Source organism: Oryctolagus cuniculus, chromosome 14 (assembly GCF_964237555.1).
Source record: "Oryctolagus cuniculus chromosome 14, mOryCun1.1, whole genome shotgun sequence".
Lineage (NCBI taxonomy): Eukaryota > Metazoa > Chordata > Mammalia > Lagomorpha > Leporidae > Oryctolagus > Oryctolagus cuniculus.
Genome location: NC_091445.1, coordinates 94,404,639 through 94,526,534, shown reverse-complemented (window position 1 = coordinate 94,526,534; position 121,896 = coordinate 94,404,639). Strand labels below are relative to the sequence as shown.

At 51.3% G+C, this 121,896-nt stretch overlaps 2 protein-coding genes and 1 long non-coding RNA gene across 3 annotated transcripts; 1 reads left to right on the top strand and 2 right to left on the bottom strand.

The window, feature by feature from the left end:
- Positions 1-3,815: 3,815 nt before the first annotated feature.
- Positions 3,816-7,611, bottom strand: LOC103345867 (uncharacterized). Its single transcript, XR_007915996.2, has 3 exons — positions 7,448-7,611; positions 4,342-4,424; positions 3,816-3,976 (listed from the first exon to the last, which is right to left on the bottom strand). It is a non-coding gene; the product is annotated as an uncharacterized lncRNA (long non-coding RNA).
- Positions 7,612-8,767: 1,156 nt separating this feature from the next.
- On the bottom strand, positions 8,768-51,056 carry LOC138845212 (uncharacterized). Its single transcript, XM_070056859.1, has 3 exons — positions 50,523-51,056; positions 9,191-9,337; positions 8,768-8,925 (listed from the first exon to the last, which is right to left on the bottom strand). Exons 1-3 carry the CDS (start codon positions 51,054-51,056, stop codon positions 8,902-8,904), a joined length of 705 nt encoding a protein of 234 aa, XP_069912960.1. The 3' UTR covers positions 8,768-8,901.
- ICE1 (interactor of little elongation complex ELL subunit 1) lies at positions 50,822-112,139 on the top strand. Its single transcript, XM_008251200.3, has 19 exons — positions 50,822-51,138; positions 63,466-63,524; positions 64,147-64,181; positions 66,391-66,409; positions 67,123-67,234; positions 69,769-69,845; positions 70,818-70,855; positions 74,021-74,103; positions 74,294-74,333; positions 74,417-74,473; positions 80,947-81,081; positions 84,026-84,438; positions 86,689-91,416; positions 92,018-92,186; positions 94,875-95,035; positions 99,181-99,371; positions 101,141-101,247; positions 109,314-109,412; positions 111,137-112,139. The coding sequence occupies exons 1-19, from the start codon at positions 51,055-51,057 to the stop codon at positions 111,316-111,318; spliced, it is 6,789 nt and encodes a 2,262-aa protein (XP_008249422.3). The 5' UTR covers positions 50,822-51,054; the 3' UTR covers positions 111,319-112,139.
- Positions 112,140-121,896: the final 9,757 nt, after the last annotated feature.

Here is a 121,896-nt window from a genome sequence, read left to right as displayed (position 1 = left end):
TGCTCTGCATGTCTCAGCAAACGTCGTCACAACAAAATTCACCAGAATCAGCAATGAATTCTGAAACGATGTTGGGTGAGGACCACCATGCTACACCATGAGGTCCCTCAGTGTCCTTACAAATACCCCAATCCAGCCTCCCGCCAACGCATCCTGGGGTGCAGGATGGGGCTCCTGGTTCCTGGCTTCAGCCTGGCCCAGCCCTGGCTCTGTCATGGGCATTTGGGGAGTGAACCAGCAAATGGAAGTGCTCTCGCTCTCTCTCCTTGTCACTCAACCTTCCAAGTGAAAACAAATAAATAAACATTTAAAGACCCTTTGGTGCTCAAGCACAAAGCAACACCATTTCCTGAATCCTGGTTCCATTCAACCACACATTTGCCATTGGAGGCCCGTCTGCATTTCATCGCACCCGCTCATCTGATCCTCGTGCTGCAGGGCACCTGGGCAGGATGCACTACATCCCCTTCCTCTCTCAGTGATAAGATCAGGGCCCTGGGTCGTCAAGTGGCAGGTGGCTGGGCCCCGAGCTGGGCCAGTCTGAAGCCAGGATCCTGGAGCTCCACCTGGACTGCAAAACTTAAGCGCCCATCTGCTGCCTTTCCCGGCGCACTGGCAGGGAGCTGGGTCAGAATCGGAGCAGCCAGGAACAGAACTGAAGCTCCATGTAGGATGCGGCATCCCACGCAGCGGCTTAACCGCAGCACCAGCCCCTCTGCTCCTTCATTAAAAAGACAGAGTTCATGGTGTTCCTGCCACTGTCCGTCCCGACCATGTCCGCCACGGGAACTGGCGTGGGCAGCACGTGGGAGTGGTCCTCCTGACCGGGGGCTGTGGTGAGCAGGGAGAGGGTTTCTGAACTCCTAGTGATCTGACTGTGGAAAGAGTGTTCTTTCTGACTTCCAGCTACTCCCTGGTGTGCTGATGATGCAGGGGGCGAGGGTTCACACAACACCACCAGATCTCACAGGCAGCTGCAGCCTCATCATTTCTTGGTGCTGGACTAAGCTCCTTCAGGTGCCCCTCCTGCTGGTGGCAGGGAGGACTCGGGGGCGTCACCCTTCCCAGGCACACCGTTCTGTCCGCTGAGTTCTTTCCTGCAGGAGTGGACTCTGGTCCAACAGCCCTTGCTCCCAAGGCACCGCCCAGTGTCCTGGGCACAGTCCTCTGAGCCTGGTGCACCGCCTCCCCGTGAGTCCGCCTTGCTGAGCCGTCTGGGGCTGCTGGGTCCCTGGGTCCCGACCGTGTTTCGCCTGAGCAGTTCTGATGGGAAGGCGTTGGTCTCTCGTCACAGTTTTACTTGGTTTTTCCCTGTTGGACTGATGGCGGTGCCTCTTTTCTTGTGCGACTATGCCATCCCGGCGTCTTGTTCAGGGCCCACTTTGATCACATCACACTAGTTCTCCCAGTTTGATGATCGGGTATACAGACATTTTCTCACGACATCCCCTTTCACAGAGCAGAGCAGAGCTGTTTGGATGAAGTCTAATTTACCATTTTTTTTTTTTTTTTAGTTTTATGAATTGTGCTTTGGGTGTCAAATCTGAGATTTCTTTGCCTAACCCAAAGTCGTCGATATTTCCTCCTGTCTTCTTCTAGAAGTTTTCTAGTGCTAGGTCTCACAAATCCAGGTTAGTGATACACTCCGAGATCCTCCTTTGAGACGATGGAAGATTCCATTTTCCATTAGGATGTCCAATGGTCACAACACCATTTGTTGAAATAACTTCGATTGTTCACACTGTGCGTTGTAGCTACACAGCTCTGGATAAGGTATGCTGTGTGCACTTTCTCATTTATCTTTAGCAAGAACCACAAGGAATGGTGGTGCGGTATTTTTCTGCATCTGTGAGAGACCAGGAAACCAGGACACAGAGGTATGAGTCCCTGGATGAGACCTAGGATGAGATCATCCAAGCCCTGGAGGCAGAGCTGAGGCCTGAAGCCCAACCCAGGGCTCCCATGTGCATGCTTCTGCCCTCGAGGGCGGTCAGCCTGGGGGAGCCTCTTTGGTCCAGAACCAGGGCCAACCCCAGGTGTGGGCAGCCCTGGGAATGCCCCACAAGGCCACGTGCCTTCACCTGAAACTCCTCAGTGGCCAGCACCACGTAGAACTGCCCTCTCCCGCCCCTCCATCCACTCAATTCATGGGCTCCCCCAAGAGGCCAACGAGCCTTTTATAGGAGGGAACTGGAGTGTCTCAGAAGGAAACGGGGGGGGGGGGGGCTCCAATGCCAGGGCTTGACTTTCGGAAGAAAGGAAACGTGGCCCCACCCGGGGAGAAGCATCTGAATGAGAAAGCCCGGGGACGTGTGTTCCAGGCATGCTTGGGCTTCTTTCGTCCTATTCTAAATGCTGGTTTGGACAGTGTGCTAAAGCCCTTCTCCTATTTGATCTGATCCATTGTGAGCTCACATCCATCCCAGTGGCCTGGTCCTATTTGTAAGTTTTCAGTAACTAAACACAGTCAGGCCCAGTGGCCCCCTGTGGTGTGACACACCAGGGTCCCACAGTCTCTCATCAAGCACAGGATGAGGAAACACCATGGGCTGATGAACGCTGTCCTGATTCCACATGCTTCTGATGGTTCTTTACTTAAGAAACTCAAGGACTCAGCTGTTCAAGGCTGGCGCCGCGGCTCACTAGGCTAATCCTCCGCCTTGCGGCACCGGCACACTGGGTTCTAGTCCCGGTCGGGGCACCGGATTCTGTCCTGGTTGCCCCTCTTCCAGGCCAGCTCTCTGCTGTGGCCAGGGAGTGCAGTGGAGGATGGCCCAAGTGCTTGGGCCCTGCACCCACATGGGAGACCAGGAGAAGCACCTGGCTCCTGCCTTCGGATCAGCGCGGTGCGCCAGCCGTGGCAGCCATTGGAGGGTGAACCAACGGCAAAGGAAGACCTTTCTCTCTGTCTCTCTCTCTCACTGTCCATTCTGCCTGTCAAAAAAAAAAAATTACTCTTCCTCTTGGATTACTTCAGGGAAACACTTGCCCAGTGAAGCTTGGAAACGTGTGACCCCTTTGATTTTAGATCTTACGAGACCTAACATTAACCACCAATGTTAGGATAAAACTGTGTGTTTCGCATTGGTCTTAGCCCATGGACTGATTCTTTCTTCTTGCTTGGGAAATTAAATTGCTTTATCTGAGTGTTACGGCGTGGGTATAACGTTGACAGCATAGCTTTGTCAAGCAGTTAATGTGTTGTGCTAATAATCTCCATTCAGATTTCAGCCGTGACTAATGGGGTCTGGCTGTGTGTGCTTCCTCATGCGCCCTCCCCATGGGCAGGAACAGGCGCCTCCATAGCAAAGCCAACCTCACCAGGAGCCTCAGCTGCTCTTCCGACCCTGCTGCAAGCCCCAAAGATGGCGGTTGGTCCTCAACTTCCTGGGTGCAGTGAGCAGCCACTAGTGGCTCCTGGCGGGACTGCACCTGCCTGCGGGACTGCGTGCCTGCTCCGAGTGAGACGCTGCAAAGCACTGCTTGGTCCATCCGCTCAGACGCTTTTTCCTCACAGTCCCAGAGGCTCTGTCCAGAAGCACGGGCTGGCTTTAGACGGAAGCTCCTTGCATGCTTCTAATCCTACATTTCTCTCAAGTTTTGCGAAATAAATTAATTCTTGACTGAGAAGGAAAGAAGGTAAGAATACGAACTACATCTCAAATTAATAATTCTCTACATCGTTCCCCAAGAGGAGGAAAACCTAATTCACTAATGTGAGAAAATAAAGACAGGGAGGGAAGAAGGGGGAGGGAAGGAGGGGGAGGGAGGGAAGGATAAATGGGTGGATGGGTGGATAATTGTATCCATAAAACTTAATACTGTTAGCAAATCAACTTTATTTTGTTTAATATGGCTGAAATCATTGGAAGTTAAGGCCACCAAGGTTTAAATTACTCAATAAGCAGAAGTTTGAAGCCAAAAATTAGTTTTTGCTTTTCTTTGAAAATCATTTCACCAAATTCCACAGGCATTCCTGTAATGATAGATTAAGTTCAGTGTAACAAAATTCTGGAAAATATGCCATTCCTTATTCAGGCATTATAAATTATTTGTAATGTCTCTGGATTAACTATGTGTTTTTAACAAAAATCGAATTCTTTGCCAAAGAGGAATCATAGTTATGAATGCACTTGTGTGTATTGTGTTTCTATAAGCCTCTTAGAAATATCTTAAGATTATAATAGTCTATTTAATCCTTCGTAGAATACAAAAGTCCAGTTGGCCATCCAGCATGCAAAGCATGCAGACCTGGGACACTGACCTTAGGAAGATGCGATTTCTGCTCCCTAGTCTGTGTCCTCCTGCAAATGTCTCTCAAAGGAAAGCTACTGGACTCACCTCCAGCCGGAGACCGTGCGCCTCACTGTGGACCAAGAGGGCAGCATGTTTGAGAACTGGAGTGAACTTGAGGCATTGAAATCCTGTAAAACATAAACAATCTATGATCATGAAACAGGGCTCTCTTTTGGACAGGGACGTCCCACACCTAAAAGCAAAATAAACCAGCGCCGTATACACAAACAGAAAGCACAGAAGGCATGAAGTTTTCTTGTGCTCCTGCGGATCCTAAAAGACACAGATGTGGACACCTCATCTGCTGGCGGGGGCCTTGTCCACAGCAGGACTCCCGGGAAACATCGCATCAGTGGAGAGGAGAGGGGAGCCGGAGGACACGGGCTGTCCGGGCTTGCCCAGAGAAATATTTCCTTCAAGTCCCATAGGATGAAATGCCCAGTCTCGGACCCTCCCCAGAGAAGCTGATGGAGCCTACACCACGGAACGGGTGTTTCAGGCCTTTTGATGTTCTCAGCTGCCTTTTTTAAAACTTTGATCGGACTTGTCAAGTCAGGGCCAGCAGCGAAGTGACGATGTATGTGCAGACACAGCCTGAGCGCCCATCCTTACCACGACGCATCTTACAGGAGACAGACAAGCCGCCCACGGTGCTATCGACGGATGGCCACGGCACACGACGAGCACACTGGTGCTGGCCGGCTTCCTGGGTCAGGGAATGCAGCACTACAACACACAGCTGTGTGCACAGCACTGCCAAGGCTGTTACACAGCTCAGTCCTCCAAGGTTTCAGGTGTAGAATTGCAACACTGTTGCTCTGAAGTACAGAGGAAATACAAACTTGCAGGTATGGTGTAAGAGGTTTGGGGTGATTAGGATCGAATAAGGACACCAGGGTGCGGCCCCCTGATTGAATCCTGGTGGCCTTATAGGAAGAGGGAGCGAGTAGGGTGGGCGTTTGATGCAGAACGTGAGACAAGAAAACCCATACCAGCCAGCGTGTGCAGGTTTGGGTCTTCCGCTCCACTTCCGGCCCAGGCTCCTGCCAATGCACATCTCGGGAAGCAGCGGACGGGGGCTCCAGTCCCTGCATCCCTGCCACCTACCTGGGAGACACAGATGGAGTTCTTGGTTCCTGTTTCGACCTAGCCTAGTCCCATAGTCCCAGCTGCTGTGGGCATTTGGGGGAGGGAACCAACAGAGGGAAGATCTCTCTGTGCCTGTCTCTTTCTCTGTCAGTCACTCTACCTTTCTGATGAATAAAACTTCCCAAAAAGAAGAGGGAGAGAGACCAGACACACTCATATGCACAGCTCTGCACTGTCTCTTGCCCTGTGATGCTTTTTTTTTTTTTTTTTTTTTTGACAGGCAGAGTGGACAGTGAGAGAGAGAGACAGAGAGAAAGGTCTTCCTTTGCCGTTGGTTCACCCCCCAATGGCCGCTGCGGCCAGCGCATTGCGCTGATCATTGGAAGGCAGGAGCCAGGTGCTTCTCCTGGTCTCCCATGGGGTGCAGGGCCCAAGCACTTGGGCCATCCTCCACTGCACTCCCTGACCACAGCAGAGAGCTGGCCTGGAAGAGGGACAACCGGGACAGAATCCGGCGCCCCGACCGGGACTAGAACCCGGGGTGCTGTTGCCACAGGCGGAGGATTAGCCTAGTGAGCTGTGGCGCTGGCCGCCCTGTGATGCTTTGTGTTGCCACTTCCAATAAGACCACTGCCAAAGAGGCCCTCAACCACACACCTGCAGAGGAAGGGCCTGTGCTCAGGAAGAGGTCAGAGAGGGAAGTGGGACAGAGGAACAGAAGGAAGGGGTGAGAAAGGCCTCACACAGCCTGCAGACCCCAGAGTGCCTCCCTGGGAGGGCAGGCAGGACAGCAGCCATGCCCCCACATCAAGGAGGGAGGCCGTGGGCAGCAGGGGAAGGCAGACAGGATAGAGGACTTGAGGCCTTGCAGAGGCCAAGTGGGCTCCTCTCCAAAGGGGCAGGAGGGGCCGGGACTGGGGCACTGTGCGGGTGTTCTAAGGACACTCGCTTGGTTACAGACAGCCGCGACTGGGCACTGTATAGCGACAGGTGTAACTGCACTATGAATCTTACATCCACAGCTTGCACACGCATGCTTGCCTGCTGAACACTGCTGTCCTGAGCACACCCTGCAGACCACGGGGGCCACCTGGCTTCCCCAAGGGCATGGAGAGAGCAGGGTCAGGGTGCGGGTGTCTACTGCAAACATTTTCATTTTATGTATTTATTTATATGGAACATAAAGTCTCTTACAGAGAGAGAGAGAGAGGTTCTCCCATCTGCTGGTCCTCTCCCCAAACACCCACACCAGACAGGGCTGCATCAAGGCTCAAGCCAAGAATTGGAAACACAACCCAGATTTCCCACGTGATTATCAGGAGCCCAGTCACGTGAGTCATCCTCTTTGCCCCCCAGGAAGTTAGAGGCCCGGGCTGAAGCCGGGTGTGGAACCCAGGCACTGGGATGTGGAATGTGGGTATCCTAAGTGCATCTTGATGGCTAGGCTAGACACCAGCCCCTGCCACGGACTTTGAAGAGTTGCACTTAGGACTGACCATTGTTGTGACACAAAGTGACGAAAGGAGCAGCAAATGGTGTGACAGCCACCACGCTGCACCCAAAGATGGGTTTGGCATCGTCAGCAAACACGCTCTGGAGGTTGCGAGTGTGAATCACGGGCTCCCTAAATGAGTGTTCCCTGTGGTCTCACCCTACACCAGGAGTAAGCGTTTGAGTGAGTCAGAGCGCTGCTTACACGACAGAGAAAGAGGGGAAACTGCAGGAATAGGAGGCGCTGGTCACGCCCGCGTTGGCCACAGTGACCTCGGAAGCTGTGACAACGGCCGCCTGCCCCTCCCCTGGCCCTGACGTCTGGCAGCCCCTTCAGTCTGGACAGCACCGGGGACGCCAGCCCAGCCTGTTGAGGAGAGCTGGCCACGCACTGCCCAGAGGGAAGGGAACAAAGGTGGGGGGCATCCACCCGGGAAGCGGCTCGGAGGCGGGGTTCTGGCCGAGGTGCCTCGCTGTCCCTCTGCTATCACCACCCCTCCAGGGACAGATCGGGGCCCCGGGGCTCCTGGTGATATCGGGGTCCCTGTCGGGTAGGGTTCACTTTTCCTACCTAAGACTCTGAAGCCTCAGAAGAGGTCGTGAGGCTGGGGACCCCTTGTCACTGACATGGCTGCCTTCTGTTGGTGTCTCGTGGTCAGCACTGTCTTGAAATCCCTGTTCTGAAGCAAGCGTCCCAGAGGACGTCTGTTCACAGCAGCAAAAGAAGAGGAATCGCGGAACTGTCTGTAAATGAAAAAATACGAAGCGGCACTGTGCGAGGGTGTCCACTCCCCGTGAGCATAACACAGTTTATTTTTAATTTAATTTATTTTATTTTTTGACAGGCAGAGTTAGACAGTGAGAGAGAGACAAAGGTCTTCCTTCCATTGGTTCACCCCCAAAATGGCCACTATGGCCGGCGTACTGTGCCGATCCGAAGCCAGGAGCCAGGTGCTTCTCCTGGTCTCCCATGGGGTGCAGGGCCCAAGCACCTGGGCCATCCTCCACTGCACTCCCTGGCCACAGCAGAGAGCTGGCCTGGAAGAGGGGCAACCGGGACAGAACTGGCGCCCCAACCTCTGTACAGAGACCCCAGCCAGGCTCAAGAGTCCCCTGCCCCCAGCCCTGCGCTCAGTTTCCTTGTGGGTTCTTCTTCTGTGAATGTATTTTTCCTAGGTCACTTCCTGATTTAGCAACGAGAGGTGGGGGAGGGGGGCTTTGCCCAGACCTCCTGGAGCCCCCTTGCGGGTTATCAGATAACACCCCCTGCTAAGGCTTTCCCCACAGGCGAGGACTCCAGCCCCACACCCAACACGCTGGCCCCTCCAGGCCTCCCTCCTGCTGGGAAGCACCCCTTCCCTCACATCGCCCCTGCCAAGAGGCCACGGCGAGGCCACTGCATAAATTTCCAGAGGAAGAAAATAAACCATGATAAATAAAATCGTGCTTTACGAGGAGCGACTGCTATTTCATTTCCTGCCAATGTGTGCAGGGCTTATAAATTCACAGCTCTCTAATTACTGGCCCTGACCTTAGTCCTGCCTTCTGAGGCCTTCCAAAGATGTCCACTTCCAAGTCGCACAAGCAGTGTGTTTCTGCTGGGGACCGTGGCCACGTCCTGAGGCCCTGGCGCCGGGTCTCTGAAGACGGTCCCCACAGGGCCCACTCTGCCCTGCCTCCTCCTTTCCCGCCTTGTCTTTGGGGAGGGAGCTGAGCACCTACAGAAAGACCAAAAGCTCAGAGAACTCCCTGGGGGCACAGTTCTGGTTCATAGCCGGGTTCTGGCTCAAGCCACACATAAACGCTGCTTTTCCTATGGAAAAGCAAGATGCCCTTTCGCCAGCAGCGCCCTGGCCCCAGGCCCTGAGAAGGAGTGGGGGCCGCAGAAAAGAATGACAGCACTGCTGTGTGGGGAGCCCACTGCCCCGGGGAGAGGGCAACGTGTGTGCGTTGGGGGTGGGTGGGGGGACGGCAGGCACAGAGGACCCTGGAAGCCACGTCTGATGTTTGACTTGTTGCCAAGTCTCAGTCCAGGGCCACCATCTCGCCCTCCGGAGTGAAATGAGACACAGAATTGACATAAGCCAGAGGGGAAAGGAATGCCCCCACACTGCTCAGATGTCCCTGAGCTTGCTGACAGCAGCACCTGCTCTGGGTGCAGGGTCAGGATGCGCTTCCGACGCCTGCCTCCAGAGGGCACCACTCAGAGCTCGGGTCTGCTCTCCCTACACCGTGGGGTCTTCTAAGGAGTTAGCGCCGCTTCCGTCTACCTCGTGGCACCGTTTTGCTTTGTTTTGTCTGAAGGTGAACTCACGTCATCGGTCATCCAGTCCACGCACCGATGCACAAGGAGACCAGTGGCGGAGGAGAAGGAGGGCCGCAGCCGGGGACCCTTGGTGGGCCGAGGCGGGGCTGGGCAGCCGCTCTCCTGGGCAAGGTGTTCATTCTCAGAAGCATGAACCTGCGGGTGATGGGAGCAAAGCTCAAGTCCATGGGGGCTGTCCCAGACCACCCCCGAAACCCTGTGGTCTGGTGGTTAAAGTCTGCGGTTTCCCTCGGGGTCTCGGATGGCATATGGGGAAGAGGTGGGGAGATCCTGGGTGTGAGAGGGAGAACACCCGAGTTGGGCTTGACCTCTGTAACAAAAGACAGATTAACAGGAGAAAAACTAGCCAGCCGCCAGCGCCGCGGCTCACTAGGCTAATCCTCCGCCTAGCGGCGCCAGCACACCGGGTTCTAGTCCCGGTCAGGGCGCCGGATTCTGTCCGGTTGCCCCTCTTCCAGGCCAGCTCTCTGCTGTGGCCCGGGAGTGCAGTGGAGGATGGCCCAAGTGCTTGGGCCCTGCACCCCATGGAAGACCAGGAGAAGCACCTGGCTCCTGCTTTCGGATCAACGCGGTGCGCCGGCTGCCGCGGCCATTGGAGGGTGAACCAACAGCAAAGAAGACCTTTCTCTCTGTCTCTCTCTCTCACTGTCCACTCTGCCTGTCAAAAAAATTAAAAAAATAAAAAATAAAAACCAGCCAGCCTATGAGCAGGTGCGGTGTGCACTGCCCAGCAGAGACCCAGCAGGAGGTCACTCAAGGCCATGGTGGAGAGTGTGGCCTGGGGAAGGTCTTTGCCACCCAGCCATGAGGTTCGGGGAGGGGTGGGACCCACAGGAAAGCAGTCCCGGCTTCCATAGGCAGGAAGGAGGAGGAGAGCCTGCTCCCAGAATCCTCACTGCCCCGCTGCTGAGCCATGCTCCTGCGTTTCCGGCAGGGGGAGGGGGAGGAGAGCAGAAAGCCGGTTGGCCATCGGCAGCCTCTGAGCTGCTTGCAGGGGAACCGTCGGGGATGGCACAGCGCCCGCAGCAGCTGAGTCACCGAGAGCTGCGTTGTGTTGAGCCTGAGCACAGGGCTTGTCCACGCCTCGCGCCTCTGCCAGTGAGGAACACAGCCTCTGCGCTCCCAGAGGGCATGGTGATCCCCATCACAGCCACGCAACCACCACGCCAAGATGGACTCAAAGCCTGGCGTCTCCTGTGGCCCCACAGCTTCTAGAGCGCCCCTGGCTTGGAACACGGGCCTGATGGAGCTCGTCTCTACGTCCAAACGCCCTGTGGCTTGCAGACCTACGATTTGTGGGTCTCGGCACGTGGCCGTCCTGGGTCAGCCCAGGCCCTGAAGCTCTCGCTGACATTCATGTGCTCCTTCAAATACCCATGGGACTCCCCTTCCCACAGGGCTGGGCGTGGCCTCAGCTCTGAGCTAGGGGTCCCCACCAGACCATGGGAGACAGCGATCCGGGACGCTCGCGCCACACGAGCTGTCTCCTGCCACGTGCTCGGGGAGTCCGCGTTTGCCACTAGATCAACGAATGGCTGAGTGCCTGCTCAGCAAATCACTGACAGTAGCCCTGAATTAGACAAATCGCAAACAAGAGGAAAAAGAGAGATGGAAGAAGAGACTTTCCATCCGATTCTCCGCGATAGCTGTATGTGATGTGCAGGGTCAGCTGAGCGAAGGGCTGGCTGGGGTAAACCCTCTCTCCTCGTGCGCTACTCCCCCATAGAAACACAAACTGCAAGTGAGCCCTCAAACCGGGACTGGAGCCGGAACACTCAGAGCTGTGACCACATCTGCGGATCTGCCAGCGCCCCGGGTGACGCCGAAGCTAGGGGTCCAGCCTGGGAGCCAGCTGTGGTCCCCTTAGCCCCGCTGTGCGGCGACTCAGGTGTCACAAGGAAGAAGCTGGGCAATGGAGGAGAAGCAGTGGCTGGGCGGTCAGGAGGGGCCCTGGGAATTCCCAGTGCCTGCTGTCGCTGACCCTGTGGCTGTGGACTTCAAGATGAGGAGCCCCGAAGCCGCGGGGTGCAGTGCTGAGGTCAGCTGGCCCTGCGCAGTGTCACCCCGGAAGGCCCGTGGTATTTAAAATATCTTTGCATCCTGAACACTTAAGGGACCCTTCTCCAGATCAAATAAAATCTCCACGTCTTTGCTTCTCTGCTGTTGCGTGAGAGCCACGCCTTCTTGTTGGCACACGGCAGGGCTCTTGTCACCCTCTGCTCCCTGGAGGTGAACGGAAAGGAGCAGCCTGGGAGGGAGAGTAACCGAGTGACCACAGCCCAGGAAGGCAGGGAGCTGTGCAGCCTCAGGCCTCGCTCGCTGTTCACTGGAGGACACAGCCGGGCCAGGCCCGAGGACCCGGGACTCGCGAAGGTGAGCTGTGTGTGTTCTTGCAGTAAGTCTCACCACTTCTGCCGTCGTGTTTAAATCATCGTGATGGTAGAGAATCGCAAAAATAGAACAGGACACCTGTGTGCCTGTAACTCAGAATCAACCATTGTTAAGTTTTTGCCCGTGTATTTTTTTCCATAGGCAAAAACTAACTGCGTCACCTGCTGTGTGTGTGTGTTTTACAATATGAGCTATACACCTGTGCAGCCGTACCTCACATAGCAGTAGCCCTACCCCCATCCATGAGGGGTGTTCTGAGCCCACCAGAACCGGCCTGGAGCACACATCGACAGGGCTGACCCTACATGTACTCTTACTATGCCTTTTTCTAAGTATTCATACCGACGATACAGTGTAATTAATAAATTAGCTGCAGTAAGAGATTGAGCACAATAACTAATAATAAAATACAGCAATTATAAGACGATGATGTAATAAAAGTTACAAGGATGCCATCTGTCTTCAAACAGTCAAGAAAAATATTGGTGTGTTCAGAGCGAAGTTGAGTGCAGGCAACTGAAATACTGGGAAGCGAGAGGGAGCCCATAGCTGGGGGAACTTCTGCTTATCTGCATGTACGTATATGCAAGTGCACGTGTGTACATACATGTAAGTGTGCATATGTAAGTGGACTGTGGATACAGATGTCTATGTATGTATAAATAAATGTATCCGTGTATATGTGTGTGCATGTTTGCATACATACATGTAAATGTGTATATGTGTAAGTGTGCATACACAAGTGTTTGTATATATAAGTGGGTGTGCATATATGTATGTATATTTAAATGTCCGTACAAATGTGAATATGGATGTAAATGTATATGTGTGTAAATATGTGTGTAAGGATTTGCACATTGTGTATATGTTAAGTCTGAGTATATATGTGTGTAGTATATGTGTCTGTATATGCCTATGTTACTATGTGTATATCAGTGTGTACATGTATTGTGTATAACCTATGTTACTGTGTGTATATGTAAGTGTGGGTGTGCATATGTAAGTCTGTAGATATGTGTGTACATGTATTTAAGTGTGTATATCCTATGTTGCTGTGTATATACACACACACATTTTCCACACTTCTTGAGAATGCATAACCCCGTCTCTTCCAGAAACCGACGTTTACACTACAGCTGTCCACTGAGCACAGTACTTGTCCCTGGCCCACCATGCTCACGAGCGGGCGACTGATCCGTGCAGGCCCCTTCCCATACTTCCGTCGCGGTAAAGACGCCCCGCAGAGTCACGGCCTCCCTTCAGTCGCCAGATGGTCACCGTTTGCTCCCTCACTTTCCTCTCCTGCCACTGTCCTGGCCTCCCACTGGGAGTGCAGCAGCCCTCGGGGAGCCTGTGTCATGTCGCCCGTGCCCGCGCCTGTGTCATGTCGCCCGTGCCCCTGGGACTGTGCACCGTGCATCACGTCTCCGGGTGCAGGGCGTGCTGTGCCCTCACTGCGGACGTGGATTTTGCTACCTGAAGCAGGTGTTGTCCAGTCTCTCCATTCGGTAGTGGGCGGGCACCTGACACGGCCCAGTGTGCTGGCCAGCATCGAAGGCCCGCCCCTGAGCGGCTGGAGCTCGCCGGTGGCTCCTGTGTGAACGTCCTCGGAGCCACGGTGCAGGCTGGGGCCCGCCTGCTCTGTAGTCTCCTCCCTGGCGGCCACAGGCCTTCCCTTGTTCTGTCACTGCTGTCCTGGACCCCAGACGAGTCTGCGATGATCGGTCGCCGTCCTTGACTATTGCTGAATGCAGGTTGTCGCGGAGCCGGCTGCTGGCAGCCCCTTCGCCGAGCCTGCCCTCGTGGGCAGCCCCGGTCGGCTCTGCGTGCTTCCTTCGCGTTTCCTTACTTTCCGACATGAAAGACGCTCTCAGCTGACCAAGAGTCTCTCCCTGACCAAACCGCACGCAGCCTCCTTCGAGATCCTTCCCAAACAGCCCTGATTCTGGACCTGTAGCCTCGTCGGGCTTCAGCAAGAATCCTGCCGAGTGTGTGCTGCCCAGCCCTGGCCATCTGCACTTCATCACTGCACTGTGCGCCCACCCGGCCTGTGCGCCGGTGCGGCTGCGCCTCCCGCGTGGGAGGCTCCCGTGTACCGACACGCACCCCGCACCCTGGACAGGAAGCCCCACTTCTCCTGTTGTAGTCGGCCCCAGCCAGCTTCCACACTGGGAACTCTCTCCTCTGCCGTGCCAGTTTCTCGGAGCAAGGCACGTTTTTACCGCTCTAACTGCTCAGCGCTGGCTTCCCTTGGACAAAGTGCGTCTTCTCCTTCCCCCACCACATTCCTGAGCTCTGTCATTTTTATGCCAGAAACAAAGTGGCTGATGACAGCCTGGTCCAGGAGAAGGCACAGGGACAGTCTTCTCTGAGAAGACCCATGGGGGGCTCCTTCGGGGGCGAGGGCCCCCCACCTGAGCTCAGTGAGCATCAGAGCCGTTAGTTCAGTGGCTGGGAGAACGCAGTGGGACTCCAACAACCAAGCCTGGTGGTGGGAAGAGGTGCTGCGGAAGCCCTGGGCCCCCGACTCCCAGGACACCGATGCCGCCGGCATCCTCAGCCTCAGGGCCCCGGCTCTGCTGCCCGCACTGGACCACGGTCTCCCCCAAAGGCAGGACACACGGCACAACGCCCCCGGCTTCTGCAGCTCCGTGTCTGCCATCAGGGAGTTCTCGTCCTCGGCCCTGGGAAGAGGCCGTTTCCTGGCACGGATCAGGTTTCCATCCCCGGTTAATCTAGAGCGCGTGGGATCGGCTCATAAGAGGATGGGACAGTTTCTGAGCTGGGCGAGGGGAGGCAGAGCAGGAGGAGTTGGGCCAGGGAGCACTGCGGGACCCCCTGGTTCTCGGTGCTGAGCTGCAGAGCCCAGGGGTGCACGGCCCTGTTTTCTCCCCAGCAAGGCTGGGTGCGAAGCTTCCAAGGGGTGCACAGCCCCACGGCCTCTCTCACAAGTATTAAAACATCAGCTAGCACCCTTCCTCACATTTACCGATATAGGAACGTATATATAAATAGAATACTGTGTCAGATATTAAATATATATGATATTATGAGAGACACTCAGACGAAGCCTATTTTATGCATTGGAGACTCCTATGTCTCTGTGCCTGGGCGCATGGACAAACTTCTTGAGTCTTGTTATCTTCTTAGAATTGAATCTACAAAATACATGAAATCTGTTCTCTTTCTATTAATAAGGGTTTTTTTTTTTTAAGTCACTGTGTGTTCTAACATCCTGTGATTGTGTGGTCTGTGTCCAGGCCAACGCTGGCCTGGCCCCTACAGAGACCTCAGCCAATGATGACTGCTGGTGACCTAGGAGGACAAAGGGCCTGGGTGTGGCCTCGCCTCGCTCCCTCCCTATTACCTAACCCAGCTCCCTTCTGGCATGTCTTTGACACCCCTCAAATTCCAAGTGAGGTGTGTAAGTAGTGGCCAGCAGGAGGTGCCGTGGGGACCTCCCACAGCCACACCATGGCCACAGACCTCACGACAGCGGCCCCTCCTCCACTGAGCTGGGCTGTGGCACCTGCACAGAGGCAGCTGGACGTGGGTGCTGGGCGGCTCCTGTTGTGGCTGTCCCAGGGTGCGTCACACTTCTAGGAGGAGAGTCGTGCCCGGAAAGCGGGGCTGAGGCTAGACCACTGGTACCAGCCTGAGGCCACAGTGACCTCACCTCCCCAGCTTCAAGCTGGCCCTGAGCAGCTGGGACAGGGGAGTCCTGGCTGGGGTGGGAGAGGCAGGCCGGTGGAGACACAGCAGGGAGAGGGAGGGTGAACAGGCGGACGCCCGGTTACCCAGGCGGAGTGTGGGAGCAGGTGAGGAGGTTTTGTCCTCGGGAGAGGAGAGAGGAGGCAGGGAGGAAGAGGCAAGAGCTAAGCTCACGAGAAAGCGGGCCACGCCCCTGGAGAAGCCAGGAGCCCAGAGCAGGGATGGACCACTCTCGCCAGAGGAAGTGAGTCATGTTTCTTTCTAGAAGAGTGGCTCACACGAAGGAGTGGTTGGTCAGATCAGTGTGTCTGCAAACAGCTGGCTATTTCCGAGGGGGATGAGTGAGCCGTGGAGGCGTCATCTTGACCAGCTTTCTCCTGGTGGCAAATGTGGAGCAGCTCCCTCTCCCACTGCATGGCTCCCGGAGGCTCAGCGAGCTGTGTGCTTGTGTCGCTTCCGTCCGCTGAGCTCACGTCTCCCAGGCTCGTCACCCCGGCCTCATTTTGCTCTGATCTTTCCCCTCCTGCCACGCTCCTCTGCCCCACAGATGCACAGAATGACCTGCGATGCAGAGCTGAGAAGTCTCACCAGCTCCGCAGCTCATCCCAGCGGTCCCCCCGTGACCCTTCGCACAGCCGGGACATCCGTGTGGCGGTACTGAAAGCCCGTTCATCTGAGACAAAGCTGAAAACAACGTTCCAAGAAAAAGATGCAATTCAAATGTCCACGCAAAGCCTGTAAACGTTCATATTTTCTTATATTTCTTTCTATCAAAACCAAACTGAATAGTGAAGCTAGAGTGACAGCTGGTTAATTCAATACACTGGCTTCAGCCGCTCTAAGGACACAAACTCAAAAGTGGCTCAATCACAAGTGGATGGATCAGATGGATAAGGACAAATTATGATCATTTCTGAACAATTCAAATTAACTGGCATAGAAAGCTGGAAATTGAGGCTGGCATTGTAGTGGGTAAACCACTGCCTGCAACATTGGCATCCCATATGGGCTCAGTTCAAGTCCTGCCTGCTCCACTTCCGATCCAGCGCCCTGCTAATGCACCTGGGAAAGCAGAGGAAGACGGCCCAAGTGCTTGGGCCCAGCCCTGGCTGTTGCAGCCATCTGGTGAGTGAATAGAAGGTTTGTTCTTCTCGTAGAGATTAGCAACCTCAGCATAAAATTCTTTTCTTAAATTTCTTTAAAATGAATTGATTTACTTGAGAGGCCAAGACAGAGAGACAAGGCAGATTGATAGATAGCTCCCACTTGCCAGGTCACTCCTAAAATGTGTACAGTGGCTGGGATGGGCCAGGCCAAAGCCAGGAGTCAGGATGCCATCCAGGTCTCCCAGTTGGGTAGCAGGACCCAGTTACTCAAGCCCTCACCACTGTCTCCCAGGGATTAGCAGGAATCTGGAGTCAGGAGCTGGGGCTGGGACTCGAACTCGGGTACTTCCCAAATATCTGCTGGGCCAACATTCACCCCCCGGGTTCCCATCTTTCCCTAAAGGGGAAAAATCAACAGCTTTCGCCTTCTCACTCACAGGAAGCCCTGGACAGCTTGGTTGCCACATCTCACCTGCCAGTGTCACTACTCCTGGGCTTGGGGGCCGCTACTATGTAGGATCAGGTAACGTAAAGAGTGCGGCACCGAGACAGTGGATCTGATAACAGGGACGACTACTAAGCCGTTAACAGGTATGGGGCATGTGCAGCATGGATCCACCGGACAAAGGGCAGCCTCATTTTCCAGGCAAGACAGAGCAGGATGTGGCAAGATTTCATCATGGCCAGTGCCGCAGCTCACTAGGCTAATCCTCCACCTAGCGGCGCCGGCACACTGGGTTCTGGTCCCGGTCGGGGCGCCGGATTCTGTCCCGGTTGCCCCTCTTCCAGGCCAGCTCTCTGCTGTGGCCCGGGAGTGCAGTGGAGGATGGCCCAAGTGCTTGGGCCCTGCACCCCATGGGAGACCAGGAGAAGCACCTGGCTCCTGCCATCAGATCAGCGCGGTGCGCCGGCCGCAGCGGCCATTGGAGGGTGAACCAACGGCAAAGGAAGACCTTTCTCTCTGTCTCTCTCTCTCACTGTCCACTCTGCCTGTCAAAAAAAAAAAAAAAAAAAAAAAGACTGCATCACGTTATGCAGATCACACAATTTAAAACATGAATTTTTTTTCTGGAATTTTCTATGCAGCATTTTTGGGCCACATCAATCACAGGCGACTGTAGTTCCAGGAAGGGCATCTGTGGACGGGGCACCAACCGCGTGTAAATCTGCTTTCACGGAGCCCCACTGCCCTGCGATTCCGCTGGACATGAACTCTGAGGTAGGAGGCAGGGCTGAGGACCCTCGGCCGGGAGCCCCTGTGTCTCCTGGCCTCCAGACTGGCCAGCCTTGACATAAAATGAAAACCACTCGTGTCTCTTGTCAGCTTCAGTTTCCCGGGAAAGCCAATCAGTCGTGTGCTTGGTTACATTTGCCAAAAACAGAATAACCTGCAGCTTTTAGGTGGACATAACTGAGGACACCCAGAAGGCCAGGCTGACGTCCCTAGGATGGCGAGGAGGTGGGGTGGATCGCAAACCCGGGGGAGGCTGGTGACGTCACCACGGCTGGGTCTTCTCTGCAGCGCCAAGATGTTCGGAGAGGACTGACGCGGCTTCTCCCCCGGGACCTGTGGCTGCCGTCTCTCTCAGCCATCTGACAAGCTGCCTCGCGGGTGAGCCTTTACAAAGCAATAAGGCAGACTTCAGGAAACACAGGCAAAGCTGCTCGCCCAGAGCTGAGATCAAATCTGAAACCGGATTCCATCCCATTGACGTGACTGATTCAGAGAATCCGCAGGAATCCGAGGCCCGGAGAGCCTGGGCTCTCTGTTTCCAGCCCCCGCTCCTCTATCGCGTGGTTCTGGGTCTTAAAGAAGGAGCCGACTTCCACAGGGACAGACATGCAGGAAGAAAAACTCACTTCATGTAAAACTTCATTTCATTAAACTCAAGGAGTTTGGTGGATCTGCTGACTCAAAGGTTTCCTGCCGGCCCCCTGGGAGGGCTTCGCAAAGCCCTGCCGCCCGCAGACGCCGCAGCTGATAAAACACAGGGTGGCTGCTTGCTTTCTTCACCAGTCACTGAAGCGCCCCACTCCAGTCCTGAGACACAGAGCCCGGCACCCTCAGCCTCGCCCCCGTGAGGAACAGGCCCCGGGCCGCTCACCACTCACAGCTCAGCACTGTGTGCAGGTCTCTTGTCGCTGTCATTCAACAGGCATGGTGCAGCCGGGGGCTAGGTCAAGGTCAAGCTGAATAAAGGAGGTCGCCAGAAAGAGCAGCCAGCGCAGCAGGTGACACCCCCACACTGTGCTGCTGGCTCCCAGCGTCCCGCCAGGCACCGGAAGTGCGGATTCGGCGGTGGCTTTGGCTGTGGTCATCAGAAGTACATTCCCACAACAAGCTGGACACTGTCCCGGAGGTGTAGAACAGTGAGGCGCAGATGCGGACTTTGTACAAAACGCTTTCCAATGCATTCAGTTAGGAAATGTTCTATCAACCTCAGCCCCGTCAAACGCCCTTGAAGAGTACAGGTGTCTCTTCTCAGCTCGACAGATGCAGGCTGACGCCTGGGCCAGAGGGTCAGAGGAGGCCGCACGCCTCCATGTGCCGGAGGAGAACAATTTCCTTCCCATGATGACCCCTAGTTTGATACAGAAGTGACTGGAGGTCATGTCATTACAAAGTGTAATGTAAGACAGAGCAAACTTCTAGTCTAACACGCGCGCGCAGACACACACACACACACTGCAAACAGCCCTGTCTTCAATGACTACAATTAATTAGGAGAGTGGGTTTCACTCACAAAAGCTTAGCTAAGAGATTTGTTTGTGGCTGAGTGTTTTTCCCTCTACGGAGCTAGAAATTTCATTGTAAATGTGGTGATTAACAACATCTCTATCTGCAGCTCAGGAAGTGTTGACACAGATGTTTGGCTAATCATTCATAGCGAATAGCTATTCCCATAAAGGCTAAGATTAGTCGGAATTGGCATGCATTTCTTTCTTCTGTGAGTCTCGTTTGATTACAGATGATGTTTTGTTAGCGTGTATCCATGCAACCTCATAAATGATGTAAAACCCAAGAAAAACAGAGACGCTGCCAAGACCAAATTAAATACGCATCAGAAAAAACGCGAGCTTGATTCAGGTTCAGGTGCCACGAAGCTTGCCTTGGTCTGTTGTTGTGAAAACCTTCAGGAAGGCTACACAAAGCAGCCTTGACATCAATATCAATTTAAAGGCGGCGTGGCTGCCAACACGCACTCAGCACAGAGCTCCGCGGGCTGTTTCATCTCCAGCAAACATGGTGGCAGCTGGTGCAGCCCCAAAGGCTGTGAAAAATGGCCACTGCGGACGGCTGGGAGAGCCGTCTCATCGGGGCCAATGTGCGTGACAGCCGTCACCTTCCGTGAGATCAGCACGGGTGGGTCTGGGAGCTGGATGAGGGGTGCTCTCACGTTGGGGAGCAGATTGCGAGTCCCTTACCCATGCCATCTTCACCTTCCTCCTTCCATCCACTGACCCACCCCCTACCCCCGGAAATCATGCCGCATGACACCTCACTGCTCTCCTTCTCCACCCCCTCTGCACACAGGCCCCGGGAAATCCAAGGAGCATGGCCCACGAGGTGACTTTGAGAGCTTCTTGGGGCATCTGGAAGACATCTGTCTGTTGCTCTATCAGCCAGAGTCCTGGGAATGGGGTTAGGAGAACAAAGGCGACACCACAGCCCAGCTGAGCTGGGGAAGTCGGGGCCCCGACTGTGTTACAAGGTGTGCACGCATTCACACGTCCAGTGTCTGCAGTGGGTAAGGATCCCGCCAGGTGCTGTAGGACAAGCAGGCACGGATGTGACATGGCCGCACAAACTCCAGGAACTGAGTCACAGCCTTGGGAGGCAAGTGGCAACGGAACGCTCGTGGGAAGCTGAGACTCCTGGGTGTCAGGTGGGCCGATACCTTCTCACCCTGGCAAGAAAATAACTGGCATCAGGTGCTGTCCATGTGCGGCAGGGAGCAGGAGTCTGTGGACGGAACCTGTTCTAAGACTGGAATGTCCCAGGGATGCTTCAGCTGCGGAAGACAACCTGCCCCTGGAGGCCTGTGTTTCCATGACAACACCACACCTGCCATGGCCTGTGCCCCCTCCGGATTTCACCTTGGAGCTTGGTCCGCACTGGTGGCCTTTGGTCACGTGAATGGATCAGTGACGCACCGAGGCTGGAGGGGACGGCTCAGGCCCGTTCACCCTCCCACTCCTCTCACTGCATGGTCCCCACATTCCTCCCCTCTGGAGGACACATCGCAACGGGCTATGCTGGAAGCACCACACACCGACCCTCAGAGCGGGGCTTTCCAGTCTACAACTGCGAGGGAGTAGATTTCTTTACATTTTGTTACAGCAGCACAGGTGGGCTGAGACAGCGCCCACACCACCTGGCGCTGTCTGTACTCGTCAAATGCAAGTTGAGCTACTTCTATGTGACTGCCCGATACGCACACACAGTTACTGTGGCGTACCTCGAGAGACGTCAGTCTCCCACGGGACAGGAGCGGCATTGCTCTTTTCCGTCAGACACAGTGTGTGCGGAACAGAAGAGGGGAGCATGGGCGAGCAAACACACTCACTTTGGTCTCCTGCTCAGAAGCTGGAGTCAGGAGCTGCTACCAAACTCAGCAATCCCGGGTGGGGGTGAGGGCATCTTAACCCCTCAGGCTAATCACCTGCCCCCTGCTAAGGTCCTGCTAAGGGCCAATCCGTGATCACCCATGCTCTGTCTTTTTTTTTTTTTTAAGATTTATTTTATTTATTTAAGACAGAAAGTTAGAGCTACAGAGAAAGAGAGAGGTCTTCCATCCGCTGGTTCACTCCCCAAATGACCTCAATGACCAGAGCTGCACCGATCTGAAGCCAGGAGCCAGGAGCTTCTTCCAGGTCTCCCATGCTGATGCAGGGGCCCAAGCATTTGGACCATCTTCCACTGCTTTCCCAGGCCATAGCAGAGAGCTGGATTGGAAACGGAGCAGGCGGGACTTGAACCGGTGCCCATATGGGATGCCGGTGCTGTAGGCCGCGGCTTTAACTCGCTGCGCCATAGCGCCGGCCCCCCATGCTCTGCCTTTACCTTGCTCTGACTTGCACCTGAAGGGACCCTTGGCCTCTGTGCACCCCTAGCCCCACTGGGACTGACGAGGTGGTCAGCCTTCAACTGCCCCCGTGCCCAGACTGCGGCCTCCTCAGGAGAGGCCTGCGCCTTCTTGACATTGCACACAGCAGCACACTTGGCAATGAAGACACCGCACATCTGCTGCCCACTGGGCAGCCACTCACCAGGTATGGCCACAGAACACTCGCGATGCAAACGGCGTCGCTCAGCAAGTGAAGGTTTTACTTGCATGTCGGCTTAATTCGTTTGCATTTGTGTCGCAGCAGTCCCACGTGGCCAGTGGCCCCTCGCAGGAAGCACAGAGGCAAAGCCTCCACCCAGCTTGCACAGTGTCGGGCCGCTGGTGTCGAAACGACTTAAACTGGGGGCCCACGATCTCCCAGCTCTTGGCTTAAATCTGAAGCCTCCTGAAATCTCAAGGAGGTCACTCATCTCATCCTTGGTGCTGTTCGGAGGACTTTACGGCAGCCTGAGTGTGCCTGGGGGTGGTCATCCCACTGGGCGCCCACTCCCTGGATGGCAGCAGCCTCTCTGGAGGGGCTCAGAGGTTCAGGGGACACCCATGAGCCGCGCGTGGTCTAGAGAGAAGGGCTCACCTCGAGGCTGAAGGCCAGGACCTGCAAAGGCCCTCAGGTGGGCAGGGGCTGAGTCCGATCACTGACCACAAAGGCAAGCAGCGCCCTGGCCAGCAGGGGCCGCGAGCATCCGAGAACACAGGCCCTAAGGGCGGCCAACACGGAACTTGGTTTTTAGTGCAATGAGAGACCACTAGAGGGCTCCAACCCAACGCTTCTTCAGTTTCAACCCATTCTCCCAGTCCCAGTGAGAACATTAACCACCAGGGAGAAGACTCTGGGGCGGGGCTTGTGGGTCACCTTGGTCAGGGCAGGAAGCGCCTGGCCAGAAGGAGGGAAGCCTAGGGCAAGAGAGCCCGTGGATGTCCCAAGGTTGGAGTGGAGCTCTGGGGGCTGCGGAGATGCGCAGACACCTCCCAGTGGGAGGAGCGAGAAGGGCAGGGTTTCAGGAACACCGAGGTGGACACGGGAGGTCTGCGGACATCCACGTGGGCACAGTTCAGGGACGTGTGGGCCAGAGCTGACCTCAGCAGCTGCCACTTGCTGCCCTGAGACTTGGAGCCTGCTGGCGCGAGAAGATGGCGCAATAGACGTGGCCCAGAGATGCATCTGCTTCTCTCTCAGCAGATACAGGCGGGCTCATGGTCAGCCGCTGGGCTCTGAACAGCCTGTCACGGGGCTGGCGTGCTCATGGGGCAACAGGACCACTTGGGCACCTCAAGTCACCCCACGCTCTGTGGCCCATGTGCTGACCCCTGCAGCTATTGAGAAATCCTGGGATGCCCCCAGATTTTCACAGCTTTTATTTCTCACAGTGGACCAGCAGTGAGATAAATTTAGCGTGCCGGTGAAGCCAGCCATGCCACGGTAATGGTGCAAGTATGGTGTTTCAGATTACGCTCTTAGTATCTCGCCCTTCTCTTCCAACTTATAATTCTTGTTTCTCATCACTCTCTGGCTGTTTCTGATCTGTGTCCCTCTCTCCTCCTCACAGGACCATCATTAACTGCTCCAACCCCCAGGAAATGGTGGAAAGAATGAATGGGTTTGGCTTCAAACACTCCTAAGTAGACAGTTGGGAAGTGGTCGGAAATTGAAACCAGGCAGCTAAATAATGTTAACACAGCCTGTTCTAGAAAATGGGCCTCAGCCTTGGTCTCAGAGCTCGGTTTATCTATGACATCAGAGCTCCGAGGGACGTTTGGGGCAAGGAGCCCGTTGGCGACCGGGCCCTCGCTCCAGCAGGAGCAATGCAGGAGGGCTCCACTTCCACCCCCAGAGTGGCTCAGCTTGCTTCTCGTGGAGAAGCCGCGAGGAAAGCTGGCAGGCCCTGCAGGAAGCAGTCTGTGTGGAGGCTGAGGGGGGACAGTCGCTTGGCCATCTCTCCAGGGTTAGCCAACTGTGGCTGAAACTTGAGAGCTGCAACCAACCCACCAGATCGCAGGGAATCCCCAGGCCTGCTCTTTGTGTCTGACAGGATGTCCCTGGGAACTTCTCGAGCCAGCCACCTTTGCAAACCTGCTATGGAGAGCGCAGAAAGTGAGGTGGGGAGCAGCACTGGAGAGGAGGAGGGGGAGGGGGAGGGAAGAGGAGGAGGGGGAGGGAAGAGGGAGGAGGGGGAGGGGAGAGGGAGGATGGGGAAGGGGGAGGAGGAGAAGGGGGGAAGAAGGGGGAGGGGAGAGGGAGAGGAAGGATGGCTTGGTAGGGATGTGGCGCTCACATCACAGTGTCTTAGCATGTGGGATTCGGGTGGGGGGTCCCTTTTGATTTATTACTAAGGCAAACATAAGGTGAATTATATTTTGCCCCACAAAGAACAGAAGTTAAGTTGCCCCAGATGTACTGAGCATAAGACGAGGGGACTTCAAAAAGTCCATGGAAAATACATTTTATTAAGGAATTATGCATGGATTTTTAAAACTATTTTGCATCAACATAAACCTCTCTTTTAATTCTATCTTTATATAAACTTTTTGAAGTCTATTGCATAAGCCAACAATGAAGTTTGAAATACAATCTTTTTTTAAATAATATTTTATTTATTTATTTGAAAGGCAGAGTTACAGAGAGGCAGAGGCAGAGAGAGAGAAAGAGAGAGCGAGAGAGAGAGAGAAAGAGAGAGCGAGAGAGAGAGAGAGCAAGAGAGAGAGAGGTCTTCCATCCGCTGGTTCACTCCCAGATGGCTGCAACGGCTAGAGCTGCGCCGATCCAAAGCCAGGAGCCAGGAGCTTCTTCTGGGTCTCCCACATGGGTTCAGGGGTCCAAGGACTTGGGTCATCTTCTACTGCTTTCCCAGCCATAGCAGAGAGCTGGACAGGAAGTGGAGCAGCCAGGACCAGAACTGGTGCCCATTTCCTGCTAATGCATCCTGGCAGGCAGCAGGTGACGGCTCAGGTGCTCGGGCCCCTGCCACGCATGGAGGAGACCTGCATGGAGGCCCAGCCCTGGCTGTTGTGACATCTGGAGACCAAATCAGCAGATCTCTCTCTCTCTCTCTCTCTCTCTTAAGTAGATGAAAACAAACAAAACTACTCACGTTTCAAAAGGCAACCTTTGAACCACGGTACAGACTCTGCACTGCCGCACGGGGGCAGACCGGGAGGAAGACATTCTTGCCAGACGTGGAAAAGACTTTGCAGGTCACAGCGCTGGCCTCTTCGAAGCTTCTCGGGGGCTCCGATGTGTTTTGTTAACTCAAATTCCAATCAGATCCTTTCTGGCTCATTTCAATTTCCCCTTCACCCTCGGAGCATCTTAGCAGCCCAGAAAGACCCATCCAGTGCCCCCACCGTCACTGAAGTGAGGGGGGAGGGCCCTACAACAGCCCCAAGATTCTTACCTCCCCCACCCAGAATACACCAAGTGTCTCCCAGTTACTGTGCTAACTACGAACCCGGGCACGGTCACAGCCCTTCCCTGCAGGGGTGTGTCCCACCCCCTCAGTGCGTGCCTGGAACCACGCACAGAACCAAGCGTGATGTGTGCTGTGTTTTCTCTGTGCTTATATGCCCACAGTGTGAGAGATTAACCACACACTGACAACAATACAGGACACCTCCGGTGACACACATGTGGCTGTGGTCTGGCTGCCTCCCCAGGCCCCGGGCCCCACAGCTGTGCCCTTCTGAGCCGCTGGGGTGATCATGGAAGCACTTACGGCCTCTCCAGGGACACAGCAAGTGCAGTGTCACCAGTCCTGTGCTCTGGGGCCTTCCCCAAAGGAGGCAAAGGTGACCTGCACGTGGCAGTCACATCGCCACAGTGCTCTGAACCCTGACAGTGACCGTGGGGCCCGCGGGTGGGCAGCACAAACAGCGTGGATACCCTGCACGAAGGGCTGGCTCAGGCCCGGGCTCCCTGGAGCAGAGGAGCACACGGGGCTCAGCTTGGAAAACTGGGGTAGAGGCCAGCAAAGGCAGAGCCACTGCAGGGCTGTGTGACTCTCTGCATCCAGTCCAGCGCGCGACCGTGGGACGCCCTTCTCGCTCCCTGGGCCTAACCGTTCCCAGGGACTCCAGGCAAAAGAAGACGACCTCGTCGGAACACTCCCGACAGGTGGCACTGCCCGCAACACACGGAGGGAAATCCACGCCCTCAAAACACTCGCTAGGAAAACACTTTCTTCATGGGGAGAAGCCTGGGCCTGACAGGAGAAGGAAAAATGACGGGCCTTCAAAAGACAACACCCTTTTACTTATCCAAATTCTGTCGGAGGGAACTCCATCTCCATCTGCAAATAACGGACGTGACATTTAGAGTCAGCTCTGCTGTGCTGGGTAGAGCAGCGTGCTCCTAGGGACAGTAATTTCCTCTTCCGCGGGCTGGGATGGAGACGGGCAGATGGCGAGAGAGGAATAAACACTCAAGGAGCAGCCTCCTGCCCAGGGACATCACCCATGAGCAGTGTGACCTCAAAAGATGAAGTATGCAATCCCCGGAGTCAAGAAAACTGGCCAACTCTCCTATAAAAATGAGTTTCAGTGGAATTTGAAACACGTTTAAGTATAAAATAATGGCCTCTGAATAAACTAACGGGGGCAGGTGTTTGGCCTGGTGATTGGACACCACCAGAGACGCCCACATCCCATATCAAGTGGCTGATCTGTGTCCCAGCGCCACTCCCCGGCCCAGAGGCCTGCAGCTCAGCACCCTGCAGGGCAGTAGAGATGGCCCAAGTGGCGGGATTCCTGCCACCCGCATGGAGGATCCTGAGCCCCGAAGCCCAGCCACGCGTTTGGGAAATGAAGCAGCAGACGACATCTGTCTGCCTCTGTCTGGGTCCCTGCTTCACTGTCTCCCAAATAAATGCACCAAGAAAATGAAGAAATGTTTTCAAAAAGATTAAGAAAGAACTTTTCTACTTAATCCTAGAAGTAAAACTGCTAAAAAAGAAAAATGCTTGATAGACTTGTCTGTGTATGAATGTCTATATTAAAGAAAAACAAATGTGAAAAGGCCAAGAAAAATATTTGAAACACTTGTGAAAGATAAATGATTGTATTGTAAATATATGTGAGCTACACACAAATGAGAAAAAGCTGAATTCCCGGAGAGGGAAAATGGAGAAAGGGCATGAAGTACGCTAAGTGCTATACCCGGGACAGGTGGCCAGGAAACGCACGAAAATGCATTTGACCACCTCGCCATAATAAAATCAATGGAAACTAAATAATGTGATATCGTGTGAAGGGTACAACAAGGAAGGAGGGTAATCCTGGAACCGACGTTTGGCATGACACTTAAGGCGCTGGCCAGGATACCTGTGTCCCCTCTCAGAGTGGGTGGGTTGGAGTCCCAGCCCCACTGCCAACTCCAGCTTCCTGCTAACACAGACCCAGGAGCACAGCCTGTGAGGGCTGACGTAGTTGGATCCCTGCTCCTTAAGGGGTGACCTGGGTGACCTCCAGGCCCCTGCTTCAGCCTGACCCAGTCTCTGCTGTTCTGAGCACGTGGGCAGTGACGGGAGCTCACTCTCTCTGTCTCTTAAATCAAGAAATAAATAAGTAAGTAAATGCTAATCCTTCATGAGAGTTTGGCTACATGAGGATGAATTTTGTGAAATTTCTGGAAGACAATGCAAGAAAAAAACACCTGAAAAGCAGCAAGAGCACGACTTTACAGCTGTTACTTCCCACGGATTAGGCTACATCAGACCCCTGTCGGAGTCCACGCCAGCACAGGGAAGAGGAACGGCGAGGCACCCAGCTCTCGCCTGGCGGCGATGCAGGAAGAGAGGACTGTCAGAGTCAGCGCAGCACAGCCTCCTCCGGGAGTTCTTCCAGGCTTTGGCAGGCCGTCCCGCCCTCTCCCCTGGGCCAGCCTCGCTTCCTGCTGGCCGTCTCAGTAGAGATAAATAACTCTCTCACACAGGCGCACTGTGCATTTCTTTGAGAGTCATGCTTTAACTTTTAAAAGTCATACTCTGACAGAAATTTGGCAAGGATAGACCCAGGTTCTCACATCAGTGCCTGTTTCTCCATGCAGTAACGTGGCTTCCAGGACTGGACCCTGTGGACGTAAGCAGATGGAGGGGAGAAGCTAGCCGTGAGGACGCTTGGACGCTTTGTCTGATGGCACCAGTGGCTCTCAGCCCGGGGCTGCTTTGTCCCTGTCAGGAGACTGCGTGGACTCTCACAGCTAGGAAGGGGGTGGGTGACACAGGTCGGTGTCCCCCAGGAAGAACACGCTAGCCCGGGCGCCGGCAGTGCCCAGGCTGAGACCCCGTGATCACTCCACAGGGATTTAAAGTGGAGCGCCTCTCAGACCAGACGATACTATGCCCTTGTCCGTGTGTGTTCACATTGGTATTTAGGACATGTCGTTATGCTGGTGGCACTCATATGACCAGGAAAGTATTAATCAACTATTTACAGTCGTAAAAACCATTGTATGTTTCATGTGTTCTGGGGAAAGAATTGACTTTTGTATGTCTCTATAGACAGTGGTATATAAGCATAAACTACATATGTTTATATACACATCCTGCTACTTACTCTTCTATGTGTTTCTCAATCATATCCGAAAGGCCTTCAGAATGTTCTTGGAAAATGTACACTGTCACTGGATTCCAGATTCCACCAAGTCCTTCGCGTGCGTGCCTGTGTGTTTCCTTTACCCTGTGCCGAGCCTGTGGTTCTGTCAGTAAGGAGTCCTGTCTCTCACTGTCTGTTCCAGTGTGCACACCTCTGGAGACCACGCACTAACTCTGCCAGCTGTGCATACTGTGTATGAAGTCGGCGCTGGATTGGCTGGCCCGCCCGTCACTCAGCATCGCCCTAGAGGCCTGCCAGTTTGGGTGGCTGAGCTGGCAGAGGACAGCTCCTGCTGACTGTCCAGAGAGGAGAGGAGACGCCCGCTGCGAGGGCCTGCGAGTCACGGCCCGGCATCCTCTTGCAGAGCGCCGGGAGCTGGAGAGGCTGGGTCTTCTAGTTTAAATTCCACCTCCAACAGTGGCTCCACCCCCGACCTCTGATTTTCCCATCCATGGAATGAGACTACGGGACAGGCAGTGTCCAGGGAATCCCAGTGTTCTGATCCTACGAATCCCTCAGCATCTGTCCCTGAGACTTTGCAAGGAATGAATGGTTTCCAGTCTCACCACAGGAGTGATGCTGAGACCGTCCCCTGCTTGACAACTTTGTGCTGCCGCCTTGGAGTGATCACGGGCACCCACAAGGAACATGGAGGTAAACCTCTGTCCAAGTGCCGGGCCCCAAAAGGCCCAAAGAAACATCTTCGTCAAAGCACTTGCAAGGACTTGGTGTGTGACCGTGAGCACGCGGGGGCCGGCCAGCATTGCTGCTCCCGGAGGACGGAGGTGGCCGGCTTGCCGGCTCTCAGGCGGCTTCTCAGCTCGGGCCGGCTCTGGCCCTTCACTTGATAACATAATTTACCGATTCCCCGAAGGCCCAATTGCTCTTCAGCTGATTTCTAGCCTGTACCCTGGGAGTCATGGGATGTCTGCCTGCTCTCTTAACACATCGAAGTCTCTACCCAAATTTGCTCTGTGATTTTAAAAATGCCGGATCTGTAAATTCTTGTAAATACATGGTTTGCACTCTTTATTTGCATCAGGTTGAACTGCAAGGCAGGCACGAGAGAAAGGAATACTTCTGTAAGTCACCAAAAATCCCCAGTCTGTTGAGATGCATGCTACTGTGCTAGGTTTAGCCCCGGCACTACTGGCATTTTAGGCTGGACAATGATTTGTGGTTGGGAACTGTCTGGGGTGCTGTGGGATGTTGTCCCGCATGCCTAGGCTGCACCTGCCAGACGCCAGCAGCACTGCCCCCACCCACACACAGTGTGATGACCAAAATACAAAAATTTCACATGCAAGGATCTACCCGCCCAGCTGACCACTGGTCTCCTCCATGAAGGGGGAGAAGAAAGGGCAGGAAGTGTGTCTATCCCCGGCGAAGATGGAGGCCTCCTCACCGTGGCCTGTGGTAACACAGGGAGTCCCAGACCCCATTTCTGCAGGGCCACTGGCCATGCTGGGCAGCCGGTCATGGTAAAGGAGCCAGGTGGTACAAGAAGTGGGTCTAGCAGCACACTCAAGGGTGAAAAGGGATCCCCGTTGTGTTGGGAAGAGTAAGAATCAGGAATGACTTTTTTTTAAACAGTTTTTAATTAATTAATTAATTAATTTTTTTGACAGGCAGAGTGGACAGTGAGAGAGAGACAGAGAGAAAGGTCTTCCTTTACCGTTGGTTCACCCTCCAATGGCTGCCGCGGCTGGCGCACCGCGCTGATCCGATGGCAAGAGCCAGGTGCTTTTCCTGGTCTCCCATGGGGTGCAGGGCCCAAGCACTTGGGCCATTCTCCACTGCACTCCCTGGCCACAGCAGAGAGCTGGCCTGGAAGAGGGGCAACCGGGACAGAATCCGGCGCCCCAACCAGGACTAGAACTCGGTGTGCCGGTGCCGCAAGGCGGAGGATTAGCTTAGTGAGCCATGGTGTTGGCCTGACTTGATTTTCTTATTTATATTTGTTCACATAATCTGATTATCTATATGTAATCTTCAGAATTTTGTAAAATCTTAAGAATTGATATGGATGATTAATAGTCTCTTAGGGGATGTGGCAAACACCCTCCCTGGTGACTTATGTTCTGTATGACTTATTCCCTTTGAGCGTGAGTGGGGCTGTGACTCCTCTGGGTCCGACTACGGCAAACGTGATGTCACATGTTGGAGAGTATCCTGCCTCGCAGTCTGCAGAGAATCCCCTTGCTGACTCTGAAGCGGGAAGCTGCCATCCCGCGAGGTGGTCTACGCGAGAGCCACAGGGAGGGACTGTGGGCCGCCTTCAGCAGAGAGACAGCACCCACCCCAACAGCAGACACGTCAGTCCTGCAACCTCAAGGGGAGAGCCGGACACGGGGTCTTTCCCCAGCTGAGCCTCTGGCAAGACCATAGCCCTGGCCAACACCCTACTGTAGCCCAGCGAGAACCAAAGCAGAAGACACAGTGGGGCCACACCTGGCCACACCGAGGAGATTATGAGATAAGTGACATATGTTGTTTTGTGTCACTGAGCTTGTGGTAATTTGCCGTCCAACAGCAGATAACCAATACAGGCAGCTTCCTTCTCCAGGGAGAATTCACAAGCCAAATGCTCTCCCTGAGTATTGTGGTTATCGCTATATTAATGGTAAAGGGAGCCCTTGATTATCCTGCGCCTATGAATCAAAACTTTCAGAGAGACAGCAAAGTGGGTGTGGCACTCGCAACAATGCCAGGATGTGCACCTGTCACCATGAAGAGTGCCACAGCACACAACATCAGACAAGGCCACTCTGCAAAGGAGGGCACGAGCCAGCACAGAGACCCTCACAACCCTGTCTGGACATAAACCAAAGCAAGAGCATTGTCAAAAACCACAAATCGATGCAGGTGTTTGGGCAAGCAGTTCGGCTGCTTCCTAGAACACCCCCATCTCGTGCCAAGGTGCCTGTGTTCAAGCCCCACCCCCAATTCCTCACTCCAGTTTCCTGCTAATGCTCACCCGTGGAAGCAGCAGGTGATGGCTCGAGTAATCGGGTCCCTGCTACTCACAAGGTAGACCAAGACTAAGTTCCTGATCCTGGCTTTGGCTTAGCCCAGATCCAGCCGTCGCAGGCACCTGGGGAGTGAACCAACAGATGGGAGCTCTTTGTCCATCTGTCTGTTTTTCTCCCTCTGTTCCTCTCCCTCTCTAGAACAGAACAACAACAACAACAACAACAAAACCTGAGTCAACACGCCCCTGTGCTGGGTAACGTGAATGACTGTTTACCAGTGACCGCATTAGTCTCACGCCTGTCTTCCCACCGTGTAGAGGAGTTAGACAGTCAGCCGACATTCAGTCCTGAACACGACCTGTGTCCCTGCACTCTCCCCGAGTCACCCCACGTGAGCCAAACCCTACGAGTGCTCTCTAACACCCTCTTACTGAGATGCCCCGTGGGCCCAGGGCTCAGGCCTCCTTTGTAAAGTCAATGAACCCAACCTTATGGGCCTGCAGGTGTGTTCCTGGTGATGTCTGAGGAGTAGCCTTGATGACACTGTAGCCAAAATAACTGTAGTGCATTCCAGCGTTAGTGTGCAAACTGGCAAATTATTTAAGCATGGCCCACACCAGGGATCTAATGAAATAAAAGCAAATTCCAGGGCACACGAGTGGGTGGGTCAGTCAGATACCTCCTCCGTGTACCTGCTGTCATTGAGGTTAAGAACAAACCATTGAACTAAAAAATGAAGTTCAAAACTCCAAGCTTCCAAGTCTTCAGACTTCAAGGAATCATTCAGGATACCATACTGACACAGCAATATACTACAGTGTAACCGCGACACAAGGCAGGGACTGCTAACTGTGAATTTGTATTTTGGCTTGCGAAAGGAGGAGGGAGAGATGTCATCACAATGACCACTTGTTCGAGCACGTTGGCAAACTGGGATCTTACTGAACTAAACAGACACAGCAGAGGGCCTTTAACTCCAGCTCCACGAATCATTTCCCACTTGTATTCTCTGCAGTATTAATAGCAACTGTACCCCAAGTCAGCAGCAGGGAGGCGCTCTCTGTAAGTGAGCTGGGTGATCACAGTCCCACAATGCCCCCAGAGAACAGCACACCCTGGGCTCCAGTGGACACTCAGCCCCACAGCCCACGTCTGTGCCACCTGCCAGAGGTCGGAGCTTTGGCAACCACCGATGCAGCGGCTGCCCCTTTCCTGTGCTCCCCGCCAGCCGGCCCGCAGGACGTGTGCTGTCCCCAGTGCTCCCTCCTCACCGCCCCAGCCTGGCCCTGGTTAGTTTGCGTGGTGCATGGAGCGAGACTGAGGACGCGACTGCCGCCAGAGGCAGGAAGGGACCTGAGGCCCTGTGAGCTGGGCTGCAGCTGTGGAGCGTGAGCAGCCACTCTGGCCACAGGTGCATTGGCAGGTGGGTGGAGGCCACCGGCACTGGGCAGGGACCACAGCCTCAGCGGTGGCCCCAGCCCATGGGAAATGCCCGTTGTTCCTACACCAGTGACAGCCATGGGCAGCCACTCTCACTATGGGAGAGGAAACACGTCTCTCTACAACGCTGTGTGGAGGCGGAACTTTGGAAACCTGCTTTGGAAAATATTTTTTCTTCTGAATTAAACATCCTAAAGAATTTTTTAAGAACGCTACAGGCTAACAGAACTTTGATCTTCAGAAACTTTTATCAGAATCTTCTAAAAATTAAGGAAAATGTTATAGGATCAAAATCAGGCTTTATAGAAATGGCTTTGAGAAAAGATTTGGCAGAAAATTTTTCTGATAAAGTAGAAAAATTTGACAAAAAGAATTAGCGAGAAAACCCCATGATCACGCTTCCTCAGATATTCTAACTATTATATTTGGGGTACCATTGAGAAACCAAGTGTTACACAGAAGTACTAAGCACAGAAAACTCCGGCTAAACCCTGGGACACCCCACAGAATCTCGTGAGCAGCCACCGTCCTCGTGCTGATGGCCAGTCCAGGCGGCCGTGGTGCTTATCTGATGTCCCGTGAGCCCCACTACCGTGTGCAGCAGACAGCAACAGCTGGGCTCACTATGTAGACGTCCTTCCTGACTTTCCGGCCTCTGAAAACAGAACTTCGATGGTGTTTCAGACGAATGTGGTGACAGGCTACAAGACATCTGCGGGGAGGACTGCATGTGGCGCGGCACCGCCTCACACACTGGCCTTCCATCCGGGCTCCAGATTGTGTTCTGGCTGCCCCACTTCCGATCCAGCTCCTTCTAATGGCCTGGAAGGACAGCAGAGCGTGGCCCAAGTGCCTGGGCCCCCACCAAGGAGCTTTGACCTGGCCCAGCCCTGACTTTTGCAGCCTTTTAGGAGTGAACAAGCAGATGGATTCATCCTCTCTCTCTCTCTCTCCCTCCCTCTCTCTCTCTTTCTCCTCCTCTGTAACTCTGCCTTTCAAATAAATAAATCTTAAAAAGATAAAAAATTAAAAATAAAAAATATTTGAGAGAAGCTTGTGAATTTTTTGCAGGTCAGAGCTCACTTCTGTAAAACCACCTTTTTCATTCTTTTGTAGTGGGCTGTTCAGGGCGTCCATACAGCAGATGAACAAATATAAGAAGTGTGTAGCTGCTTCTGTAGGCTGTGGTCAGCTTCGTGGGCAGCCTGGCTCGGCCGTGGCCCCCATTATGCGACACGTGGCTGTAAAGGTGTTCCTGGATGTGATTAACGTTGACAATGTTGCCTCTGAATGGAGCAGATGACCCCAGTGAAATGCTGATGTTTCCTAAAGAGGAAGTAATTCTCCCTTAAGAGGGAAAAACAGAAACCCACATGGCCAGAAGTGCCTGGCCTACCACCCTGTAGAATCTGGACTCAAACGACAACAGCAGCTCCTACCCACTCTTACCTAAATCCCGACTGCTGGCTTGCCCTGCGCATTCCAGGATGCCAGCCCCACAATGGAACGAGCCAACTCTAATGCATAAATAAATAGTGCCTATCTTTATCCTTATATCCATCATCTGGAATCTACATGTTGTCTGTCCAGCTGTTTGTCTATACAGCCATCTACCTACCTACCCCTCTGCATCTATCACATATGTGTCTATGTCCTTTTGGCTCTGTTTTTGGGAGAACCCTGGTCATCACAGGGCCTGCGAGCCACCTCATGACTGACGCAGATACACCGAAGACCTCACCTGTCCATCACCCTCAGTTCAGTGTCCATAGCTGGCTCCTCCCTCCTCACTGCTTCTGGCCTCCTCTACTCACTACAAACACAAGTCATGTCTTCTGTTTTGGGCTGTTTATCAAGGAATAGTGAATTAAATGAGACTAAGATGCAATGAGGAAAATAATTCTAGTGCCATTTATATTATGTAGTTTATTTCAAAGCCAAATAAAAATAATGTTGGGACTTTTTACTGTTTAGAATCATCCACTCAATTGCTTGCTTTCTCTAACAGTTCTAAGGACTGAATCTTTCGCATGGAAAAGAAAGCTGAGTATTGCCCAGGGCCCTGGCAGTCAATAACCAGGATAGAATTTCAGAAAGCTCATGGAAAACAGAGTTAAAATATAAATTTATTTTAGTTCAAAAGACGAGCTTCATGCCTAGCACACCTCTCCGTGAAGTTTTTGAAGAGCCCCTGGAATTACGGAGGTCTGGCTGGGTGCCCCGGGCACCTGCTGCCCTGCCGGCTGCTTCCTCCCGGGGCTGAGGCAGACGATGGCCGGGCGTCAGGCAGTTACAGATACAGAGCCCAGCGTCAGATGCGGATAGAAGGGTACTCAGTACTCACCGACAGCGTCCTGTGTGTCTGACCCCCAGCTAAATGAACTGGTTTAGCCTCTGAAATCCCTGGGAGAGGGGGTCTCATTTCTATGTGTGCTGTAGGTGTGTCAGTGTCTGACGGCCACTGTAACAACCTGCCGCGGCTCCATGACGTGAAATAGCACAGCTCTTCCCCTCGTGTAGCCTGATTCCAGGAGCTCGGAGTCCAGACGGGGTGCAGCGCGGGTGCTGGGAGGCCGGCGCCTCCTCCGGGCGCCAGGGAGACGCCGTCTTCTGCGGGCTGCCAGCAAGCCTTTCCCACCCTCCAGGCTGTGGCACTGCAGTTCCTGCGTCCACCTTCACCTCCGTCCTCACGGGGGCCTCTCTTACGAGGCCACCTGTGGTCAGCCTCAGGGCTTCCCTGAGCAGGCAGGGGTGACCTCGCCATCCCACGATCCGTGGCCTAATCACAGGGCCTCCCCGAGCAGGCAGGGGTGACCTCGCCATCCCACAATCCGTGGCCTAATCACAGGGCCTCCCTGAGCAGGCAGGGGTGACCTCGCCATCCCACGATCCGTGGCCTAATCACAGGGCCTCCCTGAGCAGGCAGGGGTGACCTCGCCATCCCACGATCCGTGGCCTAATCACATCTGCTATGTCCCCTTTGTCTCACGAGGAGACAGGAATCAAAGCAGGGAGGGCTAACTCTGGAAGTCACTTCTCAGCCCAGCACCAGAGATACCGAGTGCCTGGGGCCTGGCCAGGGTGCCCGTGGCGGGAAACAGTGGCACCTGGACCCCCAGCCGACCTGTCCAACTGCCTTGCACGTGACCCCTGGGGCTCCTGACCCAGCCTGAGCATTAGTGTGTCCATGCAGGGGATGCCAGCCTGAGAGGTCCACAGAACAGGCTGCTGGGAGAGCAGAGCTAAGTGTGCTGCTCACTGCCCATTCATGGGCCCCACCAGGACCAGCTTGGTTGGGTGGCACAGCAACAGGCTGTGTAGGGCACTGCCCATCCACAGAGCCCACCGGGACCAGCTTAGCCTTGCCGTGGGCGGCACCTCAATAAGCTGTGTAGGGCACTGCTCATTCATGGGCCCCACCGGGACCAGCTTAGCCTCGCCGTGGGTGGCACAGCAACACGCCGTATATGAGGGTTTTGCTGTCCAGTTTGATGCAGGTTTTTTCAATGAGGGCCAGTATGGGATTAGCACTAGGAAAGATCAGGAGAGATACACTCCACAAATCTCCCGGCTCAGAGGCATCCAGCGTCAGCTCTCAGAAACTCTGCAGCCTGGTCACCATGGCAATGAATTTGGGAGGAATCACTGAAACCAGTAGTAACGCTACTTATGAGTTTCATCTTCCTGGAAAGGAGTCCTCCGCAGTGGTGAAGTCATACAGGTCGGAACAGTGGAACAGAAAATTGATGTTGAAGTAAACAGTGAGTTAATGCACGGGTGTAGACATCTTGGTTCTCCACACTCAGCCCCACAAAAACTCCTGAATGAATCAGTTGAAAACAGAGCATGCCAAGGTGTGAGGCCTTTGCCTCCAGGAAGTCCCAGCCTCACAGAAAACCCAGAGTCACTCCCAGACACCAACAGAGCAATGGCGAGGAGGCTGGGGGCTGCCCGGGGAGTTCACTGGGAAGGCAGCTGTCGGCGCAGGACGCTGTCTCTGCACGACTTCCAAAAGCCACGGCCTGAATGACCACCACGGGTGTGTTCCCAGGGCAGGAAATGTGGACGTGGAGATGGGAGAGGAGTGCTCGGTCAGTGCAGCAGCAGCCTCGCGGGAACCATCCTAGCCAGCACGGCGTTTGAATGTAAATTAGCGAGAAGAGCACTTGCGTCACCGGGCAGGCCTGTTTGCAGAGAGCTCAGCCTGCAGCAATGCCGTAGACCTGCAGGTCTTCACGGTCACCACTGGTCACTTACTCAGCACCTGCTTGTCACTCGTGCACGTTAGATACACACTGCAGACAACAAAAACCCTGTGGCCCCATGTGACGGGTGTCCGAGTCAAGACCTGCTCCAGGGTTTGAGCACTTACTTGGCCAAAGCCATGCAGTGAGTGGCTGGACACTAAGACACTAGGTTCTTGCATAATACCACACTGCCCCCTAGTATTTCCAGAGAGAAGGTCTCTCAGCTACTGCTTCCTGTAGCACCATGGTCTGCACATTATGTTCACATAAAAATACATTGTCCAGTGCACTCGATGCATTTTTGTTTCTGTCCCCAAGAATGGTGAGAATCCCTCCCCAGGAGGCTCTCTCCCCTGAAAACCAGATCCCCCACCAAGCACAGGGTGCCCTGCTGCCCAAACTCTTTCCGTATTTGGCTTAAGCTCTCCTCACCACGCTCCAGCCAAGCTTCCCTGGGGCCAGTGCCAAGGCTCACCTGCCCTCACCGAGCCAATAATCTGAGGGCAGGTACCTTTGCCAAAACCGCCCTGCCCCAGGAGACTGCCACCCTAACAGCTCTGTTCTCTGCAAAATCCTTCCTTCGCATCCAACTCAAAACTCAGAGCGGCTCTCCTGCAAAGAGCAACCGCGGCCCTGTCCTGCTCCATTGCTTTGCCTCAGGGCCCGGTACGGAGCAAGCAGCTCCTGCAAGGGTTCCTGGCTGGCACAGGACCTCCACCACCACCTGCCTAGAGCAGCGCCTGGCCCGGAGCAGGTGTGCAGCCTGTTCCCAGCAGACGAAGAAAGGGCGGGCAGGGACTCACTGCTTTCTAACATGAGCCTTCGCTTTTCTGGCGAGGTGTTGCATGAGGAAGCCATGCATTTCATTCCTAGGACATGTGGAATTTTCATTAAACCCGGTGGGAAATAGGAATCTCCCCTCAAAATCCAACAGTAAAGACTTCGGATAAGTCTGAGTTGGAAACATAAAATCTGGCAGGAGTGAGGATTTTCTTTCTTTGCTAAATTAGTACCACTTGGTCAAGGACAATAGATCATGCTCCTCGAGTCTGAAATGTATTGGATTCCTTTTGCTTTTGTCAAATGTTAGATCCATGAGTTAAACATATTTCTTGAAGAAAATGAGGCCATCTGCTTCGTGTTGCTATTTATCAATGAAAACCAAAGTGCTTTATCAGTGACACTGCAGCGCACAGGATGCTGGGTACGTGAGTCAGTAACACGCACCCCGCTGCAGAGGCAGAGAATCTGGAATCCAAGTGAGGAGGAGTTTCATGCACAGAGACGTGCACACTGAGCAGAGCACTAATCTCCACCCTCCCTGGCTGGATGGTACTTCCCCATCCATCACGCCCCAGTGCTCATTGCTGTTCTGTGACGATGGATTAAAGTCTGTTTTATGAACCAACTTATAATATGCATTGTGGAAGACACAATGATGATATGTGGATCTCAGAATTGATGACCTATACGGGGCTGGCACTTGGTGCAGTGGGTTAACGCCCTGGCCTGAAACATCGGCATCCCATTTGGGTGCCGGTTCTAGTCCCGGCTGCTCCTCTTCCCATCCAGCTCTCTGCTATGGCCTGGGATAGCAGTAGAAGATGGCCCAAGTCCTTAGGCCCCTGCACCCACGTGGGAGACCTAGAGGAGGCTCCTGGCTCCTGGCTCCTGATCGGCACAGCTTTGGCTGATGCGGCCACCTGGGGAGTGAACCAGTCAGTGTATGGAAGACCTCTCTCTCTCTCTGCCTCTCCTCTCTCTGTGTAACTCTGACTTTCAAGTAAAATAAATAAATCTTAAAAGAATCTGGCTGTATTGTCAATACCACAGGATTTACCAGGACACAGCAAGTACCTGGAGCTGGGTAAATTAGGGATAAATCACGGGAGAAGTGGGACTTGAGCAGTCTCCTTTCTCCACTCTCCCCTCATCTCAGCCCTGCTTCATCCCTCCTGGTTGCCAGCCCGGGCAATGCCCACATCCCAGCCCTGCTTCGTCCCTCCTGGTTCCAGGCTCAGCCAATGCCCACACCCCAGCCCTGCATCGTCCTTCCTGGTTCCAGGCTCAGCCAATGCCCACACCCCAGCCCTGCATCGTCCCTCCTTCCTGGTGCAGGCTGGAATTCTGTCCTTCCTCTAATCCAATATACAACCTACGTGACCATCCAGCCTCACACTCTGCTTCTCGGCGCCCCTGGGTGACTAGGCCTGGGACCCGGATGATAACCCTCACTGGGCCCTTACTTCTCCTGTTGCCTTCTTTAGTCCTTTTTTTTTTTTTTAATTTGAAAGACAGAATTAGAGAGGTAGAGAGAGACAGAGGTCTTCCATCCGCTGGCTCACTCCCCAGATGGCCGCATCAGCCAAAGCTGTGCCGATCCGAAGCCAGGAGCCAGGAGCTTCCTCCAGGTCTTCCACGTGGGTGCAGGGGCCCAATGACTTGGGTCATCTTTCACTGCTTCCCCAGGTCATAGCAGGGAGCTGGATGGGAAGAGGAGCAGCCGGGACTAGAACCAGTGCCCACATGGGACGTCGCGCTCCAGGCGAGGGCTTTAACCTGCTGTGCCACAGCACCAGCCCCCCTTCTAGTCCTTTTCTCCTGGAAACATTTTGCATGAAACCCCGACAGCACCACTCCACTTCCCAACACTCTTCAGAGGTCTACAGCATTGTAGCCTTCTGTCCAAGCTGTCCTATGATCTGGCCTGCATCCACTCCTCAACTCAGTTACTCCGCAAGTGCCCTCCTCCCACCACACTCCAGGGAGTAAATATTTCGGGGAGAGACATGGGGATCGCAGCACAAAGCCCCAGGGCACGGGGTTCTGGAAGGGTCCAACCCAGGAGACAGGAGGAGCAGCCTGTCTGTGGGGGGCACCCAGGGAGAGGGCTCAGGCCAGGCAGGACAGAGTCCAGGTGCTGCTGCTGGTTGTGTGGGATGAGGACTCGGTGCTGCCATGTGCAACCTCTGCCTTCAAAAACCCAAACTCCCTTTGACCCCATAGTCCCCTTTCCAGCCACAAGACAGCAACCGCCACAGGGCAGGGCTGTGGCTCTCAAAGGGGTGGTTTTGTGTCACCCCCGCCCCCACCCAGGGCACATCTGGCGAGGTCCCAAGGCGTCATCCTCAGGGTGGGCTGCTCTGTGTCCAGTGGGCAGAGGGCAGGGATAGTGCTGACCCCCTCCTCGCCCCCACAATGCACAGGGCAGCCCCGCCAGAGCGGGGACACCCTGAGGTCGAGGAGAATCTGTGTGTTGTGAATGCTGATGCCAAGAGGCCGTCAGGGACCCACTTTCAGGGGGCCGCTCCGCTCAGGTCCTTCGAGCAGCACAGCCACGCCAAGCTCGCAAATGCAGGAGGATAGTTCTTTAGGCGTCTGGGGCCGAAGCTACCAGGAGGTTATTGTGTGTCAACCGTGTGAAGGAGTCACCGGCCCGTATATTCAGTGACCGTGCAAAGATGACGGTGACAGCTGTTGCCCACGGATGTAGTTCAGATGTTCTGGTTAACCTCGCACAGACCACTCCTCCCGGTGACGGTGAAGAGGGACTGAGGGGGTGCTGACTTCGCAGAGGCGGCCTGCGGTCAGCCTGAGGCTCCATGAGAGAGAGGCAATGTGCACCACAGCCCTGTGTGGCCAGAACCAGGACAGGGAGCAGAGTGGCCACCTCTAGAGCAAGAGCCGGGTGAAGGTGAGACGGCACTCAGGCCTGCACGCTAGCCCAACAGCAAGGCTTCGAGAGCTGGCAACATGGGGAAAACGTGTTCATTCTGGCACACTCCCAAGTGCTCCCCATAATCCCGCTTGGGAGCTGAAGACAGCCCCTGGGTGCTGGGGGCCAGCAGGCCTCGTCAGAGAGGGTGGCTGCAGGGCCACTCCCGCACATGCTCTGTGCCTCCAAACAGCCTCTGCCCGCCCAAGGGCCCCGCACCTGCTCGAATGCTTTGCTGTTACCGCTGGCTTCTTATTGTTCTTGCATTTTGAGAAGGGGGATTGGCTTTGCACTTGCATTTTGCACTCAGTCCTACAAATGACCTAACTGGTGCTGGGGTAGGGAGGAGCTAGCAGCAAGCTGGGCCTGTTGCACAGGTTCTTCAAGGTGGAAGAGGCCAGCCTGGGAGTGAGGGTCCGGCCGGTTAAAGGGCTGCACAGGACACTGGGGAGAAGGCCAGCAGCCCGGGGCAGGTCCTGCACCCTGAACTCTGTGGGGGCCCGTGTTGCCCATCTCCTCCTCGCTGGGGCTCCACAGCAGCACAGTAAACATTTGGTGCAGGATAAATGAACATTGCGGGCATAAATAAGGAGAGGTGACTGCAAAGGGTCACTGCAACGCAGCTGCTCTGGGAAGCAGCATGGACATGCTAACAGGCCCCACTGGAGAAGCCGGGATCCTGGCGACGTGTGTGGACAGGGGACGGGAACACGGAGGGTGGAGGTGAGGGGAGGCTGGGACATCTTCAGAGAGGAGGTGGCATTTCAACCAGGTTCTGTAGACAACAGGGACTGCCCACACAGGCCCACCGGAAAGACCCAAAGGGGGCGGGAGGTGCAAGGCCATGGTTTCCATGGGGCTGCACCTGTGACATTGGATAGGGAAATTTCTGCAAGTCCAGTCCCCCACACTGGACCATGAGAGGGTGCAGGCACCAGATGGGGGGAGGACGGCACTGGGCTCAGACTCCTAGCTCTGCCACTCTCTCCCTGTGGCACACAAAGTGAGCCACTTAGTCCCTCCATGTCCGAGTTACTCATCGGTAAAGCAACAAGTTGCTGGAAGCAGCGAGTTCACCGAGTAGAATGCCACGTGCTAGGCCATGTGCCGGGCATGGCTTTGGGCTGTGAGCTATGGCAGAGGATACGACAGGCAGATCCCCCCACCCGAGTGCTCAGGCGCTGGACAGGTCAGTCAGAAAGGCAGGCTCTGAACCAAACAATAGTGAAATCATTCATGTGTGCTTCGTCCCTCCTGGTTGCCAGCCCGGGCAATGCCCACATCCCAGCCCTGCATCATGTGTGATCCAGACACCATGCATGAGACGCCTCAGGGTGCAAGCTGGAGGGTCTGAGCACTTTGCACATGGCTGAGTGACAGGAGGAACCACTGCAGAAGGCATGGAGAGCGGGAGAGGGAGTGTGTGCAGACCAGCTGGCGCAAGGGCACCCAGGGGAGCCTCACCCTCCACGGCAGGGGGCTTGGACTTTGTCTCTGGTGCAGGCGAGACCTTGCATTAGCACCTCACCTTCCTGAATCTCAGGTGGTACTTACGGCTGATGGCGGCCAAGCAGGGGCTGGACTGCAGGGCTGTGCTCCCTGCTGTGGCCGGGAGCACACTCACAGGGCAGTGACAGCGAGGGCTGTGGTGGCAAGGGGGTGATGCTTACACGTGGGGAGGGGAACCGGCCCGAAGAGAAGGGTCAAGAACAGCAGCGACCTGGGACTGGTGCTGTAGTGCAGAGGGCTAAGCTGCCGCCTGCAGTGCCGGCATCCCATATGGGCACAGGTTCGAGTCCCGGCTGCTCTTCTTCCCATCCAGCTCTCTACTATGGCCTGGGAAAGCAGTAGAAGACCGGATGAAGCTCCTGGCTCCTGGCTTCGGATTGGCGCAGCCCTGGCTGTTGCTGCCATTTGGGGAGTGAACCAGCAGATGGAAGTGTCTCTCTGTGTGTCTGTCTCTCTCTCTCCTCCTCCGTCCCTCCCTCCCTGCCTCCTTCTTCCTCTCTCTGTAACTCTGCCCTTCAAATAAATAAAATACTTATTGGGAAAAAAAATGACATCGACATAAGACAAAAATGACACGGAAAACAGTGCCAAGGAGACTTTTCAGAGGAAGTGGACTTGAGTGGACCTTGGGGAACTGGTTGGCCTTAGGACCTGGGATGACAAGGGGGGCAGGGGAAGGGCATGTGGATACCTGATCTATCCCTAGAATGCCCTCCTGGAGTGTGCACTGTGAAGGCCGTGAGCTGGAGAGCTGGGCACCCCTACACGGCCAGTGCCCCTGGGAGGGAGGGAGATACAGACACGTGCCCAACACTGTAACCTGGAAAGGTGGCACTGGGCATGGCGCTCACGAGGCACTTCCAGCACCGATGGACACGGACAGATGCGTCACCGCCCTTCTCTGCGGGCTCCGTGCTCTGGCCGTCTCTTCCTGTGCTGCAATCCTGGGTCTCCCGTCCCTCGGAGCCCACACTGTGGGGAGCAACTTGGACTAGACTAAGTTACTGGAATTAAGACTTATTCTATGCATCTGCTCTCCCATAATATGGCGCTGGGAGAGAAGAAAACAGCTTCTACACAGCTGCCTCCAGTTCAGCCAATAAACTGTAGGACTTGCTCCTGATTGGAGGAGAGCAGCGTGCTCGGCGTGTGGGCAGCCGAGTTGGGATTGGCAGAGGAGGACTATAAAGGAGGAGAGAGACGGCATGCACCAGGAACATCTAAGGGGAACATCTAAGGGGAACACCTAAGGGGAACACCTGTGCAGCCCCCGAGAGAGCCGGCCGGCGGTGTGCCGCTCCCCTGCGGAAGTGGGGAATGTGGCCAGGGGGAACCGCCCTTCCACGGAGGTGGAAGGGATAGTAGCCAACCCGGGAAGAACCAGCAGCAAACCCGGGGAGGGCCGAGCAGACAAAAGAACAGCGCAGGGTTCAGTGTTGCTCCTCCACGAAGAGGGGGAGCGACATAATGGTGCCGTGACTCGGATAGGAAACTTAGGAGGGAAGAAATGGGAAAATATCGGAGAGAGAGACTAGCAAACAGCCTAGGGAAAAGCCGGACGAAAAAGGTGCCGGAAGAAGCTATTGAAAGCCTAGGCATAGACTCAGATACGGACTACGGGGGGAAGCTGGGAGAAATCTCTAAGGTCGAAAGCGAAAGTGAAAGCTAGAACAAACAGACTCAGATGCGGACTGTGGGGAGAGGCCAGGAGAAATGAGGGAGGAGTATTGTTGGAGGAAAGCTTGGGGAAACATACCGGGTAGAGAAAAATGTTAGGGAAATTGAAGCTGCGGGGGCAGGCCGAGGCGGAGACGAAAGCCACTTTGGGATTCTCAAGTTAGCCCGGGAATGGGGGGCGAAGAGTTGAAACCAGAAGTGGAAACGTAAGCCAGGTTGAATTCGCCAGGTTAGCCCGGGGAACTTAGATTGAATGCTAGTGGCGGAGACGTAAGCTACACTGTGTGACTCGCGGAGGCTGCCGCGCGCAGAGAGAGCGTGCGGGGCACAAGTAGATAGGGAACGCTGGACTACTGCGAGACCGCGGAGTGTGCGCGCGAAGCCGAGCCGCGCAGAGCCGCGAAGCCGCGCAGATGAGAGAGGCGCGGGCTGAAGCGGCTCAGCCGGGAAGCCACCGAGAAGCAGCCTCGGGGCGGGCGCCGGGAAGCCGCAGGGATAAGAGAAACAGAAGTTTTAGAAGTAAAATGAGAGAAATAGGAATGCTGGTAGATAGAAGTAAAACAGGAGAAATAGGAATGCCCGGAGATAGAGAAATAGAGAAATAGAAAGGCCTCCCCACAATACTGCAATGAGAAGGCTTGGATTCGGTCTGCCTGATTAGTGAGGCGATGAGCACCTGTGGGCGGCTAGCAGCTTATGCGCCGCAGGTCACCGAAGACAGGCACGAATTAACATCAATAAGGCCTCCCCACAACACAGCAATGAGAAGGCTTGGATTCGGTCTGCCTGATTAGTAAGGCGGTAAGCACCAGCAGGCGGCTCGACCAGAGTATGAGCTGCAGGTCACCGAAGATAGGCACGAATCAACACCAATAGGTCTCCCCACAATATGGCAATGAGAAGGCTTGGATTCGGTCTGCCTGATTAGTAAGGCGGTAAGCACCAGCAGGCGGCTCGACCAGAGTATGAGCCGCAGGTCACCGAAGACAGGCACGCATCAGCGCCTAAAAACCTCCTCACAACATGGCGAAGAGAGGACCCGGATTCGGTTTGCCTGATTGATAGGACTTGTAAGAACCTGTGGCAACTCTAGCAAGTAGAGCAGAGTGTGTGCTGCGGGACACCGAAGACAGGCGCGTATCAACGCCAAAAAATAAAAAGAAAGGGGGACCTGTGGGGAGCAACTCGGACTAGACTAAGTTACTGGAATTAAGACTTATTCTATGCATCTGCTCTCCCACAATATGGTGCTGGGAGAGAAGAAAACAGCTTCTACACAGCTGCCTCCAGTTCAGCCAATAAACTGTAGGACTTGCTCCTGATTGGAGGAGAGTAGCGTGCTCGGCGTGTGGGCAGCCGAGTTGGGATTGGCAGAGGAGGACTATAAAGGAGGAGAGAGACGGCATGCACCGGGAACATCTAAGGGGAACATCTAAGGGAACACCTGTGCAGCCCCCGAGAGAGCCGGCCGGCGGAGTGCCGCTCCCCTGCGGAAGTGGGGAATGTGGCCAGGGGGAACCGCCCTTCCACGGAGGTGGAAGGGATAGTAGCCAACCCGGGAAGAACCAGCAGCAAACCCGGGGAGGGCCGAGCAGACAAAAGAACAGCGCAGGGTTCAGTGTTGCTCCTCCACGAAGAGGGGGAGCGACACACACAAAGCCCAGTTCCCTGCTGAGCACCTGCTCCCACACAGAGGGGGTGCGGGGTGGGGGCTTTCCCTTCACTCCAGTAGCCCAGTCACCATCCACCAGCCAGCGTGCTGGCTGTGGGGGCACAAGCAATGGCCTTCCAGGCTCCTGATCGAGGGCTCCCGTCACAGCCCAAGAGCAGAGAAGGGGCCGGCGGAGGTCCTGCACCTTCAGCACACTGCTCTACGGTGGGGGGTGGGGTGGGAGGTGTCGCTCCCCCTCTTCGTGGAGGAACGACACAGGACCCTGCGCTGTTCTTTCGTCTGCTCGGCTCTCCCCGGGTTTGCTGCTGGTTCTTCCCGGGTTGGCTACTATCCCTTCCACCTCCGTGGAAGGGCGGTTCCCCCTGGCCACATTCCCCACTTCCGCAGGGGAGCGGCACTCCGCCGGCCGGCTCTCTCGGGGGCTGCACAGGTGTTCCCCTTAGATGTTCCCCTTAGATGTTTCTGGTGCATGCCGTCTCTCTCCTTTATAGTCCTCCTCCGCCAATCCCAACTCTGCTACCCACACGCCGAGTACGCTGCTCTCCTCCAATCAGGAGCAAGTCCTACAGTTTATTGGTTGAACTGGAGGCAGCTGTGCAAAAGCTGTTTTCTTCTCTCCCAGCGCCATATTGTGGGAGAGCAGATGCATAGAATAAGTCTTAATTCCAGTAACAGTCTAGTCCGGGTTGCTCCCCACAGGAGGGAGCCAGTGGTGATGCCTTGGTGCCTGGGGTTCAGTCCACAGATGTCCAGAGGGAGGAGGGGCAGGGAGAGCAGCAGGGCATCACGAGGGAGCTACAAGGAGCCATGGCCCCCGAGGGAACAAAGACAAGGGCAAGGAATGTGCAAAACACGGCAACAGGGAGGGGCCCAGAGCTTACACTCAGGCCTCTTGGGAGCGCCCTGCTGGGCTGGGGTCTGTGCCCTTGGAGCTGCCTGTCCAGCCTTTGTGGGGGTCTGAAGAGGCGGCCAGGAAGCTGGTTCTGCAAGGGTCAGTGGAACTGCAGGTGGGACTCCCAAGCTGCTCCAGGGGTGAGCTGCCACTGCCCCGTGAAAGCAGGGAGAGCAGGAGCCCCGGGCCCTCCTCCGTCTTCCGGTCACCTTCCAGCACGGTGGCCGGCTGCACAGGGCTCCGGCGGGCAAGGCTACCACGCAGCTCCCGTAAGACGGAGCAAGAGCAAAGGGCTGGGGCTGGGGTAGTGACTTAGCCCCAGGCTCAGGGCCTGACAGCCAGCAGGAAGTGACGAGGACGGGGCGGACCCGTGGGCCAGCCCTCCTCTGCTGGCTCACCTGGTGGAACGCAATCACCCGACAGGGCACGCTAGCCATGGGGAGATGCTGGACGCCTGAGGAAACGGGACAGGTTTTGGAGAGAGGCTGCCATCGGCTGCCGTGGGGGCCTGCAGACACAGTCGGGCAAAGCCATGTCCTTCCGCTGCCCACGGCTGGTCCCCTGATGGGGCTGGAAGAGCGACACTTCACTCCTGGCTGCAGCTCGCCTGCCCAGCCCTGGCGACAGAGCACACCTTGGGCCTCCTCTCCTCCCTCAGCTGTCCTGCTGGGTCCTGGGATCTCCCCCGAGGGGCTGTCTGTGGCTGGCGCACAGCACCCCCGTGCTGGTGAACATACGGTTCAGTGCAAGGACGCACCCACTGCCCCAAGCCTCTCCACCTCCCACCCAGGACACACACCCAGCTCTCGGAGGTCTACCTGGTGGCATCTCACTGGCTGTTCTCTCCTCTGGGCGGTGGCCACGCCCTGGCACAGCAACTCCCCTCCAAGGACTCGGTCCCCCTCTTCCACCTTCCTTCTTCCCTGCCCGACACTGGGGGCACAGGTTGCTAAGAAAGCCTGCAGGGCACAGCAGAGTGCTGTCCCACCCCACAGGGCGGCCCTGTAAACACCTGCTTAACAATCACCCACGTTTGGCACTGAGCCCCAAGTTCCCACATGGACTCCTAGCCCCACCTCCACGCCCCTTGAGGGGACAGCTGGGGCTGCAGAAACTGCCCACCCCTGGGACAGATACAAAGGCCCTCACCAAAGCAGGCTGTGTTGAAAAAAACAGGAGCCAGGGCCGCTTAGGAGAAAGCATGGCAGCGCCCACACGTAGACAGGGAGGAAGCTCCCACAAACGCCCTGCTCACCAGGTGCCCAGAGCACCCTGCTGCCCTCCCGGGGTGGGGGTCTGATGTGTCACAGGGAAGGCGGGGAATTCCGTTTCTAAAGCACAGGCAGGGAAAGACGGCCACCTTGTGGGCATGCGCCAGACTGCGTCCAGGCTGCAAATTCAGACCCTGCAGTGGCAAACTACTCCTGGAATCCTTTCTCAGGTTTTCATGTTTGATTGCTTCGCAACGGTTTTCCTTCACAAAAAAAACATTATTTGAAAGACAGAGACACAGCAATCCCATCTGCTGGGACTGTCCCCAAATGCCCAGGACAGTCAGGTCTGGGCCAGCCGGAAGCTAGCAGCACGGAACTCGATCCGGGTCTCCCACGCAGCTGGCAGAGGAAAGTACTTGAGCCCTCACTGCTGCCTCCCAGAACGCGCACTGGTAGGGACTGGGAGTGGGAGTGGGGACCGGCCTCGGACCTGGCACGGGACACGGGCTGCAGGCGAGGCCCCCAGCAGCTGAACTGCTACGTCAATGCCTGCCCCACCACCAGCCTTTGAAAGGTCACAGGGTCACTTCTCCTGTGGGGAGGGGCCGGAGGGGAGAGGATCGCTCTGCACAAAGCAGGTAGTAAGAACTTCCAGACAGCTGGCTTCACCTTGCGTTCTCCTCACCGTTCTCCTCACCGTTCACTAAACCTATTAGGTTTCTGGTGGCAGCGCGCGTTGACAAATCACCACTCCCCTCTCAATCGCGTCAGATTCCAAAGCTTTAGTTCCCAGGTATCCAGCCGTGAGGAGGGTGTGGGGCAAGAGCTGAGCCCGCCCCAGCAGATTCCCTGACCAGCCCTCTGGTAAGACAGGCACAGGGCGGCGGGCAGAGGGTCCTTCGGGTCTTTGGAGCTCGGACAGAGAGACACGAATGTTCTCTTGGAAGCCCAAGAACAGCTGCTTTAAGAAAAACTCTCCTCTCCTTGTTACCTGTGCGAGGTTGTGCCTTAGCGCCTTCCTGCTGCTGCTGACAGGAGGCCTCAGACTGGGGAAGCTGTTAGAGGCCTCCGGGCCTCTCCCTGACATTTCAGCGGAAGACATCATGGCTCCGGCATCCTACACACCTGCAGACCGAGGCCTGCCACTGGCACAGTCGCACCTTGGCCTGTATGAACCATGGCGGTGGCCGTGGTGAGCTCTGCTGCTGAGAGCGGTGGCGGCATCCCCGGGTGGCCCTGTGGCGGGAGGGGCGTCCTGGAGGCCATTTCAGCTCATCCTAACGACTGGCAAACGGGCGCCGGCGGCTCCACCGCCCCGTCCCTGGGCCCCGCTCTCCTCCTGTCCTCCTGCACACGCCTACTGCTCCTGCCCTGGCCAGGCCGTGTGTTTTCCTACTTGGTCTCTGGTGCGCTGTCACGTCTGCCTACAAGCAGCTAATAGGTTCCACTCCACAGTCCCCGCGAGTTGTTTGAAATCTCCTTTGTGAAGCGAAGTAACTCATCACGTTCAAAACGCGGCCTCTAAGTCCTGGGGCAGGGCCGCGACGCGGCCAAGTTCTCTACACTGGGATGGGAAGGACGGCCTGCTCTGTCTCCACAGGGCCCTGTCACGAGGGAGCATCCTCCAGCACTGGTCTCCATCAGAGGCCGTGATGGTAGGCAGCCACCCCTGCTCTTAGCGGGCAGCACGTACACTCAGAACGCTTTTCCCATTGGCAAAACAGCTTCACAGAGCAGAAACGACCAAGACAAGCAGGTGGCGCAGTCGTGTGTGCCCTGACGGGGAGGAGCAGGCGGCAGGGCCTCCGCCCCGCGATGTCTGAACCATTTCTTGGGCGCCTTTACAGGAAGCTTGCTGGCCCCGGCCCTGGCGCACCAGGCTCTGGTTTCTCTCCCAGGGGGTTGAGACGTGGCCCCGAGAAAGGCAGAAACGACTGCACGTTCATTCTGGGAGATGCCCCACTCCCTGTATCTCCAACGAGTCGCAGCGAATCCATTTAGACCTACTGTGTGCAGCGCGTTGTGGCATTACAAAGGAGACTCACTGCAGTCCAAGTGCAGCTGTGTTTGACGAGGTACCACCACGGCCCCGAGGGCCGGAAGGGAGGGGCACGGGGCAGAGGCAGCAGCACGCAGCCCAGCTCCCTGGCGCTTCGTGCAGCGCTGCCGCCGCCTCCTCCCGGTTCCCTGGCAAAAGCGCTCACCTGGGAAGCCTTCCGTCAAAGAGAAGTCACCGTGAAGACGAGCTCGCCGGGGCCAGAAGTCGGAGCTGCGAGGCCACCGGGAGCCACGCGGCTGCCCCTCCGCCGGGTGGGTCACCGGGCCTGCGCCTCTGCGCACCCCCCTGCTCCCTGGACCCTCCTCTCCCGCGCGCTCTGGGGCTGCCTTTGCTCCGCCGCCGAAACCCGCCAACCGGGCCACCACCGACGGAGCTGCCCCCTCCACCGGGCAGTGCGTGGTACCCAGGGTGTAAGCAAGGAAAGAGGCAGGAAATCTCAAGAAAACGCAGGCTGCTCCGAAAGCGGTGTTTCCGGCTGCAGGGTCCCGGCACCTGCGATGCTCCGCCGAGGGCGAGGCCGGACTCCGGGGCCTCCGAGCAAGCCGCTGCCAGCGACGAGCCGTGCCTCCCGACGTGCGGGAAACCTCGGTCCTCGCCGCAGCACCAGGCCCCGAGCCGACGCGAGGCCTCTCCCTCTGCCCCTCTCCCAGGACACGGTTATCAGGCTGGCCAGTGGCCAACGGGCCTGACTAGGTTCTGCCGGGCGCTGCGCTCGGCCCTCGCTGGGTGGCGGCGCCCACAGTCGGGACCTGGAGGCCGCCGCGGCAATGGGCACAGAAACTCGCCAGAGTAGCGAGACTGACGGGAAGCGGACATTAGCGGCGGAGCCCGAGCAGCCGGCACCGAATCGCACCGGACGTGGCCAGAGGCACCGTTCGGTCTCCGCCCGCCGCGCGGCGCGCCGGGAACTGTATCCTTCCTCCCCCCGCTCCCGGACACGGGAGGGGCCCGGGGTACAGCAGGGCTCCCACGGGGCTATAAAAATCCAGCATTTTGCTTACCGGGACGCGGGGGTCCTCCCACTCTGGCGGGCGCCTGAATAATACGTCATCGGCGGGCACCTCGCCCACCGCGGGTGCCTTTAGGTGTCTACGTACAGCCTGTTGTACGGTAGGCTGGCAATAAATGACCCCGTCGAAGGAAGAACTGCACACGTGACGCCTCTGCGGGCGTTGGCTTGTCCTTTGGGCACGTGTTCCGCGCCGCGTCTCCCCGTTGCGTTCAGGCAGTGCCCCGGGCAGCCCTGCGCGGCGGCGGGGGGCGGGGCCAGCCAGGGCGGGGCGGGGTCCTGGCTGGACTGCGTCGCGCTCGGGGGCCGCGCCGGGTAGCGTTTCTCGCCAGCGCCTGAGGCGGCTCCGTTTCGGAGAGCCCTTCGCAAGCTCCACGGGGACCTCTGTGCACGGATGGACCCGCCCGGACCCGGCGGGAAGCGGCCTGGCAGGCGGCGGCCCCGGCGGCATCAGCGGAGGCAAGACAGGGCCGAAGCCGTGGGTCCCTGAGACGCGCGTGCCCACCGGGCCCGGTGGCGGCACCATGATGCCGGGCGAGACGCACTCGGCAGCCCCCGGGACGGCCGCTGACCTCTCGCGGTGTCAGGGCTGCGCGTCTCTGCAGCAGGTGAGGCACCTCCCCGGGGCCCGGGCGCGGGGGGCGGCGCGGCCTCGCCGGCGGGAGCGCGGGGCCCGCCGGCGCCGCCGCCTCTTCCTGGGGGTTGCAGCCCCCCGATGTCCTTGTCGCTGCGGCTTCCTTTGCCGTGTGTAAGCTGGGGACGCAGAAGTCGCTGCACGGAGTTGTGCAGAGTGAGCGGGTTCTTGGAGGACTCCTCCCCTGCGCAGCCTGGGTGCCGGCCGGGCTGCCTCTTCGGCTGCCGGGTGACAGGTGGGATGCTAAGGAGGTCGACCTCCCCGAGGGCAAGGCCTTTGCTTGCCTGTCATCGCCTGTCAGGCGTCTGGTCGGGGTCCTCGGGCTTCCAGGGCTTGGAGAGGCGCTCCCGCTCGCTGCTGAGTTAGCTCCGTAGGTTAAGCTGGTGGAGCAGTCAGTCACGTGTCTAACCGCGGGGTGGGCTCTGCTGGGGCCTGGGGGCAGTGGAAGTAGCCCCAGGGGCCCGTTCGCGCAGATCCTTGCAGCCGGGTGATGCCGGGAGTCTGCGTCGTCGGCTTCGGTGGTGGAACCGAGCTGGCCACGGTGGAGGCTGCCTCCCGTGGCCATCGCCGCTGGGCCTCGTGTGCTGGGCACCGCGGGCAGCGCCGCGACCCGGCATTGCGGCGAGGCTGGCCTCTCTGAGCAGGGTGTCTGCCTGCGGGGACGGCCCGGGAGGCTCTTCGAGCTGCGAGGGACCGAAAGCGGGGGTTGGCGCGGTGGGCTGGTTTCCGGCGAGGTCCGTGGGTTTGACTGCTGAGAAGGGGTGGATGGACGGTGCGGGGAGCCCGCAGGTGGAAGCCCTCTGCGAGAAGCGCCGGGCGTGTGACGAGCAGGCCGTGAGGTGGGCGTGAGCCCCGCGCGGGGAGGAGTCGGCTGCGGGCTTGAGGCATGCTTGCTCTGCGCAGCCCACCCGGCGCTCAGGGCCCTTCGGGGTCTGGCCGTCCTGGGGATACATCTGAGCTCTCTTGCTTACTGGGGCTTGTGCTGGACCCCGCCGGAGGTTTGGACTTCGTTGCCTGGAACGGAAGGCGTTCTTCCAGGTGCCCCGACGGGTAGTGTTAATTAGGGATGCCCACCGAGGGTATGCCGTCACCTAGGCGCACGCTTCTTGAGCACTGGTAGGCTGGCGGATGGCATGCAGTTTGGAACTCACGCAGTGTTCCAGAAGTTCATGGGGAATGCATATCCGAGGAACTGTGCGTGGATTCCAAATACTTTTTTGTGTCCAGAGACACTTACCTTTGGTTTACAATTTCCATGAACTTCTGAGGCGTCCCTACAGACAGAACCGGAAGGCCTGCGTGCAGGAGCAGAGCTGCAGGGCGCCAGCAGTGCGGGTCCACTCGGGCAGAAGAGCAGTCCAGTGTGTGAAGGATGGAGCGCACAGTGCGCTCCGAAGGAAGCTGCAGTTAGGAGGGGCAGCCGGCCAGCTCGGAGAGGCGTGGAGGGGAGAAAGTGTGCGATCAGTGAGGCGTGAAGTGAGGCGTGAAGTGAGGCTGCCGCGGGTTTGCCAGGCTCTCAGGGCCCAGAGGCCACTGGGCGCGCTGGGCTTGGGTGCGTGTGCCTGGGGCGTCGTGGGGAAGGGGTGGGCATTCTGCCCTTGCTGCCTTGTCCTGTCCACGCCGTGTCAGAGGAAAGCAAACGGGGTGTGGGGGTCCTGACAGCTGAGGAGACACACTCCTCTCTGATAAAGATCAGCATAGGCTTGGGTTTGTAAGTCAGAACATGTTGTCCATCAGAGGGGAGGTTAGGTGAACATTTAGTACAGCCTCCCTCCGCCAGAGCAAAACGTGAGCAAGGTTTTTTTTTTTTTTTTTTTTTTTTTTTTTAAATGAGTTTGTTTATTTGTTTGAGAGACAGAGGGATAAACAGAGAAAGGTCTTCCATCTGCTGGTTCACTCCCTGCATGGGCTGGGCCTGGCTGATTGGAGGCCAGCAGCCAGGAGCTTCTTCTGGGCCTCTCACATAGGTGCAGGGGCCCAAGTACTTGGGCCATTTTCCACTGCTTTCGCAGGCCATAAACAGTTGGATCAGAAGAAGAGCAGCCAGGACACAAACTGGTGCCTACATGGGATGTCTGTGCTGCAGTCAGAGGCTTAGCCCACTGTGCCACAACGCTAGCCCCAGTTTGTTTATTTTGAAAGTAAGAGTTAGAAGGAGAGTTCTTCTACCCACTGGTTTACTCCCGATGGCCTCAACGGCCAGTGCTGGGCCAGGGAGCTTCATCTGGATCGCCCACGTGAGTGGCAGGGGCCCAAGCATTTGGGTCATCTTTTTGCTGCTTTTCCCAGGCCATTAGCAAGGAGCTGGATTGAAGTGGAGCAGCTGGGACATGAATTGGTGCCCATATGGGATGCTGGCCTCGCAGGTCTCGGCTTTACCTGCCTCGCCACAATGCCAGCCCTGATTAGTGTGATTTTTAAAAATAATTTCAAAATAAGTAAATTTGAACATACAGGGAAGTTTCCAGAGTAATACCAAAACTCCCTCTGGTGTTTTCAGATTCACCAACCATTGCCATGTTATGGAATGTTTTCACGACTGGTGTGCATGTCCCTGCCGTGTTACGGAATGTTTTCACGACTGGTGTGCACGTCCCTGCCGTGTTACGGAATGTTTTCACGACTGGTGTGCACGTCCCTGCCGTGTTACGGAATGTTTTCACGACTGGTGTGCACGTCCCTGCCCTGCGGCTTTACATACCTCCAGTGTATGTTTCCTCCAAACATTGTCAGCCTGCAGCCCGCACATCCCAGTACTCACATGGGGGCAGCAATTCTGTCCAACCCATAGACCTGTTCACTTTCTGTTTGCTGGCCCTAGACTATTTTTTTCCTTTCTAGCTGAAGGTCCTGTGGGAATATGTTATGTTTCTTTGTCCTGTTTCTTGGTCCTCTTTCATCAGTCTTAATAGGAGAGCCTTGCATTTTCCAAGGACCTGGAAACGTTTTGGACTGTCAAACTGTTGGAAGCCATCAAACCGCTGCTGTGCTCAATGATTTGCCAGCAGTCCTCTTAAGACTCGTATGTGGGTGTACTCACAGGGAGGTGACTGTTCCAGGGAGAGGAGACAGTGAGAAAGCAAAGGGAACAGGCACGTGGGGCAGAGTCCAGGGGAAACAGGGCAGAAGCTGCTGGGAATCTCTCCCAGAGGAGTCGCACAAAACGGAATTCCTTGGGCAGCATATTGTGACCCTGAGTGTGTCCTTTGTTGGCCAGGGCAGCTCCTTAGAGACTCAGTGTGCAGGGTTTCCATCAGGGGCCAGCCATGCAGACGTCCTCTATCTAGTGCAGACCCACATCCCAGAATGGGAGGCCAGCAGGTGTTTCGCATAAGCCGCATTGCGTGGCCAGACACGGTGACCACTCTTAGCTGGGAAGGGGTGGGAAGGGGCCCTTCAGGATCCATTCCCAGATGCCAGCCCAGGGCTCACCTTGTAAGCAGCCTTTCTAAGGAGTGTGCCTTCACGTCTGCTGTGTTAAGGGGTTGCTGCACACACGTTGGGGCCGGGCGATGCTGTGGCCGGCCCAGGGAGACGGGAGACGGGAGTGCTGGGAACGGCCTGTCTCTCAGCCCAGCACGTCAGGGGTGAGGTGAGGAAGCTCCCGCTCGGCTCTGCGCAAGTGTTCAGTTGCCAGCTCAGTGCCCACAGGGGTTTGGTTCTGGGTCACCCCTCAGGCTCCAGAATACCTACTATGAAGTGGGGTATTGCAGTACGTGCATGTAAGCTGCACTCCTGCCAGTCGTCTTAGATCACCTGTGATACCTAACACGTGGAAATGGTGCTGGTCCTTACATTGTTCAGGAAGTGACAGAGCAAGTCTGTACATGCTCACCAGTTTTCCTTTTCTTCACATATTTTCTCTGCAGCTGATTGAATCTGCAGATAGGAATCCCATGGTTACAGAGGGGTAACTGAATTTACTTGTTTGTCTTCCCAGCCACACTCTCAGTGTCTTCTGGCTCTCTGCTCTCAGCACCTGGGTCTCCCGGCCGAGGCTGTCTTGCTACCCCTCCTTGCCCAGTGTGTTCTGCCCCTGTGTTGAGTCCACGTCCCGTAAGAAGGAGGGGAATGTGACCTTCTGTATTCACAGTTGCATCCAGCAAAACAGTTGAGACCAGAAGGTCTCAAGTAAGAGAATGGGCACCTATGGGAATTGTATTTTGAACGTGTACTGTATTAGCGTGAAGAAATCACCCAGAAGGCAAAGAAAAACAATGAGACAATTGAGAATAGACTGAGCTTTCCAATAGACAATATAATGTAGGTTGAGCTTCCCTGATTTAAAATCTGAAATGCTCTGAAATCCTAAACGTTTTGAAAGTGAAATTTCAAGCTTCAGATTTCACAGTTTTTCGATTAGGATACTCAACTGGCAAAGTCTATGTAAATATGACAAAATCTAAAAAAGAAAAAAAAATAACCCTGTGAACTCTCAAACACATCTGGTCCTAAACTCTGAATAAGAGATACTCTAGATTCCAGATGAGAGCAGGAATGCTGGGAGCAAAGCAGTAACTGAAGAAAGCACACCTGAGCATTTTCCTAGAGGGGAAGAACCCCTGGACGCTTCCCTCCTTCCAGAGAACCTGGACAGTGGTCACATCCGCACACGGGAATGATATGGATCACAAAGGTACCCCAGGTACCCCCCACCAGAGCACACCCTGATACACTTTCACAGTTGTAAGGTTCATTATGTGGAAACCATAGTTTTCAGCCAACATAAGTGTCGTGTGGACTTGATTGATGGAGAAGAGATTACATTGTGTTAGGATATTGCAGTATCTGACCAGACATGTGCTGTCATACAGCCGAGCCTGGTGAAATCGTGTTAGGCAGGGACTGGAATGCTGGGTAGCTAGGCACCCCTGCACCCCCGTGCTGTGTGTTGTGAGTTTACGTTTTTATTATCAGAGTTGCATGAACATAGTTTAGAGAGATAGGTTTACAAGATTTGTTAAACCAGCAGGCCCTCTCTACCCCTTTTAAGAAATAACCTTTGTCAATTGCTTTACTGTGTGTTTTATGAAGAACTTCTCATCATTAAGTAGTGTACTGCTGCAGTTCTTGGTTTTCCTGTTGTTCTGTTTCTGACTTTGAGGCTTGGGCTCTCTGGCTGCCCTGTGTCTGCTGTATCTGAGCGCACCCCTGCCCGTGTGCTCAGTGCAGTCATGACCAAAAGTGGAGGTGACGTTATCATCACTGTGTACTCAGAGCTAAGCTCTGGTGTAAATTACTGCTCCTTTGCTGCATGGTTTCGTGTTTCCCCTGGTCAGTCACTGCTCCTTACCCTTAGTTTTAACATTTCATCCTGAAAATGTTATGAGTGCTCACTGGATGCCAGAGGCTGGATTGAATACTTATGTGGCTCATCCTACTTAACCCCTGTCCCATGCCAGTTATTACACTTCCTCTGTGCTTCGGCTCTCCGTCTGTGGAACTGGAACTAATACTGGGCGAGGAAAGCTGCCCAAGGTCACTCAGCCAGAAAATGGCTGTGGGTCAGGAATTTGAATCCAGATGTGTGAGTCTGGAGCCAGGGGTTTCTTTGCTGTCTCTGGCACAGTGCTTGGTATTACAGAGTAGCATCTGGAAGCAAGGTGGGGAAGATTAGAGTAGCAGAGAACTCCGTTGTGGGGGAGGGGGAAGATTAGAGTAGCAGAGAACTCCGTTGTGGGGGAGGGGGAAGATTAGAGTAGCAAAGAGGTCCGTTGTGGGGGAGGGGGAGGCAGAGTCACTTCCGCTGAAGAAATAACACAAATGCATGATCAGATCAGATACATTCTCTGGAATTCTCTGCCAGTTCAGTGTAAGGACCCTTCAGTGCTGTCCTTAGTCTGCCACTTTCTTCGGGGCAGGGGGATTGCTGTCACACCTGACCTGCTCTGACTCCAGGCCCCGTGGCCTTCCTAGGTCCTCCTTGCCTCCTCCTCTGGTCCTCCGTCGGCTGTCCTTTGGCAGAACATGGCCATTCTTTTTCAGCACCATCCTGGTTAAGGATGCCTGGGAAGTCAGTTTGTAGAGATTTTGCAGTTTTGAAAATGTGTGTTGTACAGATTCTACCTTGGAGTTAATTTTCCTTCAGGATATTGAAAGCTTGCTTTCGAAGTGTCTGGTTTCCGGTGTTCCTGTTGAAGTCTGCGGCACTTCCGATTCAGATTCTTTGTATCAGACTTGTTTGATTGGATTTTTCTCTTCAGGTTCTTTGAGGATCTGTGCTTGTCTATGGTGTTAACAGAATGTTGTACTGATATTCCATGGCCTGAATCTGGTTTGAACTCACACACTGTCTTCTTTTTAATGTGTGCGAGTCAGTGGTTTTAAGTGTATTCACAGAGTTGTGCACTGACAACACTAGCTAATTGTAAAACATTTTCATCTCCCGAGAACCCCTTACTAATTAGCAGTCATTCCCAGTCCCTCCTCCAGTCCCTGGCAACCACTGAGCTGCTTTCCGTTTGTGGGTTTACCTACTGTGGACAGTTGGCATAGATGGAGTCATAGAATATGCGGCCTTTTGTGATTGGCATCTTTCACTTCACCCGTGCTGTAACACGTGTCATGCATTGTTTTCATTGTCAAACACTGTTCTGTTGTATGTTCCTGTTTTGATGGACATTTAGCTTGTGTTGACGTTTTGGATAGTCTGATGCTGCTATGTGAGTATACAAGTGATGTGGACATATGTTTTAGTTCTTTTGGGTTTGTGTTTAGGAGTGGAACTGCTGGACTGTATGGAACCCCATTGAGCATCTTGAGGAACTGCCAAACTGTTTTGCACAGCAGCTGTACTGCTTTACGTTCCCAGCAGTCATATATGAGTGTTCCGCTTTCTCCACATCCTCACCAGCATTCATTGCTGTCTGCTTTAACCATCTAGTGGGTGTTCATATGTTTAATTTTTAAGATTTTTTTGCAATTTCGAGAGCTGTGAATATTCCCTTTAAAATAGCTTTTGACTCATAAGTATACTATTATTTATCTCCAAAATACCTCCGACATCTCAATTTTATTCAAGTTGTGTTTGCTTGTGTTGGTCTCCCTGTTTCACATTGCATGCTTGTGTCTTACTCTGGGGAATCCTTGATGGTGCATATTAAGTGCAGGAGATGATGGACTAGCTGCAATGAGGCTTCTGGACTGTGGGCTGCATTGCAGGACAGTCTGGTGGGCTCTTTATTTAGTGAAGACTCTCTAGTGTCAGTACTTTTGGGTACAGTCTCAGAGAAGGGGCTCCTGATCCCTCATCTGGAGACAGGACATTACCCTCTTTGGGAGCTTAATAATGAGACACAGGTGGCCAGTGTCAGACCACTGTGCCTCTGTTTACTTAGCCCCTCTGTTTTTGGTAGAACACCCCTGCCCTGAGTGTCCAGAGCATCGCAGCTAGTGACCTCCTTCAAAACACCAGCCTTCTTTGGGATGGTGGAAGGGTGATTTCCCTAAGGCCTGGTGGAGAGTTGGAGATTGTCAGTGCCTACAGCTAGCGTGTATTTCACTTCTCTCCCCTTTCCCGTTTACAGAAGAACTCATTGAGTCCCAAGCTTGTGGAAGTTTTGCACGTAAATTGAATTTGTTCTCCACTTCCCCAGTGCTGCTTTTTTGCACACTAAATCAGTACTTGAATCTCCATTCCAGTGTCCTTTGACTTTATCTTGTTCTCCTCATTATAGGTTTTGCCTTTTTGAAAGAAAAAATTCCTTTGACAGTGGTTTAGCTGGTTTTAGGAAGAAGTAAAAACAGGTGCATATATGTCTACCTTGTCTGTCCAGATGTCTGCGTTGGGACCCAGTGCAATCCAGGATGACCTCATTTTAACCTGAGTATACCTGCCACGACCCTGTTTGGTTTTTAGAAATTTATTTTGAAAGAAAGAGAGGAGCGGGACAGAGAGCTGGGATATCTCTCTTGGTTCACTCTCCAAACGCACACACCAGCCAGGGCTTGGCTAAGCCAATACCCAAAAACTCAGTTGAGGTCTTCCACATGGGTAACAAGGATTCAAGTACTTGAGCCATCCGTTACCTGCTGCCTCCCTGGGTATGCATTAGAAGGAAGCTGGAGTCCAGGACTGAACCCAGACACGACAGTATGAGATGGAGGCATCCTAAGGGGCATCTAACCCCTGCCCCGAATGCCTGTCCGCCCAGAATCCTATTTCCCAGTGAGGTCATTCAGAAATATTGGGGTTTGGTCTTCAGCATGTCTTTTGGGGATGAGGGTAAACCTTAACAGACTAGCAAACAATTACTCATGGATGAGTCATATTCACGATTTATCTCTTCCTTATACTTTTTGAATAACAAGAAAGTGTCTGATTTTTATGAGCCATATGTGATGTCACTAAGAATACTGGATGTAGTACAAAAAAAGGTATGGACATATCAGTTACGAATATAGGTGAAGGAAAAACACCTAAGCAGGATGTTAGGGCAGTGATCCATCAGTCTGTTTAAGCAGTTGATGTGCATTTGTTTTTATCCCACGAGAGATCTCTTGTTGGGCTGTTGTGGTGCAGCAGGCTGAGCTGCATTTGGATGCCAGCATCCCGTGTGTGCGTGCCAGGTGGAGTCCCAGCTCTTCTGCTTCTGATCCAGCTTCCTGCTGACGCACCTGGGAAGGCAGCAGCTACTGACCCAAATACTCCGGCTCCCGTCATCCATGTGGGAGGCCAGGATGGAGTTCCTGGCTAGCCCAGACCTGGTTGTTGGGGCCATCTGGGGAGTGAACCAGCAGATGGAATAGTTCTCCCTGCCTCTGTCTCTTCCTCTGTTGCTCTGCCTTTCAAATAAATAAATCTTTAAAAAAAATCTATTGTAATCCACGATAGTTAACAAAAGGACAAAAGTACATGTTTATTTAAACTACATAGAGGCAGAAATTTGATTTTTTTTTTTTTTTTTTTTGACAGGCAGAATGGACAGTGAGAGAGAGAGACAGAGAGAAAGGTCTTCTTTGCCGTTGGTTCACCCTCCAATGGCCGCCGCGGCCGGCGCACCACGCTGATCCGATGGCAGGAGCCAGGAGCCAGGTGCTTTTCCTGGTCTCCCATGGGGTGCAGGGCCCAAGCACTTGGGCCATCCTCCACTGCACTCCCGGGCCACAGCAGAGAGCTGGCCTGGAAGAGGGGCAACCGGGACAGAATCTGGCGCCCCGACCGGGACTAGAACCTGGTGTGCCGGCGCCGCTAGGCAGAGGATTAGCCTAGTGAGCCGCGGCGCCGTCAGAAATTTGATTATTTAATACTCATGCATGATAAAATCTTTTAGCAAGTTCTGCCTATAAGTTTCATGACATGATTAAAGAATATCAGCCAAAAAACCTGGAGCAGAACAAACTGAATTCTAATTTCAGACAAGGATACCAATTATCACTCTTACTATTCAATGTTATGCTGAGGTCTCATTTCCTGCAGGGGCTGGCACTGTGGTGTAGTAGGCTAAGCCTCCACCTCTGGTGCCCACATCCCATATGGGCACCAGTTCATGTCACAGCTGCTCCTTTTCCGATCCAGCTCTCAGCTTGTGGCCTGGCAAAGCAGTGGTAGATGGCCCAAGTACTCGGGTTCCTGCATCTGTGGGAGACGCAGATGAAGCTGCTGGTTCCTGGCTTCAGATTGGCCCAGCTCTTGCCATTGTAGCCATTTGAGGAGTGGTCTGGTGGATGGAAGACCTTTCTGTCTGTCTTTCCCTCTCTTTATACCTCTAACTATGAAATAAAATAAATAAAATTTTTTAAAAAATGGAAAAGGAGGGCAAACAAAGTGTAAGCATGAGTAAAGCAAAGCAAACACTAAAATGTCATCAGTGGATGGGACAGTTCCTCACATAGAACAAGAGAATCTGCAGATGGGTTATTTAACACTGTGAGACTTTGCAGATATTTCCTTTAGGGTTTTTGTATCCATGCTCATAAGTAGAATTGTAAAATGAGCAGGTTTACGATAATTGACAAACAAAAGTTAACATTCCAGAGCACCTGTTGGATACACTTAGGGGGTCTAATAGAAAAACAAAGGAGATATAATGATAGCATTTATGCTAGTGATTGCAACAAAAATTATTTTGGAAGAAATCCAACCAGGAATGTAGAAAACTTACACATAGAGCGTTAAAGTCATAAGAATTGGAAATAGACAAAAGTGTCATTTACACACACACACATACACACACACACAGAATATACTGTCAGAATGTTCCCAAATACTACCACCTGTAATATGAATTTTCTTTTCATCTTTTTTTGATATTATTAAAGATATTATCCTGAGCCGGCGCCACGGCTCAATAGGCTAATCCTCCGCCTTGCAGCGCCGGCACACCGGGTTCTAGTCCCTGTCGGGGCACCGGATTCTGTCCTGGTTGCTCCTCTTCCAGTCCAGCTCTCTGCTGTGGCCAGGGAGTGCAGTGGAGGATGGCTCAAGTGCTTGGGCCCTGCACCCCATGGGAGACCAGGAGAAGCACCTGGCTCCTGCCATCGGATCAGCGCGGTGCGCCGGCTGCAGCGTGCTGGCAGTGGCGGCCATTGGAGGGTGAACCAATGGCAAAGGAAGACCTTTCTCTCTGTCTCTCTCTCTCACTGTCCACTCTGCCTGTCAAAAAAAAAAAAAAAAAAAAGATATTATCCTGTATTTTGCCCAATAACATTAAAGCTTTGTTTATCACTGTAATCTATGTAGAATTTATTGTATGTAAAATAGAAGGTTTGTTTTTAAATGTGGTAAGTTGGTAGACTAATACCACCAGCCAGTCCTGTTGCTATTGTGGTTTATAATGTTTTTAGAGTCTGTATCATACTATTCATAAGAATAAATTCCAGAAGAATTAAAGATATAAACTTAAAAATAGCATCAAAATGCTAGAATAGCATGAAGAGGAATCATTTCATTATCTTGGGAGAATAGAACCTTCTGAAGATATCTTTATGCATGTATGGTTGTCTTTTAATGATCAATTGGCAGACACACCTGAGTTTACCTGCAGCACTTGATGAGCGCTTACTGCTTATCAAATAGTGTAGCTCATTAGAAAAGCACAGCCACACCAATGAGCAAATGTTATTAACAAGCTGTAAATGGAAGCAAAACATGAAGCTAAAAGTGATCAGGAAAGTTTCTGAATACCACCAATGCATGTTACTGGAAAGTGTCTCTGAGATTGTCGAAGATCCCAGCTGTCATGGGCAGAGCAGACCCCTGTTCTGGGTCCGCGCTGACCATGTAAACACGCGCTCTGGCCCAGGATGAGGGAAAGCAGGACTGTTTCTCAAAGCAGCAGATGAGGACAGTCACTGCCTGCTGCTGGTAAGGCTGAGCAGGACCTACGTGAGCGCAAGAGAAAACGGATAAATTGGGTGCATCAGGTTTGTTTACATGGTTGTACTGATTTGGAAAGGCACCCCAAAATTTTAAGAGTAACCATTTTTGACTGTTGGTGGGATTATAAGAGAACTTGCATTTTTTTGTTTTATATGTGGCTTTCTGTTGTAAGAGACACAGTACATGTTTAACTGCAGAGAAAATGTGGTTTACCGTAAGAATGGTACTGTAACTATCAGAAGTATTTGGTTTGCCTAGAAAAAGGTCTTTTGAGATAATCAGCAAATGTTGAGCACAGTCTAGATGGTTATTAAATTATAACTTGTGTTGTATGTGAAAAGGCTATAATAGTGTTATTTCTGAAGTATTTACTAATGAGAAAAGGAGACATTAAAGGAAAGAACTCAGTTAAAGAAAAAAACATCTGTAAATCTTAGGAACATTAAACACTGCTCAATGACTTACGGTCGAATTTATGTTTGGTCCTTATGGTATAATACAGATCCTGATAAAATGAGTTTGTTTTTGTTTCTGTTTTTTACATTTAATTTTGGCTCCACTTTAATATTCCTATTTGTCTCCTCCAGTGACTGTTTTAATTATTTTGCTGGTTTTTCTGTATCGCTTTTGTGTTTGTCTTTTTGGGATGTCTTAAATCCTTTCAGAAATAGTACAGAGTGAGGGCTGAGGCTCTTAGTTAATTTGTGAACCTCAGTAGTTAATATTTCTTGGCTCTGTGATAAAGTACACACTGTGAAAGTATCTTTCCAGTGGCCTCACTGTTCAAGGAGTGTTACTGTTCTCAAAAAGATTCAGATAGAGATCACAATATGTATGTGTTTATAAGCAGTACAAATAATATTTGCATATTTCTGTTTATGTCATACATTAAACACGTATAATACAGAAAATAATTATATATTTAAGGTAATTACATGTGGTAAAAACTTAAATAGCTGACTGTAGTGTTTTTTCTTTCAGAATTTAAATGAATATGTTGAAGCATTAATCACTTTGAAACAAAAAATTATCAACACTGAGTGAGTATATAATGCATGTGTTAGGCAGAATGTTGTAAACCTGGCAGACTGGCTGAAGCAGGTGATGGTTTTAGGTCCCTGGGGCTGAAATGAAAACTTGAGTTTCTCATTTTGGGGCGGGGCCTACATGGTACTGATTATTATAAAACTCTTGGCAGCAACTTGAACCTTTTGCTGGTGGCTTCACAGGCCTTGAGAACAAAGCTTGTGGGTTAGTAGGAAATGAACTTTTGCTAAATTGGAATTTTTTAAAAAGCTTCTGTGTGTCTTCAAAGCCTTCTCAGTTTAGAACTTGACCTGAAACAGCCTCACAATGTTTCATATTTCGCAGCATTTCAGCTTATTTCTAATAAATTGAATTAGATGTAAATTTTTAAAAATTGTGCTGTAATCTCATGAATTTGTCGGGTACAATAGTGACTTGGATGGGAGGGATTTAAAATTAAAAGCGCATAGCGATGCAGTGCTTTTGGGGGATTTAAGGTGGTGTGTAGTGATGTAGTGTACGTTTCTTTCAGGAAACCTAGCAAGAGAGGCTGCCTTGCATGACTTGAAATACGATCTTAGCAAAGTGTCTTTTCTAGATAAAATCGTAACCTAATTCATCTTTTCTTTGTTACAGTAATTTGTTAACAGAATATCAGAAGAAATGTGATGATATCCTTTTTCTGGCTTTTCCTTTTGAATTTTGGAATTAATTTAGATACAGTACCTAGAAGAAATGTGAGAATTGTTTTCATAGCCATCTTTTGGAAGGAAATGTTTATAGGTTTAAGTAGGGAGCAGTTTTTACAAACACAATAAACAGCTAGTGCTTTTACTGTTAATAATGCTAAATTCTAAAATTAAAGTTTTATTTTGTTTTCATTATGGGATATGCCTTTCTGAAGATCTCTTTAATAGGTAGATTTTTCTCATTGTGGGATATCTGTTCCTTGGGTTTAGGGATACTTGTAACTAATGATGCTATTTGAATATTGATTTTTAATCTGCAAAAAGTATACTGGGAGAACATTCAAAATATTGGCAAATTAACTTTAAATTTTAAAGATTTATTTTATTTATTTGAAAGGCTGAGCTATAAAAGAGGAAGAGACAGAGAGTGGTTCACTCCCTAAAAGGCTGCAACAGCCAGGGCTGGGCCAAGCCAGAGCCAGGAGCCAGGAGCTTCCTCCAGTTCTCCCATGTGGGTACAGGGGCCCAAGCGAGCAGCTTGTACTCACACCAGTACCCACATGGGCTGCTGGCACTGCAGGCAGCAGCTTAACCTGCTATGCCTGACTTTAAATTATTTTTGATTTGTAGAGAAATAACATGTATATTCAGAATTAAAAATATACTGTATACTTCTGTATTCACAATTCCTGGGCGTCTAGTTATCACTTGCCCAGTAAGCTTAAATGTGATGGTTTAGTCTAGTCAACCTCTGGCCAAATATGCTTGCAGAGGGCGAAACAGGTGTGCATAAATGATTGTTCCTCATCTTAGTATGGTAACACTTGCCTTGATTTAAATTTCCAATGAAAACAGAAAATTTCTGCACCCAGAATGAGTGTACGTGTACTTTTTAGTACATGTGCTGCCGCAGCAAGCGCCACATGTACTTGGAGCAGTTGACAGGAGTTCACTTCACCGTGAGGCCTGCTTCAGTGTTGTTTCCTGACATACGTGCACTTGCACATGGTCACACGTTACCGTTTGTGTCAGTACCATCATACTGAATTCATGTGATGAGGGTAATAAAATATCTTATTTAGATTTATTTTTAGTACCTGAATCTTTACATTCAAAAATAGGTCATTAAAAATCTCAAGTGCTTTATTTGTTGGAACTTCAATTCTTTTAATAAATGCATATTATTTTAGTTAATTAACTATTCATGTATATTAAAAGCTATGTAGAAGCAATTAAAACTACTCTTGGGTAGCTAAAGAATGAAATTAATAGTTAATTCCAATATTGGAAGTGTATATGCTGATTATACTATCTCTGGAGAACTGGTAGAGACTTTCTGAAGTGATTATATAGGTAAGTTAGCATGGAAGTTATGTTTTCTACAACTTGGCCACAAAATGTTTCAATAAAATTATTGGTAATCTTTTTAAGTGAATATAATGCTATTCTTGAATTCTAGAAGTTGGTTTTGTGATGTGATTTATGGCTTTAGGTACAACTACTGTTAAATATTGAGTTGAGACCAGCACCACGGCTCAATAGGCCAATCCTCCACCTGCGGCGCTGGCACCCCGGGTTCTAGTCCCCGTCGGGGCGCCGGATTCTGTCCCGGTTGCCCCTCTTCCAGGCCAGCTCTCTGCTGTGGCCCGGGAGTGAAGTGGAGGATGGCCCAAGTGCTTGGGCCCTGCACCTGCATGGGAGACCAGGAGAAGCACCTGGCTCCTGCCTTCGGATCAGTGCGGTACGCTGGCCACATCGGCCATTGAGGGGTGAACCAATGGAAAAGGAAGACCTTTCTCTCTGTCTCTCTCTCACTGTCCACTCTGCCTGTCCAAAAAAAAAAAAAAAAAAAAAAGTTGAGTTGAGTGGTTTTTCTAGTTGTTTTGTTTGTTGATTTTGTTTTTTTGAGAAACAGGTTCCCATCTGCTGGTTCATTCCCCAAATGCCCGCATTTTGTTCTAAGCGATTATATTTGAAAGGCTTTAGAAATAGATATTTAGCCTTTTTTTGACACGTTATGTTAAATCACAATAACTCAGTACAGATAAAACCTTGAATATTGTTCTTCCATTTTTTTATAATTTTGCCTGTGTGTCTATTAAGCAGAAATAAAGATAATTGTAAAGTGAATTTTATCTTGAGACAAATACCAGAAAATAAGATTCTCAGTGTTTTCTTTAACAAGCTTCACAGCTGCAGTTTGCAAGAAGGTAAGCCACCCTTCTTGGTGACTGTGCGATCCCTGCGTGAATGTGGACTTGGGAAAGACGTTATCAGGCCAGATGTTTAAGCAAGCGTGAACGAAACGTACATGGGCTCAGCCCATAGTGCTGAATGTTGCTCTGGTGCTCATAATGAAAGGAGAATCGCCTTTTCTTAATTGTCAAATTGTTCAAATAAATGTATCACTACTGTCTTCAGTTACCAGGGTAGCGTTTCCCTTTGCAGTCACTCACTGACCACCTTGTCATCCAGATAAAATGTATCACTCTCTTGCTGTTGTTGTCTACATGTCAGATCATTGAATGTAGTTGTTCATCTTGTGTTATTTTAAACGTCTTCAAAATAGACCTGCTTAAAATGTGAGCAATGCTTCATGCTGTGACTACATTTGTCATTTACAAGAAGGCAAAATGTGGTTATAAACTGAAACAGAAAATTTTCTGTCACTTACTTTGAATAAACAGGGAGGAGCTTGGAGGACCCAGGCTGTCCAGCAAATTGCCCACTAATTAAGCCCCAACAGATTGAGAATCTATGTACATGTTTCTCAAGTTGATTTTTGGTTTACTTTTGTTAGAAATAGGCTCTGTGCCTAAGAAATAAAAAAGCAGTGTGACGTTAGGAATGAGATCTAGATCGTCAGCATATCTATTTAGTAAATCACTGTGCATGCGTAACGGCATTTATGCTTTGTTTATAGAGAGAATAGTACTCTGCATCACCAGGTGGAACAGATGCTGCAGAAAATCTCGCCTCTGCAGAAATGTCAGGAAGAGCTGGGGTCTTTAAAAGCAGAGCTGGAGGAGAAGAAGGTATCTAAAGCCGCATTCCTGTAAAGATGGTGTCCATACATGAGGTCGGCTCATTCACTGGGATCAGGACCCAGGGACTTCTCGTGTGTTGTGAGAGGAAATAAACACTAGTCAGGGCTCCTCAGCTGTTACAGCCCTTAGAGAACGCTGAACCAGCCGATTAACACCTTGGTCCATGTGGGACTGTTACCTCTGCAGTCAGGCCTGGGTTAGTTGCTTAGAATTTTGAAGAGGTATCTAGTGGAAACTCCTAGCTGTGTGCTTGTTTGGTTTTATCTGTCCTGCATTTATTACATTTTTACATTTTTCGTTCAGAGTTAAAAGTAGAGGAATTATTGTGTGATGGAGAGAGGCTGGGAAAGCATTTGGTTTTCTGGTATACCTGGACTAGCCCTGCCCAGCCCAGTAGTTAGAACACTTTGGGCCTCTGCTTTGACAGTCTCACAATGTCCTTGAAAGAGCCTGTTCCCGGGGCCAGTGCTGTGGCGTAGCAGGTAAGGCCACCACCTGCAGTGCCAGCATCTCATATGGGCACCGGTTCTGATCTGGCTCTCCTCTACGGCCTGGGAAAGCAGTGGAAGATTTGGGCCCCTGCACCCACATGGGAGACCCGTAGGAAGCTGCTGGCTCTGGCTTTGGATCGGCGCAGCTCCAGCTATTGTGGCCAATTGGGGAGTGAACCAATGAATGGAAGACCTCTCTCTGTCTGCCTCTCCTCTGTGTATGAAACTGTGACTTTCAAGTAAAATAAATAAATCTTAAAAAAAAAAAATAAAAAGCACCTGTTCCCACAGGTCACAAATTAGTTGGTATATAAAGCAGCATCTACATCCGCTGCCTCTGCAACCCTGCCAGCATTGTTTGGTGCTTTTTTTTCTTTTCTTCTTCTTCTTCTTCTTCTTCTTTTTTTTTTTTTTTTTTTTTTGTAAATAATCTTTTCAATTTCTCCCGTCCTTTTCCTTGAGAGGTACACAAAACGGGAGCCTTTCAGTAACGTCACATGGTCTTATAAGTAAGTCAAGGCCAAAGGTTATGTGTTTTACTTGAGGAGTGATATGGTTGATCTTTTTCAGCGATGCTTACTGGGAAGAGATACTACTTCAGATAGGAAAATCGAATAAAAATATTCTTTCTTGGAGACATTTCTCCTTCTCAACATCAAATTGCAGTAAAATGGTTTTTTTTAAAATGTTGTGAACTTACTTTTATGCGTAAGTTTTAGTTCACTCTTTATAGAAATCTTAGCAGAGAATTCATGGCTTTTACCCAATAAAAATATTTGCAGCCCATGAAGTGAGGTGGTTTGCCGAGATGAGTTGAGCCACCCTGGAATGAGCGTTCACGTCACTACCTCTTCCACTGTTTTCATGAAGATGTGGATGCCTCCCAGTCTTCCTCGCGTTGGGCTGTTGATATTGCCACGGAGCTATCAGGTTTTACGTGTTGCAGCAATACCTGTTGATTTTCTTATTTTTGTAGAAATTATGCTATCTGTAACTGTGCAGTACTAGCCCCGCTTACAGAATCTCTTCAGCTGTATCTGGAGGAACCTGAACGTTGGAGACCGACCTTGGTGATGTGCCCGAGTTAGTCACTCGGTCCCTGTGACTTCCAGGGATAAGTCAGCCTATCAAGCCGTTCACTCCTTGTTTGTAAAAAGAGGGTAATACAGCTTATTTGTCAGACTTGTTAAGGTTTAAGAGATACGATAACGCATATTCTACTGTAATGTAATCCTTATTAACTGTCTCTTTAAACAGTGACTGAAAGGGCTGTCTATCAGTGTTCACACATTTTTTTCAAATTACTGTTAAGTATAGTGATTTGTATTTTTTCATAGTAGAATAAATTATATTTGTTAAGCTCTACAATTTCTTTAAGTTATATCCAGTTTTAATTGGTTTCAGACAAATGTCGTAGCTATTTAATATTTAAACCAGTCTTGAGAATTTGGAATTGTCTTAAAATTAGTATATTGTTTCAAATTTATAGCTTTTGCTTTATTATACTGTTAATTATATTGCACCTATTAATAATCCAGTTGCAACCACTAAAATATTTTATTTTGTTTTTTTAAAGATTTATTTTATTTATTTGAAAGAGAGAGACAGAGAAATCTTCCATCTGCCGGTTTACTCCCCAAATTGCTGCCACGGCCAGGGCTAGGCCAGACCAAAGCCAGGAGCTTCTTCTAGGTCTCCCACTTGGGTGCAGGGACCCAAGGACTTGGATCATTTTCCATTGCTTTCCCAGGCACATTAGCAGGAACTGGATCAGAAGTGGAGCAGCCAGGACTTGAACCAACGCCCATGTGGGATGCTGGTGTCACAGGCAGCTGCATTACCTGCTGTGCCACAATGCTGACCTAAACAACCACACAGACATTTCATGAAGTGTGCTTTGATTTCCTGCCTAAAATATCTGTTCATTTGGTTAATCTCATGTTTATAACGGAAGATAATTTAATTAGATTAAAACAAATTAGGGGCAGTGGTCAGTGACTTTCAGTTTGATAGTTTCTTATTTTTTTTTAGAGTTCTCTGAAGTTGTATCAAGATACTCATCAGGAATATACTCGTGTCAAAGAAGAGTGCTTGAAAAGTGACGCTCAGTGAGTAGTTCTCAGCCAGCGCGGAGTAGGGCCTCCAGCCTGGAAACCAGCGCAGGGATCAGCCGTGCTCTCATTTCCCAGTCTGGCTTTGTCAAGCGTGTGAGCTGTAGTCCCTCAGCTTTGGTTTCTACATCTGTACAATGGGAATTATACCTCCTTTGAAGGGTTGCAAGGATTAAAAAGGTCATCGTATGTAACAGAGCTGCGTCAAGAACTTGATACAAGTTTTTGGTCTGTTTGCGTACCTGTATGTTTTTGTGTATAAAATGTAGTTATTCATTCCTCACCTTAAACCGGTGCTTTACAGATGTCCCGTGGAAGGGGTATCCTGTTACCATCAACAGAGAAGGTTGCTAGCAGCATCCTGTGCGTGTCTGAGATGTGCTGCTGTATTCGTGTTATGAACAAAACAAGCGTGGAGTAGTGTTTAGGGTAGATGTGTTGGAGCTAGCACTCTGGGAGTCCCTCTCGGTGGGACCTACCATCTCTGACTCTCAGAGCTCCATTCTAAGACAAGTGCAGTTCTGCAGCCACTACCTCCCACAGGGTACTGCTGTGGACACTGATAACCACGTGTGCCTCTGAGAAATAACAGACGCTTAGCTACTGGGCCCTCCTGGAGCGGCCACCTGCCTCCGTAGGCTCCGCTCAGAGGTGACGCCACCGTGGGTCAGGCCAGACCCCAGCAGTGCTCATGGCAGAGCCTGGAGAGATCAGTGGCATGGATTTCAGACGGGAAATACCACTGGTTTCTTAAGCCATTGGCAGCGTTGCACGTGACACAGTATGCGGTTCCGTACGAGATTTATTCTTCATCGGAACCATTGCTGATAATTTCACTTGTTGACATGGTATTTGTAACTGGAAATTTCTTTGCTATACAAACCTCAGTAAAAATGCATGTCGTGAATTGTGCTTTGTTCTCTTACGCTGTTGTTTTTTTGCCATTTAACTTATACAATTTATTATTAGGAAGAAGAAACTAGAAGCTAAGGTGAAGAAGCTAGAAGGTAATTGACATTCGTTACTCAGCTAAGCAGGTCATTGGTCGTGATACGAATCCCTGGTGACTGTGAGGTTGTATTACTTGAGCAAATAGTTGAGCTCTGCTTTTCTGTTGTAATTTTTATTTTGTTTATTTGAGCGGCCAAGAGAAAGAAACAGAGCTCTCCCTCGTCTGCTCGTTCACTCCCCCAGATGCCCACGATGGTCAGGGTGGGGCCGGGCGAAAGCTGGAGCTAAGAACTCAGTCTGGGTGTTCTGAGTGGGTGGCAGGGGCTCATCCACTTGAGCCCCTGCTTGCTGTTTCCCAGGTGCGTGTCAGCAGGAAGTTGGAATTGGGAGTGGCGTGTGTCTCAAACGCAGACACTCGGCGATGAGGTGCAAGTGTCCCAGCCAAGTTTCAGCCACTACACACTATGCTAAATGTCCTGCTCCAAGTTGTTCATTTATTTTTTTTTTTTAATTTTTATTTCTTGAAAGAAAGAAAGGTCTTCAGCTGGCTTGTTCACTACCCAGATGTCTGAAACAGCCGGGGCTAGGCCAGAGCCTGGAAGTCACTGTGGGTCTCCCACGTGGGTGGCAGGGAGACACAGATACTGACAGCAGCCGGAGGCTGAATGGGAAGCAGAGCTGCAACTCGAACTCAAGTGTCCGGTGTAGGATGCAGCCGTCCAGGGAATCTCAACTTGCCCCAAATGCCTGTCCCGAGTCGTGGTTTGTGGTGGCACGTCCCTGAGTAATTGCTTCAAGACATGTGTTAGGAAGAGGTGTGAATGGAACATTCCTCTCAGTTACCACATAGTCCTATGCAGATGGGCTGTGGCAGATCCCTGATAGGATTCTGCACTCTCAATCAGAGCTGCCCATTTTTTTTTTTTTTAAGATTTATTTTATTTATTTGCAATATAGTTACAGAGAGAGGTAGAGACAGAGTGAGGTCTTCCATCCACTGGTTCACTCCCCAGATGGCTGCAATGGCCAGAGCTGCTCCAATCCAAAGCCAGGAGCCAGGAGCCAGGAGCTTCTTCTGGGTCTCCCACGTGGGTGCAGGGGTCCAAGGACTTGGGCCATCTTCTGCTGCTTTCCCAGGCCACAGCAGAGAGCTGGATCGGAAGAGGAGCAGCCGGGACTAGAACCGGCGCCCATATGGGATACCGGCACTTCAGGCCAGGGCTTTAACTGCTGTGCCACAGTGCCGTCCCCCATTTTTTTAATATATAAAAAGTAGCTGTTAGTGAAATGATTTAGGTTTGAAAGTTGAATCCCATGGAGCTTTCTCACTTTTTTTGTTCCTTATGAAATAGGTGCTTAATAGAAAAGATGATTACTTTTGGTGCCAGGAAACTGATGTATTTGGACAGCTACAGCTCACCCATAGAGATTTTTCTGAAATTCCCTGCGTTGGAGATTGTCCAGGGGGTGCCTGAGCCTCCCTCCGCCCGCTCCCGCGGGGACTTGTAGTCTGCAGTGCGTAGGCAGAGTGCAAAGGGGCCGCGCAGGAGGCTCTGAGGCCCTTCCATTTCAGCTGATAACCCTTTTCAGGACTGAGCAGGAGTGGAACTCAAGACCTTCCTTTCGCCTTCCCGCCCCTAATTGTGCAGCTGGGACGTGGGCATAGGGTCCGCTCGGGCAGACAGGCGCTGCCAGGCGCTTCCCTGCACACGAGCGTCCTTTCACCCCAGGGTGCATCCTGTCCCCTGTGGCTTTCTGACCACTGTACTCTTGGTGCTCTCCTCCCTGATGCTGAGTTTTCATTTAGAATGGGAAGTAAAAATGTCCAATGAGTTGCCTCAGGGACCGAATGGAATAGTAGTTGGCTCAAACTATTTCCAGTCGCTAATTTATTTAGATTGAGCCATATTTTTTAGACTTAAACTCTGAATACTTTGGAAACATTTTTCCTCTGCCTTGGTTGTTGTACAAATACTGACCGTAGACAGGAAGTACAGTACTGTGTCCTTTTTAAGTATTGCCTTCTCGTTCTAGTATGTGAAGATAAGTGTCTAAGGACATGTTTTTAAGAAACCTAAATGCTTGTAAGTTTATATATGCAGTATTCACAGTAGTGTGAAGGGAAATGTAGCCTTCATTTTTCTTGTAAAAATATTTTTCCCTACTGAGTGAAATGGCATAGCAAAGATTACTGAGGAAAGACATACTCAGGATAGTTAGAGGAGTTCTGCGTGCTTGATAGGACTTTTCTTTTACTTTTTTTTTTCCAAAGATGAGGGAGAAGAGAACGCATTATCTTCCACCTGCTGGTTCATTCCCCAAATGACCACAATAGCTGAGATTGGGCCAGGCCAAAGCCAGGATCCAGGCACTCCATCTGAGTCTCCCACATGAATGGCAGGGTCCAAACACTTGGGCCATCTTCTGTTGCCTTCCCGTTTGCATTAGCAGGGGTCTGGCTTGGAAGTAGAACAGCTGGAACTCTTTAACTAGTACACTGATAGGGGACGCCAACATCATAAACAGTGCCCTAACCCACTACAGTACAACACTGGCCCCAATTTTATTTTTCTTAGCAGTTTATTATAAGAACATTCTAAGAAAGTCATTACTGATCAGATTCTTAGTAGTATATCTGGAACTGAAAACTGTAATGAAAGATTTCTGAAGGTACAGAGAACTGTACAGATATCTAAAACGTACATTAAAGTTACAGCATTATAAATTAGAGTTGGTTACCTTGTTGAAGGGGACTCCAGGAAGGAGTAGCAGTGCCTACAGTAAACGCTGGGAAGAATGCCCTCCCCACCAAAGAGAGCGAGCCGTGTGGACTGTGTTCCGAGATAAAATGGCAGTTCCGAACCTCTCCAGAGTAAAGGCTGCTGATTTTATTGGAGAAGGAGGAGGACCACAGCATCTCCCTCTTGTGTAGTGAGCTCTTCCTTGACTCGAAGGGTCTACGATTGTTCTGCATGGTTTGGAAACAATTCTTAAGGCTCTCTCCAATTCTAAAGTGTTGAAAATAACAATTAAAAATAAATTAAGCATTTCTGTATTTAGCTCTGGGTAATATTCTGAAGGAACAATAACTTCATAAAAACTATTGTAAAGTTTTAAGAAATGATATACAGAGGATTAGATTTTAAGCATTTCATTTACTGTGGTAGTAAAGTTAGTAAATTTTTTTCTCTCCCTTGCTTTACTGCACTTTTTAAATAAAGAGGCTGCTGTCAGGCAAACTCAGGACTTCAAGCAACTGAGCAATGAAAAGAAAATACTTGAAAAGGAATTTAAGAAGACACAGGTACTGGATAAATTCGTGTACTTGCGCGTTAAGTTCCTGACTCAGGAGCTCCTGTCGTGTCTGTGTTGTAACTGATTTAAGAGTCGGACGACAGTCTCAGTCGCCTGTCACGTCACACCTCTTCTACCTTTAGTCCTGGGTAGTTGTACTTCTTCTCTAGTGTAATACGATCAGTGTTTTGTTTTCACAGGAAAAGCTTGATGAATTTTCTAAGCAGAAAAATGAAAAGGGTGAGTATTCAGTTAATAGTTGCTTAAAATTTGTTTCAGTATGCATTTTTTTGTTTTAACTGTTTATCTTCGTGTGTTTTTAGAATTGAGACATATTGGAACACAGATCTCAAGTGATTCATACGGAAGCATAGATAAGAGTGAGTATATCATAGCCTTTGTTTTATTTTGTGTGTTCGCGTGGTTGCACAGAACTAGAGAAATGCCAGTTTACTAGATTCTTCATGGTAGAGTTTGGATTTTTGTTTTTTGTTTTTGTTTTTGTTTTTAGATTTTCATTTGTTCCATATATACTTGTATAATCAGCTTATTGCTTTATAGTTTGTGCACTTTTCATTAAGTATAGATTTTCTCATTAAATTTCAGGTTATCAGTTCATTAAATCTGCTAGGTATGCAATATATAGACAGTGTTAAGGTCAGGCAGGAACGCTGTGGAGTCAAAGCCCTATAGTGTATTTTCTGAAGACAGAAGAATTTAAGGAAGGCCCAGAGTCAAAAAGAAAAGTGGTAGAGTGGAGCGTGGGCGATAGAGACGGTGTGTGTGCACCTTACACTGAGTACCTGGTCTCCGGGATGGCAGGCCGTACCCTGAGGGTGAGGAATCGCAGTTTTCACTTTACCACTTCTGTTATTGTGTGACCCTAGGCATTTGCGTCTCTTTTTTTGTACTCTGTCTAAAAACCAGAGTTTATGAATTTGAAACCCTGCTCTATATCACAAGTCTTTTATATGGATAAAATAATATGTAAACAATGGTATTTTCATCACACTAAGGTCTTTTGTCCTGAGTAGAAATGACTGCAACACTTAAATTGTTCTCAGTATATGGTGTCTCATAAGAAATCACTTTAACCTGGTTTAATATCTTTAAATTTAAAAAAAATTCAGAGCACAGTTCAAGTTTTCCTAGCTCAAGGCCTTACTTACACCTTTCTGCTACTGGTCACTGACTTGTCGTTTATCACTCTCACTAACATGAGTTCCATGTGCTCTTGCTCTCTTGGTCCTCCTATGTGTGGAAAGTACAGCGCTGCAAATAGGTACTGCCGAGAGAGGTGGCAGACTTGACCAAGGTTTGCTGTCTAGCGGCAGCAGCTGCTGCGTTCAGTCATCTTCCCTCTGCACCCGCAGGTTATGCCACTGCTCAGCTCTTCTGGGGCTCTTCTGACCAGAGCAGGGCCTTTGTTCCCCGTGTCTGCATTGTTTTAATTTTTTTCCCTCAAAGAACTTAACATTATCTCAAGTAAAATTGATTTATGTTTGTTTGTTCTGCCTTCACAGTGAGGGCGAGGGATGTTGTCTTTTGTACTTAGATAGGTGAAGTCTTGAGCAACCTGCCGGTTGTTTCTCTGTGGACCTTGATGGCTTTAATTCCTAATTCTTAAGTATTATCATCAACACTTTCCCTGTTAATATTTGACTTCTGGAAAAGACTTGCACTTTAGGCCAGTACTGGGTTGACTTCACTTTAAAAAATGGCTGCCTGCGTGCTAGTTTGTCTTTCTTATCAAATCCAGTAAAAATGACCAGAAGTAAAGAATGCCGTCCTGCGTAGTTAAAGCATTTACGCCGGGAAGATGCAGCGCAGACGGTCCCGGGTGGTGATGATGAAACCCACAGTCACAGAGAAGCAGCCGCTCCCAGCAGCAGGGCTTCCTTGCAGAAGCCCAGTCTCCCCTGATCAGAAGTGACAGGCAGAGAGAAGAGGTACAGGACGTCAGCGATTTGCTGGGTGATTGATTAGTGAGTGAGCAGCATGTCAATCTTGGATTTCAGAAGCTGTTTTGCTGGCCTTTGCCCACAGATTGTGGCCCACGTTAGCTTTTTGATGGGTTAGCTGTGGCATGGGAGGTTCCTAAAGTGGGTGTGGATGTAAGAAAATTGGATAATTGGTGCTGCTTTAAGGAACAGCTCTCCTTATTCCAGAAAATAAGATCATTTATATACACTCATGTAAACCCTTAGGACTGCATCCACTTACCACATCTCCCCACTGCCAAAGACAGTTTCCTATAGATTCATGAAGTGGGAACATGTGTTTATTATAAAAGGAATGGAACTAAAAATAGACTGAAGAAGTATAGTTTGGCTACCAAAGCTATTTTGTTTGAACTCTCGTGGAAAACTTTAAGAAAAAGTAGTAAAGTAGTGACGGGGCAGTGCTGTGGCATAGCAGGTAAAAGCCCCTTCCTGCAGTGCTGGCATCCCATACGGGCGCCAGTTCGAGTCCCAGCTGCTCTCCTTCCAATCCGGCTCTCTGCTATGGCCTGGGAAAGCAGTAGAACATGGCACAAGTCTTTGGGCTCCTGCACCTGCATGGGAGACCTGGAAGAAACTGGATCCTGGCTTCTGATTGGCCCAGTTCAAACATTGTGGCCATTTGGGGAGTGAACCAGTAGATGGAAGACCTCTCTCTCTCTCTGTGTCTCTCTTTGTAACTCTGCCTTTCAAAAAAGTAATAAGCAAATCTTTAAAAAAAAAAAAAAAAAAAAAAAACAAGAAAAAGTAGTGACAAGAAAACACTAGATAGATACAAGAAAACTGAGGTAACAGTATTTAACCGTGGATAAGGAGAAAATGTTAAAAACTGACTAAGTGTCCTCAGTGTAAACCTAAACCTCTCCGTAGGCTTCTGCTATGCAGTGGAACCAGTTGAGTGTCTCTAGAATTAAACATAGTTGCAGAAATAAACCCATTAGAAAGCCTCAATGTTGGATGGACAGATAATAGAAAATAGATTTCGTGAACCAAGAGATTAAGTGTTACATTTCTCTGAGACTGTGGTACAAAGGAATAAGTAATAGTAATAACAAAAGTAGTAGAAAAAAATTATAAGAATGTGGAGGGTAGAGCCAGAGGTGTCTTTAACCATGTGCTAGGACTTCTCATAGGGGGACAGAACTGCCAAGAGAGAGAGTGACCCAGTAGTCACGGGAGGACACTCCCCTGAGCAGAAACTTAGGCTTGTTCAAGGGCCTACCAAGTGTTGAGGGTGATTTTTGTGTGGAGTTTCCATCTCTGGCGTGCTCCTAGAAAACAGACCTAAATTCAGATGATGTCAAGATAGCGTGATGGATAAAGATAGCAATGCTAATGTGAAAACAAATATAAGGCAAAAAATATTTATGCTTAGAAACAAATTTACAAATTCTGCTGTTGTAGACCTAAAAGCATAAACCTGTGTTAAAGAAAACTTTTGGAAATTCTGACTGGATTAGCCATATCTGTTTTCATCATGGGAGACTTTAATATTTTACTCAAAAATTGAGAGAGAAAGCAGACCAAAGATGGAATTAGAATCACGGTTGCAAGTTTGGTAATTGGCATATCACTCTTTGTAAATCATAGAACGGAGTTGTAAAATTTTTTTCAAGCACATATAAAAGTTGACTAAAAACAACAAAACATCTCCAGTCTACTAATAAAAATCCTGTTAGACCTGCATCAACAAAAACGTAGAAAGTTTACATGGGATCTAAATCCACATGAACACAAACCTACCCCTTTTGGATCATGGAAAATAGTAAATGAAACACTAAACTGTTTTGGAAATAAACAATATGGCAGTATTTATTAAACCTTTGGGATATAGCCAGTTTCTTAGATATTCAAAGACATGTTTTATGATCATAAGTGCATATTTCTAGAAAGTAAGAAACACAGAAAATGAAGTGTGCAACTAAGAAGGGATGGAAATACAAAAGAAACTTGAGAATGGAAGTGAAAATTTATGTGATGATGGAAATGGGAATGGAAATGTGAGAGAGGAAACAGCAGTTGGTCCCCAGCTCTCGGCCAGCAGCTGTGCCTTCGCAAGGCTGCGGAAGCCAGGGACTCTGGTAGGAAGCAGGCGGGAAAGAAACCTTATACCACCAGGATTAGAAACCCGCAGAACTGCAGCGGAGGAAGTCCTTCATGCACAGTTTCACATTTATATGCGAAATGTAGGTGAAATGTATTGTTTTCTAGGAAAACATGTGCAGTTTGACTCAGAATAGTTGTTGCACACCTGACCAAAAAATAAACTGGAAAAAGAGGTTAAAAATAAAAATCTAATGCCATGATAGATCCAGGTGGTTTTATGGGTGTGGTCTGTGAAGCTGTCAATGAAAACATGTTGTCTTTATTAACTTATTTATTGAATTACTTGTAACATTATGGACTCTGTCCATCTCATTCTCATAGGGTAGAACACACCGTACCCAAAGCAGATTAGAATAATATCCACACACATACTCATGAGCCAACTCTGTCATTTGATAATATAGCTTTGAAAACACTAAATACAATTTTAAGAAATAAAATCCATGAGTAATTAGGTAATTTAGACCATTTATGACATGAAGATGTATCTCATAAATAGAACACCTGGTTCTAATTATGTCATTCACCCATTTCTAATTGAAAGATATATGTATATTTGATGAGGTAATAGAAAACAAAATTGTTTTTTGATCTGAGAATGGTGGCCCTTTAAAAGCATAGTCATAACTATGGGAAACAAGGCCAGCCTGCTTGCAATACTGGAGCCCTAATCAGTGCAGCAAACAGACGTGGCAGAGCGAGCACTTGCGCACTCCTAGGGAGCCGTAGAATTGTCTGTGGTGCAGCTGATACGACCGTGTAGAAAGTGCTAGGCGGAGCCGCAGACAGAAGTGGCAGTGAAGGGCACTTGGTAAAGCGGTGGTGTGCGATGTGTCACTGCTGACTGTCAGAGAAGGGGCAGAGGACACTCATCTCCAAGGCCGACTGTGCCTCAGGAGAGACCTAGAAGCCTTATGAGGACCTCAGTGAGGAAAGCTATGCGACGTTCCTGAAGAGCATTGCAGGAGAGCTGAACACAGAAGCAAGCATCGTGTGCGTGTGAACCTTTCCCCAGTGTCCCCACACGTACGGACTCAAAACCCAGTGAGCTTCTCTGTGGAGAGGGACAAGCAGTTGTGAAACTTTATCAGAAAGAAAGAACAAGTGTTTGGAATACTGTAGGGAGTGTATATAGGTTCAGAAATGGACAGAGCAGTGAAGTCCAGAGATTCTCTAAATGCTTTAGAATTGATAGCATTTTGAAGGATCAGAAAAAGGTGTGTGATTCAGTTTTCATGAGGTTTTTGTCTTCACAACTAAGTAATGAACCGCACAGGCGATTTTTTCCCCTGCTTTGTTGGGAATGTGTAGTTTTTTTTTTGGTCAGAAGTGATGTGATGAGTGCTCATTTGGGATAAGTGTAGACTCTGGTTAATAGCCTCTGTAGGAATGGAAAAGTAACGTTCGTTCTTTTTTTGTAAGGTTCCTTGCTGCTTTGGGTATACATAATAAGCAGGGACCCTGGTCAGGCATTTAAGCAAAGGGGATTCCACTGTTTGGAAGCGGGCTTTTGGGCCGGTTAAATCGCAGTGTGGATAAGCTGCTTGATCTCAGAATTCTGAAACTGAAAAATGGGTGTGCCTCACTCCCAGTGACGTGAGACTGTTGACTGCGTCAGGCGGGCTTGGAAATGGCCAGCTTTTCCAACACCCGTGACTGTCCCCGCTTTCTTCCGGCCCCTTTCTGTGGCCTTCATTTTTTGGAGCGATGCAGTTTTCCAGCTTATGTAGGACTAACCTGTTTTGATTTGTAAGGTTAGTCTTTTCATGTTTCCTTGAACTGGATTAAGGATTTCACTAATTTCATTAAATGCTTAAGGTTAATCTGAACACTGGAGTTGAAGGAAACCATAGTAGAACTTGGAGGTGGCCTGAAGTTACCTAACACTTGAAGCTACTCTTGGTTGACTGTGATTTAGAGTGGGTTCTATGCACGGTTCACTATAAGCTGCTGATACTTTCATGAGTGCTTTTGCTTTGGAAGGTATTTTTAGAATTCACTTCACAATGTTTATTTTTTAAAAAAGCTGTAACAGTGTGACATAATATGGATTCTCCAGGGCAGTCGTGGTTACAGCTTGCCTGGAGCCTTAAGTCTGAGTGTGTTCTTAGCCATTGCCGGTACCCAGGCCCCTGGGACTCCACTTTTCCAGAAGTTTTGTTTTCCTCGTGAAACACTGTGCTTGTTTCTGTCCTTAGGTATTTGCATCTGTGCCTGACCATGTATGTGTATACACACATTGGCCTCCCACCCATCTCCCCTCAACTTCTCTGATGGATTTGCTACAGTCCACCAACCCTCCCAGGTTAATTCTAGCATGGTCAAGTCTAATGACTTTTCTCATTACTTCATACAACTTAAGGATACTTTTCTGCCATTCCTTGTAAAACATACAAATACAGCACCAAATGCCTTGTATTGTAAGTCGTTAACAATACTTCCTTCTCCATCTTTTAGCATTCTGTGGAGAAACAGTGTGGGCTAAAGATGGATTTGTCCCCGTTGTGAAAGTGGTGAAAGCCTTTCACAGCAAGTAGGTCCTTGCTCGGCTCCCACATTAAAATAGCAAGCAGATCTGTGGTCCGCCTTCAGTCCCCCGGAAGCATGGCAGAGCTTTCTGTCGGTGACTGACTTGTGCACGGTGGCGGAGTCAAGTCCCCAGTGAGTCGTGACTTCACAGGATATGCTCTGGCCTTGTGTGGGTTGAGCCAAATGACGTGACTTTACTGTTTTCCTCTTTTTCACAGGGAAAGTGAAACTGCTCCTGAAGGAACTCTGGCTCTGTGTCAATACAGCACACAGACTCCCAGGCGAAGGCGGCAGATGGGTCCTAGGTGATACAGCGCACAGACTCCCAGGCGAAGGCAGCAGATGGGTCCTAGGTGAGGAGAGGCTTACAGATGTCCATGTCTGCCATGAAATAGAAATGTTTTCCATTGCATCGCAGCCTTTAGTTTTCAATGTTTTCTTAACCTTAACATGAAAAAAATGAGATCAACTAGAATGGGTACTTTGAGCCATCCCTCACTCTTTCCCCCTTGTGGCTTTGCATCTCAGTGAATGCGTTTGTTTAAGTTCTGATTTTGTAACAGCAGCTTTCATCAGGGTGTTCAAAGGGACTGGAAGGACAGATGGAGGAGGCAGATAGGCCTAGCAGAACACTGCAGGACGCAGTGCTAAACCTTTTCGCGCCTTTGCTCGCCCGTCAGCAGTTTCCCCTCCTATATTTATCATGTAATTTGCTAGTTCCTTTGGTTAAACATGGTGACTTGTGATGAATGTCATGAAGGCTTTCTACCATGTTCACAGTTACGGTCCCTCAAGGGCTAAAGATTTGGAAATAGATTAGCTACCTTGAGTAGAAGGGAAGAAGACCACTGCCTTGCATAAGATCAAAGTGCTTATTGATCTTTTTGGCATATTATTAATTTTCTCCTTTGAATGTGTAGAATATTGAGCATCAAAATCTGTAGAAATGGGTGCCTGTGACTTCCTCTCCGGCTTCTGAGGATGGAGTCCCTGAGAGATAATAGATATACATGCATGGGCCGGCACCGCGGCTCACTAGGCTAATCCTCCGCCTGCAGCACTGGCACACCGGGTTTTAGTCCCGGTTGGGGAGCCGGATTCTGTCCTGGTTGCTCCTCTTCCAGTCCAGCTCTCTGCTGTGGCCCGTGAGTGCAGTGGAGGATGGCCCAAGTGCTTGGGCCCTGCACCCGCATGGAAGACCAGGAGAAGCACCTGGCTCCTGGCTTCGGATCCATGTGCTGGCCACAGCGCCCATTGGGGAGTGAACCAACGGCAAAGGAAGACCTTTCTCTGTCTCTCTCTCTCTCACTGTCCACTCTGCCTGTCAAAAATAAAAAAATAAAATAAAAACAATAAATATACCTGCATGTTATTTATGCTTGACCTGGCATGTGTCGCATTGCAGATCTGGGTGGGTTGTCCCTCTGGCCACCTGAAGAATGGGGCTGACAGTCGCCAGCTGGTGCCTGGAGCGCCTAAATGAATCCCCACAGTTGAGCGTTCACCACTCGCCTGTTCTGGCAGAGGCAGCCTTCTCTGTCAGTCAGTCCTCTTATTTCAAGTTTTGATTTTGTGTTGTGAAAGTAGTACTAAGAAGATGATCTAATAGTCGAATTGTATTTTATTAAAAATACAATTATGAAGGGTAAGGCCATTACTTACATCAGCTTTTCCAAGGTAGAACAGAAGATATTGCAACTTAGGAATCTTGTTATGAGACGGGACCCTTACAGACATGGTACAGAGAGGTCCTTAGACCCTCACCTAGAATTCCCTGAGTTTAGCATTCTCCATTTCCCATGCTGAACGCCAGAACTGTTGGTGCAGTCCTGTGAGCTAGCCCTCCGTTCCTTGCTGCTGCCTCTTCCACTTCTAGGGTCCAGTTTGGACCCCACTTGCCTTAGGAGTCATCTTCCTTTCGTCTGCCCCTGTCTCAGAGTTCCTCATCTTCCCATGTTCCCGTGTCTTTGCCTCCTAGGGAGAGTGTTTCTTTGTAGAATTATGTGGTGTGGAGTCTGTTGTTTTGGCGACTCTGATGTCTTCTGTGTTAGTCTGAGGCAGTGACTGGTGGCACACAGCAGTGGTGTTTCCCTGGGCCTGGGCTAGGTGATCTGGAAATGTCCTGTCCCCAGGGATGGCCACCTGGCTCCCTTGCACAGAGTGCTGTCTACAGGTTCCTCTGTGGAGGAAAGGTACTTTTCCCTAATTAGTTGAGAAAGATACTTACACATGATGCCAGTAATTTGTTCCTCTGAAACTGCCACCCAGACATGTTAGCAGCCGGCAGCGGATCGTCCTGCTGTAATTACTGCGTTGATATTTGCCTGATAATGAATTTTGTATTTCTCTAAATTTGTGTTTGCTTTTTCTTTTTAAGGTTTATTTATTTATTTGAAAGACAGAGTTATAGAGAGGCAGAGAGAGAGAGAGAGAGAGAGAGAGAGAGAGAGAGAGAGATCAGTCTTCCATCTACTGGTTCACTCCCCGGACGGCCGCAGCTGTCGGAGCTGGGCCGATCCGAAGCCAGGAGCTTCTTCCTGGTCTCCCACGTGGGTGCAGAGGCCCAAGGACCCAGGCCATCTTCTCCTGATTTCCCAGGCCATAGCAGAGCTGGATTGGAAGTGGAGCAGCCAGGACTTGAACCGGCACCCATGTGGGCTGAAGCGGGTGGCTTCACCTGCTGTGCCACAATGCTCACCCCAGTGTTGCATTTATGAATTGACATTCTTCTGGAAGGAGGAGCTGTCTCTCCTCCACTGTTTATTCATTCATTCATTCATTCATTCATTTGTATGAGAATAGTCTTACAGATAATTATTTTATTCTGTGCTTTATAACTCAGTAATACTGAAGTTCACCAAAATCAGGACCCTAACATGTTGGCTTTTCATGGTGACTTTGCTGTTGCATTGGCATGGGAAGCTTTTCAGACAGAAAAGTAGTGCCAGCCGTTATGCAGTCATTTCTCTGCCAGATCCTGCTGGTTGTCTGGAAAGCTCCACCAGAGAATGATGATTAGCAAGACCCCTCAGCACTGCTGCGGAAGCTTCCCAGCTGCGCGTCGTTGGCCCACGTGCTACAGGGCTGTCTCCTCTAGCCGTCTCCCTTCTTCCTGTATCCCTCACTTTCCTCGTAAGGGTAGCTTACATGTGTGAAATGTAGTCAGATGTTCGAGGTAATGTTTTGAAATTGATTTTCATTTTTAAAATGTTTCTGCTTACTGAACTTAACATTGCAAGCATTAGTCTTCCTGATACTGTCAGTGTCTGATAGCTGCCTGCCTTCTCCCCTCTACAGAACAGCCTGCTGGAGACAGCACCAGGTGCAAGGCGTCTGGGGAAGGCGGCGCTCTACCTCCAGCACAAAGTGGTCCTCTCAGGACCCCAGACGGACAGGCATGCCTCGCAGATTTGTCCATGGAGCTGGAGGGGGACTTTTCTTCCCATGAAAATGTGGAAACAGAGAGGCCCAGTGGAGCTGACGATAGCGCTGACCATGCTTTCCACAAGGACAGAAACCCCGAGGTTTCAGTGCAGAGTGCGGCCGACGGTGGTGGCACTGCCGGGTCTGACCAGGAGCATTGGCTTGATGAAGACCTTCAAGCTGCAATTGACTTCTTTAAACTTCCCCCTCCTCTTCTGTCTCCGGTGCCCTCGCCCCCTCTGATGTCGTCACCGCCCCTGGGCTCCTTAACGTCTCCACTTGCACCGGTGAGTTCTGCTTCCATGGCTGAGCCTGACCTGGCAGTGATACTCAGAGGACACTAGTAGCACTTCGATAAAAACAACTTGTTGTAGCCAGTTTTATTAGTGGGTACCACGAGACTGTAAAAGGTGTGCCAGGACCCACTGGGTCAGCATACACTTTTGTTATAGGCCTTCTTTACCTGGTACTATGGTTTGATTTTTGTTTGTCTCTAACCAAGCCAGATTATAAGTATCCAATGGGAATAATGCACTTTGTGTTCTTCTCTAGTACCTGACGAATATGGGCTTACAGTGCAGTTGTACAGTGCTAGGAAAACCCAAGTGACTATCATGCATGTCCATTCGCTTTGCAGAGCCAAGGTCTGCACTTGGGAATTAATCTTTTCATGGGCTCATGGGGTGGTTTATGGTGTTTTCTTAGGAAGATAGTATTGTTGAAGCAGATTTACATATCTCTTGGCTTAAGGAGTCACTTCCTTCTGGGACACACTGCTCGTGTGTTGTGTTTCAAATACTGGGTAGGCGCTGGGAGTGCAGAGATGACCAAGGATTTGGTCAGCACCGTACTGGGTGTCTTGTGGAATGGGGCCAGCACGAAAACATCTAGTTGCACTGCTGTGATAGTGTACTGCCGTACTGGGAAACACACTGCACTCACAGACGGAAACAGCTCCATCCTGGCAGAGGCCCCGGGTGGAGGCTGCAAGAAGCTGCCAGAAGATAGGATCCCCACACTGGATTTTAGAGTTAGAGAGGCTGTTTCAGGTGGAAGATTTCCTTATGAGCAACACAGTGTTGGGGAACATTCCAGCAGGGCACAACAGGAAGCACTGTGTATGTCCTCCTAAGAAAAGTGCATTTCATCTTGTAGGGGATGGACAGTCCAGAAATGCAAGCTTAATGATCAGTCTTCACTTGAAAGTTTTAGTGTAGTCACTGTAAGACTGAATAGCAAATGAGGGACGGTCAGGAAGCAGGCAAGACTGCAGACAGCGCTGTGGTTTTGTAAGCTGTTTACCCAGGTTGTGGCACTGAGATTCAGGAAGTAGAGACTGGTTTGAAAAATGTTAGGTCAGGTAAGCAGCAGTTGATAACTTCCAGGGTGGTGATTAAGGGGGTGGAGGGGTAATGGGTATTAACAAATGCACAAGAAGGGATCCTGCTTCCCGGGAAGTGATGTGACGTGTTAGACACCAGGGATGTGAGGATGTCCAAGAGAGCCGATGCCACACACGTTCTAGACACAGGCCTGGTGCTGGAGGGGGAATGGTGGAACACAGGTGCTTGAGTACAGCAGATGGCATCCAGCCGGCGTGTGTGGAGTGGAAGGAGTGGGATCCCACTCAGAATCCTGGGGAGCAGTCAGTGTGCAAGTGACAAGCAGAGGTGGCGGGAGGGAGCAGGAGACTGAAGGCAGAGGAAGGCCAGGGGCTGGGGCAGCGTGGGTTCAGGAGAGGAGAGGGCCTTCTCAGTGGGAGCTGGCTCTGAGTCTTCACCAGAAAGGAGGCCCGGGGCTAGAGTCAGCACAGACCGACGGCGTAGCTGGTGTCACAGAGGCTTCTAGAGTAGAGGTGGGTCCTCACTGCCCGGAGACCACAGCCTGGGCCAGCGCCTGCGGTCCAGCGGGTTAAAGCCATGGCCAGCAGTGCCAGCATCCTCTGTGGATGCTGGTTCGAATCCTGGCTGCTCTGCTTCCTCTCCAGCTCCTCAGAGGATGACCCAAGTCCTTGGGCCCCTGCACTCATGTGGAAGACCTAGAAGAAGCTCCTGGCTCCTGGTCCTGGCTGCGGCCTGGCCCATCACCAGTTGTGGACATCTGGGGAGGAAACTAGTCTCTGCCTCTCATTCTCTAACACCCGCTTTCAAATAAAATATACAAAAAAAAAAAAAAAAAGAAAAAAGATGGTACAGCATTCAGTCTGAGGAAGTGTTGGGAAGAGCTGTTGGCAGGAGATCCTCACAGATTCCCAGAGCCATGGTGATGCCTGGCATGTGGTAGGGCTGCCCCCAGCGTGTGTGACATTGGGAAAGGAGAGGAGCCTCGTGGGCTGTGGAGCCAGAGGCTGTGAGCCTCTGCACCAGAAAATGGGGAAGTGCATTTGGAGTGCAGGTGTAGACCCCTCCTCAGTAACGACTCCCTTCTCAGATGTGAGTTCAGGGGTTCCTCGGGAATCATGTCCTCTTTGTGCCTTGGATTGGTTGCCTTAATTGGTCTGCTGAATGAGTGCTCATGGCTAATTTTTACCCTTTCAGGAAACCTACTTTGGAGAGTATACAGATTCCAGTGACAATGACACAGCCCAGCCTCGAACTTCTGCTGAGTCTGTTTCAGAAGATGACACAGCTGAACCCCGAGATTATTTTGGCTTATCCAGGAAGAGTACAGGAAGTGGCACATGGGAGGAAAAGCCCAAATCCCAGGAGGTCTGCAGAGTGACAGCTGCTGGACCTGAGACTCCAGCAGCAGCACCGAGAGAGCCTTCGGCCGTGCCCTGTGAACGCTGGACCCCGTCATCTGACTTCACGGCGGGTAGAGAGAGAGACATTTCAGATGGGGCAGAAACACAGATGGAGGTCAGGGAGCTGGAGAGGTCTGTTCAGACTGAGGAGCCCCTTCCCAAGCCCACCAGGACTGTGTGGGTTGAAAAGCTGTCCAGCAACCCAGAGCGAGAAAAGCAAGCTGCCCCTGGGAAGTCCGCCCCATGTTCTTCTCCCCTTGGCAAGAGGCCACTGAAGGAGCTCACTGAGACGGAACAGAAAACCCTGTTGTCCAAAGGGATAGGCTCCCCCAAGTCGGAGTTTACTAAGTGGGCCGTACCTGAAGACGTAGCTCCTCAGTCAGACTCTGTAGCCCTGTCTGACCATTTTCAGGGACTGTCTGGAGAAGCAGCGAAGGCCAGGAACAGTGTGCACGGGTCCATTATGGGGGAGTCCTCAGAACCTGAGGACAGCCACGCAGATTATACAGTAGATGCGTCGAGGCCTGATGCTGGAGCCAATTTTTCTTCCTCTTCTACCTCAGTAGTGCTGTCTGTTAGCAGAAACCCTCAGTCTTGTCCGTTCCAGCTCGTTAGTGACACAGATACTCCCACGAAAGTGCTCCCTGCCAAACTGGGTCCTTCAGAGCAGAAACTGCAACCAGAAACCTTGAACACACTGCACCTGCAGTCTGAGCAGGCAGAACGGCCTGGAGGGGGCCGTGACCTGGGAAGGGGCTCGCGCGCTCTGAGCCCTGCGTGGGGAGCATCTGATGTTAATGACCCGAAAAATAGTGCGAGAGAGTGTACGAAAATTATAAACAGCATGACCAACGTCTGTTCATTTCCTCATTCAGTATTTATGAAAGCAACAAAGGATGGACAATGTGAAAGTCAGGATCCAAGAATTGAACTCATGCTTCCAAAGTCAGGTTTCACATCAGTAATAGATTCTCGAGCTGACTCAGTCAAGAGTGCCTCTGGTTTTGTTAAAAGCACTTCCTGGCACCACAGTGATTTATTAAGAAGACGTGGTGAAGAAATTCTGAAAGCTAAACTAGAACATGAACAAAAGACTGACCATCAGCTACAAAAGGGGATCCCGTCCGTGCAAAATAGAGGAGCAACATCCAATCTTGAACTTCCTGGGGAAAACACTAATCCTGTAGAATTCAAACCTACCGCATCTCTGTTGCCTAATCAAGTGTCTGTTATCATGAAGCAGTCAAGGCCTGAAAAGGGTCAGGGCGCTAAATTGGAGCCCTTGAGACTGCACAGGAGTGAGCCTGCTCTCGGAGCCGAGCGCAGTGATCGTGAAACTGACCGCACTGCACCTGTAGCCAAGTGCACTGCAGAAGGAGCCGGCATAGCGCTGAGCATCCAGGAGGCGTCCGTGAGAAGCACTTCACCAGAGGTCTCCACCTCTTGGAGGAAATCAGATTGCGATTCTCCAGGTGGTTCTTTACCAGTAGAAAGCGTGGGTTGTTCCACAAATAGGACATTATCTTTCTCTTCTGAGAACATCCCTGTCCGAACCCAAGACGTGGTGAGGGAGGCCGCAGTGCAGGGAGAGGTGCAGAATAACAGGCCATTTCCACAGACCACGGATCCGGACTCCAGCGGGGTGGAAGGCAGCGGGTTGCCTCCGGCCTCCGCATCAGCAGCACCTGGAGGCTTTCCTGTTGAAGAAACACTCTGTGGAGAGGCAGCAAGGTCCGGAAGCGAGGCCCTGGCTGTGGCAAAGGATTCTCCTGGCACACCGCCGAACGCTCGTGGTCTTCTGAAGTCGCCATCGAAAGCTCGTGGTGCCCTCCCTGAGTGCCTCGTCACCGCAGGCAGTGCCGCTTCTTCAGCATTTTCTAGAAAAGACGAGGAAGCCCCGGACGCGGCCCCGAGTAGCTTCCCTGGTACTTTGTATAGTTACACAGGCATTCGGGAGGGAGGAGAGGATGACACCGAGGTAGAGGAGAGTGAGGCCTTCAGCTGCAGTGAGGGTGAGCAGGACCCTGAGGCCGTGGTGGGGAGCACCCAGCAGGATGCTCCAGACGCCTCTCAGAGAGGCGCAGGAGCTGCAGAGCCTGGCGCGGCCGAGGCGGGACCTTCCGTGGAAGTGGGCCGTTTGACCTCAGCTCTTCAGGATTGTAACATAAGTGCTTTTCCTGACATAGACAGACTCTCTACATCTGAGGTCGTGCTGTTTCTTGAAAGTTGTCAACTGAAGGATTATAATTCGGGGGACTCCGTCTCAGAATGTTCTAGCAAAGGAACCCTGCATAAAGAAGTGAACAAAGAATTAAAGCAAAGTGCACTGTCAGGAGGAGAGGCGAGAGAGGGACCCTGTGAGGAAGCAGCACTTGGTGCCTCTGAAGAGTGGGTCGAATCAGAGGATGAGGGCGAGTCCTTAAAAAATGCAAGTCAGCTGGCGCCGTGTTCTCTGGAGACCCTGTCTGACGTCCTCACCAAGATTGGGCAGGAACTGCAGATCAATTATGAGGGCTGTCAGGATCACTCTGGGAATCTGTTCTTAAATATAAATAGCAGCCTGACCACTGAGAAATTAGAAGGAAAAGTCCCCTCTCAGGAAGTGGCTAGCTCTTCCTCTCGTGCCCCAGAACTGCTCCCGCTGCTCGCCAGTGTGGGTGCCAGAAGCAGCTCCCCTGTTCCGGATGGGTCTCGCGAGCGCATCCAGAGCAGGCCTGAGGAGGCCAGGCAGGCAGATGGCGGCGAGGCGGCCCTGTGCCCTGCCTCTGCAGCAGAGCCCACGACGGAGCAGAGCTCGAGGGAGGCCGAGACGACCTTCCAGTGTCAGATATCGACAGTGACCTCGGAAGTCATTAACGTCCTTATAAATAAGGATCAGAACCTGGTCATTGAAAAGGGGGACAACTGGACCATCATCAGTGGTGTGTCCGTCGGGCCCGATGTGGACCAGGTGATAGTGTGTGCGACTCCTGAGGACCCTGCTCCTCGGGACCCGGGGGAGCTGGAAGCTGAGTCCATTTCGGAGGCTTCTGTGGAGAAGTCCCCAGACACGGATGCCGCTGGCCCTGCGTGTCGGGAGCCCCTGTGTGGCAGCACCCTTCCCTGTGAGGATGTTTCAAGCAGTGGTCAAAGCGCCAACTTTGATAAAAGTCGTTTGCGGAATAGACCTGTTAAGCCTAGCATATGGATTAGTTCTCAAATATACGATCAGACCTTTGAGACTCAGGTTGCTGCGTCTGATCACACGTATTACAACTCCAAACTGGAGCCATGTGGCAAAAACAAGAATCGATCCAAGATTGCAAACAAGGAGCCATCGAACAAGCCAGCCAAGACTTTAGCATCAAACAAAGTGGAGACTCATCCAAGTGAAGTTTCTCAGTCCTGTTCAGGTGAAAGAAGTAACGTCAAAACCCCAAGAAACCAGACTCAGCCTGTTCTAGCCAATGCCGACACCTCTACTCCCACGGAGTGCTCTCCTGACACTCTGAGTAAGATACGGCAAGAGGTGGGGCCCCCTCTGCCGCCTCTGCTGGCTCCTCTGGTAGCTACACCTCCAAGGACTTCACAGCCGCTTTCTCCTCTCATTTCCAGTTCTAGCCCTTCCTCACCAGCCTCTCCCGTCGGCCAGATTTCTCCCTTATGTGATACCCCAGCGCCTCCCGTGCTGTCTCCATGGCTGGAAGACCCCAGACACATCTCTCCCCCAGGTCCGTCTCCATCTCCGTCTCCGTCTGCCGCATCAGCTGGCGAGAGGGTAGTGTCTTCGCCCCTGCAGTTTTGTGCAGCCACCCCGAAGCACGCGCTTCCTGTGCCTGGCCGACTCCCAGCCTGCGCGCCCAGTCACACTGCCGTGGGGGCGCCTCCTCAGGAGAATTCTGTGAAGATCCTGGACACCATGTATCCAGAGTTGTCTGCCAGGGCCCGCACCCTGAACCTCCTCAAGGGGAACATTCAGCGCGCCCGAGGTGCGTCTGCAGACTCTAAGAACTTACCGGGGTCTGTCAGTGCTCTGCTAGGGTTCAAGGCAATCACTTCAGCATCAACTGCTTTCGTCAAGGCAGGAGGTAGCTCTGCCGGTGACGCCCGCCAGGAGAAGTCAAGGGCTTCGGGAGCTCAGCAGGATGCAGGTGGGAAGAGGACGTTGTCCACATGTACACCAAGGAGTGCCAAGAGGCTGCGCCTGGGCAGCGGCTCCCCAGAACCAGAGAGCAGGGAGTCCAGTGCAGGAGTCCACAGGAGCCTCCAGAGGAACCTCCCTCAGGCTGAAGCTGGAGCCACAGAGGAGGAGAGCAGTTCTGTTCGAGCTGTCAACACAGAGTCACGGTTGCCTTCAAAACCCAAAGAAACTGTGGAGTCCCATGACAAAGCCATAGCCGATGCACTGAAGAAAATTGCAGAGTCGTCCTTTGATCTGTTGCCTGTCATTCGTAGCCATGTGTATGTGGGCAATATCTCCAAAAAGCCAGTGATGAGAGATCAAGAGAAGGAAGTTGTCTATGAATTCAGCACAACAAAAAAGGTATGTTGGCTGCCTTTCTCCGAGCACGTCAGGAATGGCCTGTGCTTAGAATGAGGGCTCTCTTGCCCGCAAAGTGTTGAATGATTAATGAGCCAGGCCAACAAAGACTGAGAAGTATGTGAACATTAAGACAAATAATTTATTCCCAGCTGGCATTTTATAAAGTTGAAACGGAAGTATTAGAGGTTTAATAACTTGTGTTCATCAAATAACCTAAAGTTTGAAGCAAATTTCCTCTTTCAAGGCTAAAATTGCCGTATTTCCTCTTGATCCTGGTATGCTCAAAGGCACAGCATGCTGCCCTCCACGTGTCCCAGGTCGTTTTGGCAAAACCATGGTACTGTGTGGTATTTTCTCGGTGGCTGTAACAGTGGGCAACCATGTGAGCTCACACTTAAGCCTGATAGACCACACGAAGCAGGCCTGGGGACCCCGCCCCCGCCCTTGTGGCTTACCAGTGGTTAGCCGTGGTCTGCCCTCTGTAAAGTGCAGGTTTTATACTCCCAATAGATACTTAGCCTTGCTGCTTTTAGCTTTTCCTAGGTGATCTAAAGATAAGCAAGAACGTGCAGTGACGTTTCACTTTGTGCTTCCAATGCAGCATCTAGCAGAGTGCTTGCTTCACTCTATTCTCTCAGAACTGAAAATTCAGAAGACGTCTCTGGACCACAGTTACATCCACGCCCTTTGCAGGGTCTACGTGGGTATCTGTCGGCAGCTTGGAGACTTAGAGCGAGCACGCCTGTTTTGCTACAGCCTCCTCAAGGAAGGTATGTTTAGATGCTGACATTTGCATATTGGAACCATCCTGTTGCTTTTTTACCTTATTATTATACTTCACATCTACATTTTCAGCTAGATGACTGCTCTGTAGCTTTAAAAATAATGTTAATTTTGTGCATTTTCTAGAGGGTATGAATAGCTTCAGCTTCTATTCATATTGATTTTCAGTAGAATTTGCTTAAACTTGAGTGAGCACATTTCTTTGCTTCTGCATAAAAATAGAATGTCTGTTGTTACTGCGTTTCTGCTCTAGTCCTGTGATGCTGCTTTAGAAGCAGATAGAAAATATGCAAAAACTTTTGAAGCAACTGACAAGGAAACTGCTGTGCCTCTACCTGCGGAGGGCAGCAGCTGTGAGGTGGATGCCGGAGTGCGTGGGCAGCAGCGAGTCAGAGAAGGAGAGACAGTGGGCCTGTCCTGCACTCCTCTGTCTTTGCTGCTGTGTCGTCTGTCTCTAGTGAGAAGTCAGAGGAGTCCTTTGCTGTCCCAGGTCATGGTATGCAGCACTTAGTGGAAGCCCAGCTCAGCTGCAGAGATTGGTATTCCTTTGCCTTGTGTGTGGCTGGGGTGGGGCAGGCAGGGGTCTCTAATTCAGGATAATCCAGCGTGCCATCATCTTCAGTATGGTTCCTGCGTCTGCTCAGTGCTTCAGTTGCCCACTTTATTTCTGTATTCACTCTTTATTGTTCATTTAACTCTAAGTGCTGGGAGTTGTGTGGTGTGATCGGTTCTAGATTTGACCATGCCGTGGGGGCTGGTAGCCCAAAGCAGCATCCAGAGTGTGTACTTGGTATAGACGGGAATTTCTTGTTCCTCCTCTGTCCACACCCCAGAATGGTGTGCTGCTCGCAGTCACTAACTGTGGGCTGAATGGATAAACTGTACTTTATTTAGAAGGTGGATCTGCAGTAGTCTAGGGTCAGGGAAGCTTTCCTTGTCACAGTGACTTTTGAACTTAGATGTGAAAATGCACACAAAATATGCAGCTGAAAAGTGGGCAAGAGAATTCTAGGCAGAGGGAATGTCAGAAAGAACTGACACCAGATATGCTTACTTGACTAGTACCCAGATACTTATAACATGTTGATTCATAATAGCCCGTAATTGGAAACAAATGCCATTCCTCAGGTAAATGAAAAACATCTCGTTCTGTAGGAAAGAGTGGAACATTGCTTGGCCATCCACAGGTACATACTGCTGGCACATATAGCAATATGGGTAAATCTCAAAATCATTATGCTGAGAGGTGAAGGCAGACAGAAAAGACTGCAAACCACGCTGATCTGTTCATAGAAATTGAGAAAAGGCAGACTAATCTGTAGTAAGGTTAAGCAGGTCAGAGGTTTTCGGTATCCAGGGGCAACGTTACTCACTGGAGGGGCAGAGTCAAAGAGTGACAGGTATTGATTGCAGGGGTTGGGGCTATGTTGATTTATTCATTTATCAAAAGTAGTTGATCTGCGTCCTTGAGTGTATTTCACTTATTCTTAGTATTATTTGAAAAGCAGATGGAGAATTATCCCCCAACTTCAGGTTCATGTCTCAGATGCCTTCAGTAGTTAGGGCTGGATTGTGCTGAAGCCAGGAGTCTGGACCTCAGTCCATGGTGCTCAGGTGCATGGTAGGAATAGGAACCCCATAGTGAGCAGTCCCTGCTGCTTCCCAGGGTGTGTGGCATCGGGAAGCTGGCGTCAGGAGTGGATCTGGGACTTGAGCCCAGGCACTCCTGTGTGGGATGCAGGCACCCCACACATCATCTTAACTGCCGTACTGCTGTCCCGACGCCCTCCCTGAACCAGCAGTTTTAGAATAGAAACTACCCTTTGACGAAGTGAATTTTATTTTTTTTTAAAAGATTTATTTATTTATTTGAAAGAGTTACACAGAGAGGAGGGAGGGAGAGGGGAGAGAGAAGGAGGGAGAGAGGGAGGTAGAGAGGGTCAGTCTTCCATCCAATGGTTCACTCCCCAATTCGCCACAACGACTAGAGCTGCACCGATCCGAAGCCAGGAGTTTCTTCCGGATCTTCCATGTGGGTGCAGGGGCCCAAGGATTTGGGCCACCTTCTGCTTTCCCAGGCCTCAGCAGAGAGCTGGATTGGAAGTAGAGCAGCCGGGACTCAAACTGGCGCCCATATGGGATGCTGGTGCTTCAGGCCAGGGCATTAACCTGCTGTGCCACAGCACCGGCCCCAATGAAATGAATTTTAAAAAAGAGAAAAGCCATTTTATAGGGGAAGGAGTTTACAAAAAAACATGTCATCCGGATTTTATAAAGTATAACTCTTCAAATAAAAAATTCCCTGACTAATCCATACCTGAGTAAACACATTAAAATGACCTGCAATGACGTACATCAAATGGGAGAATCCTGGAACTAAGGAAGCCTAGAGGGAGGATTTTGCCTTTTGTCTCTGGAGATTTCCTTTTTTCATACACCGCTGTGTTTTCATGCCCTGTGTTAAAAACTTAAGAGCATTTGCCAGTGGGAAAAGGAAGGAAAAAAGGCGGAGCATATTTTGAAATAGCTGAGGCCAGAGCCTCGGCTGGGTCGCACAGTGCGTGCCCTCCGCTGTGGCCAGCCTTGCACGCACAGTGTCATGCACAGAGTTTATTCTTGGTTCATATTCTGTTTGCTTGATCAGACATAAAAGGTTATTGTTTTCTTTCTTACAGATTTCCCAGAGTCTGAGAAACTGACTTTGTTTATTGCAAACATGTGGCATGACATATTTCTCTCTCAATCAGTGATTAATAAAGCAATGCAGTTAGTAGCCCGGCAGCGAGCGAAAGGAGAGGTTCTGAACTGTTTGAGAGCTTTTCTCAATTGGGAAAAGGTGAGTTTTATTTTTCTCTTGTGACATATGTTCTTGTAGGTCTTACATAAATATTACTGTTTTTGTATTCATTCCTAGGCATTTTAAAGATATTCTTCATGGAATTAGATTTTATGCTAATTTATGACTGATGAAATCCATACATATGCTTAAAGGACTTGGAAGAGATATAAATTGATTCTGCAATAGGTACTTAGAGAAGTGAAAAAATTGGTATCTCAATTCTTTTCTATTAAATCTTTTCTGAATCTATTAATCTATATTTTTCTTTCTAGTAGATGGAATTGGTATTTGTTCTACATGTTTTGTTCTCATGTTGCCTTTTTATTTTTTAAGCATTAATATTTTAAAGTGATATTTAGATTGGTGTTCTTTTCTATTTTATTTAATGAGAACCAAGTGGACAGTGAGTAGTGCACATGCATTTCAGGGCAGATTTGAAATGGGCCATCTGTGTGCACAAGCCAGAGTCAGTTCCTCGGCAGGGGAGCTGGCTGCCTCCGGGGGGCCCTGCCTGTGTGCGCCACGCCTGCCCCTGCCTGCAGCTGGAGCCCTTCTTCTGCCTGTTTTGGGAATTTGATGATAAAACAAAGTACTTGCAAAGCAGCTGCTGGTTTCAGTAATTTTTTAAATGTCATATCAAGTAAAAATATAAAATAAAATCAAAGAAAAGTGCGAAATATTTAAGGAAAAAAATAGCATTGCACTACAAGACTTCCAACTGTTCTTTTTCAGAATTCAGCAGATCTGATAGACAAAAGTAAGGACATAGTAGAATTAAGTACAGACAGCAAATCTGAATGTAGATAGAATGTAGATAGGATTTTTTATATATATGGTGAATTACGAATTTGGCCACATGGAAACCACAATTTTTGGGAAGTAAAGATTAAGTTGTGTAGGGATAATTCAATAAAGTTAGACACTAATATCTTAAATCTTAAACTTTTAGTTAGAACTTGAGATGCACAGTCATGGGCAGTCTGGGAACAAGTAAAATATGAAAACTAAAGTCACAATCGTTTTTACAATTCAGCAAAAAGGAAAACCCTTCATACCAAATATCCTTAGTTTTTGGAAAACTTGTACTATTAAAAACACTTTTTCTTATTGTTAAGCAAATAATACATTTGGCTGATACTCATTTTCAAAATTAAAAATACAAAAAAGAATATAGAAAAAGATTTCAGTTTAAAAAGTAAGAAATACATAGGGGCCAGCACTGTGGCACAGCGGGTTAATGCCCTGGCCTGAAGTGCCGACATCACATATGGGCGCCAGTTCTAGTCCTGGCTGCTATGGCCTGGGAGAGCAGTGGAAGATGGCCCAAGTCCTTGGGCCCCTGCACTTACGTGGGAGACCCGGAAGAAGCTCCAGGCTTTGGATCGGCGCAGCTCCGGCCATCGTGGCCATCTGGGGAGTGAACCAGCGGATGGAAGACCTCTCTCACTGTCTCTACTTCTCTAACTCTGTTCCAAATAAATAAAATAAATCTGTAAAAGGTAATACATAGCATCAAGGAGAGAACAAACAAAAAACACTGTCTTACCAACAAAAATGGGTAACTCAGAGTCCAGATTAATGAGAAAAGGAGAAAAGCCAGAATATGGAAGATTCTGACTAGAAGACTTAGCAACAGTTACTGGATTAATGAACCCTAGAGCAACAGCTTTAGATGCCTAAGATGATTTCTTATCAAAATAAAAATGGTCAACTTTGGCTTTACATGTAGAATGCTTGAACAGACCAGTTGGTAATTAACATAAAAGATGTTGATGCTTACTATATAACAAAAGGCAAATATAAGTTCCAGCTACATTTTGTCTGATTCTTAACTACTTTTTTTTTTTTTTTTTTATTTGACAGGTAGAGTTATAGACAGTGAGAGAGACAGAGAGAAAGGTCTTCCTTCCATTGGTTCATTCCCCAAATGGCCGCCACGGCGCCAATCTGAAGCCAGGAGCCAGGTACTTCTTCCTGGTCTCCTATGCAGGTGCAGGGCCATCCTCCACTGCCCTCCCGGGCCACAGCAGAGAGCTGGACTGGAAGAGGAACAACCGGGCCTAGAACTCGGTGCCCATATGGGATGCCGGCACTGCAGGCGGAGGATTAACCAAGTGAGCCATGGCGCCGGCCCCAAGAACCAAGTATTTTTAATCTTTTTTTTTGTAAATTAATTTATTTATTTGAAAGAGTTACACAGAGAAGGAGAGAGAGAGAGAGAGGTCTTCCATCCGCTGGTTCAGTCCCCAGTTGGCCACAATGGCCAGAGCTGTGCAGATCCGAAGCCAGGAGCTTCCTCTGGGTCTCCCATGCGGGTGCAGGAGCCCAAGCACTTGGGCCATCTTCTGCTGCTTTCCCAGGCCATAGCAGAGGGCTGGATTGGAAGTGGAGCCTGTGGGTCTTGCACCGGCGCCCATATGGGATGCCAGCACTGCAGGCTGCGGGCTTACCCACTACGCCACAGCGCTGGCCCCTGAAATCTGTTTCATCTTAAGAACACATTAAAACCCAGCCCCCTCCCCTCACTCCGCCATGGGTTCACCGCTGTGTAGTAGGCTAAGTCTCCACCTGCAGCACCAGCATCCCATGTGGGTGCTGGGTTGTGTCCCTGCTGCTCCTCTTCCAATCCAGCTCTCTGCTATGGCCTGGGACAGCAGTGGAAGATGGCCTGAGTGCTTGGGCCCTGTACTCGCATGGGAGAGCCAGAAGAAGCTGCAGCTGTTGCAGTCATCTGGGGAGTGAACAAGCAGATGGAAGAGTTTAAAATCTTAAAAAAAAAGAAAGAAAGCCCCTGTCTTTGTTAAATTATAAAACTCAATAAAAGTAATAGCACAAGAATGGAAAAAGTTTCAATGAGACACTTAAAAGTAAAAGTTATAACAGATTTCACTAACATATCAAAGAATATTACTTTGTAACCACAGCTTTCCCCAATAGAACAAAGAAGGTTCAAAATCAGAAAAGTTATACAGTTAAGCCCCAGGACGTTATTTCTAGAATTGAAAATAGAGGGATGTTTATTAAATATAATACCACGAGTTAACAAAAAATAAGTAGTGTATATTATCTCAAGTGCAAATTATTTAGCGCTTTAGTCTTTAAAATCAGGAATTTCTTACTACTAGCATGGCAGGAAGTGTTTCCCTCAGGTGACCTCTTTAGGGTGGTATTTCCTGCTAGTTTTGTGAAAAGATTTTCTAACATTCTTAAGGGTCTTCTGTATGTAATGTCAGCTGCCATTCTGTCCATACGGTCATCCATAGTTAGCAGTAACCCAGATGGCTATCAACAGGTGATTTGATAAACAGTGGTGTGTCTATATAATGGTAACTGGTCAGCAGTGAAAAAGCATGTTCAAGCTAGCGATACATGGAGTGGAAAGGATGCATTCCATTATACACAGGTGCGAGAGAAGCCAGACGTAACAGTCCGGTACTGTCTCATTCAGTTTTATGAATTTTCAGGAAAAGCCAGCTGTCTTCCAGTGTCAGAAAGATGATAGGATTAAAAGAATTTTTAATGGCTTCAGCTTTTTTGTTGTTTTTGTTTATTTGAAAGCAGAGTGACAGAGAGAGAGAGATTCCATCTACTGGTTCACTCCCCAGATGGCTGTACCTGGCTGGGGTTAGGCCAGGCTGAAGCCAGGAACTGGCAGCTCCATCTGTACTGCCCACATGTGGGCAGGGACCAAGCACTTGGGCTATCCCCTGCTTTCCCTGGCACATCAGTTGGGAGCTGGAAGTAGACAGCCCAGGATGGCAGCTGGTACTCCAAGTATGGGATTCTGGCATCATGAGGGGCAGCTTAACCTGCTGTACCCCAACACCAGCCAATAACTTTTTTATTACAGCTAGCTTTAATACTTCAGTTCTTTATTGGCTGGATGCAGCTACCTTTTTTCTACCTGATTGGATCCTGTTCCTGCCTGTAGTTAGTTTACCTGGTCTCTCAACTTCCATTCCATGATCATTTTATGGTAAGTATTAGGACTAACATACACCTGGTTCCTTATCCAAAATACAGCTGCTTCAAATACCAATTTTTTAATTAAATGATTGTTTATCTGATGATTATTATACTCTGAGTTTACCAACACTAGATGTATTGTATTTGAGACTCCCATTTTTTTTTTTATTTTCTAGAATGCTCCTGTAGATGTGGGGTTTATGGTCTCAAAGCTACTTTTGACTATACAGCTATGTCCAAAAACAGAATTTCAGTCCAGTGAGAAATTTGGTGAGGACTTAAATGACCACACTTGGGAGTACATATTTGCCATTGACCTGCTCTGCTGCCACCAGAAGTGGATTTGGACGCATGATAACATCATAAGGTAGCCATTTCACTAGCTTCAGACAAAGAGGCATCGTTTGCATTCTAAGACAGTTTACTGAATGCTGAATTGCAATTTGAATCATTTTTAAGTATGTGAAGCATCTGAAATATTTATAGATGATTGTTTTATAAAACTACTCTTAAAATACCTGCATCCCTATTGTATTCCCTTGATTTGTTTTTCTGTAGTGCCTCTTCCTACTTTGCATTGTATTCTGTTAGGATGATCTCTCCCCAGTAGCAGTGAGTCTTAGGGTAAGGAGACGAGTTCTGTGGTGTAGCCCCATCATGTAGACTGGTGCTCACACAGGGAGGCACCCCACAGGTATGGGGTGAATGAAATGTCATAGCTGTTACTTTAACATACAGATACTCTGAAAAAACCGAAAGAAGGAGAAATCCTCAAAATTATCAGGTTAACAGCTCTGTCACCTGGGAAAGATGTAAGCCTGCTACTCTCAGGCATCCTTGTATGTAAGGCGTTAACTTCTCTTTCTGCATCTGTAATTCTGGCCCTAGCTATGTCCCACTCTAGGAGAATGGGCAAGATTGTCTTCCAAATCGTTTTCTTGTGGAACCCAGACTTAGAAAGGCTGAATTGAGGGCTTTTCTGACATCACAGAGTATTCACCACAGAGTTGCTGGTCCCTGGCACAGAGGTACTGAAGACTGTTCTGTGGCAGTTCCTGTGTGCGGGATCCAGCTGTACACAGGACGCTCCGTCCCCCACCCCGACAGCAGGAGGCACCTGCCAGTCAGGCGGTAGGGAGGCGAGCAGTTTTCGTCCATGTGTGTAGTGAGGCACAGCAGTGTGAAGACACACGGCTGTCAGCGCACCTCTGTGTGTTGCTGTGGAAAGGTAAGTGGCAGTTTGCCACTAGATAGCAAAGTGGCAGAAAGTCTGTCCAGTGCCTGCTGTAGAGGTGTGAGGGCCTTGTCTCACTGGCTCCATAGGAGTCCAGGGCAGGTGTCCTCCCCCAGTGACAGATGAGGAGACCAGGGCTGGTGCCTGTCAGTGTGGCCTTGTCCGTAGTACCCCACTGGTGGTGACAACAGGGTTGAATGTCAGGGCCTTGGCCTGAGCAACTGCAGAAGACCCTGCCTTCTCGCTTGGCACGTACGGGCTCTTACCATGCAGTTTTACATGCATAGAGATGGAGAAGTATCCAGAAAGAAAGCCCAAATGCCAAGAGTAGTAATTGTGTAAGCTGGGTTATTTGGAGTGCTTTTGATTTCCTTTTTGTTTGTCTGCATTTAACTTTTCTAGTGATATATCATGAATGCCATGTAAGAAGCAAATGTGTTTTTGGTAAAAGAGAAAGAACAAAAAAGCAAAAAGGTATTGAGGCTCTCTTCAGCTAGGAGAAAGTGTCTGTTCTTCTACCTAAAGTGTGGTTTGATTCTTGAAATTCCAGTTGCCCTCTGCCTCAGCTCTTCCTAAACACACAACTCTCTGTCTGTGACCCTCCCAGGCAACTGTGGGCTTCTGTAACCGGGGCTTCCCAGCTCCTGAGGGTCCACGGAAACACAGACTCCACCACGTCCTCGTTCCCTGACAGTGGGAATGCTGTGCAGATCCTTGTAGAAGCAGTGAAAACAGCATGTGTGGGTGTTTGTAGCTGTTGTAAGCCAGGAGAGTGCAGATGGTTGGTTGGTTGGAGCAGATGGGAGCGTTCAGTGTCGGGTCTCAGCGGCTACCCCTCCCCCCGTCTTGGGGGCCGTTCCTCAGGTCAGTGACCAGCACACATCCTCTCATGTGTTTTCTAGTAAGGAGCTGTGGCCTGTCATGGATAAGTGGATCAAGCACAGAAAAGGACATGCGAACATCGCACACACTCCTGATGTCATCATAGCATCAGTCCTGCGGCTCATAGGTAAGTCGTTGGTTTTTTAAAATCTGCCTTCAGACTTCGTGTTTTACCTGTCCTTGTCACAGATTAATTGTTCATGTTAGTGCATGTTGTTCTGAACTCTTGTTTCCCGCATGCTAATATTAATCCACTTGCATACCAGGAGACATAGTGGCTGTTGCCTCGTTTACTTTGCAAAATAAGGATTATCTTCACACCCCCGACCACAGTTTTTCAGACTTGCCCAGTAAGGATCACTTCAGTGAATTTCAGAAATCACTGTTTAAAATGAGCTATGGGGACGGCGCCACGGCTCACTAGGCTAATCCTCCACCTAGCGGCGCCGGCACACCAGGTTCTAGTCCCGGTTGGGGCGCTGGATTCTGTCCCGGTTGCCCCTCTTCCAGGCCAGCTCTCTGCTGTGGCCCGGGAGTGCAGTGGAGGATGGCCCAAGTGCTTGGGCCCTGCACCCCATGGGAGACCAGGAAAAGCACCTGGCTCCTGCCTTCGGATCAGTGCGGTGCGCCGGCCGCAGCGTGCCGGCCGCGGTGGCCGTTGGAGGGTGAACCAACGGCAAAGGAAGACCTTTCTCTCTGTCTCTCTTTCTCACTGTCCATTCTGCCTGTCAAAAAATAAAAAATAAAAAAATAAATAAAAAAAATAAAAACGAGCTATGGATTCTGCTCAGTCTCCCATCTAAGGAAGATGCAGTGGCCATTTGCTCTCATACGCCTTTCCTGTCACCTACAGATCTTTATTTTTACTTTTTTTTTTTTTTTTTGCTCTGCCACATCTGACACGCTGCTGTCCAGGCTGTGCAGGATTACCGGGGATAAGCTCTGCTGGTGGACGGCAGGCTGTGCTGAGTGTGCGCTGACTTCTCCGTCTGCAGCGTGTTCTTTGCCTCTGGGGGACCCAGCACCAGGCTCATCTCATTGCTGGGTTGTGGCCCTTGAGCTACCTGAAGATAGTTATCCTGACCTTTAAGTATCTTCGGATTTGAGTTGATGAAAACTTACAAGCTAGTCTTATAAATAGATCAGAGGAAATGTGTCTCTGCCAAGTTCGTTACTGTAACAGCAAATCCTCGTTCCTGCCCGGTGTGCACCTCACCTGCACGTAGCTGTGCTGTGCTCAGGTTCTGCCCAAAGCGTGGTTACAAGGTAGACACCCAATTTCGTTGCAAATAACCAAAAATACACTTGGAATTAAGTTACCCATCAAGACAGAACCAAGTGATCATTGCTAAAGACTGTGGGGATTCAGAAGATAGGTTGAGAGGTGAACAGAGCTACATAAGTGGGAGTGATGAGCTATGCTTGCTGGGGCAGATAACACAGAACGGTTTCCGTCTGCATCCGGGGTGTGCAGCATTAGCACACAGGAGTGTTGGTGACGCCGTCTCGTGTTCTCCGGTGTTCTCTGTGTATCTGGACGCTGTAGTTCCAGTACCAGCGTCTCATGAACTGAGAAGAAATGTCCAGACTTTTGATTAATGCATTCGCAATTATAAAATCTAGAGAAGCTAAAAAATTAGGAGAGATGTTTTACATTTCTAAATATAATAGTGCCAGCATCCCATATGGGTACCAGTTGAAGTCCTGGCTGCTCCACTCTGATCCAGCTCACAGCCAGTGTGCCTGGAACATCATTAGAGGATGGCCCAAATGCTTGGGTCCCTGCCACCCATGTGGGAGACAAAGATGGGGTTCTAAACTGTCTCAGCCTAGACCAGCCCTGATGGTGGTGCCATTTGCCAGTGAATCAGCAGGTGGAAGGTGTCTGTCTCTCCCTCTCCCTCTCCCTCTCTCTCTGAAACTCTGTTTTTCAAATAAATCTTTTAAAAAAACAATTTGGTTACAAAAAAATACGTGAAAAATCACTAGACCAAAAGTATCTGTACTAAAGACTGGAAAGTGAGGCCTACCTTGAGAGTCTTTGTGAGTGAGTGGCCTTCCTCTGTACTTCCGGTGCTTGGATGTTTGTTGGTCATTTGTGTTTCCTGTTGTGAGGGCTGTCTGTTCAGGTCCTTTGCCCATTTCTTAACAGGATTTGTTGTTTTGTTGAGTTTTTTCAGTTCCTGATATATTCTGGATATTAACCTTTGCCAGATAAGTAGCTTAGAAGTATTTCCTCCCGTTCTGTTGCCGTCTCTACTTATTGTTTCCTTTGCTCTGCAGGAGCTTCTGACTTGATAGAGTCCGACTGGATCAGTTTTGTGTATGTTGCCTGTGCTTTGGGACTGTGTCCAAGAGGTCATGCCCTGCACCAATTTCTTGAAGTGTCTCCTATGTTTTCTTTTAGCGGTTTCATAGATTCCGCTCTTAATTAAGGTCCTTGATCTGTCTTCAGTGGATTTTTTGTTTATCATGTGAGGTAGGCATCTGAATCCATTCTTGTAGTTTTGCTAGCTCCACCTATTAAAAAGACTATCATTTCTCCAGTGTGTGCTCTTGGCACCTTTGTCAAAAATCAGTTGGCTGCATGTGTTTGAACTAATTTCTGGGCTCTCTAGTCTGTTCTTTTGATTTATGTGTTAGTTTTTATGTCAGTGCTGTGCTGTTTTAATTACCACAGTTTTGTTGTGTGTTTTAAAATCATATTATGAAGGCATTGTGATCCCTCCAGCTTGATTTTTTTTAAATTTATTTTTATATTTATTTGCTCAGGATGGTTTTGGCTGTTCTGGGTCTTTTGTGATTCATGTGAATTTTATTATTTTTTTTCTAATTCTATCAAAAATGCCATTGGTGTTTTGATAAGGATTGTATTTAATCTGTAGATTGCTTTAGCTAGTATAGACATTTTTATCTGATTGGGTTACTTTAAAAGTCTTATGCTCCAGATCAGAAAGTTTTTCTTCTAGTTGGTCTGTTCTGTGTTTGAAGCTCTTGATTGTGTGTGTGGTTTCACTCATTGGGGTTTTCAGCTCCAGAATTTGTTTGCTTCTTTTTAATGATTCCTGTCTCTTTATCAAATTTCTCGTTAGTGCCATCTATTACTATCCTTACTTCTTTTTTTTTTTTTTTATTTTTTATTTTTTTTTTTTTTTTTATTTTTTGACAGGCAGAGTGGACAGTGAGAGAGAGAGAGACAGAGAGAAAGGTCTTCCTTTTTGCCGTTGGTTCACCCTCCAATGGCCGCCGCGGCCGGCGCGCTGCGGCCGGCGCACCGCGCTGATCCGATGGCAGGAGCCAGGAGCCAGGTGCTTTTCCTGGTCTCCCATGGGGTGCAGGGCCCAAGCACCTGGGCCATCCTCCACTGCACTCCCTGGCCACAGCAGAGGGCTGGCCTGGAAGAGGGGCAACCGGGACAGAATCCGGCGCCCCGACCGGGACTAGAACCCGGTGTGCCGGCGCCGCTAGGCGGAGGATTAGCCTAGTGAGCCGCGGCGCCGGCCTATCCTTACTTCTTTAAACCATCTGTGTTCTCCTGCATCTCACTGAGTTTCTTCGGGATCCCTGTCTGTTGGGTTCTTTTCAGGTATCTCCTTCAGCTTGCAGCTGTTTCTGGGGAACTGTGTGTCCTTGCTGAGGTGCCCTGCATCCCCGCGCTGAAGGGTGCAGTCCGGCATAGCAGTTCTCTCTGTGGAGTGTGCGCACCGTGGTCTGCTGCTCTGCCCTTGTTCTAGTTGAGCCCAGAATGTGACCTCTGAGACTTCCTCAGTGCTCATCAGGTCAGCAGAATGTGACCTCTGAGACTTCCTCGGTGCTCATCAGGTCAGCAGCGTCTGAGAGCCACGGCTGTCCAGACTGTGCCGTCTGTGGAGTCAGTCAGACGGCTTTGAGGTGGACATGACTTCCAAGGGCGTGCGTTTCAGTCCCCAGAGAATTGAGTGTCCGTCACCCTAGGATTAGTGGTGGCGCCAGCCATGTTTCTGGTGCTTTGGGACACCCAGGGGGTTGTCCCCTTGTTCTGCCAGGCAAGTGTGAGGGATTCTGGGGCTTGTGGCCCCAGTAACTGTGGACTTCAAACTCTAATGTGGGTGGGACGTTCCAGGTCTTGCTATGTGGGCATGACTAACGCTGGGGCCTACAGCACTGGGAGCCCGAGTCCCAGCACTGGGAGATGTTTAGGGGACCCGATCCCAGGCCCATGAGGGAACACAGGTTGTGCTGCAGACCATGCACTGAGTGGTGTGGGTCTAGAGTGGCAAGTGGGGTGGCTCTTCCCTGGAGACCTGCGGGCTGTGTTCTGGTGACTGCGGGTACAGCACTGGTCGTCACAGTCCTGGAGCCGCAGGAGGCAGGGGCCTCTGTGCCTGGGCTCACAGGGTGGACGCCGGTTTTGCTGGGGAGCGGTCACTGGCAGTCACAGGCCTGAAGCAGAGGAATGCAGGTAGGGCCTTCTAGATCCTCTGGGTAAGAGCGAGCTACTCCAGGGGTTGTAGCACAGTATCACAGTCTCAAAGTTACAGCGCACGGGGGCTCCCTCAGTGCCCGCTGGGCACGCAAGGGGATGCTGGGGCTTGTTCTCTGCCCCTGACCCCCAGTACCTTTTGCTAAGAGCTACAGCAGCGGCTTCCTCGGACCAGCTCCTCTGGGCATGCGTACGGGCTGTTGCTGCCAACCAGCCTCAGGAAGCCAACGGCCATCCCTGCATCCACACAGAACAAGCAGGCGTGGCTGCAGAGCCTTGTACAGAACTGCACAGCGTGATTCAGAGGGGCCTGCTCTCCGTCCTGGCTGTCTCGGGGGGCTTCTGACAGTGGTGGAGCCGCTGGCTGCTGCCTAGGACAGAAGGAGTTTGGCAGCTTCTCGGCCGCAGCTTGGTTCTGGCACTTTAGGAGCAGGGAGAGGCGATGTGGCTTCTTCTGCAGCAGACTTGTCCCTCGGACCTGTCAGCCCTCTGGCCTGGACTGGAAGTCGGTGAGGACTGTGGCAGCCCCCGTGGGAGGGCGTCTGCAGCAGTGGCGGGTGTCCCAGCACTGCTTCCCTCTTTCCAGCAAGGGGTCCCCTGGCAGGGAACGGGAGGGAGAGCGCCTCTCGCTCTCTCCCGTCCTTCAGTCTCTCCATGCGGTTTGCGGGTCTCCTCACCCCCTCACCGATGCTTCCTCAGGCAGCCGCCTCACTTCTTGGACTTTCTGGAATGCTCCTGCAAGAGGTATCCACAGCCGGAGCGCCGGGCGCGGTGTGCGCGGTGTGCGCAGTGTGCGCAGCCCCTGTGTGCTGGCTCTGTGGGTCTGCGCCGTCTGCAGCTCCGTTCCCGCTTTCCTGAGACTTTCCCCCCTAGAGCACGGGTCTTTCCTCTCTGGCTGAGGGTGGGTGCAGCCGTTTTGATTCCCCCAATTTGTCTTTATTTTTAATTCCAAATTTTGCAGTGTTCTAATTAATGAGATTTTTATTCCATGGGAAGTGAAGCAAGGTTGCCGTCGGACAGTGTAGTGTTATTGAGTGCTGAACTGAGGTGTGGACATTGCTATTAGCAGTGGTCATGTGTGTGACCCATGCTAACAACATACGTTAAAAACTATTCTGTGCAATGCTTGAGTTGCTCTAGATTCGTAAACACGGAGGAGTGGTGCATTTGCAGAGTTGAAGCCTTGTGTGAGTTCATGCAGTGGGGAGGTAACTCAGCCAGGCCAGACACTGCCCACCACCAGATCTAGGGGCCATGAAATCCTGAGTACGTGGCCCACCGGGTGTCAGCTGGGACCAGGAGCTGGGGCATCGTCACCTTACCTGACAGTTTCTGTAGATCAGGCTGTGGGTGCCGGCACTGGGCAGTCCTGTGCATTCTCTCATCAAGTGTTTCAGCTTTTCTTGGGAATCGTCTCAGCTCACCCTGGCCGTGACCAGTCTGCCCCAACGCTAGGATGAGAACTCCAGGGTCTCGGTCCTGCTGAGGCTCCCTTCCCAGCAGGCATTGCTGGGGTGTAGGTTATCTGGGACGCTGAGCGTGGCTCTGCATGGCCCTGGACTCCCTCGCCTCCCTTCTGTGGGACTTTTCTTCCCATCTAACAGATCTGTCCATCGTCCTTGTCAGATCTTCTGTCCATCAGCCTTGTCAGATCATCTGTCCATCGTCCTTGTCAGATCTTCTGTCCATCAGCCTTGTCAGATCATCTGTCCATCGTCCTTGTCAGATCTTCTGTCCATCAGCCTTGTCAGATCATCTGTCCATCGTCCTTGTCAGATCATCTGTCCATCAGCCTTGTCAGATCTTCTGTCCATCGTCCTTGTCAGATCATCTGTCCATCAGCCTTGTCAGATCTTCTGTCCATCGTCCTTGTCAGATCTTCTGTCCATCAGCCTTGTCAGATCTTCTGTCCATCAGCCTTGTCAGATCCTCTGTCCATCGTTCTTGTCAGATCTTCTGTCCATCGTCCTTGTCAGATCTTCTGTCCATCAGCCTTGTCAGATCCTCTGTCCATCGTCCTTGTCAGATCTTCTGTCCATCAGCCTTGTCAGATCATCTGTCCATCGTCCTTGTCAGATCTTCTGTCCATCAGCCTTGTCAGATCTTCTGTCCATCAGCCTTGTCAGATCCTCTGTCCATCGTCCTTGTCAGATCATCTGTCCATTATCCTTTTCAGATCTTACAAGTGGTCATGACCTGAGGTTTCTCCTCTCTGAAGTTGATTCCTTTTCATTCTCATCAGAAGGCTGCCAGAGGGTCATCCAGATACTTAGAAAGTCACCATGGATCAGGAATTACCATACATTCTTCAATCAGTAATCATTTACTAATGCCTACTGCGTTTCACAGCGTTCAGGATGTGTGAGCACCGGGCTGGTCTCCAAGGGGGGCAGTAGTGAAGGCCACTAAAGGCCTGCTGCACGCCCTGCCGGCACCCACGAGAGCCCAGTACAGATCCCAGCTACACTGCCTCCTCTGCAGCTCCCTGCTGATGTGCCTGGGAACCAGCCAGGCTGGCCCAAGTGCTTAGGACCCTGCACCCGTGTGGGAGACCTGGATGGGGTCCAAGGCTACTGACTTTGGCGTGATCCAGCCTTGGCCATTGTGGCCATTTGGGGAGTGAACCAGTGGATGGAAGATACCTCTCTCTGTCTCTGTCTCTCTTTCTCCCCCCCACCACTTCCCTTCTCCCCTCCCCAACCCACCCCACCCCTGTCTCTATCGCTATCTCTGTATCTCCTTGTGTAACTCTTTTGAATAAGTAAATCTTTAGAAAAAAAAGAAATTACTTAGGTACTCAGTCCCTCAGTTTCTCCATGCTCGACGTCGAGTCACGGCTCATGAACGAGATTCCCGTTTATCCAGGAGCATGTTCGTGGTGCCGAGAGAGAGCCGAAGCACAGAGAACAATGTAGCATTGTCAGGAAGGCACATCTAGAGTGTCTTCTGGAATGTCGTCGTCTTTAAGGAACGCGTCAGACTTGAAGACTGCTTTGAGGGAGGGAGTGGGATCCCACGTAGGAGCAGGCTCGCACCCACAGGGGTCCTTTGGAGTAGAGGAAGGGTGCAGCTGCATGAACCAGAGGAGGGACGCCCTGGTTGCTGTCGCCTTTCTTAGGTGGAATTGCCTTCTTTGGTTGCCCGTGCCTTGGCAGTGAGGAATGAGGCCTGTCCAGAGAGGTGCCACGCCGTGGCCCCTGCTCAGGGTATGGTGGCTTGCTGTGCTGTTGCTTGTGCATCAGTCCACGTGGGAGCGTTGGGAAGGAGCACAGAGCTCAGCGTTGCTGTCCAGGGAAGCTGTGGCTGCGCTTGACAACTGCCTGGCTGTCATCACAGCTGTCCCAGGCGTTAGACCCAAGCCCTGCGTTTGGCAGCACGACCATCTCAGATCTGAAGTGTTAGCCTAGTGGAGCAGATTCCATTTGTCCTGCTGGAATCTTTCTCAGTTCCACTCATGATGATGTGACTTCACTGGGGAAACAGCACAGCGTGTGTTGTGTGGGTGTGGTGAGTTCTCAGGAAGTCAGGGATGGAGGGGCCGCTGGCCACGCCTCCTCTTGTACAAATGGTGCTTTGCTAAGTCTGGATGCCTTACCATTTAACCCGTTTCCACTTACATCCATTTTAATTTAAGTTCAGAACTTTTAGGCTTACGATACATAATGTTATAAGAAAAAAATTAACATGGAACCAAATGCTGTTTTCATTTTGTTCTGCTTTGTTTCTCCTAGGGCGTTTGGGCCAGTTGGGTTTGAAGGAAGGATTCCCATCTGCTGTGAAAAATATTAGTTCCGTTATCGGGATGTTCATACAGCATGCTCAGGATGAAGGTAAAACTGAGTTTATTAAAATTGCTTGTAAATCCTTTGCATTTCGCTTCTTAAACTTTTTCTTTTGAGTCCTGACTGTGCCACGCCCTGAGCTTCCCCTGCTCCTCGTAGACAGCGATGTGAGCCGCGTCTTCCACAGCATCTGAGCGTGTGCGTGAGTGTCGCGTCCTTGCTTGTGTATTTGGGGCCCAGTTCACGCTGTGGGCCGGTGCTTCTCCAAGGCAGAGGGTGCCCCCCTGTCTCCCTGGTGCAGACATTCAGTCTCAGAAACAGCTGGGCCCCTGGGTGGAGTTGTGGCGCGAGGACCGAGTGGGGTTGCCCGTGTGAAGCGGCCTGGGTGTTCCCGAGCCGGAGCTTCAGGGGGAGAGCTGGAAACCTGCGTGCCGGTCCTCGCGGCAGATCCCCGTTCTCACGTGCTGCAGAGCACGCAGTTTTTGTCTTGCTCTTCTGTGGAAGAGCTTAACTCAGAGAACCCTTTGAAGTAATGAACCTGGCTTCTGTTTTGACTTACACAATCAGAGAATGTGTGGTGACACAGGCTCTTATCAGACATGCACGAAGTGACAGCTTAAGTGCTGTGTGGCACTGCGGATGATCTTCCTGTGATGGGTTCCTTGTCTTCGCCTTTCCCTGGGAGGCTTGCAAGGCTGAGCCGAAGGGGGCAGCTTTTGACGTGAGGAGAGCTGCCGCGCGCTGCAGGCTGAGAGCCGCACGGCGGGGTGTGCAGGGAGGGGTGCGGGGGCGCCGCACGCGGGGCCTGCTCTGTGCTGCTGTCTGTCTGTGGTTAAAGGGGAAGTCATGGGTAAAGCTGCTGTTTGTTGGATGTGTGGGTTTTGGTGGTGGTGGGCGGTTTCTTGGGTTTTGTCTTCCTTTTTTTTTACTTCTTTAGATACAAGCTGAGCATCCCTAGCTCAAAACCCGGAACTCCGAGCGCCACAGCTCTGGTGGCTCGGCGCACACCACTCTGTCATGCAGAAAGTTCTGTGAATAGGGTGCAGCCTTACCTTCAGCTTGAGATAGGATACGGCGACGTGAATCACGACTGACTCTCCTGTTTAGACTTGGGTCTTGTCCCTGCGCGTCGCACTGTGCATACACAGTATTCCAGATTCCAGCCAGGGCTGCTCGGAGTGGTGCTGCTGTGCCCTGCTGAGCCGCTGCCGCTCCGAGAACGGGAGTCTGTAGTTCGGAAACGGCTCCAGCTGAGGGCCTCACCTGTGCACCTCGTCCCTCCACAGTGCACCGCTATGTCCTCCTGGGCCTGTGACTGGCTGTGCGAGTGTGCGAGGGGACAGGCGCGATTGTCCTTTCCTGACCTTTTCATTCTCCAGTGTGTGTATAAACCCCACAGGATAGCAGTAGAGTCACCTGGTTAACAGATGCTTTGGGATCCGCCCCTTCCTAAAACCTGTGTCTCGGGAGCTTGCTTCTTCAAGAACTGCCCAGGAAAGCTCGGTGTGGGCGTGGGGTCCCGAGCCAGGTGGGCCCTCCCTGAGCCTCAGACCCACGTCCTCAGCCCACAGCCGGCACGGGAACAGCAGTGAGCCACCGCAGGCCTTGTCTCCTCTTCTTTCGCACACCAGCCTGAAGTGGGCTTTTTTGTTGCGGGATTTTTCTTTAAAATTTAATTTTCCCTGTATTTGAATTGTGTTTGATAGATTATAACATTAAAACTTTAAGTAAATATTTTCCTGTCTGCTGACCGACGTGAAAATTCTTTTCAGATATACCGTGGGGTGTACAGTTAGCAGCTGTCTACGCACTTTGTGACCTGAGTCCCAGCAATCCGGCGGAAATAGCCAAGATCCTGGACGCCTGGCGGAGAGAGGCTTCCAGCAGCATCCCGTCTGCGGTCGCCAGCTACCTGGAGGAGGTCAGCTCCCTGAGCGCAGAGGGGCTCGGCTGAGCGCGGCGTGGCTGCGGTGAGAAGTGCCTTGACTCGGAGCAGACGTCCGCGCTCTCGGAAAGCACACCGAGGAGCAGAGAACAAAGACGGGAATCGGAATCGGTAGCACGGCAGGAGGCACTCTGCCCGCTCGCCAGGAGACAGGAGACACAAGCGGTTGCCCCGTTTCTCCCTAAATGCATTTCCTGTACGGCTGTTGTGATCCTGTGATGTATGGGTTGTGTTGTGTCTTGGTCAAACGAAAACTTGAACTTCGCCCTTTTTTTGCTGCAGAAAGTGTCCTTTTAGTGGCTTTTTTAAATTGAGTGCTGTTTTATAATGAACTTAACAGTAAAACATGATTTGGTTCCTGAGCTATTTTTGGACTTTGTGTGCAGATGAGTAACTAGGACAAAGGTAATCGGCTCACGAAACATCCAGGAGTCTTCCGCTGTCTCACTGGAAACGGGTGGCAGCCACGTCTCCCGAGGTGTCGTATCCGCCAGAGCAGAGCGCGGCGTCCTGCGGGCCCTCTGCTGCGCTGCCTTCTGTCTCCCAGGCCCCTCCGGACATGTAGCCGTCAGGCAGCGGAGCCCGGGGCGCATGCTCCCGGAGGGAGGGCTTCGTGCCAGCAGCGGGCGCGGGGCGCGTGCCGTGTACATAGGGACAGTGCTATGTATGATGTGTCTCACATTGGATGATGTTCCACTTTGGGAATTTTAGTATTTGTATATAGAAACTGGGTTTAATAACTCACCGTGATTCTGATTTGTCTTATATTCATCATTTCTTAAAACTCTTGTATGTGTTTTTTATAATAAAAAATAAAAGTAAGCCACGCACATTCCTGTTGATTGGTGAGGTGTGAGCTCTGCCGTCGGCACAGACGGAGGAGTGGCGCTTCCTGCGGTGGCGGCTCTGCCGCGACATGGGAGCCACCCAGAGCCGGCGCCCAGCCAGCTCCGAGCGCTCAGAGCTGCCCTTTGGGGTAGCAGGTACCGGATGACAGCGTTTTCTTTAATTGCAGTAACTGACTTAGAGGCGACTGCACCGCCCCTTCAGCTCTCCCGGCGTAGTCACTCTGCCCGCGTGTTCTCCCCCCAGGTGCCTTGCCGGGAACAGGTGGTCAGCAAGGCAGGGGAGAGCCGGAACAGGAGGCACCCCATGGGCGTGGTGGCCGCAAGCCTGGTGGATGAGGCGGAGCAGGCGTGGAGCATTGCAGGGCCGGCTCCAGCTGTGTGGTCGCTGGCAGAGGGCAGTCCCGGGGCAGGCACTGTCGTGGGAGCCTCGTGGCCGGAACACTGGGCCCATCCCCCGGAGGTCGGGTTGGACAGCACACTGCTGACCACTGTCCAGACATGGGGGGAGGGGCGTCCGTGCTCTGGACACAGGAGATGGCAGTTCCCTGGGCTGTTCCCCGAGAAAAGGATGGAGGGAGAGACTGGGGAGGCTGCAGCGGCGGTGGAGACCAGCAGAGGGGGGTGCATGGAGCCACCTGGGAGGTGGGAGGTGGTGCTGCCCTGTGGCCTGAGCGAGAGCAAGAGGACTCGGGGACCCACACACGGTGTGCTGGGAGCAACCCCAGACCCCGTGCCTCCCATTCGGGACTAGGGAACAGGGAACATTCAAGAGCCAGAGGACTCGGGGACCCGCGCACGGTGTGCTGGGAGCAACCCCAGACCCCGTGCCTCCCACTCGGGGCTAGGGAACGGGGAGACATTCAAGAGCCAGAGGACTCGGGGACCCGCGCACGGTGTGCTGGGAGCAACCACAGACCCCATGCCTCCCACTCGGGGCTAGGGAACAGGGAGACATTCAAGAGCCAGAGGACTCGGGGACCTGCGCACGGTGTGCTGGGAGCAACCACAGACCCCGTGCCTCCCACTCGGGGCTAGGGAACGGGAGACATTCAAGAGCGAGGTGTCAGAAAACTACACGGGAAACTCAAGATGGGGCAGAGGCCGGGAGCTGACAGTGCACGGAGGCTGTGTGCAAGGCCGGCGTTTGACAGGCGGCTAAGACGCCGCGGGGACTCGGCACCCCATCTCAGAGTGCCTGGGTTCGCGTCCCACCCCTGCCCTGGTTCTGTGCGCCTGGGAGGCAGCAGGTGAGGCTCCCACCCGGGAGACCAGGCTGAGTTCCTGCTGTGGCTTCTGCCGGGCCCAGTTCTGCTCCCTGGGCGTTATTCGGGGGCCTGAAACCGCGGATGAGATAACCTGTTTGTTTCTCTGCATTTCAAATAAGTGAATGTACATCATTAAAAAAAAAAAAAAAAAAAGTGTGTGGAGAGAAAAATAACTCCCAGCCCCTCTTGGCTGCTGTGGGAGTGCGAGGAGCAGACAGCCCGCGGCGCGGGGGGCTGAGCAGCGGGAACCTGAGTCAGGTGCAGGGGGCTCTGTGTGATGAGGGGCTGGCTTGGAGTTGGGTCAGGATGAGGGCCTGGGGACGAGAAGAGCAGGGACCGTCTGCTGGCAGAGTGGGCCTGCCCAGAAAGGGGTCAGGTGCATCTGTACGGAGGGGGGACCATGCCCTGACGTTCCCTGCGCTCAGCGGGTGTCGGGTTTGCTCGTCTGCACCGCTCCACGTTGGGTCCCACAGGGAGCAGCCCTGAAGTGGCCTGTGGTGCTGTCGCCTCCACCTTCGAGCTTCTGTTAGTTTCTGGAAGCCAAGCCGGATACTGTGGCAGATTCTTCTCATTGGAGCAAAATGCTGCGTATGGGAGAAAACGAACGAACCCTTGAACCTGGAGTTGGGTGGGGCTTGATTCTGCGCAGCCGCGCTGGTGCTGGGTCCCGGGAGCCTGGTGGGCAGTGAGGGAGCCTGGTGGGCAGTGAGGGAGCCCTAGGGAGGGGCCGGGCAGGCGGTGCAATGCAGCGGCGGTTCTCTGGCTGTGCCTGCTCGGGGGTGATGCGGAGGAGGTGTGATGGCGGGGTGGGGCGCTCCTGACACCGGATCCCTCTCGCCCTCAGTATGCACCTGCTGAGCGAAGTCAGCCTGTAGGCGATAGTGAGGGTGCTCTGTGAACGTTGTGTCCTGTGGCCGGCAGAGGGCACTGCAGGCTCGCCCAGAGCGGGCAGCCGCAGGGCCGTCGCCCGGGGCTGCCTGCTGGCCTGCAGGCACCGTCCATCGCACTCAGCCTGGTTGCTGGGCTCCGTTCTAGGAAGCGGTGAGGGTGGGAGGGGAGCCGAGCGTGAGGCTGGTGCTTTTGGAGAGCGGTTCCGAAAGGAATAAACCGCAGCAAATGGTTTAGCTGTTCCCGGCAAACTCCGGGGCATCTGAAATATTCCTAAATCAATGCTTTGACCAAAAAAAAAAAAAAAGGGACGGGGTGAGGGGTCCAGGTGGGAACTGGCGGTGGCAGAGCGACCGTGGGCAGGCCACGCTAAGCAGCAAAGCCCTTAGCTCGGCCGGCTGCCCACATGAACGTCCCGCGTTGCCAGACAACAGCCATGCCTTGAAGACTTCGCCCTGTGAGTGGGGCTCAGAGCCGTGAACCTCACTAACCCGTTTCCTCCGATGCGGCCCACGCGTCGATGGGGAATGGTCAGGAACTTGCGGGAGGGCGCTGGGAAAGTCAGCCGTGGGCTCCCCTGTTCCGTTGACCTGGCGCTCTGCGGGCCGCCGACGGGGCGGTCCTCTTCCTGCCCCTTCTGCTTCTGCAGAATCCCGCGTCTCCATCTTAACACACGGGGTTGTGTGGCTTCGCGAGCAGCCCTGCGCAGTTGGTGAGCACAGACAAGTGCCGGTAACAGACAAGACTCACGAGTGAAGGGCTGCTGGGGGGAGCGGTGCCTTTGTTGGATGCCGGGCTCTGCTGTGGGATCTCGGGCAGGCTGGGCCCCAGCCACCCCCGCTGTGCAGCCTCCTCCGGGGATGCTGGTGTCTGGGAATCCGAAGTCCACAAAGCACGAATGGAGCACTGCAGTGTGTGTCCGGCTATGGGCGGGACAGGGGAGGCACCCACACGCATCTCCCAGGTGAGTCGCCACCCCAGGCCTACGCGAGGGAGTGGAGCGGGAATGTGCACCACCTGTGGGGCCCGATCCCCCCAGGGCACCAGGAGCGTGGACAAGGCAACGGACATTCTCATTCAAGGACGGTCATTGTAAACCTGGCCCACAGACGAAGCTGCCGGGAGTGTGGCTCCCTACTCATTCCTGCCAAATTTCTAAACAGATGAGAAACGGAAGGAAATAGCGCTCTGATGAGAATTTCCAGAACCAGCAAACTGCCCGCGGCCAGACGCACAGAGCTTGTGCGTGTGTTTATCACGCTGAGAATACATGAAGCCTGTTCAACATTTTTCAAAAGATTTATGTATTTGAAAGGTAGAGTTTCAGAGAGGGAGAGTGAGAGGCAGAGAGAGAGGTCTTCCATCCATTGGTTCACTCCCCAGATGGCCACAATGGCCAGGGCTGGGCCAGCCTGAATTCAGAAGCCAAGAACTTCATCCGGGTCTCTCAGGTGGGTACAACTGCCCAAGCACTTGGGCCATCCTCTGCTGTTTTTCCAGGGGCATTAGCATAGAGCTGGATCGGAAGCAGAGCAGCCGGGACTTGAACCAGTGCCTATACGAGATGCCGGCACTGCAGGTAACAGCTTAACCTGCTGCGCCACAGCACTGACCTCAGTGTGCTTAACATTTGGGAAGAAATACGAGAATATGAAAGTGTGACACAGAAATCAGAGATTGTGAGAAGGTGCCAGACTAACGGAATAGAACTTCTAAAGACAGAAAGAGGTGCATACACGGGTATACAGACAGCCAAGGGAGAAGATTAGAGCAGACTAGCTGCAAACAGTGAGAGAATTTGTATAAGATCGCGCAAAGCTCAGAGAATCGAATGGCAGAAAATGGGAGGTAGGAGATAAGGGAATGAAGAAAATCCCACAAAAACGCTGCTCTTGCTAACTCAAGATGTATAAGCCACCAAATCAATCTCCATAAATAAATCAGAGCTGAGATTAAAAAAACTTAAGTGAAGTAAACTCTAGAAAAGACGGTAGCCTCTGCTGAGCAAGGAGAGGCTCCTAACCTTCTTGGTGTCGATGCAAGAGAAAAAATGTCTGCGGAGATGGGGATGAGGAGCAAGCAGCAGGATTCTGAGAACTTTACACAGCAAGTTAGCCGCTGCCTGTGACCCAGCAGCCCATACGGCACCGTGTGATCCAGCAGCCCATACGGCACCATGTGATCCAGCAGCCCATACGGTACTGTGTGATCCAGCAGCCCATACGGCACCATGTGATCCAGCAGCCCATACGGCACCGTGTGATCCAGCAGCCCATACGGCACCGTGTGATCCAGCAGCCCATACGGCACCGGCCCACGTCCCGGCTGCTCCACCTCCGATCCAGCTCTTGCTAATGGCCTGGAAAAGCAACAGAAGGTGGCCCAAGTGCCATCCCTTCTACCCACGTGAAAGACCAAGATGAAACACCTGGCTTCAGTTGCAACCATTTAGGGGGTGAACCAGTGGATGGAAGACCTCTGTCTCTCCTTCCCTTTCTAAGTCTTTCAAAGAGAGAGAGAGAGAGAGAGAGAGAGAGAGAGAGAGAGAGAGAAAGGAAGGGAGGGAGGAAGGGAGAGAGAAGGCTTATCACCCCGAGTCACTCCTGACACTCAGCTGCCGAGGGCTGGCACGAGCAAGGGTCCTGAGAATCCTCCTCCCCCAACACTCTGCAGCGCTCAGCTGCCCGTGGCTGTGTGCGGGGCAGGAGAGTGCAGGAGCCCTCTGAGGTTCCCCCCAGAGATCTCTGTAGATGCCCCAAAGCCCAGGGTGTGACTGGAGGGCAAGCAGAAATCCCAGCTCTTACAGAGCTCCCTCGTGGTTTGGAAAACGGGTGATTTGGGTGGACTGAAGACGTTTTGAGAATCTTGCTAGTGCTCAGACCCCAAGCACTGTAGAAGAGAATTCCTGAGCCCACTTAGGCTAATAGTGCATGAATCAAAGCTAAACTCCCCCAGAGCTCAAACCCAGCCTGTCTACAGGACAGTCTACCCAGTCATGCCAGGACAGCGGCCCATGCAGGAAGGGGCGTGCCCCCTCTAGAGGGGAACAGGTGCACCTCAGTGTCTGTTACTGTTCTGATGTCTCACAGGAAGGAGGGAAAATGCCAGTAGACGTGGACCCACAGACGGCTCAGATATTGTAATTATTTGCCAGGACTAGAAATAAACTAAGCGATCTATTGGAAAAAGAATGGAGTACTTATGGAATGGTGAATTTCAGTAGAGAAAAACTATAAAGGTGAATTATGTAGAAATTCTAGAAATGAGAAATACACTATTAGGAATAAATATTTTATTGACTTTAATAGAGTGACTCAGGAGAGGAAACAATCAATGAACCGGAGGAGAGGCTAACAGAAATTTCGCATTTGAATTGAAATACAAAAAGAAAAAAAACCTAATGAAACTAAAGAAAAACAAATAAGAGGAGACTGTCTTAATTTGCGAGACAATATCAAATACTCCAATATATGTGTAACGGGGATGCAAGAAAGAGAAAAGAAAAAAGAAAGCATCAGTGTTTAATGACAGTTTTGCTGAGAAAGGTCTAAAGTTGACGCGAGGCATCAACCCACAGGTTCAGACCTCTCAGAAGGCGTGAGTCAGGGAAACACAAACTGCCGACGTGCGTGATAGCTGACTGCTTAGAACCAAACCTGAAGAGCGTACGAGCCGGAACAAACAGAGACATCCCATGCACCGAAGAATGAGTGGAAGTGTAATTATCGACTTCTCAAAGACATATTAGTGGCATGCAGAAGACAATGGAAAGACTTATTTTAAATATTGAGAAGTCATATGAGAGTATCATGTGTGTGTACATGTGTGCACACACACATGTATACACAGTCCACCTAGAATCCCATATCCTGTGAAAGTGCCTTCAGAATGAAGGTCAGCCAATCCCTGAATGGCAGGTGTTGTACAGTTTTATTCCTGAAATGAAAACCTTGCAGGAAGAGAGGCAGACATTGGAAACCAGAAGTCATGGACGGGCGTGGGGAGGAGGGAGCCCGGTGTCACTAGTGGAGGGAGGCACGGGGCATGGTCGCAGCGCTGCATCTGCTCTGTCTTGGCCGTGTCGAGGTCGAGGTCCTGGGTCCGAGACTGCACCGTGACTTGGGCACTGTGGTCACTGGAATAGACCGAGTAAAGGACATTTGGTGCCTCCGCAGTGCTCAGAATTGCATGTGAATCAACCGTTACTCATTTTAAAAATGAAGCCACGATACATGCAGTTTCAAAAGAGAAAAGCCAAGAGAATTTCTCTCCATTTTACCTTTCCTACAAGAAATACTGAAAGAATGTCCTCAGGTCGAAGAAGAATGCCCCAGATTCAGCCCTGACTCTGTGGAAGTCATGAAGAGCCCCGAAGGGCACACACGTGTGCCGTGGACGTGCGTGTGAGGGTGTGTGCTTGCTTCGTCACTCTCGCTCTTCTTTTGCCTCTCAAATAAACTTTAAAAAAAAAAACCACCTTGATCACTAATACTGTCCATATGAAATCAATTAAATGGTAAAAGATCTTGGAGGCAAACAAGGATTTCATAGGAGATGAAAGACAACCTCATAAAGCAAAAGTTGATAAATTAGACTTTATCAAGATAAAAAAATGTTCATCACAAAACATTATCACTAAAATGGACAAGTCACAGACTGTGCGGGTATATTCATAAGCAAAGAATTTGTATCCAGAATAGATTAGCACCCCTAAAACTTGAATAAAAGGAGATGATGCATTTTTGTTTCTGAAGACTTATTAGACAGTCAGAGTTACAGAGAGAGGGAGAGACAGAGAGAGTCTTCCATCCCCTGGTTCACTCCCCAGATGGCCACAACAGCCAGAGCTGAGGCAGGCCCAACAGGAGTAGGAGCTTCCTCTGGGCCTCCCACGTGAGTGGCAGGGGCCCCACACTGGGCCATCTTCTGCTTTTCCCAGCCACGTCAGCAGGGAGCTGGATCAGAAGTGGGGCAGCCAGGACGTGAGCGGGCGCCCCTGTGGGATGCTGGTGTCGCAGGTGGCGGCTTCACCAGCTACACCACGACGCTGGCCCCAGTCATGCGACTTTGGAAGTGACAAAGGCAGACAGGCAGTTTGCCAGAGGACAGAAACCATGAGTCAGCACACGAATACCTGCTTCCCCTCCTTAGTCACCGAGAAGGGCACAGGGAAATGCATGAGCCACAGCACCCAGAATGAGCGCACACCAGTGTGTCCCCAGAGGCCTTTTTAAAGACTTTGATAGTCACGGTTGGGCTGTTAACAGAATGGCTAAGCAATGCTCTGTTCTCACGCCTGCATGTACTCACAGTGCAAAGGAGTGGATGGCTGCTACGCGGGGTGTACAGGGAGTCTCGGGAGCCATCAGCTGACAGGGAGGAGCCCACACCAGAGCCCTCGTGACGCGGGAGATGCACACGTGTAGAATCTGCGGAGACCCGCGTGTAGCGGCAGGGCCTGGCTGGGGCGGCGGCGGGCTCAGCTCGGAGAATGGAAGCTCTGAGCACTTGCACGTGCGTGAGTTGTACTGCAGACAAGTGTGCGTCGTTCTGTTACCCCCCGGGGCTGAGGACACGCGTGGAACCTCAGTGGCCCTCGGGGCTGCCTTCACGAGGAGATTCCGGGGGCAAAGAGCTAACCTTGGAAGCTGCCCTAGAACCAGTCCCGGGCTGAGTGCCTGGGGCCCTGCCATGCACACCCTGCATGCCCCGCCTCCAGGGGCTCTCCTGGCTCCTAGGTTAGGGTTAGGGTTAGGGTTATGGTTAGGGTTAGGGTTGGGGTTGGGGTTGGGGTTAGGGTTAGGGTTAGGTTTAGGGCAGTGAGCCCAGCGGCCTGACTGCTCTCTGGAGACAGAAACCGTGGTCACCCCAAGGGAGCTGTAGAAGGACGGGAATCCTGCCAGGCTGGCTAACTTGGTGAGTCAGCTTGGCCGGGCTCTGGGGGCCGGTTGTCTGGTCAACGAGGGGCTACAGGGGGCTGGGAGGGTGCAATCAGTCCCCAGCAAGGCATGCCCCTCCTCGGGGATGTGGGAGGGCCCGGGCCCATCAGTGGAAGGCCTGCAAAGACTGCGCCTTCTCCAAGAAATTCTGCCCCCTCCTCTGCATCACAGAGACCCTGCTTCCAGCCTTGCTCTGTGCAACTCGGACTCAAGGTGGCGACGTTGACCCCTTCCTGAAGTTCCAGACCCGGCTCACAGCCGCCTCCACGGGGCTTCAAACTCTCTCTCTCTCTCTCTCTCTCTCTCTCTCTCTCTCTCTCCCTCTCTCTCTCCCTCTCCCCATCTCCCCCTCTCCACCTCTCTCTCTCCTCAAGCTATCTGCCACCTATTGATCTATGAACCATCTATCATCTACCTATGTATCTAGCATCTATCCATCCGTCCATCTTATTATCTATCATGTACTCAGCGTGTCATCAATCTGTTTGTTGTCTAGCTATCATCTGTCCAGCTATCATGTATCTATCATGTGTCTTTCATCTATGTATCTATCTACCCATCATCTATTTTTAAAGCATTATCTATCTTTTCCCTATCTATCTATCTATCTCTCTAGTCTACCCACCTCTCTTGTATTTTTTTTATTTTTATTTTTTGACAGGCAGAGTGGACAGTGAAAGAGAGAGACAGAGAGAAAGGTCTTCCTTTGCTGTTGGTTCACCCTCCAATGGCCACCGTGGCCGGCGCGCTGCGGCCGGCGCACCGCGCTGATCTGATGGCAGGAGCCAGGTGCTTCTCCTGGTCTGCCATGGGGTGCAGGGCCCAAGCACTTGGGCCATCCTCCACTGCACTCCCGGGCCACAGCAGAGAGCTGTCCTGGAAGAGGGGCAACCGGGACAGAATCCGGCGCCCTGACCGGGACTAGAACCCGGTGTGCTGGCACCGCAAGGCAGAGGATTAGCCTATTGAGCCGTGGCGCCGGCCGCTCTCTTGTGTTAGGGCTCTCCTGAGCAGCCATATACACTTCCCTCAATTTGCTGTCAATGCAGGCTTTGAACACCTCTGAAACGCGGCTCCTCTCGATCTCCCAACCCTGTGCTGGGTAGCAGGCTGACTGCCCACCCCACAAGTTCACGGCTGCCAGGCTCCGCACCCCTGCCTCCGCCAGGGCACATGCTCTCCCAGCGGATCACCTCCTTTGACTCCTTTTTCCCTCTACTGCCGAAGAATGGTGGGGTTTACCACTCACGGGTGTCCACGCACAGCCTGAGGACGAAGCACGCACACACCCTCACACGCACGTGAGGCATCCTCTGGGAGGTGATGGCAGCCCAGCCGTGCTTCCTCCCGCACCAGCACAGCGTCTGGCTCCGAGGAGGCAGGTGGCCCAGTGGGCAAGGTCATTTACTTGGACAGAAACGCTCCCCAGGAGATGGATGAGGTGTCTTCCGGCTGGCACATCTGGGGACAAGGGCATTCGCATTTCTGAATCCAGACTGCCTACGAGGGGGTGTTGGGCTGCTCGCCACATCATTCTTCATGATGTACCTGCTCATTATGTCCGGGATGAAAAATCGCGGTTGCCTGCAGAGGTGCTGAGCTCCGATCTCTGCGTCTCGGGCTGGAGGGCTTTTAATCGCGCTTGCG

Bases quoted from the DNA above. Each gene is read 5' to 3' on its own strand.
- ICE1 (XM_008251200.3), top strand. From the start codon at position 51,055: ATGATGCCGGGCGAGACGCACTCGGCAGCCCCCGGGACGGCCGCTGAC. The intron at 63,525-64,146 runs GTGAGTATATAA...TCTTTGTTACAG, and splicing joins CAAAAAATTATCAACACTGA to TAATTTGTTAACAGAATATC. The intron at 67,235-69,768 runs GTATCTAAAGCC...ATTTTTTTTTAG, and splicing joins CAGAGCTGGAGGAGAAGAAG to AGTTCTCTGAAGTTGTATCA.
- LOC138845212 (XM_070056859.1), bottom strand. From the start codon at position 51,056: ATGGTGCCGCCACCGGGCCCGGTGGGCACGCGCGTCTCAGGGACCCAC. The intron at 9,338-50,522 runs GTAAGCAAAATG...CATCACCCGCAG, and splicing joins GGGAGGACCCCCGCGTCCCG to GTTCATGCTTCTGAGAATGA. The intron at 8,926-9,190 runs GTGAGTTCACCT...TTCACTCCGGAG, and splicing joins TGGACTGGATGACCGATGAC to GGCGAGATGGTGGCCCTGGA.